This window comes from Python bivittatus, unplaced genomic scaffold (assembly GCF_059951505.1).
Source record: "Python bivittatus isolate LINGU-HERP-01145 unplaced genomic scaffold, Pbiv_v1 ctg000340_np1212, whole genome shotgun sequence".
NCBI classification, from domain to species: Eukaryota; Metazoa; Chordata; class Lepidosauria; order Squamata; family Pythonidae; genus Python; species Python bivittatus.
This window is the reverse complement of record NW_028277056.1, coordinates 9,010,271-9,127,550: the sequence shown is the minus strand read 5'-3', so window position 1 is coordinate 9,127,550 and position 117,280 is coordinate 9,010,271. Positions and strand designations below refer to the sequence as shown.

Genomic DNA, 117,280 nt, shown 5'->3' with positions numbered 1-117,280 from the left:
CGCGAGACTTTCTTCCCGCTACCGCCGCCCCAGGAATGCCGATGACGTCACGCTGACGAAAGAAGGGTTGGGGGAAGAGACGGGGGAGGGGGAAAAAAATCCGCAGCGCTCCTCGGTTGATTGCGTCAGCGCATTCCTCCTTGTGACGCAGCACCGCGGGGCGCGGCGAGGAAGGGGCGGGGGCAGAAGGAAAGGATGACGGAATGTCACGTGCAGGGGCGTCGGGGGTGTGGCTCCGCAACCCCCCAAAAGTGGAGCGCGTCACGTGGCTTGGAAGGAGCGGGCCGGGCGGAGGGAGGCCCCGTTTAAAGGGATGGTGGCGGCCACGTGACCCCGGCGGCCCGGAAAGACCTCGGAGGCGGCTTCTTCGGCCGCCATTTCCCCGCGGCGGCTCCGCGTGCGGGAAGGAGCCGCCCACTCTGGCGGGCGGGAGCGGGGGCGGCCTTCTCCCGGGTGACAGGCCCGGCCCTTCCGGAGGGCGGAGCGCGCAGCCGGGCGTCCAGGGCTGGGCGGCGGGGTTGGGGCCGGCCCGGGCTGCCCGCCCTCCTCTCCTCTCCTCCCTGCCTCTTTCCCGTCCCGCTTCCCCGCCAGCAGCAGCAGCCGCCGCGGCCGCGCCGGGAGCTGAGCACCATGTCCGGGCAGAGCCTGACCGACCGCATCACGGCGGCGCAGCACAGCGTGACGGGCTCGGCCGTCTCCAAGACCGTCTGCAAGGCCACCACGCACGAGGTGATGGGCCCCAAGAAGAAGCACCTCGACTGTGAGTCCGCCGCCGGCGCCCGCGGTGCCCCCTCGGGGCGGCCCTCCGCAGCGCCCTTCCGTCGGCCGCCGCCCCCTGAGCGTCACGGCCTCGGGGGCTCCGGGGCGCGTGGGCGGAGCGGGAGGGGTCCGGTCCGGGCGGGGCGCAGCCGCCGCGGCCCCCCGCCGCCTCGGGGCTCCTCCCGCGCCTCGCCGTGGAGGGAGGCAAACTTTCTCGGACCGCTGGCGCCGTCCCCGCTGCGGCCGGGCTCCGCCAAGCCCTCGATCCCCTCCGCTGACCGCCTCTCTGAACTCTTCGGGAGGCTCGACTGGGAAATCGCAGCATTCCTGTTAGGCTGACTCGCCGAAGGAAGAGAGGCCCCAAGGCTGCCCCTCCAGCCTTCGCCCTTCGCCAGGCATTATCCCAATTATTTTAAACCAGTTCAGCACCATTAGTCGGATTAGTCCCTCTGTTCGTTGCGCTTTCTGCGTTTTTTCTTCACTGACAGACTGTACCCCCCCCCTTGTTTTTGGCCGCTAAATGAATTTTTGGTGTGGTTTTTTCCCCTCCTGATGTCTTAAATCTGCGTTTTCATGGCAGCTTCTGCAAGAGTATTTGTAACTTAAGCCTGTCACCGTCTCTCAGTTTTATCCGACTAAGAAGTTTCTCCTCATTTCAACCTTTTGGTTCTCAGGCTATTTGTACATATTGTGGCAAGTTGAACCCTTCCTCCCCTCCCCGATTTTAGTTTGGTCTTGGCTGTTCATGAAAGTGGAGAAGATGAAACCACTCTTCTGGTTTTGCCCTGATCCTGCCTTCGCCACAGTATGGATAACTTTGAATTAAGGGTCTCTTGCATTATACCCACGTAATTGCAAAAACAGGATAAATGATAAATTTGAAATAAAAGGTTTTTTTTAAATTAAGAGATTAAGCAGCTGTTTAGGAAGACAGCGCTAGTAATGCTTCAGCTGTTAGCAAGGTTTTGGTTGGCAAAGTTTAGGAATTGGGCATGCATATTTCACTGAAATATGAAGTAGTGTTTTAATAAAGTCATGTGGAGGGATCATATGATCTTCATATTGGGTATCCATTAATGTGAGAGTGAGAGCAAGGATTTTTTACTTTTGGCCTGTCATCATCTGATGATCGTTGCTGTTACCTGTATTGTCTCTAAATAGTTTTTATGCAAAATTTTCTTTGTTTTCCTTTTCATGTCATTTCATAACATAAGCTGCGTTGCAACATTAGGATACTTTCATTTACTATGTTCTCAAATTAACAAGTGAATCTAGTTAGCTTTAAGGGCTTCTTCCTGTTAATATGTGGGATCAGTATTCACCTAAATGGGTTACATGTGACAGGGAAAGGAAGCATTCGGCAAAACCACATTTTATTGAGTTACTTTAAGCAGCACAGTTGGACAGAGCGGCTTTTCCGGCTTAAAATGAAGACCATGAGTATCACAAACTTGCATGAAATTGCGTCACAATGTTATATAAAATAGATCTTTGCATTCTGAGAATTTAGTTTTAATTCAGAACCCATCTCTCCAACATTTTTTGCTCAACTTATAGTCCAGATCAAAACTTGGAGAAGGATTTCATGTGCTTAATTTTCCATGAATTCCATGTTTATAAAGCCTTCATTCTGCGGTTATAGATCATTGACTCCAAACAATATATTATTTCCTTCTACTTTCTTTTGATTCCTTATTCCTTACAAAATGCCTGAAAATTGAGGGGAAGTAGTGCTTTTGGCAAATAAAATATTTTGATCTATGCTTTTTAAAAATATTTATGGTTTTTTAATATTTACGTAGATGAGATTTTAATGGCCAGTAAATGCTCCTAGGTTAGCTTAGAGAATTCTTGGAGACGTCTCTTACTAATGTGTACTTTTGTGTGGGACTTAAGAGTCTCTGTTTCATGCACACCTGAACAGGAGGGAAGGGAGATGCAGTTGCATGTTTCTTCCGAATGCCAATTGGATTGCTTGCCGTAATCTGCCAGGTGGTTCTGTTCTCCAGAAAGGGTTCAGAATACTTAGTCTCTTAATCCCCATTCAGACTGCTCCTTTTTTCCCCTGGCATCCATAACTAACAGGGATAATAAGGTGGTCTTGGTTACTTCAAATATTGTATAAATGAAGGCCTAGATTCAAAATTTTCCCTGCTAATGCCTTATTTAGGTTTATTTTTCAGATTTATGTCTTATCACTTTCCAAACTAGTTTGGTAGTTGAGGGATCACAGAGAAAGTTTGAGTTGTTGCCCAGTGTAACGGAAGTTTGCTAATAGTTGTATTCTTCCATTAATTACAATGGGGAAAACTTAGATTTTTTAACATTAGTTAAATTCCTACTGCATCTGTGAGATTCAGGGAGAAACACCTGGAGTTTTGAATGTTGCAGCCTTCAAAAGCTTGATTGTTTAGTGTCCTTCCTGTGATATGTCTACTTGTTTTCTGTGAGCAGCATCTGTATCTAAATCCTTTAACTGACATTTATTTGATACTAGGAATACTGCAGCCTTCCAGTAATGCCTTTACCATATGCTCTGCTGTCTTTGAAATCCCAGGACTGAAAAATTCCCTGCTATCATATTTTATAATTCCCAACACTCATTCTTTTTTTGTAACTCAACCCATTATCATTAATAAAATAAAAATAGTTTATGCGTGCTCAGTATACACTTACATTGTTGTAATCTCAGTTATAATTGCCTTATGGGTTGGAGTGGAATAGAAAATCTCAGTCTGGATAGGGGAATCTCTTATTAAGACAAGGCTCTGGCAAAGACAATTGCTTTGGCAGGCTCGTACTGTTTCTTTCACAGGGCTTTTTTACAATTAGGGCCAGATTTGAATGGTGTAATTTGGATGCAGCTGCTGAAGTCTAGATGGATTGTATAACATGAGACCTCACATACCTTGTAGTTTAAATTAGGGCATGTAGAGTGATTCTGCTTAACATTTTTCATTTGGCGGTTCTGATGCTTTCTAGAAGGCTTATAAAAACTGATGTGCAGTTTTAAGTGGCTTTCAGAGTTTCATGATGGTTTTGTACTTGAGGATACCAGCATGTACTTTAGTCAAAATGCAGTCTCATTGATGAGAGATGTCTTAATTACTCTTGTATCTATTAGTGATGCTGTCTGAAGTATGATTAATTGTTCCACGGTGCCAATGTCATTTTTCAGGTCAAGAATGATCTAGGGATGTCCCAGTTGGTGTATCTTTGGCATGAAACTTGATGCCTTGGATATCCTCAAAATTCCATCTTCGTCAGTTGCTTAAGGCACATCACTCAGACCCTTGGATTTGCCAGATGTTTTTCTGTATTGCTTTTATACCTTTATCTTAATTTTGTAAACCACCCTGTTTATTCAAGGAGGGTGGCATATAAATCCAATTAATAATAAGTGAATTCTTTTTTTTCTCACGCTAGGATTACAGTTAATCAGTTTCTAACCTGTATTGCACACCCTAGATGCTGTATTAACATTTCCCTAAGTGAGGTCATGTAAAAACTTTTTGCGAGGTTGTTTTTTTGTTGACAATACAAGTACCTTTCAAATGAGCTTGCTTTGAGGTTGAGCTCATTTGGAACAGAGTTGCTGAAGTGGAATCCTCTTGTTTTAAAGAATTATTTATATATCTGGGCTGGAATTTGTTTTAGAAATTCTGAAACGATTGTCCATTGCCTAGCAGAATTGTGCTTCATTACTTTAATCTATGTCATCATAGAAACCAGTTTATTTCATGGAGCCTGGTTTCAAGAAATATTTGGGCTGTTTATTGATGCTGGGCAAACAGCTGTCAACACCAGTTTTTCATCTGAAGTAGGAATAAAGATAACCACCTGGTGTTTTTATGTGTGCCCTTATGGCATTGTGGAAATCACTTTGCAGATTAAATGTTCTGACTAAATGTTAAGTTCTGGTAACCAGACTGTTACACGAACAGCTGTCTGTAGTATAATCATTTCCACCTCACCCATATACATTATGTGTGGTGCTCCTTGTTATTTCTGACCTTAACGGTAAAATTTTGTTTTGTTTAAAATCTTTCTTTGAGTAAAAACAGTTTTAGAATGATCTGTGTTTCTTAAAATAGTAGCTGTCCAATTTCAAAATTGTATGTCCTAGCACAGTATTGTTTTTAAGAAAACCATTTGGTTTGAAGCACTAATAACAAGCAACTAAAGTATGTTTCTCATATGTTTTAGATTACAACTCCTGTCATGCATTAGCAGTGCTGCCTGAGATTTATGGAAACTGTAGTCCAGATACCTTAATTGGATAAGATTGGTATGTTTGTGTTAGAAGGGAAAATCCAGTTAAAAGAACTTGCATACTATGATTTTCCCATTATGCCAGAAGTAGGGGTGCTTGAGTCTAAGGATTGCCCAGTTTTATTGCTGTCATGCAAAAATCTTGAACAGAGACATTAGATTTGATATTGTTTTTGTTATAGGGTGCATGCTGAATAAAGAAATATAATGGTATTATAAAAAACCTAATCCTTCTTTGAACTTTAGGTTGATAAATTGTCTTTCGCACAGAACGTATGGAAGGTCTAGCTTGGCAATTATGAGGGAGAATGTGTATGATGCCAGTAGGAAGGATGAATGAGTTATTTATGCAAAAATTAAGTTGCTTGGTATCTCTATAATTTGCCTTGAGTTCTTAACTGTTGATCAGTGTTAAACTTTTAAAGATTCTAAATAAACTATTTTTTATTTAGTTTTGAGACAATCAGACTAATTTTATTTAGTTTTGAAACCATCACAGTAATTGGCAGATTTTGTAATAAATACTGAGATGTCCTTTGATCGTTATTGAAGTAGTTCAAACTGTACTGATAAGATAATATTTTCAGTCAATTTCAGATGAATCACATAAATCTGAGTGTAAGAAAATTCTCATAGTTAGAATTACATAGTGTAACATAATTTAACTTAGAGTCATGCTCCACTGAGTTGTGTGATCTTGTGTTAATGTATTTGACATATTAGAGAGGTATGAATATTTCTCCTCACCTTTCCAGGTACAGTAATTCCAGGTCTACTATTTAGAATTGTTGATTAATATTTTCTTCCAGAATGTATACATTTGTAATGAGGGGTTTTTTTTTGCTCTCCTTTCTCATAAACTCTTCACTGAATATTGCTTTTTCCTTTACTTCTTGTGTAACACATAGTACTGAAGCTACAGAGTGAATTTTGTGATATTTTCACATGATTGCTTAGTGCATAATGAGTTTATTAATATCTTTGCACATTTGCACATTTTTTGTTCCTGCTGGGACTACTAATCCCTTTTCAAATTGAATTAATGGTTGCCAACTAGAAATATTTTGATATTTAATTTATTCCTGCATTTCTTTCATGATTCCAGTATTTCAACTGTAATCCTTTTTTCCCTTGTCCAAGTGAAAAAAATCCCACTTCTACCACCCAAAATAATCTAAAGGCTCAGATTCAGTTTTTGCTCTATCCAGTAAAATTGGGCAGCCTCATGCCAGTGTAAAAAATTACACTCTAACTTATTTTTCTGTGCTGAGTGTTAATCAGTTGTTTTCCTGATAATATAAAGTAGCTTTATTCCATTAACATAGCAGAATCATGAAGGTTAAGAGAGCTCTTATTTGTACTGTGTATTTAAAAGAAAGAACTATGATAGATTTCACTTACGCATTTAATGATCTTTTAGATGTCAACTGTATGAATCAAACATAAATATGCTGAGGTTTTGGCATCCTACAAGAGAACTGAACACTTTCTAGATAGCTTCCTGTTGCTCTTGCATTAACACATGGATTGATATAAATTGCAATTACAGGTAGTCCTTGACTTACGGCCATTTGTTTAATGACCATTCAAAGTTATGACAGTGCTGAAAAAAGTGACTTATGACTGGTCCTCACACTTACATCCATCGCAGCATCCCCATGGTTACATGATCAAAATTTGGGTGCTTGGCAACTGGCATATATTTACGACTGTGGCGGGGTCCCAGGGTCACATGATTGCCATTTGCAGCCTTCCCATGGAGCTTCCGACAAGCAAGGTCAGTGTGGGAAGCTGGATTCGCTTAACGATTGTGGCAAAAAAGGTAGTAAAATCAAGTGCAACTCACTTAACGATTGCATCGCTTAGGGATGGAAGTTCCAGTCCCAATTGTGGTTGTAAATTGAGAACTACCTGTATTACAAATCTGCTCTGATGTGGGTCTTCCGGGCTGTGTGGCTGTGTTCTGGAAGTTTTGGTTCCTAACATTTCGCCAGCATCTGTGACCACCATCTTCAGAGGACAGGAGCACAGACAGGAGTGGTTCTCTCTGTGTCCAGGATGATTTGACCCTTTTGTGGGTATTTATAGAGATCAGTGAGGGTGCCTGCGGGGGGGTGGGGTTTGTGGGTTGAGTGGCTGCTTGTTTTGGTGATCAGCCTTTGACAATACACTGGTCTGCTGTGTTCCACAGATTATTTTCCTGTGGTCAAAATAACTTTTGATTCCTTTATTTTAGGTCAAATTTGCTAAAATTTTAACATTAGAATATATAATGTATATATACAATGAAATTAGAACTAGGCTGAATGCTTTTAATACTATTAAATAACACCACTGTGATCAGTTCAGAACTTTAGTTATATCAAAAAGTAGTGCTGTCAGCATCAGTTACTCTACCACTGCTAGACAAAGTCATTTAGAAATGTCAGATTGTACTATCTGTGATACTGTTGACCATCTGGGCTAGGATACTTTCCAGAATTTTATTATCCAAATTTCATCCATTAGCATGCAAAACATGGTCTTATTACTCCAGAAGCTCATTCTGAATAATAATAGTAAGCTTGTTCTAGTGCTGTAATAGTTTAAGTAATAATTCAATTGAAAATGGTCAGTCAGCAGTTTTTCTCTTTAATTTTGTGAATAGCAATTGCCTGCTATCAATAAATGAGATTTTCAGATTGCCTAGAGAATATACTTTCATTTAGTAATGCTTTGCTTGGTATGTATAGCTGTTTATAAATATAACATATTAAGTCTTCAATCCTTTTGCTCTGATTTTTCACAGAGGAATTTTCTGCTAGCAGATGAGTTTAGTTACCTTTCAATTACTTCTCCAACACTGCTTCCATGTCATCTGAACAGTGTTGTTTCAATGAGAGCGCTAGACTTTAAAAGATTAATCATATCACTGGTGCTCCCTTTGGAATTTGGGATAAAGTATTGATCAGCAGCCCAGCACCATGTGTTTTGAGTCCTACAATACTCCTAAATGACTCAAAAATCAAAACATTTTAATGCCCCAAATCTCATGGAATTGCCAAATCTATTATAACATTAGTTCCCCAAAAGATGCTAAGAGATTGACAAATTCTCATGAGATTTGTTACTGTTTTAAAGGGGGGGGGGTAGTTATGCTATCGTACAGTAACATTTGCTGCTGCTGCTAGGGAAAATTGCTGAGCTTCCTAAACTATTATCTTGTATTATATTGCCCATCCATCTTATATTAAAATGTCTTTATGAGAGCTCATAATGGGCCCATCATTTTAAAAATATGTATAATGCCTAGAAAATGTTAATAATTGAGAGATTAAAAATGCCAGGTGTTTCCATCCAGGAATAAAATCAGCAACTAGGCTTTCCAATAGATACAATAGTCCAAAGCATCTGGAGTGCTATGTGGTATATGAAAAAAAACATACATTTCCACAAAGGTATTATTTTTTAGCTTCCACTAGAAGTGTGCTATATTTCTAATTTGAAGTCTCTTTTTGGCTTAGCACCCAAGGGACAATAGAAGTATTCCCAGCTACCAAGCTCCAGTTCAGCATATTCTGGTTAATGCTAGTTAGGTTCATAAATAATCTCATTCTTCCTTGATCAGATATTGAAGCTAAGCGTAATGCATGTTTTAAAATTACTCCTGAGCTGTCCCATCAGGTTGTCAACAATGTATATGTGTGCCAGATATGATGCTATGGTGAAATGATTTGTAACACTTATGAAATCCATTGCATTCAAGATATACAGTTTCATTAAATAAAAATGCAAAAGTGAACTGGGTTCTAGAATCAAGAGCTAACTGTAAAATGTAAAAAAATATACTTGAAGGTAAACAAATAATTTAAAATTCATAAGTACATAGAATTTGTATAGGGTTGCAAGGAACCTGGGACATCAGCTAGTCCAACTTTCTGTCCAGTGTGGGAATTCCTTTACTCCTTATTTGGGTCAGTTAAATTAAAATGTATTAGCTTCTACATACATTACACAAAGCTTCATTTGCATATCAAATAATTGTTTCTTGATCAAGTATCTGTCTGTTTATTATTATTTTAGCAATGGAGGCGAAATAAAATTATTATTTTAGTTGTTTGAACCAAAACCATCCAGTCTTAATCCTGCAGTTAGCTCTCTGTAAGCTAAGTAATCCTTGAAAGAACATTTCATTGAATATTATTGTCATGTCTTGGATGAAGTTGGCTGTTAAAGGAATGGATCCTTAGAATAAACAGTCTGGTGATTTTGACCCCGCTGTGGGCTACTTCAGTGAACTAGGGTTTTCATTATCTTAGTTGCATGAATAGAAGATTTTTAAACCAGTGATAGAAAACTTCTATTCAACTCCTAATTCTTATTTTGCTTTTTTTGAAGTCTCCTCTGTCTAGGCTGCTTAAATTCAGTGGAATTATTTTCTTCTACTTTAAGTGGGTAATATATGAAAACTTATAATATATGAAGCATCTATTATGTATTATATTGGAAATATATGAAAAACAGCACCAAGCAATCTTAAGGCAGTTTAAGAGTCTGACTGTCCCTCACACAGACCTTAACTTTATTAGTCCTGCTCCTATATATGACACAGGCTGGTCTGTCTCACTTTCTGATCTTGGCCCTGCTTCATTTATTTATTTATTAAAATTTTCGGCTGCCCATCTCCCCCCAATGGGGGAACTCTGGGCGACTCACAACAAACATTAAAAACATAAATATATATACATACATAAAACATTAGTTAAAAACATTACTAAAAAGGAGAAGGAGAGTCCAAGAGGATGGAAAATCTGAGGCTGAAGACAGAAGGTCTCTATAGGGCTACCCATTCCCATGCTTAAGGTATTCCCTCCCCACCCCAGGCCAGGTGGCAGAACCAGGTCTTCAAAGCCTTATGGAAGGCCAGGAGTGTGGAGGCCAATCGCACCTCCGGGGGCAGAATGTTCCAAAGAGCGGGGGTTACTGCAGAGAAGGCCCGCCTTCTGGACCCTGCTAATTGAAGTTCTTTCACTGAGGGGGTCCGAAGCATGCCCTCTCTGTGTGATTGGGTGGGACGGGTTGAAGTCATAGGGGAGAGGTGGTCCCTTAGGTAACCTGGTCCCGTGCCATGTAGAGCTTTAAAGGTGATAACCAACACCTTGAATTGGACCCGGAAGCAAGCTGACACCCAATGCAGCTCGCAGAGCAGAGGCGTTACATGGGCCCTCCTTGGGGCTCCAACAGTAGCCTGCGCAGCTGCATTCTGGACCAGCTGTAGCTTCCGGATACTCTTCAAGGGTAGCCCCATGTAGAGTGCATTGCAGTAGTCTATCTGGGAGATAACAAGGGCTTGAGTGACTGTTCGAAGGACATCCCGATCCAGGAAAGGGCATAACTGATGCACAACCCAAAGTTGTGCAAAGGGCCTCCTTGTCACTGCTGCCACCTTCTCTTCAAGCAGGAGCTGTGAGTCTAGGAGGACCCCCAGATTACTCACTGGGTCTGTCTGGGGCAGTGCCACCCCATCCAGTACCAAAGATGACAGAATCCCGGATACAGAGGAGCCATTAACCCACAGCTACTCCGTCTTACTAGGGTTCCGCTGAAGCCTGTTGTTCCCCATCCAGACCCTTACAGCCTCCAGGCACCGCGAAAGGGTGGCCACGGCATCACTTACTTCACCAGGGATGGAGATGTATAGCTGCATATCATCAGCATACTGATGATACCTCATCCCATGATGACGGATGATCTCGCCCAGCGGTTTCATGTAGATGTTGAAAAGGAGCAGAGAGAGAACTGAGCCCTGCGGCATCCCACAAAGGGGCCAAGGATGGGACCTCTCACTCCCTATCACCACTGATTGGGATCGGCCCTGGAGAAAGGAGGTGAACCAGCACAAGACCGTGCCACCCACCCCCAATTCCCTGAGCTGTCCCAACAGGATACCATGGTCGACGGTATCGAAAGCCGCTGAGAGATCAAGGAGAGCAAGGATGGTCACACTTCCACCATCCCGCTCCCGCCAGAGGTCATCCATAAATGCGACCAATGCCATTTCCGTTCCATATCCAGGCCTGAAACCTGACTGGAAGGGTTCCAGATAATCCGTTTCCTCCAGAACCCTTTGGAGCTGTGATGCCATCACTTTCTCAACCACCTTCCCCAAAAAGGGGAGGTGGGAGACTGGATGAAAATTGTCCAGCACAGTAGGATCCAGGGAGGGTTTCTTGAGGAGGGGGTGCACCAATGCCTCCTTAAAAGCAGCTGGAAACACTCCCTCCTGCAAGGATGTAGTAACCATTGCCTGGATCCAACCACATGTCACCTCCCGAGCTGCTTTCACGAGCCAGGAGGGGCATGGGTCAAGATGGCAAGTGGTGGCCTTCACAGTCCCCAAGATCCTGTCCACTTCCTCAGGAGCAACAGGATCAAACCGTTCCCAGATAACTGGGTAAGAAGAATCCCCCGGTATCTCCCCAGACCCTGCCCTATGCTCGGAGTCTAACTTGGAACGAATCCGAGCAACTTTGTCCTGCAGATGCTCTGAAAATTCCTCTGCACATCCCTGCAAATGAACCCCCACATCCCCCTTACCAAGGAGGGACCTAGTCATCCTAAACAGGGCCGCCGGGTGGCATTCTGTGGACGTGATAAGGGCAGAGAAGTAGTGATGCTTCGCCGCTCTTATTGCCACAAGGTAGGCCTTGATAGTGGCTCTAACCTGTGTTCGGTCAGATTCGGTATTTGTTTTCCTCCAGTGGCGCTCTAGACGTCTCTTAACCCTCTTCAGTACCCTCAACTCTTCCGTGAACCACGGGGAGTGTCAGGGCCAATGTGGCAAGAGAGGTCGCATAGGCGCGATCTTGTCCAAGGCCCCAGCCACCTCCCTATTCCAGGCAGCAGCCAAGGCCTTCGCTGGACTGTGCAGCAGATCCATGAGAATATCCCCCAGCTCCTTCTGAAACCCTGACGGGTCCATCAGGCGCCAAGGGCGGACCCCACTTGCAGAGGGGGGTGGTATAAGAGAAACTCAGGGTCACCAGGACATGATCTGACCATGACAGATCATGGAGTTATCATGGAGTTCATGGAGTTAGATGCAGCCCCCAGCCCTCAAAGTGTTATCCATCTCAGTTCTGAACTAATTAGGGTTAGTCACTGATAGCTCTGACCTTGGAGAGGCCATATAGACTCTTTTTGGCTGTGCCTATTTTAAAAGAAAAGATAAAGTTTTGTATCTTAAAAATCAGTAAGTCATGGATTACTTACCCTATACATAAATGTGTCCAAAGAGTTGGTGTAACTTTGTGTGGTAAACTTATTTCATGATAGTGAAGCAATATCATATATAATATGCTATGAATCCATGTGCATCGTTTAGATTAAAAAGAACAGTTGTTTCAGGCTAAGCACATTTATGATCGCCACTTTGATACAATTCAGATGCTGTTATATAGAGCAAAGCAGGATGTGTTTTTTTCAAAATGTAATCTTTAATTTTTACTTGTAATGATGGTTTGATTCCACCTATACTTAGGGCTTGGAGTTTTATTTGTCACACATTGTTCCAGCTAGTTAGTATTTCAGTAGTCCTCAGGCAAATGAAATTCTGGGATTCTGCTTCAAAACAATACAGGGAGGGAAATATGTGGGTTTAAGCTGATGTACTTACATGGCAGCCAGTTAAGGAAAACCTGCTAGTCTCATAAAAAAACATATATGCTGTTAAAAACAAACAAACTAGTCTGTGGTAGTATGCTGGTTACCTATAATTAGCTTTGAAATATGTCCACACCAGCTGCAACATAGCAGAGACCTAATTTGCAGTAAGCTGAGTTGATACCCATGAATGTCTCTAAGGAGGTAGTAAGTTGTTATTTCTCAAAAGTTATCAAAGCTGTTTTTGGACAGAATGTTGAGATAAACAACTTTGTGGTTTGCTAGTTTTTCTTTACAAGTATGTTCAGTCTGTGATAAAAGTTTCAGAAAGCTCAGCTGTGGTTCAGATGACACATTTGAGTCTGGAAATTCATTCACTTATAGCAGGCACATTGGTGAATGGCTGATTACAGTTGGTTACTCTACAGTATTTATGTCTAGTTTTTTATTTAATGCAATTGAGGTTACTGATATGCTGGTTATCTCTTGAGAAAAAAAATTCAGAGCATGTTATTCTATTGATTATTTGTGAATACTCTGATGCAGAGTATAATATAGGTAATATAAGTACAATCGATGTTTTGCATGCTTTTTGTCAAACAGATCTTCTGAAATACAAGTGAACTTGCCTCTAGCACAAAGAACAGTTGAGAGAAATAAGGGACAGAAATTGTAATGTTTTGAGTTTAATTGTGGCCCATTTTAAAAATGGCCATTAAAATCTTTTTTTTTTTTTTGCTTTGATTGGATTTAGTGAGAACAAAATGCAAATAGCTTTAGTAGAGTGCATTATTTTTAAAAATATTTTTCAGTAATAAATAGTTGAAAATTTTCCCACTTCTTTCTCCTCCTCCTCTGAGAAGATTATCATAAAAAGCTCTTGCAATCTGGCATTCGTGAACTGCTGTGCTTTTGCCCATGTAATGAAACTGATATTCGTACCCACCTACTCCTATACTTCACCTGTATGCTACACTAATAATTATCTATATAAAGCTGCTTAACACTTGATACCTTGCTTTTGTCTAGAAAAACATCAATTCTGAAATATTTGTATTCTTGAAATTCATATTCTATGAAATACATAATTAAGTGTGCATTTCTGCTTTAAAAAGAAAATTTCATAGACATAATACAATGTGTATGATGAATTGGTGTCATTGTAATAAGTGAATGATGCAATGAGCTAATCTTCCAAACTTTAACAAACTGTTATGAAACCAAACCATTCTTTCAAACAAACTAACTTTGAATGATTATGCATTTTATAAGTAAGCTGGATCCTGGAGGAGGTCTGTCTGTGTAGATGCTAAGAGTTGACCCTGACACATCCTCAAGTAAATTGGATGGAATGATGGAACCACAGAAATTAAAATTGCCTAGGTTGGGAAAATCTTTTACACTTCAAGGTGGTTTTCTGGCATGCTTTTCAGCTACGCAGATGCTTAAATATGTGTATATACTTAGTGTTCCTGGTTAAATTATGTGGTTTTACAACCTCCATGTCTTTAGGTAATGCTGTTGGGTTCTGATACTATTTTACAAACCTGTAGAATCATTCTCTGGAAGCAAGCTAAATTGAGGTTTGGCATGGTCATGCACGGTGGGCCATCTCCAATTTGAAAAGCAGGGCAATACCTTTTTATGTTGGTATTTGCATATAAAATGAAGAAGGGTAAAACTAGTTGAAGCCAGCTCTTTAGCATTATTACTTCAGTGCTCATAGTAAACAATTAACAGTGTGAATGATTACACGAGGACTGACTGCAGGCGACTGAGACAATGTCTCATTCCCTTTCAAAATTGTATTTAGATTCCCTGCTAGAGAAGATGGAAGTGTGAGTATGGCAATCAGGAGGAGTGGTCACTACAAATGTGGTGTTTTCACAGCTTTGCTTACAAGACTGGCAGTTGAGTACCAAAAAGTGTCATTCACTATGATTTTCTTATACATAATTGTGCATAAGACTGTAGAAAACATGAAATGGTGAGTTGGTTATGTTCATATTTTCAGTGCTGATTTATTAAGCTGTTCTTATAAAAATAACATTTGAACTTAATGCAGGATATTGCATCAGTAAGAGGTCATTTACCACATTTTTTGTACTTGTGTTAAGTTCTTCAATGAGAGCTTAGCTAACATTCTTCAGTCATTGACCCTTGGCTCTACAGGATATTTAAAGAAATGGAATTTATTTTTTTCCAGAAAAGGACATGAATGTGAAGAACAGCAGTGGTAATGTCAGGAGAACTGAAACAGTAGCCTACATGATATATTGTTGTTACATCCTAACTTTCTCACAGTTGCAGAACTTCATAGATTTAAGTTGGTCTGTAGAGTAGTTAATCCAGGAAACATTATAGCCTGTCTATAAAATTGTGCAATTAATTTGTCATTTGTTTCTTTTATGATACTGAATGCTATTTGAAGACCGAAAACAGTTCTTAGAGACTTGCATGCCTTAAATTCAGTTTATATAGCGTTTAAGTTATTTCGTTCATGAAGTAGTATCTAAGCCGTGACAAAAAGCTTAATATTTATTAGAGTAGAGGACCTGACCATTTAGAGTACATTAATGCAATATAAAACACTTTGAGTGAGTAATGCATACCCATGCAACACTATCTTATTCCTAATCCATGTGGCTCCTTAATCATGTTTGGTGGCTCCTCTGTGAGTGTGTGTGTTGCATTAACTTGGATTGGCTGCCATTTCCAATTAACAATAACTGCAGCCTGAATAAATCACTAAGAAGGATGCCAATTTTCGTTAGCAAGTGCCATTTCTAGGTAGCCCTATGAGCTTCATTGCCTATAGAGGAGCCATCAACCATGTTTTGCGGCAGAGGTGGAAGAGATAACCATCATGTGTTGATGATGCCCACCAAAGAAGCTGAGTATGTCATATTTATTTATACATAAAACATGTCAGACTCCAGAATGACTCTGGGTGGCTTGCCAGTTAAAAAGGCAAGAAACCTGACGGTATCAGAAAAAGAAGGAACAGTCAAACCCTCTTCCCCATGAATATCCAGCTAAAAAGGGGCCCATCAACCATCCTAGGACAAAGGCCAGGTCTTCAAGGCTTGCTTAAAAGCACACAGGGTAGGGGCAGTTTGAGTCTCTGGGGAGTTGCTGTTCTAGAGGCAGGTGCTGTTGCAGAGAAGGCATGCTTCCTGGGTCCTGCTGTATAACACTGTTTAATCAGTGGGACTTAGAGCATGCCAACTCTGTCTGAATACATATGACAGGGAGAAAATATGGGATATTCCTTAGATAACTGGACCCCATGACATGAGGACTTTATAGAAGACAACCAGCACCTTGAATTGCACAAGGGAACCTATTGCTAACCATGCAGTTTGTGGACCAGAGGTGCTAAAAGAGACTTGCCCATAACTGCTGTCATACAAAATAGTGTAGGTTGTTGCCTGCTTTGGATAAATCTCTGTCTGAAACCTTGGAAAATGCTGTATGGTATATTGCCATTGAAAAGGGATGGGGTAGTTTTTAACAGAGGCATTGGAGCTGCATCACATTTATGGATAATCTATCAGTGATTTAATTACAATAGCTAAATGCAGTCTCTTACATTCAGAGATGGTGTACCTGGGAACAGTAAGTGCAGTAAACAAATTAAGGTTGGCACCTGGATACTTTGTGGAAGAAAATAGGGATGTGGTACTTGCTTTAATACATCCAGAGCATTTACAGTAGAGATGGGCAACCTTTCGTCATTTGGGACACACTTCTAAATAACGTTTTTGGGCAGCTGAAGACCACAAGATGGCCACCCACAATAATAGACTAGAGACAACTGCTTTCTGAATGGCTGAAATCAACAAAGTAACAATTCTCTATACTGCCTATATTTTATTTTCCTGTAAATTCGGATTTCATAACTTAGCCTTCCCCTTTCCACCCACCCCTTCAGCTGAATGCATGTATTTAAGAAAGTTCATGCAGTAATAAATGCATTCTTTAAGTTGCTTCAGCATTTTGCTGCAGTACACTAAAATGGCTGGCAGTGAGATGGGTGGTGACATAAATTTGAATTATAAATAAATCCCATTGTTCCTCCAAGAGGCTCTTATAATATCCTCCTGTGGCCCTCAGAACAGCTGGGTTTCATTGCTGTGATGGGAATTTGAATCCAGGCTTGGCGGATCCTGGTATGGTACAGTACTGACTGTGCACTTAGAGGGCCATTGCATGCCCCTTCCCCCATGAATCTCTGTCCCTTGGGCATATACATATTTAAAGCAGGAATCAAACTTAAGGAGGTCAGAGAAAGCATTATTTGTGGGAGCTCCCCTCCTGGGAATAGCTTTGTCCCCATCAAGCAAGAGTGGCTTCCACTTTTAGCTTTACAATACTCACTAAAAACATAGCTGTTTTAGAGTCCTTTGGGTATTGATTGATGGAAATCATTGTTGCCAGATGTGTAGATCTGTTATTACATTCATGTAAACAATACTATTGTACTTTATTTCTGCTTTGGTCCAGTCCATTGACCATATTTTTTGGGCCCCACCTACAGTCTGTTTAAGACTGAGGCAGTTTAGACATTTTAGTAATAAATAATAAATAACAACAAACATCAGAACTTGTGCTTGATACAGTGAAGACTTCATAACACATCTGCTGAGACTGTGCAGGATGACAATTACTAAAAGCTGTAATTACAGCTAAGACCTCCCTTACTTCCTTTTTAATAACAGGAAGAAAATGTAACTTTGATCAGCTGCATGCCTTGTCCTCTTAAGTTTCTGGTATTTGCTTTTAGAACTTTTGATTTCCAAGCATGTTTGTTTTTCTCATCTAGAAGATTTACCTGAATTTAATATGCAGTGATGAGTCTCTTTATAGGGAATGTGTATTGTTGTATCCCTGCAACATGCTGCTGAAATACTAAACTGCCGGATTCCTTTCTTTTTTCCTATACATTTTTGTCCTGGGATTATTTTTCCTACTAGTGGTCCCACTGAAATACTGTCTGAAGGGATTCGAGTACAGTGACACAGTTCAGAAGTAACATAAAGTCACAGCTTCATAGTATATTAATAACAGGAAAGTGTCTTTTCAAGGGCATTCTTTCTCTTATGTGGCCCAGAGAAGGAATTAGCTATATTTAGTAATTTTATTTTAAGGTGCTTTGAAACTTCAAGGTTTCTGGTTTGTGCAAAGTTAGAATTATGGTTTAAATTCTAGTTTACTAAACAAATCTATATTTAAGGTTGGTTCACTTGGCATTTTATTATAATTGTACTTTATGTGATAATTCCTGCTTCCTATCTAAATGACAAATAGGAATCAACTCAAGAGAATGTACATTTTAATTTTCAGATGGGGGGTGGGAAGATCACCACATGGCCCATTATCATTTTATTTTTAAATAAAAAATAAGAGAATTCTTACATGCAGCACGACAAATCCGGTGACTTCGAATAGATGCACAGTATCTTTTATTGAGTTGCCTGTGAGTTGCAGAGTACTGAAAAGGCAGGTAAACTAAAGTTTCTTTTGAGTTGAGCTGGCTCCTAATGACTTAATGGACATGTGAATATAGTTATCTTGGCAACAATATTGAAGTAGTTAACTATTGCCTTTTGGGGGGACATTTTTCGGTTTCCCAATTTGACTTCTAGACTTGATATTTCTGGTGGCCTCCAATTTAAAGTCCAACCCTACTTGTATTTTTCTATTATTTCTACTCTGAAAGTGGCTGAGATTCTTTATGGAGTTGCTACTCTTGGGCAGTGTGCAAACATTTGTATTACTTCATGTAGCTGAAATATTGGGACTATATTTTTTATGAGAAGCCAATTATAATTGTATTTATTTGATGCATAATGTGCTATCTTTGTCCTTGTTAAAGCATTTCAATTTAGCATTGTATGGCATCCCATTAAACATTAGAAATTTTTTAAAAAGGATGTCGCCCTCCATTACTATTTCCCAACTTGTATTGGTTCTCTGGTGGATAGTGGGAATTGAAGACTGTAAATTTGAGGCTTTCTGCAGAACAATAGTTAAAATTCAAAATTAATTTATTGCTTGATTAAAAAAGAAAATTAAACGTTGCAACACAGGGATTCAGGTTGATAGGACAATGCTGTTGCCCACGTTGTGTGAACTTTGTACATTTCATCTTGCTCCCAATTTATTCTGATGGATATCTGGCTTATTTACTTGAGTAAAGTCTAGTGAATGCCTGCTCAAATTAGACTTTTATTGCTATATTCTTCCCAGATGGACCTAGGCTACTAGAAAATCAATATCTATTTCCTATCGATTGAAAATTGACTTAGTTTTGTCTTGTTGCTTATTGGTAAGAACGTATGGAAAAACCCTGCTGAATCAAATCAACATTCCTTCAAATTCACAATTCTGATTTCTAGTGCCCATTCAGAAGTGGTTCTAAGAAATGGACAGGCATCTTGTGAAAACAGCAGTCCCTGTCTCCCACCTCCTAACAACTAGTATTCAGTGGCATATGGCCTCACAATAAAGAATATTTCATCCAGCTGACATAATAATGTTGATGGCAACTATATGTTCGGAAGGATCTACTCAAATTCTAGCAAAAATGACCTCTTAGAAAACATGCAGTAAGATAACTTCTGTGTGAAAAAAAGTGTAATAATAGTAAAGCTTATGAAAAAGTTGGAAATCTATACAGTTTTGACCACTCTTGCAGTAACTCTGCCCTTTGAACAATAGGAATATAAACTTGCCGCGTGTTGCCTGGCTAATGATTGCCCTCAGAAATGATAAAAATTAAGGTGGAAGGAAATTAATAGGGGCCATAAAGTTCAAAGGGTCATCTCAGTTTCCCTGCCTTGTTCTAGTTTCTATTGTCCCTCTTCTGGGTCAAGAAAAATGAATAGAATATTCATTTCATTTTGAATTTGAACTGTTTAAAATTTGAAGAGCTCCATTTTGAGTTTGAAGCAGCTGTTTTACATCTGGAAGGGTGTCCTTTGGTCAGTTCAGAAATGTCTTGAATTATCATTTCATCATTCCAGTATCCTTTTTTGTAATTCCCATTAGTATAACTCCACACACTTTGATGGCACAATATAACATTCTTTCCACTGTATTCAAAGCAGCATTCACATCCTCTATGTCCACTTTCCATTCATTCCAGAAAGGTTAGCTTATCTTCTAATATTTTATCTTACAGAACTCATACTTTCTCTTCAGTCATTCTTTGATTCTAGTTTTTATTCCCTTTTCTTCCATGGCTATTTTTCCTACTTCTGGTACTACCAAGAAATGGTCTATCCCACACTGAGAACTTCTCATTATCACTGTATGCTTCAGTAATTCAGGTTTTTATAACAAACATTCATTGTCTTCATCATAAACATTTCACATTTATATTTATTCTATTCCTATGTGTACACATGAATAGATCTAAACCAGATCATTGTTTCTTCAGACCTTTTTCTAAGCAAATACAGTGGAACCTCGGGTTACCAATGCTTCTGTTAATGAACTTTTCGGGTTACGACCAGCTCCGGCCACAAAATTTTGCCTCGGTTTGCGAATTCCGCCTCGGATACGCGGCCATTTTCCCTCCCGTGACACGGTCCGCAGCCATTTTTGCGCCCCTGACACGTGGTCTGCGGCCATTTTCCGCCCCTGACACATGGTCTGCGGCCATTTTTCCACCCCTGACACATGGTCCACGGCCATTTTCCGCCCCTGACACGTGGTCATAGGGAGGGGGACTCTCCCTCCAAGCAATAGCCGCCTCCCTGTCCTCCACACCAGAACGGATTAACAGTAATTACATTGAACCTTATGGGGCAATTTGCTTCAGGTTGCGACCAATTCGGGCTGCGACCAGAGTCACGGAACTAATTAAGTTCGTAACCCAAGGTACCACTGTACTAGCCACCATTCATTTGTGGGTTTCAACACTTTCTCTGTACTCCTGTTCCAATCCATTCATCCCCTTACAGCATAATTTTCCCCCTGTATTTCATTTGTTCATAATGTCACATAGTTTCCCCCAAAACTCATTTCTGACTCTTCCATCATCACCATTCACTGCAATGTAGCATAAAACTATCAGCAGCCAATGGATTCTTACTTTTTATCCATCTTCAACAACCTAGCTTACATCATCACAATTAAATCTACACTTTTATTTCCTTGCATATATTTGCATATATTCATCAACTTCGCTCCATATTGTTAGACTGTCTTCATTCAGATCTATTATCTTTTCTCTTTCTCCTACTTTCACAGACACATAATGCATCTATTTTTCTTTCATTTCATTTCACTTCATTTCATTTTTAATTCATGTTGTTTACTATTTACCCCTCTTACATTCCAAATGACAGTCTTCCTTATACTACAGTTTTCATTAAATGGGTTTACACATATTGACTTTGCCACCTCATGTGGTCGCTCATTATAGCTTTGGTCAGATGAGGCTTTCACATAATGCTTTTAGTAATACAGAAAAGGTATAGACTAGATTCCAGTGTTAGCCGTACCTGTGTCACACACAGCATTCCCAGATACTGGTCAGGATAATATCCATCAATTATGGTGCATTTTGGGCAGTGTGCAGCAAGCACAACCAAACCTTGGTTTTACCACAAGCGTGCTCATGCTTTTCTAATCTAGATCTAAGATCTAGGCTAAGATCTCTAATCTAAAGACTACCTTTAGAAGCCAGCATACTGTTGCTTATGAACATCCCATGAATTGGAACATCCATGCAGTGTCCTGACACAGAGTCAGAATGCATGTCGAGTTTGTGATGGTTCTTTTAGCTGTGAATGATTGTAAGCCCTGTTATTGTAAACTAATGAATTTGATGAATTTCAGTTTGGTTTAATTGAAATTATAACTTTACTTCATAATCACTTTTCTTAAATTGGCCTAAACTAGAGAAGATGAAAAACTGAAAGGCCAGATCTAAATACTCTTTGGAAACTAACCGCACATTAAAGCATTTTTATTTAGGCAAGTCTTTGTGGAAGCAGGTATGAATGCTAAAGTTGTGAGACATACTGAATGTTGCTCTTTATTCATTGTGTTTTAATATGTTTATGTGTTTAATTGTGTTTAATAATAGGATTCTATTGTTTGGTTAGCCTTTGAGCGTATTTGAAAAAGAGGCAGGATATAAATGCCACAAATGAACAAAGCTTTTCAGTACATTTGTGCATAGAACTAGATTAGCTGCAAGTTGTTGCAGTTGACCCGGACCCAAAGCTAGCATTTAGTCATGAGAATTGGAGGCAGGAAATCATTTGGGCTTGTTCAGGAAGTGGGGACAATGTATACTTCCAATATTTTGTTTCTAGAAAAAAAAATAATCCACAAAGAGAAATTTCATCCAAATAAGATATTAAGGGTTAAAGTTTTCCTGTAAATAGTTGCTTGTACATATTTCCTCCTTTTCCTGTCAACCCTTCTTCCTCCTCCTCCCTGTCTTTCTGACATTAAAACCATTAAACTAAACTTGGCAGTACAGCTGTCTTAGATGACTGTAATGCTTCTTTAATATTTTTTAACCTGCTCAATCACTTAAGTAGATCTGTGGCTGTAAGTCTCTAACCTTGTTACAGACTAACTTAATTCTTCCTAATGGTCTTGGTGTAAACCAGCTTAATTATTCCTAATTGTCAAGGTTCATGACTGCTTTTTCTGTTCTCATCTACTTTTTGGAGGCAGATTCTAATAGAGCCCGGATAGTGCTGAGCAATTTCACTCATTAGTAGTGACTAATATTTAGAGCATTATTATTAGGCCAGTACAGTTATTAGGGTCTGAAGCAGAGAAGCATTTTGCAGCGGGTGTGGATGTGATTTGCTGTATCCGTCTGCACTTCCTTAAGGTAGCCTTGAAGTTTTTTGGGCTTGCATGGAAGCCACATGGTACCAGAATGATACATGTTTAAATTAAGGAGGTGCTGACAGAAGGCCACAAACTTGTTTTATTAACTATCAAGTTGCTTTTTTTGTTTTAATTTGTTCAGTTGTGTCTGATTCTTGGAGACTGCCTGGACTAGTGCCTGCAGTTTTCTTGGCAAGGTTTTTCAGAAGTGGTTTGCCATTGCCTCTTTCCTAGGGCTTAGAGAGAGAGACTGGCCCAAGGTCACCCAGTTGGCTTTGTGCCTAGGTGGCACTAAAACTCATGGTCTCCCGGTTTCTAGCCTGATGCCTTAACTGCTACACCAAACTAGCTCTCATTAAGTTGCTAAGAAGGTCTTAAAAGGTGATTGCCTCATTAGGCCTACATGAAGACAGTTCCATAGGTGATCAGATAATCTGATTCTTTTAACTTCTTGTAATTGAAATTCTGTGATGGAATGTATCTACGAAAAGGAGGGTGATGTGGGGGATAGCAACAGAGCAAGGCCACCAGGAAGGGAAAGGAGACAGAAGACAACACAGTCCACAGGAGGAGCGTGGGAAGCATAAGAGGTTCAGGATAGCCACTCCCTAGAATCTCCCAGTTGCAGTAGTACAGATTTAGTCTGGCAAGATTTTGTCTATATGGTGGAAGCAAATAAAGGAACTTAACTCAACTGGACTGTTTCACCATTGTTTCTTGGGCTGGGCCTGACAAATCCTCTGCTTTCAACCATGGACTTCTCTAAAGTCTGAGCTTTTGGAAATGAAAATAATTCACTTTTATCAATATTCACTTTTAAGCAATGTCATGATAGATCTTATCATAATAGATGTTAAGTGTCTAATGCTGTCTTTTGTTTGTATAAATTTAAAATACCCTTTTAAGAAGGTGTTAAGAAATTTTGTGAAGATAATTATCTACTTCTTGTTGGTTTTAAACCTATTTTCCTGTGAATTTCACCAGGAGTTTAATTTACCTGTAAAAATTATCAGAGCAATACAGTTCATGATTTTACTTAATTTTTGTCTTCCTCCCATTGCAGTACCGTTTTTCTAAACATGGCAATAAATTATTTATTTCTTGAATGTCTTAGTTCATTGTTTTGCAGACTCCTTAGTTTAGAAAAATGTAAACTGAATGCTTCTTCAAGCAGTCTTTTTTAGAGGAGGAATTGTAGAGGATTTCTTTTGTAGAGGAATTTGTAGAGGATTGTAGAGGAATTCTTTTGCGTAGGATCTGGAGTGTATTCTATAGAAGAGGCACAGTTAGTTCTAGTTGTACCCTTCTCAGCAGCACATAGGACCCTAGAAAAATAAGCAGCTTTTCTTCATTGAATGGAACCTGGTAGCATTTGCTTGAAATATCAATATGCATTTCCTTCTTTTTCAGATTTAATACTGTGTACAAATGACATGAACGTAAATATCCCACAGTTGGCAGACAGCCTATTCGAAAGGACAACAAACAGTAGCTGGGTGGTAGTGTTCAAATCTCTCATCACAACTCACCATCTAATGGTGTATGGAAATGAGGTAACACCTGCTTCTCTTATACTTCTTCACTTGGTGCCGTGAAACACGCTGGACTCCGTTTCCTATAATTACCAGCAATTGTGGCCAGTAGCTAGGCTGGGGAGAACTGCTTTAGAGATACATGTGGGGTTTTCTTCTTTCTCCATGGTGGCTTTCTTTTCCATTAGGGAGAAGAAAGATAGCTCAAAAACAATTGAAAATATAAAGAAAGGGCTAGCAAATACATGTTTAAGAACAAAATACCAAAGTGTATCTCTTAATCCAATTTATATACAAAACAAGATTGGTATACTTTGGTATAGCAGTGTATTTGCACACTAATTTAAAGGTGCTAAGTCTCGTAGTTTCCAAACAAAAAGCATTCTGAAGTACATTGTATTTTAAATGATACTTGTTAATTATTGTATGATTAAACCATAGTAAATAAAACAGGGATCAGGGAAAAAAGTAACTCTTAAAAATTGCTCATTCATAATTTCTAAAGACATATGGATTTAGGGACATCATATATAATAGAAAGGCGACCATACATATTAATCATGTATATGATTATATACAGATTCAGTTGAGAAAAACATATATTCCACCCCTCCCTGTACTGTAAAGTAAATTCTCTAAACTTAATAAATTAGTTGACAGTTGACTTAAAGTATTTCTGCAGGGTGTATTTTTATTTGTGTACGTGCACATTGAACTGTGGTTCTTGAGCGTTCCATTGTCTCTTTATCCCTGAAGGATATATTTATTTAAGTATACCCTCTTCCTTGAAAGCCAAACTGATAAAACTTTATGAAGTGTGTTCGAAGTTAATTCCTACCTTCATTCAGTTTTCATGTTTGGTTCAGTCTTTATCTGCTGTAAAAAAAAGTTTAGGCGAGGTGAATTCTGAAATCTCTTTTTTTAATGCCAAAATGAAAATGTTTTACCTTCTGTAATCACACTATTCAGAATCTCTTCTGAGGTGTAACATGAATTGTGCCTTTCCATGAATTTTGGCTTCCATTCTCTAAAATAAGAATGTTTTCTTAATGTTTATTAACTCCTTTTAACAAAAAACAGTTTCCCTAGTGTTTCGTAGTAGTGCAACAATTAACAGTAGAGCCATGCTCCAATGATGATACTCTTCTGTGAGTAGAAACAGTGTTTTTTGGTTTGCCTATTTAATGTTGCGTGTACTAACTTGTGTCTCAGGTATATAATCTTGGTAGTGAAAGGGGTGGGGCAAAGAAGTATGTTTACAGAACAGTGATGATACATCATTGTGTGAAATATATCTGGGCTATTAAAATAGTTCCTTACCTCATGTTTCAGTACTACAATAGTTTTATTTATACTGTGTAATTCATGTCTTTGGCATTAGTGAGGACTTTATCGGTAAAGGAACAGGAAGTTGTGGGCTAGTCGAGACTGAAAAATTAATGGGATAGATGTGAGTCATCTGAAATGTGCATCATTAACCACATGGTTAAATTGTGACTGATTAAATGACTAAGGTGGCTTGCCTTAACTGCATACAATCCTCTGCATTGTTCTGAGTAGACCAATGGTGAAATGATCAAGTTTTTAAAGCAAATTGGCTGTGTCTCTTACTTTTAGAGAATGTTTTAGTTACTCTGACAAGATTTGCAATTGATATCACTTTTTATGGGATTGCAGACTGGCAGTTCTTCTCCTAATATTCATTTCTAGAGACCTCTGTTGGTTCACCAAATTTGCTGCCATCTGAAGAACACATGGATTCTCTTTTATATCAAGATCACTATAGCAACTGTTCTTCACTTGTCCAAAGGGGGGAAAATAAGCATTTACTTCTCTGATTGCCCTATAATTCATGCACAACTCAGGATACTTTCAACATTGGTATAGTGGTAGGAATTACTTACAATAGTCTTCTCTAACCTGATGTACAGGCTACAGTTATATGCTGGATTATCAGGATGTTAAATCTCCACTGACAATGAGAAATGAGAAATACATTGAGCTATGTATAACTCCAGCTGAATAACTGAGTCATTTTATTCCTTCCAGCGTTTTACCCAGTATCTGGCTTCCAGAAACACATTGTTTAACTTGAGTAATTTCTTGGACAAAAGTGGATTGCAAGGTAAATTATTTGATCTATGTCAAATAATCCATAACTTTCTAAATTTTCTTATTTACAGTATTCGTTCTCAGCCTTTTGTGTCTTACGTCCAATGAAACGCTCTAGCAGAGGAAGCTGAGTTGCACTATAGTAGAAACTAAAAGCCCCTTTTTTCTGTGAAGAATGTTTATATTTACAGATGTTTTTTTACATTATTAGCAGCCGTGAGTGCTTGCTTGAATAGAAAAACAGAATATAAATCAAAATAAATAATTCATAAAGTGGTTCAAAAATGAGCCTCCTTAAGTTGCTTACAAAGTAATAAAAAGGTAGGAGACAGATGCTGTGAGAGCTTGGAGGTTGAATAGAAAAAGAAAAGGATTGAGGGCAAATACTATACTTTTAGATAAAGGCAGCGGTGTGGAGAAGGAAAGCTGTTGTACCTCCAAATCACTGATATTTGCTGCTTTACAAGATGCATTGAGAAGGGGAAAGGAAATGGCAAAGACTTTCTGTTGCAGTTTTATTCAAGCTAATCGATACAAGTAATCCTCAGTTAACAACCATTCATTTAGGGGCCGTTTGAAGTTACAGTGGTGCTGGAAAAAAAGTGACTTATGACCAGTCCTCGCACTTACGACTTCACAGTGCCCCCGTGGTCATATGATCGTGATCTGGGTGCTTGGCAACCAGCTCGCACTTATGACAGTTGTAGCCTCCTGGGGTCATGTGATCGCCATTTGTGACCTTCCCATCCAGCTTCCAGCAAGCAAAATCATTGGGGAACCATGTGATTCAATTAACAACCACGTGATTCACTTAATAACTGCCACAAAAATGTCAAAAAATTGGGTGCGGTCACGTGATGCCTCACTTGAATTTTCTGGTCCCTATTGTGGTCGTTACATGAGGACTGCCTGTAAGCTGATACTACTGTTTCCAGCTTTGGCTTAGATAAGCAAAATGGGAGTGGGGGTAGGATGGGGGAACTCAAGGCATAATGTCTGAAGTGGTTCTTAGCAAAATATATGTGCTGTTTAATTATTTCACTGATTCAGATACATAACCTAAATTAACCAGTTGGTGATCCTTTGAATGTGATAATGTACCCTTTTAATATTAATATGGTTTCATATAAAATAGGGAATTAACTTGCTTTCTGATTGCTTTCTTTAGGGTATGACATGTCCACATTTATTAGGAGATATAGCAGATACTTGAATGAGAAAGCAGTTTCCTACAGACAAGTAGCTTTTGACTTTACAAAAGTAAAAAGAGGGTAAGTATTTCACAGGGGAGAGTCAGTCACTTGCTGGCTGCTTTTGTTTTAAGCATGCAGAATAATTTAGAATATAAAAATTCAACTAATATGAAGTAATTTTCAAAGCTTCAAGGATTTGATTCTTTCTGAAAGTCAGTCTAGAGATTGCTTAAACAAATAACATTAGTACTACTGTAGCTAATACTGTTATACCGCCGCTCCCCGATTACATCTGCTGGTCCCATCAGATCCAGCAGGGAAGATGTGCTACGCATTCCATCAGCCAAGGACTTGCATTTGGTGGGTCCCAGGAGGCAGGCCTTCTCTGTTGCAGCTCCCTCCTTGTGGAACATTCTCCCCCCTGAAGTTAGGCTCACCCTGTCCCTGCTGTCATTTAGGAAGTCCCTCAAGACCTGGTTGTGTCATCAGGCCTGGGGGTCTTTGGGAACCAGAGACATTCTTAGATGGCTCCACTATGATTGATATTCTGCTCTCTCTATGGGGTTTGCATATTTTAAAATTTAAAATTTTAAAACTTTTGGATAATGTTGCATTTTAATAATCACTGTTTTATCCTTTATAATGATTGTTTTTATCTGTCATTTTGTTCAATTGTTGTACGCCGTCTAGAGTCACTTTGTGTGAGATGGGCAACTATATAAATGTGATATATAAATAAATAAATAAAATAATACCGCCCCTACTAAAAATCCACCATGATAATATGCAACAGATCAAAAACAGAACAATAACACTATACAAACAGTGAAAACGAACAGCAAAATTAATACACAATGAAATGTATAAACTGTTGCTGAAATTTGAAATGGAGGATGAACAAGTGAAAGAATGATAAAATGGGCTAAGAATTTTGGATATAACATATTGTTGGAACAATGAGAAAATATATGGTTAAAAGGATTGAAATTCACATTAAATTATAACCTAAAAGAGATTTTTTACAAAATGATGAACCATTGGTATATGACTCCAGAAAAATTATCTAGAATGTATAAAGGTACCTCAAATTTGTGTTGGAAATGTGAACAACATGAAGGGTCATTTTATCATGTTTGATGGATTTGTGGAGCCACCAGAAAATTTTGGTTTCAAATACATAAACTGATAGGATTTTAAAGACTAAAATTCAACTGAAACTAGAACTTTTTTGTTGGGATTAATGGGAAGACAACTAGAAAAAAGCCATGGAATATTATTTCTGTATTTGATCACTGCTATGACACAATTATATGCACAAAAATGGAAAGATTCTGAAATACCCAAAATGAAGGAATGGTTGGTGAAGATGATGGACTAACAGAGATGGCAAAATTAACTTGTTTGCTTAGAGAAAGATCAACTACTACATTTATTAGTGACTGGAAGCTCCTTATGGACTTTTTGCTGAAAAAAGAAAAATATGGACTGATGATTTATAGATTAGCTAATTAGGGTAGATTATAGAAAGAAGGAAACTTAAATGTAACCTTTGAGAGAGAGGGTAAAATATAAATATAACTGCTGTTAAGAAGATTGAAGCCCCTCCTTTCTTATTCTTTTTTTTCCTTTTTCCTTTTTTTATATCATTTTTTATTTCTTTTTCACGTTTGCATACTTTTCTCTATTTCTGTTATCTTTAACTTGAAATTTGTATTGTTTTTACTCTCTGGAAAAACTTCTTTAATAAAAATTTTATATACACACACACACACACAGAGAAATAAATTAATATACAGTGAACACAGATTTTTTTTAAACTATGGTGTATTCTACCAAGCACTCAGGCACTTTCATTTTCTTAGATGCCTTGTGTTTGCTTCAAGAAAAGTAAATATGTGCTTCGGGGAAAGTAAAAAACCTTGATGATTAGGTTCATGAAGTCGCGATCTGGGTAGTTGGCACAATTGATCTGAAAATACATGGCATCAGAAAAACATGCATGTGCAAATTTTGGACTATAGCCAGAGCTTCGAATTGGATGGAAGTTGGGGAGGGGGGAATTCTTGAAAATGTGCCCCAGTTTGTATATTTTAGAATTTTCAACCCAAACTACATAACCAAGTAGTTTTACTGGGTAAAGGGAAGGTGGTTTAGGGATCGAATACAGTCCCCTTGTCTCTCAAATCACTACCCCTTAGTGGAAGACATTACACCAAATCTGTTTCATTAGCTAATTATTTTATTTCCTTTTTTAATAGAGCTGACGGAGTCATGAGGACAATGAATACAGAAAAACTGTTAAAAACTGTACCGATTATACAAAACCAGATGGATGCACTGCTTGATTTCAATGTAAGTTATTTTAGCCACTAATAAAGGAATGTTAGATAGGAGCTTTTAAATTATCAGACTTAACCATGTGGCTTCAGTTTCAGCATACTGAATCTATCTGATCTAAGTTATTTCTCCTTAATGACATCTCAGTGCCCTTTTAAATTTGTGTAAAATAGTAAAAACTTGTGTTTGCCTACAGTTAGTATGTTGGCTTTTGTGTGTATGGAGTGGTAGTTCTTCAGAAATACTGTATAAATTAAGAAGATACATACTACTTGACATAAAAATATACATGTAGCTAAATGTATCGGTGAAGTACTTAAGGTGCACTGTTGGGTCAGGGAAAATAGATTTTATATATCGGCAGTAGTTGTCAGAGTCTGCACACTCAATCACTAGTAGCTGGGTTAAAATGTTTTATTCAAACATGGTTTGGGTTACCACTGTTTAGAACCCAAACCATGGTTTGAACTTCAAAATGTTCAGGCAAAATATTCTTACAGTTGCTTAAGGTTCTTTAAACATGGCTGATACCTGAATTGAGTAGAAATGCAGAAATGTTAGTAAGCCCAGGTAGAAGACCAAACTTTGTTCCACCGGGTTCTTCCATTAGTGAATCTCATGGGTGAAAACAAATTCCACTGTGCAGTCAAAGCTGAGAAATATAGTTGCTCTAGGCCAGTGTTTTTCAAGCTTGGCAACTTTAAGATGTGTGAACTTCAACTTCCAGAATTCTGGGGGTTGAAGTCCACACATCTTAAAGTTGCCAAGTTTGAAAAACACTGTTCTAGGCATCAGAGGCCCTTGAGCAGTTAGGAGTTATCCCTACCTTTCACTCATTAGAACCAGACTTGGAATTGGGGAATGAAAGTCCTGTTTATTTTAGCACTGGAAAATTGAGGTGCTCAGAACGCCTCAATTTTCTCTCAGCAAAATAGCCATTTCTAACCTCTAATCCAGAAGAAATGCCATCATTACTTGGTATTAGATAGCAGAATTCTGAGCCACACACATTTGAGGGGAAGGGGCAGATTTTTTCCCCCATTGTGCATTATACATAGTTGCATTGTTCTAGATGGATAGCTGCAAATCAGCCTCTCCCAAAGTGGGGCAATATCTGTGAAAGGATATATATTTTAGCACAGTTTTTGCTTAATTGTGAGGTTCGGGAAGGGCTGCAGGTGGGAATGTAAGTAGTTTGTCTTGCAGCAAGCTTGCATTCCCATTTTTACCAGTAAAAGTGCTTAAAGTTAAGTATAAATCATCCTGTTGAAAATTAGCTCATTTGCTGCCAAATTTCTGTGGCATGAGTGCAGGGAGTTTCAGGAACTGTGAGATGCTGGGGGCCACCCTGCCTGAGAAGCTCAGTGCAACTGTAGGGGAAGACCTTCATCTCTGCAAAAATGCAAAGATGGAGAGAGAATGGATGCTCTTCCAGGAGGTGATGGAAGACTTGCTGAGGCACGTAGGATTGTGCATACCAGATATGAGCTAGTACGTAATGCCAAAGGAAGAAATCTCTGTTCTGAATATGAAGCAGAAGATAGATGTGGATGTTTTTCCAGTTTGCTTAGCTTCTTTTCTTGTTTTTGACAGGTCAACAGCAATGAACTTACGAATGGTGTAATTAATGCTGCCTTCATGCTTCTTTTCAAAGATGCCATTAGACTTTTTGCAGCGTATAATGAAGGGATTATTAATTTGCTGGGTAAGAATTTTCTCGGTCACTTACTCTTTGTGCTTAGTAAGGCTGTGAATTTCTTTTTCATTTTCTGCAAGACAATTTCAGACCAGCTTTTAAGAACGGCTTTCTTTACATATAAACAGAAATGTGCCTAAATACAAGCTGATTTGGAATAATTTTGGCATGAACAGTCACGTCTTTAAATTATAATTTTCTTTATGACTAGTCACTACATAATCAAACTGCATTTTTCTCTTTGCTCCTTATTTGTGGAAGGTGGCAATGTTGGTAATAAATTTGATCTTAACACTCTGAGTCAAGGATTTTTACCCATAGAAGAGAAGAATAGGATTGTTGTCATAACCTTGATTTGTCAGATTGATTATGGATAGATGCCAAGTCCCAGAGTAGAGTAAGCAGGCTGTACATGTCCATTTAATAGGAAATATCCTACACACAGTCTTTTGAATTTAATCTTATATTCAGTATTCATACTCCACTGGAGTATTCTGGATCAACTCTATGTGAAGAGGAAATGAAGGCTGGAAAACATGACAATGAATTTGCAATTCATCTCTTTCTGGAGAATTTGAATCTCTAATTTCTGCTTTTCAGACTACATGCAGAGCCAACAGTAGGGGAAAGAGAGTGTCCTCCTGCCCTGCTCTTAATATTCTCAGGATTATTGCAGAAGTAAACAAAACACTTACGTTCTTCACTTACTAATTTTCTGCAACAAGACAGGTCTGGGGTATAATATGGCGTAGCTTTAGCACTGTAAAACTAACTTCAATGGGGCTGCCTGCCAGCCAGTTACATGCATGCCCCTAGCTGTTGCAGAAACCCAAATGCCCACTGGCTCATGTTGCCTGGTAATCAGGTAACATTAAAACTAAGAATATTGGGTTAAACAGAGTAAATAATATGTGTGACTTCTTCAACAATACTTCGTCACAGCGTAAGTTGTCCTTATGTGTGTTCAGGCATGCAGAGTAGGTATGAACAACCCCAAAACTGCATGAGTTATCTCACAATCCCCATACTCCTTTTTTATGATCTCCAGTATCTCCTAAGATCACACTTAACAGCAGCGTAGTTTTTCACAAGTAAAATCAGCTTCTTAAACTCTAGCTGTCATAATCCTGTTTTATTCTTTGAAAAAGGTAGGAGGGTAGAAATTTGCCCAGTTACCTCAGTGTCGTCCTTTGGTCATCCCTCTATCCCAAGCTGCTCCTTGTCACCCAGAAAAATCAAAAACGCACATCTGATTGTAAAAAGGTTGCTTCCCTGCTATATGAATAGTTTTTATGAGTTTTAGTTCCCCATTTGCCCGGTTTGGTTTTATTTTTTTCTTGTCACACTACTTTAACATTTCTGACAACCTAAGTACATGTACTTCCTAGTTGGTGGGTTGTGGGTAGATTTGCAAGGTGACCCCCAGATTAGAGATCGTAGCTTGCATATATATAAGTGCATTGAGCATCTTTTGGGGTAAACCTGGGCTTTGATTGCTCTTTTGCCATGCTGGCCAAACTGATTAGTCCGTACCATTAGCAAGGAATACTGCATGTGGCACAGTTAACATTAAGGCCAGTAACCTTGTCTACACCATCTCTAGTTTATTGAATGTAAATGTGATGTAAAAGGGTCAGTTGACCAAAGCCATGGTGGGCGGTGGAAGTCAGTATAAATGGGACCCTGCCATATGGATGACTGTGACTTGGAATGTAAAAGGAGTAAAGAATATAAATTAATGCATTGAAATGAAAGAAAACAAAAATAGGTATGTTCTGTTTTTGTGAAACTAAGAGAAATGGAAAAGATATAGATATGAATCGAGGTGGCCTGACCTTCTAAAGCAGTATTAATTAATACACACAAGTAAATGAAAGTGTAGGTTTAATTATGAATGAAAGAGAGAAAATTTATGCCAGAAAGTAAGAAGTGGTGTCATCTAAACTGTCGTGGGTGCGTATGAAGGTAGGAATGCGTAATTTGGTGATCATTTTGTGTTAGTGAAGAATGAGTTTTGGGAAATCCTGTGTAACTTTTTAAATAAATGCAATCAAAGGAAAAATTATTCTCTTAGGCGACATAGATAAATGGTGGGAAGAAGATGAGAGAGTACAGAGAAAATGTTTGGGCCATTGTGAAATCCATTAATGAATGAGAATCGTGTCTAGAGAGTAACTGCTTAGAAAACAGTCTATTTGTATTAACAATCAGGTTTAAATATGTTAGTATTTAATATAGCAAAGTATTTTACTGTATTTTCATATAGCAAAGGAATGGATATAAATCTCGAAGTATGATTTGTCTGTTTATGTTGAGCTATTAAGAGAGTTAGTGAATGATACAAGGATGATAAGAGGTTATGAATGTGAGACACGCCATTTCTTGATAGTGTCAGAAGTGGTTCAGAAGTAGAAAATGGCTATGGAAGAAAAGGAAAGAAATGAAAAACTAGAATGAAAGTAGAACTGCGGGAAGAGAAAGTACTAGTCCGTTATGGAAGAACTATAAACTAACCTTTCAAAGGAATGAATGGAAAATGGAAATAAAGGATATGGAAGCTGCTTTGAACAGAGTGAAAAGATTTATGCTACTGAAAGCAGGTGAAGTTATGCTAATGAGTAGTACGAAAAAGGATGGTTGATGGAATGAAAAATGCATGGGCGAGAAAAATATGCACATAGGAAAATGATTGCTGCATATGGAAGAAATAGTTGCAAAGAAGGCAGTTGAAGAAAGCAAGAAATGGTTAGGCTTAAAAGAGATACAGAAAATTCAGAATAATTTTGATGGAAAAAAATTTTGTTTTGGAAGTGGTAAAGAGGGCTAAACAAGGCGCCTGCAGCAGTGTGAGTGAGATTCAGAATGTTAAATTTTTAAATTGTTATTTATTTATTATTATTTATTTAAATATATCGGCCACCTAACTCCAGTTAAATTAAAATTTAAATTAAAAATGAAAGTGATACAGTTATTTTGGAAGAACTGAAGTGAGGGAATGCTGGAAGGTATATTTTAGAGATTAGCATTAGAATGATAATACTTTGAAGAGTACTAAAATGAGGAAAAGGAAGTCATAAATGTTGATTATGAGGATGTTGGAAAATGAGAAGGTTGCAGGTCTAAATGGTTTAACTAGAAAAATGTTAAATTATATTACTGTGGTTTGCCTATGGAGAACTAGTGCGACTTGTTTAACATACACATGAGGGTTGTATCTGCATCTGATGACTGGAAGAATGCTGTTACTGTTTTCCTAAACAAAGAGGAAGGTAGCAAGAGTGGACGCAAAACTACAGAGAAATTAAATGGTTAAGCCTACTTGGGAAGGTGTTGGGCAGAATTTTGATTAAAAAGTTAGAAGGGGTGATAATGGACAACATTTGAGAAGTGCAGTACCACTCTTCCAAGCAAGGGATGTGCAGATCAGATTTTTGCTTTTCAGCAGGTCATTCAGAAACGTATGAATATGAAAGTGTACCATATATTTAGTGAAAGCATACAATAAACTGAATAGGCTTGAATTATGGAACATTTGGCATTAATATGGAGGTGAATGTTGGTTATGGAATGCAGTAAGAGCAGTATATGATGGAAATAAAGCATGCATGAAATTCAATTGAATGTTTAGCAAGCAATTCAACATGGATAGGGAGCAAGGCAAGAGTGTATGATGTCCCCTTGGTTATCTAATGTGTTTATAGATCAGTGTGTAAGAAACCTTTATATGTAATTATGTGAAATGTGTAAGAAACAACTTACTTGTGTTGGTTGGGGATGTGAATATACTTTGATATGCAGGTAAAGTGGTAGTGTTGGCTAAGAACCTGTGGTTTGCCACTAATGCTAGATTGTATGATGCTATGAAGAATAGGGATCTGAAAATCGATGTTTTAAGGACCAGGGTATTAGTTGTGCTTGACAGAGAAAATGGAGTAAACAATTAAGTCACACATAAATGATAAAAACTAGAGCAACTAGTTTTAATGTAGCCTTGAATAAAGGTTTCCAGTTTGTTGCATGTAGCATTTTTTTATTGAAGGGTAATCTTGGTGATGTTTTTAGAGCAACTTAAATATACATTTATGCTGCAGGATTTCATTTTGCTATTTCGTATAAACACAGGCTTTTTTAGAGTTCTAATTTTAAATAATTACCTGTTTGAATTTAATTCAATCTCATGTCCCACTGTTTCTTATTTTGGAACTGTTGTTCCTGTATCAGATCTCCAAAATACATAGACAACCTGCAAGGAACTGTTTGTGAGGTTTAAAATTTAATACAGTGAAGAGTTGTGAAACTGATGAACATCCTTGACCTTTGTAACTATGTAATACCCAGACTTTTACATGCTGTAAACAGGAAGAAGATTATCCCCACTGCTCTCATTTTTAAAAATTTCTTTCTGCAGAAAAATACTTTGACATGAAAAAGAATCAGTGCAAGGAAGCCCTTGACATATATAAGAAGTTTCTGACTAGGATGGCAAGAATTTCTGAGTTTCTCAAAGTTGCAGAGGTAAAAATTGCTTAATCCATAACGAATATTGTTACTCATATTGACTGGATGCTATTGTTGAGAATTTATGGAGTGTTTAAAGACTTGATTGAAAGCTTAGGTTAAACCACACTAGACAGAAGTCCAATGGAAGTATTGGGAATATTAATATTGGTACAGATTCAGCACCAATATTTTTGTGAATGTTTCACTCAAGAAGGCTGCTTTCCAAACAATGAATTATTTTTCAAATTTATCATTGTATTACCATATTTTCTGGGCAACTTGTAGACTGAAACACTAATAAAATCCAATAAATTGCTGAACCTGTGGTTAAAAGCATAGAATTTTAAACAGGTTCTAGTCTGGAAAGAAGAAAAAGTAAGGCTGGATGAACAAAAATATTAATTAAGGTGCTGAAAATATTATCTGTTGTATTTGTGTGCAAGGAAGATAACAGTGAAATTAAAACAATCTGTCCCCACTCAAAAAATACAGAAAAAAATCCTATGCAATGCCAATATGGGGTGCTAGTTCCAACTAACACCAGACCTAGAGATATTTTTTTCTTGCCCAAGAAATGTATATATGGGACATAGGCACACTCTTGACCAGAACTCTTATTAGAAGCCATATTCAAATAGTAAGCAAGGCTAGGCTATAAATATTTATATATACACACACAATTGATTAAAATTGTCTTTGAAACTAGATACTCCATTTATAAAATTAAGTGAATCCCCATCATACTGCAATGTAATACATTCCCCTCCCTCCCAGCCAAAAAGGAGAAGGAAAAAAATACAAGGTGGAGATGGGTTAAAGGGAAAGGGGAGTACATTCTGAGAAGTAAGCAAATCATACGGTCAGAGACCTCCATGCTGATGCATCTGATCATTTCACCTCTTATCAATTCTTTTTTCCCCCCTTTCTCCCAGTAAGTTATGGTCTTATAAGCAAAACATAAGCAGTCCCTCTCAAATAATAGATTTGGGGAGAAGGAAAAATTCTTATCTAAATGATGTCAGGTGACTCTCATTGGCATGGCTATTACAGAACTAGAATGCCACCCCCAAAATGCCACCTCATTTAATAAAGGCACTTGGACCAGAGGCTCTACTTTCTGTTGGATCTGTACAGGTAGGCAATAACAAACCATAAAACAATGTCACAGCCATCTTTCCTTGGGTGGTTCTATCTGTTCACCTTCATCTAATCCACTTCTGTGCCCAAGCACTTCTTAGTATAGCTTTAGCTGTGACTGATGAAAAGGAAATCTTTACTCATCTGAAGTCAGATTACACCTTGGCTTAAAATCTTTGGGTAATCTCTGATGTAGATGCAAAACTGCTAGGAAAGAGCATATGTTAACTGAATGGATCTTTTACATTGGTATTCATCCAAGTACCTTGTCTTTACGTGTATTACGTGAGAAGGCTGTAATCTGGGAAGGTCAGAACACAGTTTTCCTCCCAAAGAAATATGATAATTCTACAGTGGTTACTGCTGCAATATCATTGTTCAGTCGTTATAGTCTTCTGATAGAGTTTCATTCATGGCTGCTGTGTTAATTTTATAGAACAAAAGTAGGGGTGGATGATAAGAATGGAATACCTATCCTTTTACTGTTTTGATCTCCAGTGCCCTGTTCCCCAAGCTCTAAATTATTAGGTGTCAAAAGTTATACCTGTCTGCTGGTCTCCTCTCCCTGTGGTGACCATTTTTGCAGAGAAGAGGCTTAAGAATTTTATTTAGAATTCTGTTCTTAAGTGATTGCACAGAAAGACAGAGGAAGGGACTACAAAAGACCGTTTGGTTTAACTTTTCTGAGCCTGTGTGCTAGAGGAAGGCTGTCTTTCTTCACCCCTAGGAACTTGACTTAATTTGTCAAAATTAATTAATTAAAAGATCCATGCTACCAATTTCCTTGCTTACCATTTTACAAAGGTATAATAAACACTGCTATAAAAGCATTAGTATAATACTAGAGAACCCGTGACCTGTTGGGTTCACGTTTTAGAGATATTTCCTTACCAAAACAGAGAAACAGAATGACCATGGGCAGGCAAAAAAGCAGTGGGAGTGGGAGTGACTTCTGACTTCCTGTCGGCTTCCCCATTGACTTTCCTTGTGGAAAGCTGGCAGGGAGTGTCGGAAATCTTCTTTCCTTCCTTCCCTTCCTCCCCCCCTTTCCTTCCTTCCTTCCTTCCTTCCTTCCTTCCTTCCTTCCTTCCTTCCTTCCTTCCTTCCTTCCTTCCTTCCTTCCCTCCCTCCCTCCCTCCCTCCTTCACGAACCCCTGCGCACCCTCCCCGACCTGCGCCACACCCTTGCACACCCTCCCTGTCCCGCGCTGCACTGCCACGCACCTTCCCCAACCAACACCCTCACACACCCTTGCTGACCTCATGCACCCTTCTTGACCCTCACTGCACCTCTCAGACACGCTCTCACACCCTCTCTGACCCACACTGCAGCATTCCTTCCCCCACCCAGCAGCAGCCACTTGCCTGCCTGCTGGTCTTGGACTTGTAACTTTTTGCCAGCTTTCTCACTGACTTTGCTTGTGGAAAGCTGGCAGGGAGTGTCGGCAATCACGATCGAGTTTAGACTTCCTGCTGGCTTCCCTACTGACTTGTGGGAACCCATCAGGGAGTGTTAGAAATGATCATGTGACTGCGGCTGACTGCGGCAGCACGGTGGTGCTGAAGCGGCCACAACTTTGCCAAATTTCAATCCCACAGGAATAACAGTGCTGGATTTTGGACACATTCTGTAAATTAGCCCATTTGAGGTGCCTTGGTTCAAAAATTGTTGCTGTATGGCGCACTGTTTCGCCCAATTGAAGGTTACAGACAGACAGACGTGAGAGTTTTAGTAGTACCATATATAGATAGCGAAACATTTAGATTTAAAAATTTATTACTTATTTTGTAGTCACATTTCAATAGTGCCCCATTTCCAAACAACTCAAGGCAGTTTACAAAGAAGTAAAACCATCATAATAATGATATGACCAAACGCTTAACAGTGTAGTCAGCTGCATCATTCTCACTAAAAGTCCAATATGGTTCGGCCTCCTCCTTAACTGCAGGGAGGGGGCCCACAAACTCCAGTCTACAATAAAGGCCACACCATAGAAAAAGCAGGTTTTTCAATTAACATTTAATGTATTTTGGTGGGATTTGCAAAAGGTGTTTCATTGGGGAGCTAAGAATGTTTTTCCTGAGTTTAACCACTATCTGGAAAAGAGGTTTGGCAAAGAAAAATGCTCTCTGCCCCATCTATTGCTTCTTCCCACAGTTCTTTATAGGTTATTGATCTCATAGCAATAAAAGAAATGTGCACATTTGCAATTCTGCCAGTATTATAGCTCCAGGATACATCAGGTTTTAATCTGAATGTGCCTGTTTGCCTAAAATAAATCATCTTGCTCACAAAAAATCCACCTTTTGATGATTTTGATGAGTTAAGATATTTTGATCTTTACTGTGTATCTGTATTAAAAAATGTTAAATGCAAAGGATGGCAGAACTATCAAGCCTACAACATATTTGTAGTTGTCACTGTGTACACTAGTGGTAGCTACAGTGGTTATTACAGATACGGGTTCTTCATCTGATACACTGAAATAATTGTTTCCCCACTTCTCTTCAGTTTTATTCCTTCTAACGCTATCCACTTGTCAACCATCCTTCTTTCATGATGTTATTATCTCCAGTGAGCTTTCTTCATTGTCTTTAGCCAAACGTGTCTGAGGTCTTAATCTCATTAAATCTCTTTGTTTTTGCAGCAAGTGGGGATAGACAGAGGAGACATACCAGATCTTTCTCAGGTAGATGATTAATTATTGTCTTGGTTGTGCATGTCCATCTTGAGTTGTCATAATCAAAAGCCTTTGGTGTAATTTCAAATATATTTATTGTCACCATATGTATAGGATGGAGAATTTTTTTTAATACAAAAGCAGGGGGACTCACATCTGCAGTTTTACCCATGGTTGAACTTTTACATAGACTACTTTTAGGTTTTTCATGGTTGATCTTTGTGGGGTGGGTTGATATTATGAGTTTTTATTCTCAGGTGCCATTTTCCCCCTTTGGTTTATGTGTTGTGGATTTAAGTTATTGATATTTTTGTTTTATTTTTAAACCTTTGTTGCCACATAGAGTCGTTGTGGTGAGAGGGGTGGGGATTTATTTATTTATTTACCTTAAAATGCTTTGTTCTTGAATGTAAAATCATCTTATTTTGAATTTTTGTATTAAGCTAAAAAACCTCAGTATGTGATTGCCATGCACCAAATAAGATAACCAAGATTTATAGTAATTAATATATTTATTTGGCTTAAAATAGTAATTGCTTTTAAGTTGTATTCCTTGGAATGTGGAATAACTGCCCACTCTTAAATGTGCCATTTGCTTTTTTCTTAAATTTACGATGGCTTTTTAACCCTGTCTGACAATATAATGGAATCCTACATGCTATTTAATACATTTTGGTCATGCTGCAGTAAAGAGCTACTTATTGAATTAGCTGCTAATCATTGGAGGGTGATGATGATGGTACCAATTTATATAGCTGCCCATCTTGCAATTGCAACTAGGCAGCAAATATAGGGTTACAAAACAACCAATAAATAATCCTGCAGATTATGTTTTTTTATGGTTTTCAGTGGTTTTTCTTGCTTTTAATGTTTTTGCATGATTTTTGTTACGTTTTGGGTTGTTTCATATTGTTTTTAAGTTTTTAATTTTGTACACCGCCCAGAGTCGCATATGATAGACAGGCGGCTATATAAACTTACCAAATAAATAAAATAATAGCATCCAAGGACAAACCCAACTCAAACCATAAAAAAAAGGACAGAATCACATTGACGGGCTGGTCAACCACCAGACCCATGCCCCAGGGAATAGACTTGAGGTTGGGAAGGTTGGCATTAAATCTTTTGGATTTTCTAACAGATTGCTGAATTGTTTTGTAGGCACCGAGTAGTCTCCTGGATGCTTTAGAACAGCACTTGGCCTCCTTGGAAGGAAAGAAAATCAAAGATTCCACTGCAGCTAGCAGGCACGTTTCAGATACTCTTTGTAGCCAACTGGGCATTGGGTAGCACACACGCTTCCTCAGATGTGCTTTGAATATTTTGATGACTGTTGTAGCCAGTTCCTTTGCCTGACAAAATTTGGCACAAGCTGCTCTGCTTGCAACAGCAAATAGGAAGTGATATGCAACACTCTCTTATGGGGCAAGACCAATCTGAGCCCTTGTATTTGTGCATATAAAGAGGTTTTGTGGTCATCGTAGACATGAAACTCTGAAATGGTACAGTCTAGAAAAAGCTTGTGTACTTGAATCTGTAGGAGCATGGTGGCTGTAGTTTTCTGTGGTGCGGTGTTGCTTCTGTATCTGTAGAGATCCTTCTGACCTTTAATATTTTATTTCTTACAAAAAGGTGGCTGAACAAAGATGAAATTGCTAATGGCATGCTAGTGCTGAGTACTACTTTTCCCTCTAAAACATTGGGAAATCCCTCTAAAATCCCTCTAAAACAGTGTGGAATTTTGTATCTGCTTATTTCTGCAATTGAGTAATTCTTCCTGAAGAGAAGATTCAGTGAATTTTGCAGGGAATAAGCTCTGGCTGAACCTATTCTTCAGTTACTTCCTTGTCAAATAAACATTTAGCATTTCTTTGCTTCTGTGACATGGGATAATCACTGTTTCAGAGTCTTTATTGCTGATTATTTTACTAAACTCCTGATACAAGCTTATACAAGACGTCCATACCTTACAAACCAAACTTGGAGTGATACAGTTTTTATCTTTCTGATTTTGCCTTTGGCAATACTGGAGCCAAAATAGTTAATTAAAAACATTCCTAGGAAAAGGGGAAGGGAAGGGGAGGAGGAGGAGGAAGAGGAGGAAAAGAAAAAAAAAAGATTAATAGTTTCTGTTTACTCTAGGAGAAGGTGGCTCCCATGGGGATTATCATTTTATTCCCAACAGCAATAATCTGGGATAGGTTTGGCTGAGAGCAACTGGCCTGAAGTCACCCAGTCAATGTTCATGGTTCAAGGTGGACAAGAACCTGGTCTCCCCAGGCATATGCCAACACCTTAACTACTATACAAGCCAAACAAAACAAGATTAAACTTGATACCATATCAAGTTCTCAAGGCTGGACTGGTGATGTTTAATCCCTCTGAAGCCTCATATTATCCTGAGTAGCTTGGTTAAAGCCATGCCTGTGGACCATGCTACATTGGGAACGAACAAAGTCTAATAAATAGGTGGTGTATTAAACTAATATAAAATGTAGTGAATCTTCAGTGCTAGCTTTGGGTTGAAGCAAATATTAATAAATGTATCATTCGTCGCTTCTTACATAGTCTTTAAAAGAAAAGATCTCCAGGAGTATAAATCAGGCAGAGGAACCACTAATTTCTAGGCTACGTCCATCTGCCCACAAAAGGGAAGTTTCTATTTTAAATGCTGAATAAACAAAGTACAATAGAATCCCTTTTCTTGACTATATAACAGTTGGTTTCCTACTGTCGCATTTTCCTAGGGCTACCACACTTTCCAATGCAGTTTCTTCCCTTGCAAGTACTGGCCTGTCTCTCACCAAAGTTGATGAAAGGGAAAAACAAGCTGCGCTAGAGGAAGAACAGGCCCGTTTAAAAGCTCTAAAGGTTGGTGTGATTTTCTTCCTTTAGACCAGTGTTTCTCAGCCTTGCAACTTTAAGATGCGTGGACTTCAATTCCCAGAATTCCCCAGCCACCATGCATTGGTGTCCAAGCATCTTAAAGTTGCCATGGTTGAGAAACACTGCTTTAGATCGATTTCTGTACATACGATGTCCCTTGGTTTGCAGGGGTGAAAGATGAAAAACGGGCTGGATGGATACCTTTTCAAGCTGCGGAACCAATTTTTTTAAAAAAATTCCCAGGACACTTGATCAAGGGGCAAAACTCTAGTGATAGAAAACTGGCTGCATTCTCCCCCTTAGTTTCTCATGAATCTGCATGAAGTACGCTTTGAAAAACCCTGCTCTCCATGATTGGGACTTCAATTTCCATCATCCCCAAATAGCTCATAGCAAGGGAATACGTGAGAGGTAGTCCAGAATTCTCGTGGCCAGAACACAGAAGCCCATTTACTACAAACAACAAATAGCTTACTGCCGATAATAAAGCAGTATTTAGAACTGTCAGTTTGTAGTAGCCTGAGAAATGGAAAGCAGGGTTACCCCACCAGCAATACTAAGACCCTCTCTCTTTGATTTTCCCCTTTCCCTATACTGTATCCACACCAGCTAATCATGATAAAGAATTTTGTAGTATTAAGAACTGATGTCTGAATTTATGTTCTTCTTCTCTCCCCATCACTAGGGAGTGAAGAAGAGGAGGGAGAACAGCAGGGCAACTGGGATTGCCAACTGACCAGTTGAGCAGTACAATCTTAAGTTTCTTTATTAATTCCCCACACATCTCAGTGGGGTTTACTCATTGCAAGCAGCCCACGCAGGAGTTGGGCTATGGGTGTGGGCACATGGGAAGACAGAAGAGGGGAGGGCAACTAGTGGCCGCCTGCATAGAATACTTACTCATGCTGGTGATGTAGTGAGATGGCAGGGGCAGTGCTGAGGTGGGAGTGGATGGGTGAGCGCGTTCGAGTTCTCCCCCCCCTGTTCCTTGTGGAGGGGTTTTTTCCTGTTAGCCCCTTGCAGAGAGGTGGGTTTTTTCCCCTTAGTCCCTTGCAGAAAGTTTTGTGCCCCCACCTTAGTCCCTTGCAGAGAGATTTTTTGTTTTTCTATTAGTTCTGTAGAACCCATTCAAGTTCCCAAGAACTCAGTTTGAAAAACCCCATACCAGTGGATAAGGTGAGTTATTCTCAATGTTTTGTTTTGTTTTGTTTATTAAATTTATATGCCACCCATCTCGCCCAGAGAATGACTCTGGGCGGCTCACAGTGAAAATCTAAAACAGTGAAAACAATGAAAATATAAATATCCATATTAAAATTAGCTAATACCAATACTATATAGAAAGGCTGTATACAATTCAAGATGATGGGGGGGAGCAGTACCGATTACCCCACCAGCCAATTCCAACAATGCGAGCCCCCATCAGGCCCCCAGGCCACCTGGCGTAGCCATGTTTTCACACTTTTCTGGAAGGCCAGGAGAGTGGGGGCGGACCGCACCTCAGGTGGCAAGCTGTTCCACAGGGCAGGGGCCATGGCAGAAAAGACCCTCTTCCTAGACCCTGCCAGCCAAAGTACCTTGACTGGTGGGGTCTGCAACGTGCCCCTTCTGCCAGACCGAGTGGGGCAGGCTGATATAACGGGGGCGAGACGGCTCCTCAGATAACCTGTTAAATGTATTCAGGAACAGCTGTGTGAAATTGGGAAGTGATATGTAAATACCGCAGTATTTATAATATCCAGTTCAGACCCATAGTTTGAAACTAGTGATCTGCAAAATGTTTAGCAACAAACTGTTTCAAGTGTGAACGTTCAAAAGCCTTTTGAAGTATATCAGCTTCTGTTTTGAGCTTGAGACAGCTTGTTTCCCACTGGAAAATGTTTTGCACACTCCTGTTTGAAACCATAAGAGTTTCATGGGCAAGGTTATTTTAAACCAGTATAGAACAGCAATAATGTATGCTTGAATACTATTTTTACTTGTCTCCTGGGGAGTTTTAACAGGGTTTTGTTTCTAGTGGTCAAAGGCAGTTGTTTAGTCCTTTGCTTATTTCATGTATTGTTGAAGTAAAAAGTGACTTGTTCTTAGAAGTGGTGGAAAGGAAGTCTCCTGATTTCTTGTGCTGGTTTTATTCTTCCAATAGGAGCAGCGTCTAAAAGAACTTGCAAAGAAACCCCATACATCTTTAACCACAGCCTCCTCCCCTGTGTCTAATAGTGCAGGAAGTATAATGACTACACCAGTTATTGACATTTTTTCCACACCCAGTTCTTCAAACAGGTATTTGCTTTCATTATTATTTTCAAATGCGCTTGAACACCCAATATGAGAAGAGAAGGCATACAATGTGCAACATGGAAATACAATCCAGAATAAAATGGATAAATAAAAGAGCAAGAGAATTTAATGAGAATAGTACCTGCAGCAGGGAATAATAGCTATAAAGCAGAGAATAAAAGAATTTATAGCGGATTATATAAAAAGATTCAGAAGAGGTGTTTCGTGAAGTGTTAATTTGAGTGAAGTACCACTCTTTCTAGTGTCAAAGCAGCAGTGACCTTTACAAGGTTTCTATGGCTGCTTTGAAGGTATTGTCCAGTTGTTTGTAATGTGGGCAAATTCTGTGTCATGCATATTGAGACAACTAGAGATAGCTTTCTAAGCAGCTACTTTAAGTATTCTCTTTGAAATATTAAAATAGCTGCATCCTTGCAAGGCTGATGTTTCAAAGAAGGAGTACTTAATTGTCACAACACAGCTCTAACGAAAACATAAAAGTGGATGCCAGATGAACTTCTCAGTGGAGACTATTCTGCTGTCCGAATACCAACATTAAAATAAGCTTTTGGTATGATTAGGTAGAGATGTGCAAAACTTAAAACATTTTCAGAACATTTAGTTATGAAAAACTGCCTGACTACCCCAGAATGGATAGTTAAGCATGGTCTGAAGGAAAAACAGAATATTCTGGTGTTCCTTAGATAGTCCCATCCCCAAAATGATAAATTTTGCACATCCCTATCAGCGGAATAACACACAGGAGGAGTAGCAAGTATTTAAGTAATCCAACATTAAACCATTCAAGGTTTTGGAATTACTTTGAATGTGGGCTGGTGTCTTTTCTGCTAAAGTAGTTTGTAATATTTTACTGTGCAAGACATGCATAATTTATCTGGAAGGACATTCACCACTTCCTGATTGTAAGTATTCTCAGTACAGTATATCAGAGCTACGCACTACAATATAATATGGATTTATTGGCCCAATTGGAAAGAGGGAATGTCTGTTCCCAAATGTTCATTAAATCCAAAAGTATATAATTCTTCTCACATAGATGTTAAGCACCTCATCAGAACTCTTCAGAAACAGTAAACTAGTCAGTTATTTCGGGGGGGGGGGGGGTCATGATAGAAATATTGCCCTCTGCATCTGAAGTCCACATATTGGGGGGAGGTTACTGTTTGTATATATAACCTACCCATCACACCTAGATATAAACATATAAATAACAGTTGTATGCAGTTAGAGACAGTTTTTAATGTAGCATTGTAACTTAATTGCTAGCTGAATATTCACATGCAAAGCTATTTTTTTTCCAATTCTAGCCCTGTTGTATTCAAATTAGGTGTCATAGCTTAAAATAAACTATTTCTGAACAAACAAGCAAAACATTCCTGAGTTGTTGCTGGCTTATGTAGCAGACTGACCAATGTCTATAACATCATGAATTGGAATTAGAAGTACAATACATAAGACCTCCCTTTCTTCATTCAACCCCTATACATTATTCAGTATGCATTTGTGAAAAACAAGAACTTAAACTCCACAACCAGTTCTGTGAGACCAAAAAGAGGTCATAATGGTCCTGTTTCTCCAGCACCATCCTCACCCCTGTAGTACATTGCAGAAAGATGTTTTGGACCTGGAGGGGATACTAAGATACTGTTTTGAAATGTAGCACTGTGGGGCAAAGTCTCCTTTGGGCATAGCAACCTCCTTGAATTTGCATGAACTGCCTCTTTAAATTCTGATTTTGGTTTCCCAGGAGGTGAATTCTGTATCCATGCCCCAGTCTGGATGTCTTCATGGAGGCTGTTTTGAAGAGCTTTTTAAATGAAACAATGGCACTGTTGCTTAAATATTTATGATGCTCTTATATGTTTTATTGTTTCTGTAGTACATCAAAGCTGCCAAATGACTTGCTTGATTTACAGCCAGCTTTTCATCCAGCTGTGCATCCAATGTCCTCTGCACCACAAGTGGGAGGGACCTGGGGAGGTAAGAGATTTTGTTGTGATTATTACATAGCCGCTCCTACTATCACTACAATTTCACAATCCCTGCTATGTTTTGTTGATTAATTATTTTGATATTTCTAAAGGTATTGATCACATAATTCTTTAAATCTTAAAATTTCAAGGATCAGAGCAAGTTGTGGTTTGAATTTCTATCACACTTATTATATTGCTATTTATTTTATTGCGCTGCTGTGTTGTATATTATAAGTCTCGAATGATGTACATAATCAGCTGATTTGCCTCTGTTCTCTGAGCAATATTTGCAAAACACAGATGGGTTTTCAATAGCAGAGCAAACTGTATGGCTAATAAGAAAAGTAAAAACAAAGTAACGTCATGTCAGTTTATTTCCAGTCCTCCAAACTTGAGTGCTGTGAGTTCAGTTGAACTGGTGCTTTGGAAAGTGATAGACCTTATTAGCCAGGATTAAGTGGAAACTGGGTAGCCCACACTCAGGAATATGTATATAGGTATTTAGATATCTAAATTTATAGATAAAAATTTGAGGGGTTGTCTGTCAGACTCAAGACAATTTTAAAATAATTTAAGAGAAAGGTATGTAAGATACAAGTTATGTGTCATTGTTAAGGAAGACTTGCTTCGTGAATTACAATTCTATTTTAAGAGATAGAAGTGGTATGATATCTTCCTTCCTCCATCTTTTCCCTCTCTCTTTCCCACTAATGATCAGTCTTTACTTTTGCATCAAATCAGAGGGAGTAAGTTTAATGCATGAACTGTCAAGTTGACTTTAACAAAAGTAATAGGAATGCTGAATCTGGTCTCAGTCTATGGGTAGAAAAAAGACGATTTGTAGAAACGCTTTGAAGTTAAAACAGGAACTTGCTTATACTATATAAAGGTGCACATGAACAAAAAATAGTTCTGAATTTAGGACAGAATAATCCAATTCAAACCAATCCTTCAGATCATTTTGATTGTTTTGACAAATAAAGCTTGAAATGTTAATATTGTGCCATAAGGATGAATAGGAACTTGAAGCAACCCTTGGCTGTATTTTGTGTTAAGGCCACAAATGTAACTGTGGTGCTGGCAGTCAGTTCCAAGTGCAACTTCCTACCTGTCATATAAAATAATTTCCCTTGAGGATGATAATTTTCTAAATGTATTTTGCAGTGAAGACTATTAAAAGCACGCTTATTTCTGCTTAATTATTCACAGTTTTATTTATTTTTTAAACAATCTCTTTCACATTTTGTTTTAGGCTGAAATATTCATTATATTGTTCCAATCTTGAAAAGCTTAGAATAACTGATTTTGAGATCAGAATATTTTACATATCTCCGAAACCTAAATCATACTGTTGGTCCAATTATATTTCATATTGTATCCACTGACAAGAAGCAAGTCTTCAGGGATTCTGATAACAGTACTGTCCCACCATCATCCTGTCTAGGAGCAGATGGATAATACACAAGAAGCTGAAATACAGAAGTTCAGTTGGCTCCTAGATTTTAGACTTTCTTTTTTTAGATGGTCTTTCAGGAACGATGATTACCTTTTTAAGATCTATTAAGACCACCGAAGTATTCAATCTTTTTATCTTAAAAAATAGGGATGAAATTATATTAAAAATGAATGGGAACATGTAGTTGGGAGATTTAGTTGCCAAACAAGTTACAGAAGTGTTTGATTCTTTCAAAATTCAATGTTAGGATACTTCTGGCAGGCTCTCTATTCTCCATTAATTCATATGGAACACTTTCAGCCACCCTTGGAATTTGTTATTCGTGAAACCATTTGATGTAGACATATTATGTCCCATATGTATCTGTTTGTTGCATTTGTCTTTCCCTCAGGAGTTTAAAGTGACATTCATAGTACTTCCCAACTAATAAAGGACTCAGGTAGCTCTTCTTCAATGCTTTTCCAGGAAAATGTTAAAAGCTTGCCTCATTAGATGTGCAGTGAACACAATAAGCCACTGTAAAAAAGTAAGATTATCTGCAAGCATACGGTCTTGAACACGAACTAGATTATTGTTGTAGCTTGCCAAGGTTTAAAAATAAGAAAAAAAAACTATAAACAACTATAAACATCATGAGAGGATGCTTCTGTTTTGTATTTGCTGCTTTGCTGTATGTCAGGGGAATGGTGGAAGGTAGAGACAATATTAAAAGCTGCTTACATTAGGATTTCATTTCCTCTTTAATCTTTTAATACTTCTCCTATCTTCTTTTTTCCTAAATAATAATGCAGTTATTTGTCCTGCTTGTTTTTTTTCCATCTGATCTGCCTCTTACATTGCAATGAGACTGTTATGCACTTTCTTTTAAGCCGTAGTATATTATATGGTGTGATTCAAAGTAAGCATGTTTCTATGGTAGCTGTTCATTGGGAGGGGAGGGGCCTGAAGCAGAATTCCTCCCCCTGTTTTGGGTGGTTTTAGTAGCCAAAGCAGCACCCTTTCTGAAACTGTAAGTACATGGAAGAAAATCGACATGAAGGCCATAATTATTGTTCTGAGTGTTTTCCCAGAGAAGATGATAAGCCACATTAAGGTTTTACTCAACCTGTCATTTGATACACATGTTCAGGTTTAGCCTCTATCACCCTGATGCCTTCTAGATACATTATGCATCTATCCCATAATCCTGTGCTAGAATAGACCTATGATTATGCTAACTGAAGATTATGGGAGTTGAAGCCCAACTCATCTGGAGAGCAAGAATTTGGGGAAAGCTATGCAGCCTTTTTGGAGAAAGCTGACTTTGGCCTTGAAGTAGCATGTTGAAGAAGTGGAGAAGCCCTAGACCAAAAATAGATTTTATTTAAATTAATTTTAAATTAGTTAAATGCATTTAATATGATTACTCCCTTTGTTCCCTCTATCGTGTTGAAAGTATAATTCAACAGCAGCTTCTGATGGAGCTCTGGGTTCCTTAGCCCCCACCTTAGAAGGGTCACAGGCAGCCTTGGAATCTTCATTTCTGCTCTGAGGCCATGATTGGTCCTATTTTGAACAGAGGAGTTTGGATGCTCTGCAGCATTGACTCCTGGAACTCAGAACTGGCAATATTCTGAAATTCTTTTCTCCCCAGTGAGAGGTGCAGGAGCCTTTCATAAAGTTCTCCTTCCTTGCTTAGCTTGGCACACCCGCTAACCTCAGAAATAAAAAGGTGAGGTTAGAAATATTTGCTAGATGGCATTAGAGGGTCCCTGTTCGCATATTGGTTCATACAGGAGAAAGCTAAAGACAAGTATCTTTTCACAACTTGAGGCTTGGTTTTCCGTTACCTGCATTTAGTCTCCATATTGAACTGAGAAAACTGACCTCTGCCTTGGGATTTAAAAATGCTACAAAGAGGCTTTTACTTTTTGTGGACACTTAGTCTGCTTTGATGTTGTTATTTTTTTGGTAAACCATCATAAGTATCATAATATTATACTGTGAGCCACTCAGAAAGTTAGGAGGTGGAGGCACATGAATGAATGAATGAATGAATGAATGAATGAATGAATGAATGAATGAATGAATGACGTCTGTGGGATTCAGATACAAAGCCCATAAGGATCAGAACGAGGTCTTGATTTGCTTGCTCCTAATCTCAAAAAATATGTCAGGGTTCTCTGTTAGTTGCCGTGTAAGGTATTTGAAAGAGGTAATGTTAAAAAACCCCTTCATGGATCACTGCCTTGTCGTGGCGAAGGGGCTTGCGTAACTCAGTGAAGCCATGAGCTATACCGTGCAGGGCCACCCAAGACGGACAGGTCATGACAGAGAGTTCTGACAAAATGTGGTCCACTGGAGAAGGAAATGGCAACCCACTCCAGTATCCTTGCCAAGAAAACCCCATGGACAATGTTAAAAGGCTAAAAGATATGATGCCGGAAGATGAGCCCCTCAGGTCGGAAGGTGTCCAATATGCTACTGGGGAAGAGCGGAGGGCATTTCCAAGTAGCTCCAGAAAGAGTGAAGCGGCTGGGCCAAAGCCGAAAGGACGTTCAGCTGTGGATGTATCTGGAAGTGAAAAGAAGGTCCGATGCTGTAAAGAACAATATTGTATAGGTACCTGGAATGTAAGCTCTATGAACCAAGGCAAGCTGGATGTGGTCAAACATGAGATGACAAGATTGAACGTCGACATCTTGGGAATCAGCGAACCGAAATGGACGGGAATGGGTGAATATAATTCGGGTGACCATTATATCTACTACTGTGGGCAAGAAACCCTTAGAAGAAATGGAGTTGCACTCATAGTGAATAAGAGAGTGGGAAAGGCAGTATTGGGGTACAACCTCAAAAACGACAGAATGATCTCAGTGCGTATCCAAGGCAAACCATTCAATATCACAGTCATCCAAGTCTATGCCCCAACCACTGATGCTGAAGAAGCTGAAGTTGACCGCTTCTATGAAGACCTACAACACCTTCTAGAACTAGCACCAAAAAAAGATGTCCTTTTCATCATAGGGGATTGGAATGCTAAAGTAGGAAGTCAAGGAGTAATCGGAATAACAGGCAAATTTGGCCTTGGAGTACAAAATGAAGCAGGGCAAAGGCTAATAGAGTTCTGTCAAGAGAACAAGCTAGTCATAGCAAACACTCTTTTCCAACAACACAAGAGACGACTCTACACATGGACATCACCAGATGGTCAATACCGAAACCAGATTGATTATATACTTTGCAGCCAAAGATGGAGAAGCTCTATACAGACAGCAAAAACAAGACCAGGAGCTGACTGTGGCTCAGATCATGAGCTTCTTACTGCAAACTTTAGGCTTAAATTGAAGAATGTAGGGAAAACCACTAGACCACTCAGGTATGACTTAGATCATATTCCTTGTGAGTACACAGTGAAGGTGATGAATAGATTTAGAGGATTAGATTTGGTAGACAGAGTGCCTGAAGAACTATGGACGGAGGTCCGTAACATTGTACAGGAGGCAGCAACTAAAACCATCCCAAAGAAAAAGAAATGCAAGAAAGCAAAATGGCTGTCTGATGAGGCTTTACAAATAGCTGTGGAAAGAAGGAATGCGAAAAGCAAGGGTGAAAGGGAAAGATATAAGCAACTGAATGCAGATTTCCAGAGAATAGCCAGGAGAGATAAGAAGGCCTTCTTAAATGAACAATGCAAAGAAATCGAGGAAAACAATAGAATGGGGAAGACTAGAGATCTCTACAGAAAATTGGAGATATGAAAGGAATGTTTAGTGCAAAGATGGGCATGATAAAGGACAAAAAAGGCAGGGACCTAACAGAAGCAGAAAAGATTAAGAAGCGGTGGCAAGAATACACAGAAGAACTATACAAGAAAGATCTTAATGTCTCTGATGTCCACGCTGGTGTGATCACTGACCTTGAGCCAGACATCCTAGAGAGTGAAGTCAAGTGGGCCTTAGGAAGCATTGCTAACAACAAAGCTAGTGGAGATGACAGTATTCCAGCTGAATTATTTAAAATACTAAAAGATGATGGTGTTAAAGTGCTGCACTCAATATGCCAGCAAGTTTGGAAAACGCAACAGTGGCCACGGGATTGGAAAAGGTCAGTTTACGTTCCAATTCCAAAGAAGGGCAACGCCAAAGAATGCTCAAACTATCGCACAATTGCACTCATTTCACATGCTAGCAAGGTTATGCTCAAAATCCTACAATACATGAACCGAGAACTACCGGATGTACAAGCTGGGTTTCGAAGAGGCAGAGGAACTAGAGATCAAATCGCCAACATTCGCTGGATCATGGAGAAAGCACGAGAGTTCCAGAAAAATATCTACTTCTGCTTCATTGACTATGCAAAAGCCTTTGATTGTGTGGATCACAACAAACTGTGGCAAATTCTTAAAGAGATGGGAATACCAGACCACCTTACCTGTCTCCTGAGAAATCTGTATGCGGGCCAAGAAGCAACAGTTAGAACCGGTCATGGAACAACCGATTGGTTCAAAATAGGGAAAGGTGTACGACAAGGCTGTATACTGTCACCCTGCTTATTTAACCTATATGCAGAGTACATCATGAGAAATGCCAGGCTGGAAGAATCACAAGCCGGAATTAAGATTGCAGGGAGAATCATCAACAACCTCAGATATGCGGACGATACCACCCTAATGGCAGAAAGTGAAGAAGAACTAAAGAGCCTCTTGATGAGGGTGAAAGAGGAGAGTGCAAAAGCTGGCTTGAAACTCAACATTAAAAAAACTAAGATCATGGCATCTGGACCCATCAATTCCTGGCAAATAGAAGGGGTAGAAATGGAAGCAGTAACAGACTTCATTTATTTGGGCTCCAAGACCACCGCAGATGGAGACTGCAGCCATGAAATTAAAAGACGCTTGCTCCTTGGGAGGAAAGCTATGGCAAGCCTAGATAGCATATTAAAAAGCAGAGACGTCACCTTGCCGACAAAGATCCGCATAGTCAAAGCTATGGTTTTTCCAGTAGTAATGTATGGCTGTGAGAGCTGGACCATAAAAAAGGCCGAGCGCCGAAGAATTGATGCCTTTGAACTGTGGTGCTGGAGAAGACTCTTGAGAGTCCCCTGGACTGCTAGGAGGTCAAACCAGTCAATCTTAAAGGAAATCAACCCTGATTGCTCATTGGAAGGATCGATAATGAAGCTCAAGCTCAGATATTTTGGCCACCTAATGCGAAGAGAGATCTCTTTGGAGAAGACCCTGATGCTGGGAAAGATTGAAGGCAAAAGGAGAAGAGGACGGCAGAGGATGAGATGGTTAGATAGCATCACTGAAGCAATGAGCATGAAACTGAGCAAACTCAGGGAGGCAGTGAAGGACAGGAAGGCCTGGCGCAATATGGTTCATGGGGTCACGAAGAGTCGGACACGACTTAACGACTAAACAACAACAACAACAACAATGTTAAAAACATGAATGGTGATAGTCTGTGATTGAGAAACTGTTGCAATTCAACCAGGGTGTTTTCCAGTAGCAACTGAGAAGAAGAACATTTCATGTGGCTGATAAAATGGGTCCTAATCATCAAAAGTTCAAGCTGTAGTACATTTGTTAATCTTTAAGGAGATGCAAGACTCTGATCAGTGTTACATTTGAAAAGCTGGTTTTACAATAGAGATTGTGAATGGCATCAACACAGTTGTGTGTTTTCAAACAAAAGGTGCTTGTGTTGGACATATCAGTTCCGCATCTGACATACTGATGTGAGGGTAGACGAAAGGTTAATTGCATGCACAGATGGTGAAGTCCAAAGCATAAGTTGACTGTGAGGCTTCCCTTCCAACAGTGGTAGAGTAGATTTACCTCTTCCTTGAAATACTGCTATTTACTTTTCATTTATTGATTGGCTGGTAATGTCCCATCAAGTCAGTGTTGACTCTTAGAGTACACATAGATTTCATTTCTTACTTTATGTTAAACCATATTGGAAGCCTTTTGAAATTTTCTTACGTGTTAGTAAATTTGTAGATTAAATACATAGCTATATATAGCAATGAAATGAAAGTTTTGCAGTGTTTTAGCTCATCCTGGAGATAACACCTAGCCAATCTCAATCAACCTTGAAAAGCTAAGCAGAGTCAGATCTGATTAGTACTTGAATGGGAGACTGGCAGGAAATCCCCAGGCTATAAGCTAGACTGGGAAATTGGAGGGGAAAAATCCCTGAAAAGAGCAGTGCAAATCACTTTAATATTGTTGTCATGAAAACCACAAAAATATGTTCATGAAGTCATCAGGAGCTGAGCCTGACTGTGAAGAGACTAAAAGAATTAACTAGTTTAGCTTGAGCATTATGGCTATGCAGTGCTTCGGATTTGAAGACAAAAGACATGATTCAGAGTACACAGGGTTGTGAATATAGTATCTATTTGCAACTCCTAAAACTATTCCTTTTCCCAGAATTGCTCAGCAGCTATGGTGGCTAGTCATGCAATTTCTTGTCTGTTTTGGGAACTATCTGAAGAATAGCAAACTAGAAAATGCCTATGTTTTTGTTAAGATGTTATTTCGTAAAGTAATCCCTTTTCTTAGTAGACAGTGCATGCTTGTACAATGCATTAAACTCTGGTTGATTAATATGAATGCATGTACCATCTCCTTAACTGTAGTTAGTAGCTCTTTTGTAGCTAAGCATAGTATGCAAACCATTGAGTGGTCACCGTTTTCTATTAACCAGGATTTGAAACTCATAATTATAGTTTAACCTTCCAGTTAACTAGAAATAGCATCCATTCTGCACGTTATAGAAAAGTCACTGATTGTTATTTAAGCCATGGAGTAGAATGAGAATATAGAGTTTTGGCATGCATGAGCCAGAATAATTTAACCTATCAGACATGCCTTATGTATGATCTGGATGCAAACTGACAACTGGTAAGCAATTAAGTATCTACTTATGTTCTTCCTGAATACTAATGCATAGCTAATTTGGTTCCCCTTCCTTTTCCTTCTTCTTCCACCTGGACTGTACAGATCCTTTCACGTCCACTCCTGATGCTGTTGACGATGCCATTCCAAACCTAAATCCTTTCCTCACAAAATCTAGTGATCACCTCTCTGTCTCCTCTGATGTACTCCCTTCTTTCACTTCTAGGACACCAACTCATGAGATGTTTGTTGGTAAAGTACTGGCTGGCTAGCTGGCTTTTATTTTCTCTGATGTGACTGATCAATCTTAGACAAATCTCAGATCTCTCAGTAGAAGGGGGGGAAAACAGTTCCTGATACCATGATATTTGCTAATGATTTAGTTTAAACCATGACCAAATTCTAAAGGCAAGTGAATGATACGGGGATGGGGGTGGGGTTTTATATTAGATTCCTTTCCATCTGTCTGTCTGTCTATCTTTCTATACATCTGTCTTCTTTCTGTTTGATTCAACATTAATTCGTTTTTCATTGATTTCCCCTGGAAGTGGGTTAAGCTTAGCTTCAGCCAATCATTAATACTACAGTGCCAGACACCTAAATGGTCCCACCATAGGGAGCCTCCCAGTGGTCTGTACCAGTTCAAATCCTACTCATATATGAGTCCTCATGGGTGCTCCTTAATCTTCTTGTGATTTCGATTAGTAAGTTAAGGAAAAGGTGCAGTGCTATCTGATCTGAGAAATGTAACTCCCAAATCTTTTGTGTCAAATGTTCAATTTAACTTTTCTGGTTGTCTAGATGGCTTCAATCTATTTATTGAATCAGACCCCCTTGGGACACCCAAATAATGATCCACTATTCAGCTCTGCTACTTTACTTATTTGTGTCTTTTGAGGTATAAAATGTGACATTTAATGTTCCTTCTTGTCTTTGGATAGAGTAAAACCTTTTCTTTTAAGAAGTTCCTAGGTTGTCTCTCTGTGTGTATTAGAAGTCATGTAGTTACAGTCTTAGTGTCTGAATGTTTGGTTAACCATATAACAGTGTGCACTGTTTTTTCTTTCCGTAATATTCCTTCTTTGCTCTTCTGCTTCATATGCTTTTATCAGATTCTTTTTGTGGCCCACAAGCTTATCCTAACGCTTCCCATTTCTGCAATGAACCCTCAACTGTAGCTGGTCTATTCGGAGGTAGGTAAAAGATTTTTAGAGCACAGGAGTTTTGTTCTTATGCAGACAGAAGTATGTAGCCATGTCAGTTTCAAAATTCCTACATTTTTAAACCTTCGGGTGAATAGACCGTGAATTCTAGTCCCACCTTAGGCACGAAGCCAGCTGGGTGAATTTGGGCCAGCCGCTCTCTCTTAGCCCTAGGAAGCAAGCAAGGGCAAACCACTTCTGAAAAACCTTGCCAAGAAAACTTCAGGGACTAGTCCAGGCAGTTACCAGGAGTCAACACTGACTCGAAAGCACCAAAAAAAAAAAAAAAAAAAACCCCCAGGAAAAAAAACTTGATCTTCTTTAAATATCAGAGTGGTGTTTAATTTCTCTATTTTTTTAAACAATATGTTCTTGCCCAAAATATTGTAAATACTGGCTTTGCATATTAGTTTCTGCTCTTGTTTAACCATAGATTGTAATCATATGTCTTCTGGGCTAAGTAAGCCCACTGTCTTTTTTATTTTCCCTGGAACTTTTATCTTGAGATAAAAGTTTAAAGTGTATAAAAAGGCATTCTGGTAGATGTTTTCTTAAAAGGAATATGAAAACTTTGACATGTAGTTGATATCAGTCTTGGTCTTACAGCAGTTTCAAAATGGAGCATGTAGGAAGCACTCTGTGATGTTTAAGTCATTCTGACCATGCTAGGGAAAAGTCTACTTTTTCTGGACTGGTGCTAGCTGTGTTGGAAGCTGCTTAGTACAATAGCATTATCCCATTTGGAATAAGGTGCATATAGGTATGTTTTGAGTTGTTATCAGTACTATGGTAATGTAACATACGGATCACACAGTTCTGTGAAAAGGTGTTCTTCCCCTTTGGATATTTGGAATGTTTGCAAAACTAAACTTCATAAAAGCACGGCAGGACCTAAAATGAGCAGTTCATGCTAGTAAACCTTCAACTAAGGAATCGAAACAGTTTGCCATGGAGGAATGGACCAAAATTCTTACACAGCCCCATCAGAGATTAATCACCAATTACAGGAAGCATTTGGTTGCAATTATAGCTAGAGGTGGTGAATAGCTAAGAGTTTCTGATTCCAAAGGAGTGATTACTTTTTTACACTGGCCTATCACATGGTGAAACAGCACCCAACAATGATGTTAAATGTTCTGTTGGATTCCCCTTAGATATTAGTAACACAAAGATTAGTAGCATGAAGCAAAGATATGCAAAAATTCAGAAAATTCAAAAAGGGGCAAATATTTTTTCATAGAGCTGTGTTAGGAACATAAGATCCACTTTAATCAGATCAAAGGTTCGTCTTGTCGTCCTAGTCTTGTTGGAAAATCCCTTCATTGTTTTGCTTATAGAATCTTATAGTCAGCATCCTTTTACAGTCACTACTGTTCTCCTGTTTTGTTTCTGACCAATAGCGAGTAAACTGTGTCTTGGTAAGTGAATGACTGGGAGTATCAATCAATCTTTATTATGGTCATAAACCAGCATAATGGAATGGGGTACAGTCATTAAAAAGAAACATAAAAATGTATGGTAGCTATAAAAAGTGAAAATCTGAAAGGAGTTATAAAACGCAAAATACATATAAAGTACAAAATATATGTAAATTAAAAGCCATGTATATTGTATAAAAGACATAAAGTAATAATCAAAAAAGGCATGGGAGCGCTAGATGGGTATAGGGGAGCCTAAAGAGTTAGTATGAGGAAGACTATCTATTAGGTTACAAAGCACCCTAACATGACAGTCTAGGTGCCCACTGAATTTAGTTTATAATGTTGAGCCCTGAGCACAGCCAGAAGTTATCATCTGACGAATTTTGAGCAATGCTGTACAGAATCTGGCGATATTGTATGTTGCAGAAGTGTTAGCGACTGAAAACAGGGTGGTGTAAAATTGTCCTGTGCACTCTGGGTATTTATACAGAAGTGGTAAGATGAAACTAGTGCAAATGTCTCCGTCATACAGGCACTGGAGAAGCACACATGCTCTGTTGTTTCTTTGTGTCCAGAATCACAGAGGTGTTGTCTCTCCAAATAGGAAGTCTTCCTGCATTGGCTATCGCGGACAGTTGAGAGAAGGGTGTGACATTGTGCTAGAGTAAAGGCCCTTTTGTGTTTAGGAATTTCCAGTTTAGTTTGGTACATGACGCCAGAGGCAGAGTACCTGTTGGATTCATTGGCAAGGAAATTTAGGGCCCTGCTAGCTCTGGCTGGCGCTCTGTATCTGTTACGCACCGTTTAATGAGCACTTTGGCCTGATCGTACCCCTTGTGGAGCAGAAGAAGCCCAAGGATGAGATTTAAATTGCCACTGCCTGTTTCCATGGGGACTTGGAAGTCATCTCTCAAAGTTAGTGGGGCTAGGACAAGGGAAAGAGAGAGAGTCTGAGCCATTAGTTGAGCATGGCCACCCACACTCTTGCCTCTGCTTTCATGAAGCTTATCTCCAGTTGCAAGGTGGCATAAGAAACCCTGCTAGGAACTTGAGGGGCTTCTGTGACTGGGAGTAGAATAGAAGAATAGAAATTTTTTTTCAACAGAGACAAACCTTCAGAAGTAATTGAAACTGATTAAGTTAATTAGTTAACTGTTTAAGGACATATTCAGAAGTAAAGTTCTGGTTTTTATTTTTCTCTGAAAATAAGATTTCAGATAATTTGTGAAAATTAGATTACAATTTTATCCTGTACAGAAATGTATATTCAGATTGTGTCCCCCCTTTCTGTTTTTTTTTTCCTCTGAAAATTAGTGCCTTTTGCACTTTTAACATAATGGAAGACCCAGTCCATTACACCTTCCTTATTTTACTGCAAAGTTGATATGTTTTTGTTTTCAGTATTCACTTTTTTGTCTACCTGATTTTCCTAAAAATAAGGAGCTGCCATGTTTATGTTCAGGAGCCTGTGCTTCCATTTCCAATGAACATTAAAACATTTTAATATAATTTTTATTAAAACTTTTAAACAAAATAAAAACTAACACAAACTAATATAAAGTAAGGAAGAAAAAGGAAAAAGAAAGAAATCAAAGAAAAAGCAAGAAATGCAAGAAAAGAAAAAAGTTGAGGAAAAATACAAAAGAAAGAAAAAAAGATATAAAGAAGTAGCTTCTGATATTCTTCACAGAAGTTATAAGTACAAATATATTTTAACCTCTCTAATGTTACATCATATTACTCTTCTTTCTATAATCTACCCTGTCTAATCACCAAAACCATAAATCACAAGTTCTTTTTTTTTATTTTTTTATGCAAAAAGTACATAAGCGGTTTCCAGTCACCAATAAATGTAGATGGTGTCTTCTCTAATCAAAGAAGTCAATTTATCCATTTCAACAAAATTTGCCAAGTTCACCAACCATTCCTCCATAGTGGGTAGTATTGAATCTTTCCATCTCTGTGCATATAGTAATCTTGCCACAGTAATTATATACTGAAATAATCTTCCATGGCTTTTTTATAACTGTTTATCCATTAATCTGGAAAGAAAAAGTTCCAGCTTCAATTGAATATTGATCTTTAAAATCAATATTTTCTATCTCTATCAAAGTATGTATTTGAACCCAAAATTTTTTAGCTTTTTTACATGTCCACAAAGCATGATAAACTGTCCCTTCATGCCATTCACATTTCCAGCATACATTTGAAGTGCCTTTATATATTCTAGATAATTTCTCTGGTGTCATGTGCTAATGATACATCATTTCATAAAAATTCTCTTTGAAATTATAACACAATGTAAATGTCAGCCCTTTTAACCACACATTTTCCCATTGATCCATCTGTATATTATTGCCAAAATTCTTAGCCCACTTTATCGTGCATTTTTTAACCTGTTCTTCCTCTGTTTCAAATTTCAACAGAAGTTTGTACATTTTAGCCATTACGTGTTCATCATCAGTACACAATTGTATTTCAAATTCTGACTTACTATGCTCCATACCATAAGTCTTTTTATCCATTTTAAATCTTTCAAGTAACTGTAAATGGGAAAACTATTGACAAGTATATCCTTCTGCTATTAATTGTTCTCTTGATTTTATTTTAAATTCCCCTTGATAGTTTTCCAATAGGTCCCAGTACATCAACCACTTATCTTTATCTGCCATTTCTGTTCTATAATATGCTTCTTGAGCTAAGATCCATACAGGTGTTTTCAGGCACAATCTGGGTTTATATCTATTCCTTATTCTCAGTATGGCATGTCTAATAAAATGATTTTTAAAGCCCACATTAATTTTAACTTTATCATACCATAAATATCCATGCCAAACATTAAAACATTTTAAAAGAAAATTCAGTCAATAAATTCATAATTCCTGAACAAACTGAACTTTTGGATTTTGTACAAACATATTTATATGTACAAACACATTGTATATGAAGTCCTGCTATCTTAGATTTATAACACAACAAAACTTCATATCTAGAAAGGATATTAAAAATAAATAGTGCAGTTATTATTTTCCCCAATATTTCTGGGTTTTTGTTTTTGTTTTGCTTTATTCCTTTTGCTTTAAAAATTGCAGAAATGAGGTTATGGTACAGAATCTGTTTCTGTGAAGTCGTTTCCTGAATTTATTGCTATGCTTTCATTTGATGACTTCAGATTTCGGATTAAACATTTGACTTTTCAACATTTTGGCACTCTGTAGCATACTGTTATGACTGTAAATAACTATCTGTCTCATTTTCTAACTAGAAAAGCGTCACGTTTTTCAGATTTCTTTTTCAGATAAAATGTTCACTTTGTAATTATTTTAGTTCTCTTGTATGCCATCTCCACTTCTGCAAAAATAATAATAATTTTGAGGGGCTAACCAGTTATTCATACAATACAAGCTGTGGGAACACCATGTGTTTACTTACTGGAATTATATTTGCTTCTCTATTTTTGGTCCCTTGCTTTGCTATTCCTAACAACACATTTATTGTTGTCACTATTGCATTAGGCCAATCTAATTAGTGAATTTGCCTGGAGCTCTCTTTACCTTTACAGTTTTACCAGCTTTGTGTTTTGCAACAAAAGGAAATAAGTTTAATTTATATGGCATTGCATGTTTGTTTTTATCATTCTCATCAAACTGATAGCAGTTGTATTTCACATTATGCCCCCCCCCCATTTAATTCTGGTGCTGAAATATCAATAGATTTGGCATACAACAGGTGGCATAGTTCTTTCTTTAAAAATTGGTGCTTGCTTCCCCCCCTTTTTAATTTTTTTTTTTTTTGTTGGAAGAGGTTTAATAAAAGGCAAGTCATAAAATATGTGGATATCTGTGGGAGATGTAGCATGGCTGCCAGATGGAAATGGAGTATAAAACATTCTTGGCTCATAGCTGATGTATGTTTATGGGAATTTAATTTAAAAACCCAGGATTAAGGTAGATATAAGGTAGGTTCTAAATCTATTTTAAATGCTGGTGTGTGATTCAGATACAGGAATCTTTGTGGATTGGTGGGTGGCAGAAAGAAATTAGGAACAATAGTCAGGGTAATTCTTGAAAACTGTTGTGAACTGAAATGGAAAATTAAGTTGAAGCTACCTCAGTAGTAGTGCTAAAATAAAATTACTCATTACCTGAGGGCATCGTGTTTAGGGAATACATGTTAAATAATAAGTGATGTATTCATGCTATACATTTCTAAGTATGAAAAATGGCCTATGCAGTACAGGTAGTCCTCAACTTACAACCATTCGTTTAGCAACCGTTCAAAGTTATGACAGTGCTGAAAAGAATTACTTATGACTGGTCCTTGCACTTACGACCTTCACAGCATCCCTGCAATCACATGATCAAAATTCAGGCACTTGGAAACCCGCATGTATTTATGACGGTTGTAGTATCCCAGGGTCATGTGATCACCAATTGCGACCTCCCCAGCAGGCTTCCAACAAACAAAATCAATGAGGAACCGTGTGATTCACTTAATGATTGTGTGATTCACTTAATGATCACTGGAAAAAATAAAAAATTGGGTGTGGTCACATGATGCCTCACTTAACGATGAATTTTCCAGTCCCTATTGTGGTCATAAGTCGAGGATAACCTGTATTTCCATTCACTTTTGCTGTCAAGCAGAAATTGAATGCCCATCTGTTATGGATATTTTAATTTGTATTCCTGAAATGGGCAGAGTGTTAACTCGGTGGCCTATATGGTTGCTTCCAATTCTATGATTCTCTGAATATTTCACTGTTTAAATCATGGGATTTTCCTCCAGTTTCTGATTCATCTTCCAGCATTTGAATTCTCACAATCCTCACAATAGTTTATGGCAATATTTCTTGTAAGAAAAGTGAGAGTATATATTACATATAAAAAAGTTCTGTTTTTTCCCCCATTTTTGTTGGTAGGGTTCACACCATCTTCTGTTGCTCCACCGCAGCCATCAGCGGGCCTTAATGTTGACTTTGAGTCTGTATTTGGAAACAAAAGTTCAAATGTACCAGTGGATTCTGGTGGTAAGTCTTTTAACTAGCCCTTATTTAATCATGTTCAAAGAGCAAAGAAAAATGGCACACAACTTCATGTAGATCTTTGGGCATTCGTAAAAGGAGTCTTTTAAATGCTGTATCTCCCAAAGATAAACAGATTCGGTTTTCTGAACAACCTCATCAGATGTATGAACTTCCTCACACATCCAGTGAAGTGATTTTTTTTGTATACAAATGTTAACTCTGGAAGAGTCTGTAAGGTATAATCAGCCATTTTTGCTGTAAGATTACTTCTACTACTGCTTTGGATCCCAGAATTTGTGGAATTGTCAACTTTATTTTATAGAAGAAAGATGACAGTATTTTAGTTAACTTTTTTTCTTTGAAGCATAGAAGCACAATTCCTACTCAAGTGTTTTTAGCTTTATTATACTAAGATTTTAAAATATAGATTTGTTGATATCTGATACTATAATTGAAAAGTTTTGTTACATTTAATAATATGTGTTGTTTAAGGCTTTGATGAATTAGGTGGACTCCTAAAACCAACAGTGGCTTCTCAGAACCAGAGTCTTCCAGCTTCCAAAGCACCACCCAATAAGTTAGTATTAGATGACTTGGATTCATCTCTAGCCAACCTTGTAGGCAGTAAGTATTTATACAGGACTTGTATGAAATCAAAATTTAAAGGAAATGAATTTCTTCTAATGGTTTTTTTATTTTGTAACAGATTTGGGCATTGGAAACGGAACAGCTAAAAAGTGAGTTTTTTATAGTTTTTATCTTCTAAATATATGTTCACAGCAGCTTTACATAACACATCAGATTGATTTCTTTATGCTACTGATAATGATAGTGCTCTAAATGAGGCAATCTGTGAACGATCAACTAAAATTCAGAATCTTCCATCTACCCAATAATATCACAATCAGCACATCACAAAATTCCAGCCTTTCAGACACTGAATGTTATCTAGAATTCCACATTCAGGATTTCTCATTTATCCTTTCTTTCCTGTGCATGAGATAACAGTGCTTGTCTAGCTGAACTGCAAGGTTTGACAGGTTTCTCCAAGATTCTGAGGACTGTATAGATAATGGATGAGGTATCTTCTCATACTTTTTCAGTTTTTTTACATGAGTGCAAGGAAAACAGTTTTGTGAGTTTTAATACATTGAACATTTGTTTACAGTGATGTAAACTGGACCCAGCCAGGAGAAAAGAAACTGACAGGAGGTTCCAACTGGCAACCCAAAGTTGCACCCACAACTGCATGGAATGCTCCAACAATGGTAAGCAGTTTTCGTAGTTGGAGTTCATAAATCCAGCAGCTTAGATTGTATTGTGGAAATATAAGGGGTCATCAAGAATTGTGGTACGTACCTTGGAAAACCTGGAAATCCAAATCCAACTTATAAATGTTCTCTTCTGGGTTAGATCACATAGACTTTTCACAGTGGCCAATAAATACCCAATCTAAGGTTAAAATCAGCAGCAGTCTTAAAAGGCACACCATTCAATGTCTATTTTTTGTTTAAAAGGGGGATATTTTCTAGGTTTTGCATGCCAAACAGTTCTTGACTGATGTAAGTTGGTGAATTTTTAATCCTTTGCCACTGAATGTTATCAGAATCTCAGATGGGTCCTACTGATATATGAAGTGAATTTGAGTGAACAAACAAAGTAACAGCAAATCTTGGTATTCCTTTCATTTGTTTCAGAAACAAAGTCAGCCAGCATGCAAACTACCAGTATAAAAAAGTGATTACTCCCTAGTTCAGTCAATTCAGTTGAAGAAATAACTAGGCCCATTTGCATGAGCACCACATTAAATGACAAGGACTGATTTGGGCCACCTCTTCCCTATATAAATATTGGCTCCCCTCATCATTGTGAAGTTCTCACCTGATTCTGAAGACATGTCATGCCCCTCTCCAAAATACAAACTTGAAGGCTTCCATAAAAACGTCATTGATGCCTATTACTCTAGTAAAGTTTACAAAACAATTTCAAAACTTTGGGGCTCCTGCAATCCACAGTCAAAGGCATAGTTTTGAAATGAGTAAGTTTGGGGATAGTGCCTGTCTAATTAAAATCACTCCAGTAGTACAGTGTATAGTTGTCCAGGAAGTCAGAAAAAAAAAATACAGGGATATGCAGGTTCGTCTTTGGATAAAATCAGTGTTCATGACTTCACCATCATAAAAGCACTGGGTAGAAGTGGGATTGTGTAGCAAAGCAGTGTTCCCGAACAACAAAGCAAGACTGCAAAAGAATGGATCAAGGAGAACAAGTTCAATGTTTTGGAAGAGCCAAGTCAGAGTCCAGACTTAAGTATCAAAATGTTGTGGTAGGATCTGAAATAATCAGTTCCTGCTAGTAGACTCTCAAATGCTAAGGTGTTGAGGCACTTTGCCATGAAAGAATAGGCCAAAAGTTGTACACAGTGAGATAAGAGGATGATCACCAATTGCAGAAAGCATTTGGATGCAATTATTGTACCTGAAAGTGGCACAACCAGTTTCTAAATCTGTAAGAGGGAGGTGACTTTTTCACACTGGCCCATCACATGCTGAATGACTTTGTTTACTAATTAGTGAAGAAAAGACCAACCAACCATTTGTGTTAATTTGTTCACTCAGATTCCCTTTTTATATCAGTAAGATCCTAAATAAACTCCAATAATATTCAGTGGCAAAGCGAGGCAAAAGTTCAGAATGTCTGAAAGAGCAAATGTTCATGAAATCGTATTCCGCTGCACCACACTGGCTTTTCACCAAATGTCATTCTAATGGAGAAAACTCTACTTCATATGTTCTTCATCATCACAAAAAAAGGGGACCTGTGCCATTGCGATTCCATCAGAAGCATCGTACTTTTGAAGTGTATTGTTTTTGAAATCTAACCAAACCATCAACGGAGAAAATGCAGAAGCAATCATGTGTGAACAGTGAGATAGCAAGAGACAAGCAATCCATATCTCAAGAGTGCTTCAGATGGCACTAGGGCATTTGTAATCTCCATTACACTGTGCAGAGGCCATAAAGGAGAATTTGAAGCACTACTAGTATGATACGGTAATACTCAAAGTGGGGAGGAGGAGAACTTTTAGAGACTGATTTCCTCTGTTGTACTGTAGAACACGCTTGAAAACTAGGAAAGAATCCCTTATAAATATGATATAGGGGATATTTATGGGTAATAAATGCCAGGCTGGTCTATTTATAGACTTTAAAATAATGATTCATAATCACTGACTGTGGATATTCTTCAGAGCTGAAATTCTGCTCTGACATTGCTGTCGCCCTGGCCTATACAAGTAGTCCTCATTTAACTATGGTAATTGGAACCAGAATTTCTGTCACTAAGCAGTGTAGTCATAATGCACATCACATGACCATGCCACTTAGCGACAACAGATGTGGTAGTCCCTGGTTACCATCATTAAGCAAATCACCACAGGTCATTAAGCAAGGACCTCACATGATCATGACTTCCAACTTCCTGCCAGCTTCGCCATTGATTTTGCTTGTGGGAAGCCAGCAGGGAAGGTCACAAATCATGATCATGTGACTGTGGGATGCTGCAATGATCAGAAATCCAGGCTGGTTGCCAAGGACCCAGGTTGCAATCATGTGATTGTGGGGGAGCTACAATGACTGGAACTTTGAGGACTGGTTGTAAGTACCAGTTGTTTAGCGTTGTTGTAAGTTCAAATAGTCACTGAATGAGTGGTCGTTAAGCGAGGTCCACCTATATCTGAACATCCTTAAAGCAATTTTTGTTCTAAGAGTACAGCATAGTAGCTAATGAACAGAAGAGGGGAAGAGGAGGTACAAAAACAAGGCCTCAGAGAATCATAAAAGAACTTTGTCAGAGCATGCAATTGTTATATTTTAAAATAGGATGTGAGGGCTAAACTTAAAAGCCTTCCAGGCATGTTTTGCTAAAATGTGAGACTGAGGTTTGGGGAAGCCCTCCTTCTTAAACCTACCTGTTCCCCTTGTCCTCCCCAGCTCTTGGTCAAGAAATATTTCTGAACCATTTTGGGGGCACTTGAAGAGAATATTGGCTGTGGAAGCAGCCATGATGACCCCTTGCAAGTTCTCTGTGCCAGGGATCCAGTTCTTCTGGGACTAACACAACAGAGAAATTCTTGTGACCTTTGCAACTTCCAGTTCTGCCCTAACTTCTCATACCTCATGTCTGAGGCTTCCAAACAAATTGCACAATAGCTTTAAATTTAAAAACCAGTTTAAAAAAAAAAAAAAAATACTCCTACAGACAACCAGTGTGGGAATGGCAAGTCTGAAATAAGGTTTGTAGGGAGTGTGGGTATAGTCTGGTGAGGTTTAGGCTTTGTATCATAGCATATGCAAAGTTTTAAGTTTCTAAATCATTTTCATGATCTGTTGGGATAGGAAAAAGGACTGTTTTGCTTTAATTTTCTGCTTTAACACTACGTTGTCTGATTTCCTTGTCAGTGTTTTGTCTTAAATTACTGGAGTCCAGTATGTCTGAAATACAAACTTGCCCACAATAGACTGTTATATGTTTTGTCACAAGCTTATCAACCTTGTTAATGTCCTTTTTGCTAGATGTCTTATTGGGTTACAAGAATGTGTCATCAAGGTTGTTAAGCACACTTGTAACCAAAATGCTTTGTGTATATTCTGTTGTGTAAGTACTCATTTCTAATCCAGTGTTATTGCATTGTGTAATTGTTCTTCCGGGGAAAAACAGAATGGCATGCATTTTCCACAATACGTAAGTGAACAAAACCTGCAGCCTTCTTTTGCGATCAGATTGGCATGCTGATATTAACCACAACAGCAGAACCTCATAATCCTGCTACTCCACACTTCTGTTAAGATCTTTGGGCATGATGGAAATCTTGAGCAGCTTCTAACATATCCAGATCTTATGGTTGCCCTTTTGAAGCCAAGGATGGCATGGAGAAATATTCAGAATTATTTTCTTGCTTTAACTCTGTCATTTGCTGCCAATTAGCTGGTGTGTTGTGTCTGCATTGCCTTTTTAAATGCATTTGAATTTGAATAAATTAAATAAAAAGGCATTTGTGCATACAAATAACTGCATGAAATTTCACAAGCTTCTTTTCACTCTCCACTTACCATAAACTTGATTTCAAAGAGGGAGAGACCAATATGTTCCAAAATACTGAACAGTGAAATTTCCCACGTTCGGTCAGTTGATTCAAAAACTTCTGAACTGTCAGTGCTATCTCATTCCACTCAAAATACGAGCATTAATTAAAGTTAAAAGAAAAAAAATCTACAAATGGCCTGATTGTTCATAAGTGTTGGTAACAGCTAAAGAATGAAGTCACTAAAGGCTTTAATGAATTCTAAATACCTATTTAAGGTAAGTTTCATAACTGATCGTGGGATGTTTTTGTCTTTAGATCATCTTCTGGTTTACTCAGTCTGCTTTATATGTGACTATTATGACTAAATTGCCATACATCAAAAATCACAGTGACTTTAATTCTTCAGTTCTTCCTTTTGGAATATCATACTTCAGCCCAGTTGGTTTTGCTTTCTGTATCATTATTGGTCTTTCCCTATGTTCCTTTCATGGAGAAGAAAATCCTAAACCAGCTTAAACAGTTAAAAACCAAAAACCAAGCAAACATATGGCCACGTATATGTGTATGCATATATGCAGTATTTTGCTTCTTCAGCTATATTAATATTAATCACTGTCATTTCATTTATCATAGTAATCAGTAGCAAATTGGATTCCATTGTCCTGTGTAATAGTATAGTCCATAGGAGAAATGGTGTGGGTTTTCTTTCATGTACCTTTATCTTGGTGGAAAATCCTTCTCAGACCAGTTGAATTTCTTATAAAATTATGGGTATGATATGCGCCTCTATTCCTCCTTTAGATTCAGAAAACTTTGCATAGCAGAATTAGCTAGTGTCTATAGTGCACCTGTGTTTTTCTGCTTGCCAGTTTTTGCAGCAATTGGGCTCTTAATAGAATTTTTGCAATAAAGTTCATCAAAGCCAGCATTTCCAATAATTGACCAAAAATTGCAGATGGAATTGTAAATGATTATGTTTCATTGATCAGAAGGAGGAGGTGGTCATATATGTTGTTAAGCTACTCTTAAGCTCATTGGCATGCAAAGAGAAATGTACACAAGCATCAAGGATTTGACTGTGGAGAGGTTTATGGCATTTGGGATTTTGGTTTGAAAATGCTTCTCCTTTTGATGTTATGAAACTTTGTTTTAAGGAACCATGCAGAAGGAAGGGAATGTCCATTACTCCTGAATTTCAATAAATATGAAAACATGTTGCTGCAGCAGATGACTTCAAGAGGCAAATATCATACAGATTGTAGGAGATGTCATAAAATTAATATAAAATTTAACTGTCTTGCCAGCCTACTTCAGATGCAATGGATTTATCCGTTATTTCAGTCCATTAAATCCAGATTTCACTATAATTACACTTTCATGTTTAATAAGGTGAAAGAATACTGAAAAAATATTCCCAAGATTAAAATGTATTTATTTATTTATTTATTTATTACTCAGGCTTACAGCCACTTAAGTTATATCCAACTTCAAACAGCATACACTCCATCTCCATAACTACAGTTAAAATAATACAAATCGAGCATGAATATCAATAATCAAAAATCCTAAGGCCTTGAGAAAATATTATTCCAATATAAACAGTCACAACCTGCAGGGGGGCCATCCCCACTTCAATCCCCAAAGGCTTCCTGGAACTACTAGGCCTTAATGGAATTACTGTAATCACAGGAAGAATGCCCTTCCATAATAGGGGGCAGCAATGGAGAAGACTCAGTCCTGAGGTCCCTGATGGCAACACACTCTCAGACTATAAGAGATCCTCCTCCCCATCTTATTAGGTACAGATATTGCTGGGAGCAGAATGTCCCAAGGATACTCAGGTCTAAGCCATGTAGGTTAAAATGCTAAAAAACATGAATACATTTTACAGAATGCCTTGTCAATATTAACTGGCAGTGACATGGAGAAAAAAACTCAGAAATGTATGTGTGCAGGTATACAGTTGTTGAGCTTTATGCAATTACCTGTGATGCTCCTGATAATTCACCTAATATTTGTCTATAGTCCACCAATTGGGGCTTCCTTTTTAGGCAGTTTCAGGAATTAGTTAAGCAATTGTTAATGATTTGGTGAGCCTCCTAGCTAAAATTTAATCATTTAAGATAGTAAGCTAGAATTGCCAGCTCTGTGGAGGTCCCCATATACAGTGGGGCAAAAAAGTATTTAGTCAGCCACCAATTGTGCAAGTTCTCCCACTTAAAAAGATGAGAGAGGCCTGTAATTTTCATCATAGGTATACCTCAACTATGAGAGACAAAATGGGGGAAAAAATCCAGAAAATCACATTGTCTGATTTTTAAAGAATTTATTTGCAAATCATGGTGGAAAATAAGTATTTGGTCAATATCAAAAGTTCATCTCAATACTTTGTTATATATCCTTTGTTGGCAATGACAGAGGTCAAACGTTTTCTGTAAGTCTTCACAAGGTTTTCACATACTGTTGCTGGTATTTTGGCCCATTCCTCCATGCAGATCTCCTGTAGAGCAGTGATGTTTTGGGGCTGTCGCTGGGCAACACGGACTTTCAACTCCCTCCAAAGGTTTTCCATGGGGTTGAGATCTGGAGACTGGCTAGGCCACTCCAGGACCTTGAAATGCTTCTTACGAAGCCACTCCTTCATTGCCTGGGTGGTGTGTTTGGGGTCATTGTCATGCTGAAAGACCCAGCCACGTTTCATCTTCAATGCCCTTGCTGATGGAAGGAGGTGTTCACTCAAAATCTCACGATACATGGCCCCATTCATTCTTTCCTTTACACGGATCAGTCGTCCTGGTCCCTTTGCAGAAAAACAGCCCCAAAGCATGACGTTTCCACCCCCATGCTTCACAGTAGGTATGGTGTTCTTTGGATGCAACTCAGCATTCTCTCTCCTCCAAACACAACGAGTTGAGTTTAGACCAAAACGTTCTACTTTGGTTTCATCTGACCATATGACATTCTCCCAATCCTCTTCCAGATCATCCAAATGCTCTCTAGCAAACTTCAGACAGGCCCGGACATGTACTGGCTTAAGCAGGGGGACACATCTGGCAGTGCAGGATTTGAGTCCCTGGCAGCATAGTGTGTTACTGATGGTAGCCTTTGTTACTTTGCTCCCAGCTCTCTGCAGGTCATTCACTAGGTCCCCCCGTGTGGTTCTGGGATTTTTGCTCACTGTTCTTGTGATCATTTTGACCCCACGGGGTGAGATCTTGCATGGAGCCCCAGATCAAGGGAGATTATCAGTGGTCTTGTATGTCTTCCATTTTCTAATTATTGCTCCCACAGTTGATTTCTTCACACCAAGCTGCTTGCCTATTGCAGATTCAGTCTTCCCAGCCTGGTGCAGGTCTACATTTTGTTTCTGGTGTCCTTCAACAACTCTTTGGTCTTGGCCATAGTGGAGTTTGGAGTGTGATTGCTTGAGGTTGTGGACAGGTGTCTTTTATACTGATAACAAGGTCAAACAGATGCCATTACTACAGGTAACGAGTGGAGGACAGAGGAGCCTCTTAAAGAAGTAGTTACAGGTCTGTGAGAGCCAGACATCTTGCTTGTTTGTAGGTGACCAAATACTTCTTTTCCACCATGATTTGCAAATAAATTCTTTAAAAATCAGACAATGTGATTTTCTGGATTTTTTTTCCCAGTTTGTCTCTCATAGTTGAGGTATACCTATGATGAAAATTACAGGCCTCTCTCATCTTTTTAAGTGGGAGAACTTGCACAATTGATGGCTGACTAAATACTTTTTTGCCCCACTGTATTGACCTGGACCAGCTCTAACTTGTGACCTCATGTACCTGCAGCTGTGCTTTGGTGCTTTAAAAAAGGCAGTAGTCCCAAACTGCTTATTTTAATGTTATTGATTATTCTAGTAAATTACTTTGTTGCCAGTTGGGGATCAATTGATAATTGATACCATACAAGATTAGTTGTCAGTCAAATAATTCATTCATTTGTTTAACTATGGTTTTATCTTGTCCCAGTTAAGAGACTTTGGGGAGAGCCATCTCCCCAAATATCACACAATAGATAACAGCAAAAACCAATATAAAGTCAGTTCTCTCTTTTGTCAAGGAACAAAGAACTGTTTCTTCTTTGGGGTTTAATGCTATGCTTTTCCCATTAGGCACCACCTGTCATGGCCTATCCTGCTACAACACCAACAGGAATAATGGGATATGGAATGGTCAGTAAACATTTGTATTTTGAGTGGATTAATTTGTAGACCCCCCCCCCAAAATATATTCTGTGTGCTTGCCCACGTGTTTATGGGAGAAGACGTGTTTATAGGAGAAGAAGAAGAAGATGCCACATACCCAGTGGGCAAAAGGAATCTGTTTCAATTCTGTTTTTTCCTGGTTTGTGATCTCAGTTTGCTAGGAAAATCGTTCATGGTAAACTGCTTTGAGCATGTTATGGTGGAAAAGTGGGAGAAAAATTGTAACCATAAAGTAATAATAGAATCTTTTGCTTCCACTCTTCTGATACCTTCCAGATGTATTCCAAAATTTGTACAAATGTACTGTTAAAATTAGAGTTAACTTAAAACAGATGGGTAATGTAAGAAACATTACCCTTGCATTTAAAATCAGGCTCAACTATTACAACTGAAATCTGAAATGGAAGAAATGCCTTCTGAATAAGAGGATCATAAATGATGCTAGAACAGACATGGTGAAAGAAAGTTGTATGTATACTGTGGACTGGAGGTAATTTTTTTTCCTTCTGACTATTTGGAACGCTAGCCGTTACTGAAAGGACAGAGAGGTTATTTAGGGAAAGGTCTCTCTGGCGAAAATGTCAGCCTGATGTTTCCAGTGACTTCCTTCTGGTGGCTCTGATGGCTAACCCATTCTGATATTTCATAAATAATTTGCTGCTTTGTTAATGGAAGATGATCGTTGAAAGCATACTCTAATGGGGAACATTTCATCACTGTAATTTATTTAATTACTTTCATGACATTAATTCTGTACTTTTCTGGATTTTTAGTCATCCCAAATGGGAGGAGTACCAGTAATGACGCAACCAACTTTAATATACAGCCAACCTGTCATGAGACCTCCAAATCCTTTTGGTCCTATATCAGGAGCCCAGGTGGGTTTTGGTCTGCACTCTAAAGTCCTTAAGGTACAAGCTGTTAAGAAGAATGGAGTGAGTTGAATTATTTTTCATGGCTTGATTGTTAGTGGCAAACAGACTTATCTGATTCAGGTGTTAAACTGGTTTCGTGAGGAAACTTTCATTTTGAGCCAGATGGAATAGTCCAGACAGGTCTCAAGACCACTTGTAAAACACCAGAAGACCCCAAATGTCCTGAGATGAGAGGAGTTGAAAAGAGCCCTTGCTGAAGCAAGTTTTGACATGGCAGTCAAATTATTGGGGACGTTATAGTGAACCTGGTATAAGAAGGACAGAATAACTGCACAAATAGAGACCAAGTCGTTTCACAAGTCATAAAGAAAAATAGCATTTCTCTTATGTCAGAGAAATTGAAACTGAGGAGGTATCAGCAGAGTTACTAAGGTGAATAAAGAATGTATTTTTCAGAGGGATGTGTTAGAAGGAGAGCTCTAAAGAAATGTGTTGCACTGTCCAGATGAAATATAAGGTTTGTACTTGTATTACCTGGTTTGGATGTTTACAGCGTGCTCCCACCATGCTGATATCCTTGCTCACTTTGGGCTTTTATATTTGTAACAAATGCAAGGAAATGTTCCATTTTTGTTCCTCCCTTACACGAGATCATGAAATTTTACCCTTAAGCACATTCTTAAATCAAGATGGTACTGAATTCTGTGGTGTCTCTGTATTCACAAACCTGTTTTCCTAAGCATTCAGAAAGCATCTGGAAGGTGCTGAAACCTGAAAATAATTTTGGAAGATCAAGACCCTGATGCACATTGGGAGGGCACGTGTGTATTTGGATCCTCAGAAGGAAGCAGATACTGTAAAGCTTTACAGCATCAAACCAAAGCCAAATTATCCTAGCTTATCCAAAAAAAAGACTGAGGCCGGCAGTGTTTGCATAGCTAGGACATCTTTGAAGAGTTCAGTCATGAGCTGTTCCTTCCCCAGTATTCCTAAATGGCATGGCAGCAGAAGAATTTGTAACATGTGCCCTTTCTGAATGCCTTAATTGATCCTGGCTGTGTACTTAGAATGGGGAAATAAACTTCCTCTAGAAACCACTGTTGTTGTTAGAAGCACACCCTTAATGGAAGCATTCTCTGGGCTTGCCCTTGAATTAAACAGTTTGTCATTCCTCATTGCTCTTGGCTTTGCTTTACTGATGTCAGATTTATTAGAGTTTCTTGGTAAGAGAACAAAGGCTTGTTGTGGAGGCCTATTTGCTGGCAGGGTTTCACCTCTACTTGGCCTGCCTTAGAGTTTTGAAGGAGTTGCTCCTTTTCGGTCACCTGTTGGTGTTGGCAAGTCTTTTGTTAGTTAAGCTGCATGTGCGGGAGAACTTTCTATGTTACGTGAACTAAATATATTAACCAGAGTAACTGGAGTGAATGAGTCTTGACTTTCACCATTTGCCAGGAATCTGAAAAGACCATTCATGGCATGTCCCTATCTCTTTCTTCATTAAACATCCACACAGTTTACTCATTCTGTTCTCTTCCATATTCACCTGCTTCTTTCCAGACACACAATACTGTTCCTATCCGGTGCAGTCCTGAGTTTTGGCATTTCAGGGAGCTTGCAGGAGACTGTAAATATGACTGGTTTTAGTAACTGCTACTGTCAGAGCTTCACCCAGGGCACAACAGAAAATCTCTCTAGAAACTCAACCATCACTCAGGTCCTAACAGCAGAAAAGTCAAAACTCAAGATAGATGCTTTAATCCAAATATAAGAAGCTCTTATAACAAAGAAGGTCAGATACTGCGAAATTGGGCACTCAGACCCTCTATTTAAAACATCCCCAGGGTTTAACTCTTATGACTCTTCTTCTGCCCCAGCATGTTCTTCTGCCCGAAACTTCTTGCCGCTCATTTCCCGGTGTTGCACGTGGACAACACCTGCATTGTGTTTTGATAAAGGTCTTGTCTGGTCTCAGTCCCTTTGCTTCCAAGCCTTCCCAACATCAGCTCTCACAGCTAGAGCCATTTGTGGATTACTGATTGCTTCCTAACTGCTAAAGGGTTCACCATTTCCTTCAGGTTAAGGAAAGTTACATTAGGAGGAAGATGAACACAATATGAACAGTATTGGAAGATTTTTCTTGTAGCAAGTATTAGAATCTCTGGGTATTGCGTTTACCTGGAACTTCTAGTTCCTTGGTACCTCGAGTCTCTCTCTAAACTAGGACGTCTCTCTTGCTGTCTTTTCCAAGTGAAGGATAGGTGAAATTACTTCTGTGCAGTGGTTATTCCATGTGACAAATTCTTCCTCTTTGGAAAAGGGAAGGAACCAATTATGTAAATAGCAGGGAAGGTAACTCTGGCTCTGTTTTGCTTTGCAGCCATTCCAGGTGGAAGTAGGTATACGTCACATGTGTTTTATGGTGTTTTAACTGTTAGCTGCCCAGAGTCATGAATTTGAGGAGGACAGCCATATAAATTGAAATAAATAAATAAACAAATAAACAAAATACACCAAGCCTGTGAAGGTCTTCGGAGTAGTTGTATTGTCAACCTTCAGGAGAATGCAGCTGCCATGCAGATGATGCAAGACCTTCTGAAGGATTTGCATAAAGAGTCTTTAAACTTTATTTTCAATTTCTTTTAAACTTAGTGGTTTCTGACTATGAGTTCTGTTTACAAAGAAAGTTGTAAATTCGGTTTGCACTTAAGTTATAGTTGCAGCCTATTATTTTATCCTCTTCTTTGATTGTTGAGATTTTGTTGATAGAGTGACTTTGCTTGAACTTAGGTTTTAGGTAGTTTGGAGCCACTGGATCTAAACTAGAATCTGAATCATCTCTTATAACAGGGATGGGCAGCTTTTCAGCTTTCTGCACCTCAAGGTTGCGTCAACTGTGCACAACACGTTGAGAGCTGCACTAAAAAAGTGAAGAAGGTCAGGGCCCATTTGGGTGGAACATTCAGGAGTTCTCAAAAACTTCTGAAAAACTAAACAGGTTCCTTGAGCACCTTCAGGGGTTAAAACAATTTTGCCCCTTAAACTCCTTGAAAAATGCAAAGAGTATCCCCAGTGTTCCAGCCATAAAAGGAGCATTGTTTGCACCTCTGCTTTGTAACCACTTCTCATACTTAGGAACTTCCTCCCCATCTGTTCCCATTCAGATTTAGCAGATTGACCCTTCTTTGTAGGTCCTAGCAATGTCAGATACGTTGAGTCAGAACTTGATAGGCAATCTGATAGAATTGTCCTGCTGGATTCCTTTCTGATCTTATAACCATACTTCCTGGCACTCCTTGCATGGTTTCCTTCTAGTTTCTATTCTAGGTTAATTTATTACATCATATCTGCACATTTATTTAAGTTACAGTCCTATGTTACGGAAAGCAACATATTTCCTGTGTTACATAAATCCACGCTACAAAAAAATTATGACCACCATACCCACCACACTGAAATATTTTATATTCTGCTTTCTGTTTCCTGCAGAAAATAACTTTAAAAAAAAATTATGGGGGAACACAGTTTTGCTTCTCTCTGAGAATTGCATCACACATTGGAAAATCTTCTCTTTACCTGTATGTTCCTCATTTTTTTATTCCAACTTTCCTGCAGGCCATTCCTGCCACATAGATTGCTGCGTACTTGGTTTCTCAGCTGTGATTGCATGTTTAGCAAAAGAACACAGCTAGAACTCACTCAAATCCACAAGACCACAACATTATTGACTGTGGCTTTCTAGAGAAAGTATGGGACATCTTATTTCAGTGGTCTCTCTAGCTATCGGTCTATTCGTGGACACGGTTCAAAATGTTGGTGAGGAGGTACAAAGCCACATACAGTTGGGGACCAGCTTCTTTCTCTGTCACACCACTGTGGGAGGCACCTTTCATAAGAACACAAGAGGGCCTTGGTGATTGCTTGTAGGTCCTGAATTCCTGTTAAAGAAGAAAAAAAAAAAGATTAGCTCTTCCGCAGCAGGCAAACATTTTTTATTAGGGCTTTGGGATGTTTGCAGATGATATTGAATTTAATCATAATAGCTGCTCAGTCTCTATTTTTTTAGCTACCTTGTGCACTTTTTAGTAAAAAGGTGAGTCATGTAATAATACCAGCTTTAAGGTAACTGCTGGTATGTGACAAATAGACTGGCCTGTAGGAAGTGCACAAGGAAGTTGTGTCAATTACTGAACTCCAAGCAAGTGATTTTGGATAATATAAGCTTGTTTATTCATTTATCAAATTTCTAAGGCTGCCCAACTCCATAAAGACTTTGGGTAGTGTAGAATATTAAAAACAGTCAAAAACATTATAACCAAGAGAAAAGAGCAATAACCCTCCAAACAGTGACCAAACCATTATCTTCAACACTACATTTTTCCCAAATGGGTCTGCCGCGTTCCCTAGCATAGGGTGTAGGGGAAGAGCCAGGTTTTCATGGCTGGCTTAAACCAGGTTGGAGTACATTGATGTGCATTCATTTCCTTTGAGCAGTTTCCTCATCTGAGAGAGATGACTAGATGAAAGAAACTTCATGCAGGCATTAACGCTACCAAAGACAAAGGAACAGATGCATTTATTTAACTTTCCTGGTGAACTGATTATTCTGTGCTGGAACCAGAACATTGAAGAAATTAAAGTCCTATGGGGACAGCAGTGTTGAGCTTGGATCAGAGTGTTATTTTAGGCATTTGTGAAAAGGTCCTGTGGAATTTGACCAAGTGCTTTTAATAGTAGAATTCTGTTCTACCTTTCCACATTCAGTGTTACTGAACTATTATGTATGCGTGTGACTACAACATTCAGTTTAAAGAAATGCCAATATGGGGCTGCTGTTTGGAAAACAGTTACATGAGTATGAGGAATTAGGCTTTCAGTGTCTTGGACCTACTTGTAAATTAATGCCATATTCTAAAGATTACTAGTCTATTTTTAGCAGAAGGCAAATTCTGTCATGTCAGTTAACGTGGAACAGACAGCCACTTTCACATTCAATGTTAATAGGAATATATGTTGACAGTATGGTTTTGAACAGAATTTAAGCACAAGGGGAGCTGTCTTAAAAAGACCCCAGAACAGTAACAGGGAGGAAAAATCCCCTCCCCTCCCCCTAAATTGTGCAGCCAATCTGGGAACATGTTAATTTGAGAAATACAGAGGGGCCTTAGTCTCCAGTCGTGTTGTCTGTGGTAGACTAACAATGGAACTGTGTCAGATGGAACATATCTGAATAAGCATGTAGGCTTAGGCATATAGAAGTGCCAGATCTGGAAACAAGGCTTTTAATTTTGATTTAATTGCCTTAAGGTTCAGAAACTGCAGTAAAACAAATTGGATTGCTTATCTATTAGCCCAGTATTGTCTACTCTTGGGTAAAAGCCTGTGGCCCCTGGGCTATATGTGGCCTTTGACCTCCCCTTTTGTGGCTTTTCAACTCTTTTTGACAAAGATTATTCATAACTGATGAAAACTGTAGTGTAATCCCTAAAATAAGCATATCACTGTGCTCTTTCCCAAGTGAGTAATGTAGCTCTACCCTGCTTGCAGCTTTTGGTCCCTGAAAAAACCCTGAGTGTATCTTTTGGCAATGAAAATGTTGTCCACCCCAGTCCATTCTGCCTGGCAGCAGATCTCTAGGGCAGATCTGTTCTTTTTAACATGACTTGCCAAATGCCGAACCTGGAAACTAAATGAAAAGGAGGCTGTGCTGTGATTCTTGCTCCATTTTTTTTAATCTACATCTTCCTTTCAGAATTGGTACCTACCCCTTTTTCTCTCTCTCCCCTCCCTGTACAAAAGCACATGTAGGCCAGCCAAATAGTTTAAGCTGTGGTGAAAGGTGGGAAGTGATTGTAAATGTGTGTTGCTGATACACTGTCTCTGCCCATAATTTAAATAGAGAAAGTTACCCATCGGGTGTGAAGAATTCTCAATATGCAGCCGAAAAAGCAGAGCTGGAGTAGTTAAAAGAAATTGTCACAGACAGTCATTTTGATGAGACAAAACCAAAGTAAGGAATGTTTCATTTTGAACTCCATTGCATTCTTAATGTCCACCTCGGGTGGATTTGCTCTGGAGCACAACTGATACCAATCCGTAGCCAGATTTGTATCAGCCCCTCTTATCGCTGGTTCAAATACCTGCTGCAGATTGTCCCTTCATGTCTAGGTAGTGGTGTGAGGTCTGAATGTCAGAGGCTGTTTTGAAATGTTAACATCATATTAGGCAGCTGCTGAAAGACAGAAAGTGGATCTCTCATCTTGGCTTTATTGAGATAATTAGCCAGACCACTAACTGGCTGAGATGCCAAACATTTCTGCTAGTCATATCTAAGTATTCCCTGTTTCTAGGGGAGTCTTTATTTTGGCACCTACCATACCATTGGAGCAGAGTTGAATTTTACATGTTGTCATGATTTTTTTTTCCTTTTAGCCAGTTCACTTCAGCTGTGACTACCTTTCTCCTAACTACCTTCTCCATCATTACATTTTCTGCCTTCCTAGTTCCGTCATTGAGGCCTTCTTTTTCTCTCTCCCTTTCTGCCATCTTTTCTCCCAGCTGTCTGCCGCCTCCAGCCCATCCACTCAGAGTCCACACAGAGCTTCAGGAAAGGACCCCTTTGCAGAGGTCTCCCTCCAGGATTTCTTGTAGGACAATTTAGGTATTGCATGTTAACTTTGGGGGGCATTGGCCACTTGGATACTGCCTCATAGGAGCAAACCCTTTGTCGTAACAGAGGGCCCCTTCTTACCAATATTCACAGTCACATTAAAATATTGATCACAACGGGTAGGTCTCTTCAAAACTGCATGTTTGGATTATGTGATCTGATGCAGACCAACAAACTCTCCTGATTGTGTGAAAGGAAGCTTCCAGCATTTATCGTGGCCAGTAACATTCTGAAAACAAATTAATGTTAGTTGAAAAAGATAAATATACAGGTTTGTATGTTGGATGTGGAGGGACATCTTAATCACATCAGCTGGTAATTTGAGAGCCCCTTTTGCTATTTTCCCCTTGTGTAATAAATGAGTCCCATATCCCAGAGATCAGAATCTCTCTAGTCTGTTCTGTTGAGTATATTGAGTACATAACAAGTAGACCTATGTAGAGATTGTAAATGGCTGAACTCATTCTAGTTTATTGACACAGTCATTCTGCAAGTACTAATCTTTTTCCAGCTGTATTGTGTTCCCAGAAGAACAGTTTGTTTGTTGTTCTATCACCTTTTTTGATTCATTTGTTTTGCATTAGGTTTTAGGTTTAAAAGCCCTCCCTTGTAGTCTTTGAAAGAAAATTACTTGAGTTTATTTTAGACATCCAGAGTTTGTTTTTTAGTTGCCATAATGCCGTTTCCTTTACAGTTGACTCTGTGGTCCTCTCTAGTACAATGATGAGTTCACCCGGTGTGCCTCCGATTCTATTTCTCCATTCTCTGCATCTCCCAGAGTTGCCACCTGTAGTTTTAATTCCTTATTGGGCTAAAGGATGGCATCAATAAAACAGTTGTCATGGCTACACCACGCCCTCCATGTCTGTTGAATGGAAATAAATTGTACATTTGTGTGATGTAAGAAAGTTCTTTCCAGTAATTTATCCTTCATTGTAGAGTGATGTTGACTACATTAGAGATACTTTGGAGGCTTCCTTTAGATTTTAAACATATGGATAGCAAAAGGATGTGATAGAGGGAATTGAGATGGAGTTGTATGGAAAGAGGTAATATTGATTTCATTTTATTTCCTCAGATCCAGTTTATGTAATCATGCCAGATGGAGTGAGAACAGTTCCAGAAAGACATGTGCTTGGTGACCAACCCTTCTTTGCAGCTCAGTCAAAACGGATGTGTCTCCAGCTCTCCAGTAGAACAGACTAAATCATGCAAAGCCCACAACAGTGGTGGGAATCTCCACCAACATAAGGAAGTCTCAGCACCCTGCCACGTGGTATAAAGCCAAGAATTGCCACAAATTTGGTGTGGGATCTTTTTTCTATTTTTCCCCCTCTTGTGGTAACTTAACATGGTAGTAACTCCCACCCCCTATTTTATAACTTTGATTGGTAACCCACAAAAGAAACCACCTATTCCGCTGTGAAGGGTAAACAGTGTCCTTGGAACTGCTCTTTTGGAATGAAGAGCTGGACATCTTTTTCTCCTTAACTCCAGTGATTTTTCTCTAGAGGATCAAATCCTAATTGTTTAATTCTACAGCTTCCTCTCTTCATTCATCACAAATGTTAGACTCCATAATGAAAAGTTTAACTTAAAAAGAAAAAAAAAAGAATTATATATTCCGTTTGCATAGACATTCCTTTATGTATTATTGTTTGTATTTATTTATGATTATCAGTTTAAATAACAATGTATCACAAAGCCTCCTCTGTGGAGAAATGAATGCGGATGTATACTATTGGTCTCCCGTTCGAATTTGTTCTCTTTTATTTTTATCCAAAAGAACAATTCTAGAAATTCTCAATACGCACTCCACCATGCAGAACATTGGGTACATCCAAGGTCTGAAAAATGCCCATTGTTGAACACCCCCAGGAATTAGAGAGATCAACATACGAAGCTGCCAGTTCTGCTAAAGATTTTGTGAAGGGGGGAAACAGCTGACTGGTGGGAGCACAGTATTTTTCGACCCGGCGTCGGTGCTTCAGAAAGCTTTCCCTTGCTTTGTGCTTGGCATGCCATTTATCTTACACTTGACATACAGCCTTTCCCAAATGAATGTGAGGAATTGCTTTCACTTTCAAAGACTTTCCTTCTCTGTATAAAAGAAAAAGCAACTATGGACAATTCTGGTGTATTATTGGGGGGGGGGGAGCCTTGACTTCTTTTGCATTTGAATCATGTACCATGAAATAAAATAAAAATCTCAGAAGGGAAGTAGCATCTTTGCTATGGGCAACCCACCATGAAGTTCTCCAGTGGAAGCTCCGTTGAACATGGGTTTGTTCAGGACTACTTTCTGGTGCCCTGGGTTCTCAGCATGTAGGAATCCTTTTTGTTTTCTGATGAATTCGAAACAGCACTGTGGATCGGTGCTTTGTGTAAATACATCCTATCAGTTTAGGTGGCATTTGGGGCCTTAAGAAGGATAGTCTAGGGCATGAAAGCAATTCTGTACATGAATTAAGCATATTTGCTGCATTGTCTCTGCAGATTCTATTTTTGTTTAAAATGTTAAAATGTATGTTAGCAAAAAAGGTGGATTTTCAAATAAAATGCAGCTTCCACAAATGTTGAGTTGTGGTATGAGTCTGTGACAGTGTGGAATTTATTTCTGTAATGGTACTGGGCAAAAATATGCTTTGGCTACTGTGTAAGTTCCATAAGCGAGAAGAGAATTGCTCACTAGCTGCTACAGGTAATACTGTGTTTGGTTTTTGGACTGAGCCCTTCATACGTAGTCCTAAACTATTGTAAGTACTCATAGACAGCTACCCTTTTGAAATGTCCCCAAGTCATCAGGTCCAAATAAAGGATGTAAATTTATTTAAGAAATAATTGTTTGTGTTGTACTAAGTTCAGAACTCTTAAGTTTGTGCTGTCTTTGCTTTTCAGGAACAGGGAATCTGCAACCCCTCCAGATACTCATGAGCTAAACTTCCCAGCAGGCTCAGTCAGCATGGCATTGAGGAATGCTGGGAACTCTGGCTCAGAAAGTATGGCCATAGATTTATCTCCCCTCCTCTCCCCTCCCCTCCCCTCCCTATTGAATTTTTCACTGAAGTGGGAATTGAGTGTAGCATGGACTGCTTCAGAATGCATATCCAGGAGAATTCTAAGCTGGGTCCTGTTTCTAGATCTCTAACCTTCATGAAAGAGAGGGCCTTTTATGTAGAAGGAGCATTCATCCTACTCTTCACCTCCACAAATTGCATTTCCTGTATTCTTTTTCGCAGGGTTCTCTGAACTATCAACAAAGTCAGTAGCTTTCTTTCTGGGAGGTTGGAATTCCAAATATTACTGGTAACTCGGCCATCACTCATTTTATGTTGCTGTTCAACTTGCACTGTATTCCCGAGGACACTCAGACTGAGAGTTGCTGACAAAGCGGAGCAACTTTGCAAATATTTTGAATTGCTTATAAGGTCTGCTGCTCCTGAGCTACCTGCTTCTGTAAGCTTGGGTTAAGCATGTTTCTAGAATTACATCGGGGGCAAGTTTCCCAGTGTCTAGCAAGAAGGAAAGACAGGCCTGAATCTTTCTGTTCCAGGAGGCAGATGTTTTTTAACAGCAGGGGAAAAAAGCACCCAGAATACAGGAATCTAAGTAACTAAGAAGGCCAAAACAGCAGAATGTAATCCATGGACTACTTGTAGACTTTTTTTTTTTAAAGGAAATTCCTACCATAGTGTTCTGCTTCAAGTGAACTATAAATTGTGGTAAGCGTTGATCATTTTTCCAGTCCTGCATGCACTGAAATGTAATCCAAGGAGTAAGTAGAGTTGAATCTTTTTTGGGCATTAGAACATTGAGGTCTACAGTCAGGTCCAGAAATATTGGGACATCGACACAATTCTAACATCTTTGGCTCTATACACCACCACAATGGATTTGGAATGAAACAAACACAATGTGCATTAACTGCAGACTGTCAGCTTTAATTTGAGGGTATGTACATCCAACTCAGGTGAACGGTGTAGGAATTACAACAGTTTGCATATGTGCCTCCCACTTGTTAAGGGACCAAAAGTAATGGGACAGAATAATAATCATACATCAAACTTTCCCTTTTTAATACTTGGTTGCAAATCCGTTGCAGTCAATCACAGCCTGAAGTCTGGAACGCATAGACATCACCAGACGCTGGGTTTCATCCCTGGTGATGCTCTGCCAGGCCTCTACTGCAACTGTCTTCAGTTCCTGCTTGTTCTTGGGGCATTTTCCCTTCAGTTTTGTCTTCAGCAAATGAAATGCATGCTCAATGGGATTCAGGTCAGGTGATTGACTTGGCCATTGCATAACATTCCACTTCTGTCCCTTCAAACACTCTTTGGTTGCTTTTGCAGTATGCTTTGGGTCATTGTCCATCTGTACTGTGAAGCGCCGTCCAATGAGTTCTGCAGCATTTGGCTGAATGTGAGCAGATAATATTGCCCGAAACACTGCAGAATTCATCCTGCTGTTTTTGTCAGCAGTCACATCATCAATAAATACAAGAGAACCAGTTCCATTGGCAGCCATACATGCCCACGCCATGACACTACCACCACCATGCTTCACTGATGAGGTGATATGCTTAGGAACATGAGCAGTTCCTTTCCTTCTCCATACTCTTCTCTTCCCATCACTCTGGTACAAGTTGATCTTGGTCTCATCTGTCCATAGATGTTGTTCCAGAACTGTGAAGGCTTTTTTAGATGTCGTTTGGCAAACTCTAATCTGGCCTTCCTGTTTTTGAGGCTCACCAATGGTTTACATCTTGTGGTGAACCCTCTGTATTCACTCTGGTGAAGTCTTCTTTTGATTGTTGACTTTGACACACAAACACCTACCTCCTGGAGAGTGTCCTTGATCTGGCCAACTGTTGTGAAGGGTGTTTTCTTCACCAGGGAACGAATTCTTTGGTCATCCACCACAGTTGTTTTCCGTTGTCTCCCGGGTCTTTTGGTGTTGCTGAGCTCACCGGTGCGTTCCTTCTTTTTGAGAATGTTCCAAACAGTTGTTTTGGCCACGCCTAATGTTTTTGCTATCTCTCTGATGGGTTGGTTTTGTTTCTTCAGCCTAATGATGGCTTGCTTCACTGATAGTGATAGCTCTTTGGATCTCATCTTGAGAGTTGACAGCAACAGATTCCAAATGCAAATAGCACACTTGAAATGAACTCTGGGCCTTTTATCTGCACATTGTAATTGGGGTACTGAGGGGATATCACACACCTGGCCATGGAACAGCTGAGAAGCCAATTGTCCCATTACTTTTGGTCCCTTAACAAGTGGGAGGCACATATGCAAACTGTTGTAATTCCTACACCGTTCACCTGAGTTGGATGTACATACCCTCAAATTAAAGCTGACAGTCTGCAGTTAATGCACATTGTGTTTGTTTCATTCCAAATCCATTGTGGTGGTGTATAGAGCCAAAGATGTTAGAATTGTGTCGATGTCCCAATATTTCTGGACCTGACTGTATGTTGGTAAGCATCATCTTTGTTTTTTTCTTTTTTAAAAAAATTCTATACACTTAAGTAATTGTCTCCTCATTACAGCTGAATGAAACTAAGCGGTGCTGCTTATGATGAGATACGCTATGAAGCACAGTCATTTTCAGATTGGTGGCCACCTCTGCCCTTTGAGACATGCATTGAGACACATTCCAAAAAGTCTAGGGGTGGGGGGCTTCTAGGACTAGAAACAGAGCCAGGACAAAAACACTGCTATTTGGCAGTGGTATTGCTAGGAAGCTTGGGGACCACACCTCAAGTTGCTTCATTTCTAATACAGACATCACTGAACAGTAAGGACTTCTTGTACACTGGTTCATTCAAGTCATTTCTTGAACATTTGATCAAATGAAGATCTGGAAACGATTTTGGCCCTGGGGAAGAACACTCTGCATAGGGTGTTAATCTCCCTCAAACTGAACTAGTCTCCACTATTTACAGAGGTCCATGTTGGTCTTCATAACAATATGAAATTGATTTCCCACACCTCCTTTCGAGGATACCTTCTTTCCACTTTCTGCATTCCCAAGATGTGTTTGTGGTTTCCCATCTAAGAACCAACCAGGTCTGACCCTGTCCTGTTTTTTCAAAATCAACCAAGGTTGACTACATACCATTAGAGAACCAGATGTTCTCTTTAGAAACATGTTACTTTGCAATATTGAACACTATACCATTTACATCAATGGTAAGATACTTCAATTTTGACTTACCTAAGCTTTAATTTACTCTGAAAAAACATTTGGCCCTTATATGTAGGTGCAAGACTCAAATCTCATTTATACTGGATGGGAGGCCACCAGGAAGCCCCAGATCTACAGGCTAAACTGGGAAATATGAAAACATCCTGGAAGAAGGCAATCACAAACTACTATTGAAGTTACATCGATATATCCATGAAGTCTGGTAGTTGAACTCAAAGGAGACTCTTCCCAATTAATAAAATTCTCACTTTGCTTTACAGTAAAACATTGATTTAATGGACCCTATTTAGTTTCAGAAAAACATCTGATGCAATGGATAAAATGTCCATTTGGACACCACTCTGAAATAACAGACAGGTTCAGTGCATCTGAAATAGTCCTGATGAGGCAGTTAAACTCTTAATACTATGATACAGTATCTGGGAGTGATTCACATCACTTGTATGACATCGTTATACCTAAATAAAATAAATAAATAAATTGAAGCAAATGTTCTTTCAGATATAGCAGACATTATACACTGTCCCTCCATTTAGTCTGTTCTGTTAAATTAATGTTGTGAATTTTTGTACTAGAGAAATACTCGTGGGAGTTGCAAACTCTGAGTCTAGTTCATTTAATGGAGAACTTAATTGTGCTGGTACTTGTAGCGATTCTGAGTGAGCACCTATGTGTTGCAATTATCAAAGCAGGTTAGGCCACTCCCTATTTTTATGAGGAAATCATTTTCCATCAGGAAAGATTTAAAAATATATTCCTTTCCTTTCCCGGAGAGCATTTATTTATGCAAATATGTATGACAACCAGTGCCAGGGTGGTTATTCATTAATCAAAACTACTAAAAAGTAGGAACAAACCTTACAAAGTGGGGCAGAACTGCAACTAGAAATCTTGCTCTTTATTTCAGTTTCTAGAAAAGGACAGGCTTTTCTTAACATTTGAAAGTTGGGAACTATGGCTTTTGGGGGGGGATGGAAAAAAATTGCCCCCTCTTGCAGACACCCTGAGATAAAGCTTCATTGGAAGTTTCAGCTACCAGACCTAAAGAATTCATACATTTCGCCCAAGCTTTCCATACAAGCAAATGTATATCTGATATGAACAAATGATGGGAACTCAACAATACCACATATACTCCTTCCTGGTGCATCCAATGCAAATCTATTTAATTTGTAGGTCAGTTGCAAACATCCCACCAAAAGAGCCCCAATAACTGACAGCCTATAGTTTTAAACCTTCCACTTTTTCACACATGCAAGTCAACTACACACAGCACGTAAGTAGAATTCTAGACGTTCCACGGCCTGTCTCTCAAAGGACATTCACCTTTGTCTTCCTCTCTTTTAAGGAAACACAGATTTGATCATACGGTAGGTAATGTGCTGTGCAGGCCTATTTGGGTCGTACTTCTCTTCCAAATGACTTTTGCTGGGCATTTCTTTGATGTCTTCATGAATTGGCATCTTTTGGCCCACGACACACATTAATTTCACATCCAAAGGACCCAGCTCCTTATATTCCTTGATTCAGGGCAAAAGAGGATGGTGTTATTTAGTAGTAAATATGTTTGAAAAGCTCCAATGTCCCCTGTACCCACTCCTTATACTTGCATATAAATGTAATAAATAAAAAATAAATAAATACATGCGTATGCCCGATGCATGTAGATAATATGGATAATAAAGTATTTTATTAAAAAGGCATTAGCAACTTACACCACGGTTAGAAGGCTGAATAAGGACTGGGGAAACCTGATGCAAGTAACTAGACGCCCAGGAAGGGTGCAGGATGAAGCTGAGTCAGGCGCGGTCAATCTAAGTTGCCTTAAACCATTCTTGTGAAGTTAAAAGAGGAGGTAGAAAACAGAAGCTCCTTGTAGGAGGGGGTAATTTGTTGTTGTTGTTATTTGTTTTAATCTCCACAGTATGTGAAAAAATAGTTGTAGGCTTTCACAGCAGCAGAAGACATTCTACCCTGGCCAGGAAGGCGGGTGCCCCTTGCTAACATCCTAGGCATGCTGGCTGGGGAATTCTGGGAGCTGAAGTCTACCCATCTTAAAGTTACCAAGTTCAAAAAACACTCACCTAATGCCAAATCCTCCTGTATTCCAAGGTGACACAAGAAGTCACCCCTTTCCAACTTGATTGTCCTTTCAGATCTGGTTGCTTCAGTTCCCAGCATTCCCCATTTAGCCATTGCTAAAATTCCTAGCAGTTGAAGTCCACGTCTCTGTAGAGGACCCAGCTTGGTAAAATGCTAGGTGGTTGAAAAGAAACTTCCAATCACATGCCAGCCAGCCACCCCAGCACTGAAAGATGACTGGCTGAAGGAAGACCAAGGAAGAGAGCCACAGATGTTTGAGAAGTGAAAATGAGGAAGCCAAAACAGCTTCTGACTGTTGAATCTGCTATTGTATTATTGCTCAAGAGGGGTTTCCCTTTAGACTTGCATAGTCTACTGGGCCACTAACTAGCCAATCCCATTTTATCCTAGCACTTCATGCCCAGGTGGTTAGGCTCCGATTCCGCATTTCGTGAGAACCCAGAAACAGGGATAAGTGGAATAAATTATGGGACGTGTCATGTAAACACATCCCAAAGTATCTTCAGATACCCTAGATGGTAGAGGTTGAAGTATTCAGTGGTGAGCGCCCCTGTGAGGAGGAATCGAACCTGAGCAAGGATCACTAAAGCAGGTTTTAAAACTAGAACTGAAAAGAGACTGATTTATAGGAAATGCATTACAGAGACAGGCAAAGCCTAGCACCAACCAGCTACATCCTACAAGAAGGATGAGAGCACGTCCTTTGTTTGTCTGTCTACCTGGGAGGAAAGGTGGAAGGAGGTGACCTCAGATTAGCAATCTCTTGGACAAAGACCAGGCAGAGGGATAGATAAAGAGAGGATACAGAGTGAACCTTTAATTCTCTATCTACCCTCTATGGCCTCTGTATGGCCAGTAGGTCATGAGATGCTGAAGAGTCAGTGCTGCTGGATTTGCACCTCCAAAAATGTATGTGCTGATGTCCTTTATAAATCCAGTGTCCTCCAGCAGTGATAGACTTAACTTTGCTAATTCTCAACCCATCTAGTTCTCTGCCCGCCCCCCTAAACGTAGAGGAGGAAGATAAACCTTTACCTTGAAATCATTTGTATCTTCATACAGCAGCGGGGGCAGAAATTGATTCATTGACATTCCCCGCAAATAAACCACTTCAAAGTCATCTGCCGATTTATTTTCTGCACCGTCCAGGCCCCTTTTCTCATCATGTGATGGTTGCTCCATCGAAATGACCGTCTCCGTTGCTGATATTACCCTCTCCTCTGATATAAAATACATGATTTCATTTTCTCTATATATTTATTCTTTACACTCTATTCTCTAGATGGAATCTTATAATGCTAGACAGATCCTTCTGTTAAATTCTTTGAGACTGGCAAGGTGAAAGAGCTGAAGAATGCAGACCAACCAGCTGGCCCCATTTGGAACTGATAAATGGAAACAAACTAAAAAAATAAAAAATCTATCGTGACTGTTTGGCTGAGACTAATAAACAAGGTTTTGTTTCCCCCAAGAAAGGAGTTGAAAACACTGAACAAGAAGGAAATGTACGAGGCCAGAACAAAGGGTGAGAACTAACACTTATGGTGAGAACCATACAGACACCATGACATCAAGGTATAAAAGGAGGACACGGGGTGTTGAAAGCTGAGATTCCTCTCTGTTTCATCAGAACAAAGACTCTTGGGAATCCCTCTCATTTCCCTGTCCAGTAGATAAGATTCTTTTCATTCTTGGCAGGTACAAAGTATGCCTGTGTGTGTGTGTGTTATTTTAGGGTATTGTATGCTTTAATCAAGTAGTTAAGAAACGACTGATCCATACTCTTGGATTGCTCTCAGGCAGTGTTTCTCAACCTTGGCAACTTTAAGACATGTGGACTTCAACTCCCAGAATTCTGGGAATTCTGGGAGTTGAAGTTCACACATTGTAAAGTTGGTAAGATTGGGAAACCCCGCTGTAAGGGGTTTCCACTGTGGCCTGCTTGCCAGTGCATACAAAACCCTAAAGGTCTGGCAACACAGCTGTTCTAAACAACAACAGTTTATCACAATCCTGTGCCTTTCCTGCAACAGCAGGGAATACTGATGGGTAATAACTGGCACCCAGAACTTCACCCATTTTGAAATTCCCTTTTGGACAACTCAAGTTGATACAGGTAGTCCTCGAGTTACAACAGTCATTGGGACCGGAATTTCCATTGCTAAGAGATGCACCTGTAAAGCATGACATGATGTGACCACATCGCTTAGTGATGGCAATCCTTGCAGTCCCTGTTGCCGTCATTAAGCGAGGATCATGGGTTCTTCAGTGACTTGCAACTTCCTGCCGACCAGTCAAAATCAGTGGGAAAGCCGGCAGGAAATTGCAAGTTCCAGGTGGTTTGCAAGCAGGCCAACCGGCAGGCAGGTAACTAGCTGCTGCCAGGTGGGAGAGGGAGCAAGGAGGTGCGCGGGTGACCAGGGAGGCGCAGCATGAATGTGGTGGGGCTTGAGGTGGCTGCTGCCAAGTGGGGGAAGGTGTGCAAGTGGTGGGGGAGGTGTGGCGTGGGCACAGCGAAGCTTAGGGAGGGTGTGTGGGGAGGCATGGTACGAGTGTGTGAAGCTCAGAGAGAATGCACGAGGGTGCGCAGGTGGTGGGGAGGCGCAGCGCGAGAGCAGAGAGGCCGGGGGAGGGTGCAACTTGCGACCTCCTGTTGGCTTCACCATTGACTTTGCTCATGGGAAGCTGGCAGGGAAGGAAGCAAATTGTGATCACGTGACCACAGGACGCTGCAACTGTTGTAAGTGCAAGCTGAATGCCAAGCATCCAGATCATGATCACATGACAATGAGGGTGCTGGGAAGGCCACACTTTGAGGACCGGTGGTAACCACCACTCGTTCAGTGCCATCGTAACTTTGAGTGATCGCTGAATGAGTGGTTGTTAACTGAGGACTCCCTGTAGTTAATTTCCCTAATACAGCAAAAACACATACTCTACTCCTAAGTATGGTTGAGGTCAGATCTGCGTGTGATTGATTTTACCTTTCATCACAGAAAACAGGTCTCTGCATATGTGTAATGGGCGGGGGGGGGGAAGGAGATGATGCCTAGGGAATGGTCAGTTAAAAGAGAAAGGAGTCTGCAACAGACTAATGGCCAGAGAAAGAAATTTAGAAAGGACCCACCCCAACTATTCAGGCGGTAAATAGGAAGGGCGGGAGATTTGTGCTTTCAGACTTGCAAGATTCTGTTAATGTAGCCTTACAGTAAAGCAGAATTAGCTCATCTAATCGTGTTTCCTGTCTGGTTTACCTGAGAGGGCTGACAATATGTCACAATTCCCAGAAAAGTCTTACCCTTCAGTTTGGAAGCCGGGGCAGGGGGTCTGTTTGCAATTTTAGAAATGAGGATCGGCTTTTGGATTCTGTAAACATTCCTTATCCTTTCCCACGATGAGCAGGAAAAGATGCATGGTAGGGAACACCACTTATACTTAGTCATGGGCACAAGTGGCCAAAAAAAAAAATCATTTTTGCTTGCCCGAAAAAGTAAGAGTGTATGGAACAATATGCATCTTCCTAATTCAGGGATCCCCAAACTGTTCAGCACATCATGAAGTTCCAGATCGTTCACTGACCCCCAAACATTTATTATACGAAAATAATTTAATAAATACAACTTTAACTAATAGTACTATGAATAATAATAACAGCCACAACAATAACGGATAGTCCCATCAATCCTTGGGGGTCAATACTGACCACTTTGGAGGGCTTTGCCCGAATTTCAGGCTAAGAATTGGAATTCAGTAACTATCTAGAAACTGTTGAATTCTAACACCCTTTTCCTCCAACCAACACAGTTCATGGCAGGATGGCGGTTGTGCTCCCCAAATTCCCCACTACTACTTCAAGTGCCTTTCTTTCATACTTAATTCAGAGCTACAAGACCTAGGCAGATCAATCTGATTCAGGCAAAAAAGAAAGGAAGAGGTCGCTACCTTCCTCTTGGTCCATGCTTTCTCCTGGAATCTGCAAGCCAGCTCCTTGGGTAAGAAACAGCTTCCTAGAAAGTGCAAAGAATAGTAAAAGTAGCATCAAAATGGGCAGCTGTAACCCACCAGAAAAGAATGGTGTGAGCCAGTTGTGGTTAAGGCATCAGGCTAGAAACCAGGAGACCATGAGTTCTAGTCCTGCTTTCGAGACAAAGCCAGCTGGGTGACCTTGGGCCAGTCACTCTCTCTCAGCCCTAGGAAGCAGGCAATGGCAAACCACTTCCAAAAATCCTTGCCAAAAAAACTGCAGGGACTAGTCCAAGCGGTCACCATGAGTCAAAAAAAAAAAAAAAATGACTCAAAGGTACCCCAAAAAAGGTAGATTGAATGTATTCATTTGCCTTCCTTCTCTGCAAACTGCCTGATTAGTGATGAGAAGCAATCTACTCCCAAAAGTGTAGCCCAGAATAGGAAGAAAGGCATAGTAAATGTACTGCACAGTTACCAAGAATACAAGATAGCTGTGGTCTGGAGTCTCTGTGTAAGGGAGCTGTCACTCCAATAGAAGGGAGTATATGTAGCTCAGGGTTGAACTGTGGAGTCCTTGATGTTCTCTAGCTTGGTTGTTTGCTTGCAGACGTTTCATTACCCGACTAGGTAACATCATCAGTGCGAGGGGGGGGGGGTTGGCTCCGTTTATATACAGTAGCTTGCCCTGCCAGTGTTGGTGGGGGTGTGGTTTTCTCCTTGGTAGTTCCTTAATTAGGGTATTGTTTTCTGCTTGTTTGTCTGGAGTTAATCCCTGCTTATCTGGGTGTTGGCTGCTGGAGAGGATGTGTTCTGGTCTTTTTGTTTCTTTCTTAGCTTTTTTTATTGTCTCTTTTGAAGTGTATAAATGTGGTTTATCTCTATGTGTCTATTGATGGATAATTTGTCTGAATGCCAAGCTTCCAGGAATTCCCTTGCATTTTCGGATTTAGCTTAGTCTAGGATGCTCAGTTTCCCAGTTGAAACTATGGTTGAGTCTGTCCACATGTTATGAGATTAAGGAATTTTCATCATGACTTCTGATTGCTAGTTGGGGTTCGTGGATGTGCTCTGCTAGTCTTCTGCCTATCTGTCCTACATAGTGGCTGTTACAAATCCTTACACTGTATGTTGTAGATGACTCGTTTTTTCTTCTTGGGCTACTGGGTTTTTGGTTTACTTAAGATGTTTTGGAAGGCTTTAGTTGATTTGTGTGCTATGGTGTGCTGTGTAGTTGTAATAGTCTGAGACTTTTTAAATATGTTATCCTTTTCATTGCTTGTGTTGGTTGTGCTGTAGTGGGTTGAGTGGTCAGGCACTTTTTGATAAAGTTGAGTGGGTATCCATTTTGTTGGAAGAGGTTGTATAGGTGGCCCGTTTCCCTTTCTGGTGTTCTGGGTTACTGCAGTGCGTTTGTACCGAACAATGTTCTTACACAGCTCCTCTTGTGGCAGATTGGGTAGTTACTTTGGTAATGGAGCATTTGATTAGCGTGAGTTGCTTTTTGGTAGACCTGCGTTTCTAATTTGCCATCATTTCCTCTGCTGATAAGGATATCCAGGAAGGGTAGTGTGTTGTTTTCTTCTTCCCTTGTGAATTTTATTCATTTAAAGAGTATGTTAATGCTTCACATGTCTTCTCTAATTGTTCCTTTTTTATTATGACAAACGTGTCATCTAGATACTGGATCCATACTTTTGGTTGTATGTGTGGGAGTGCTATAGTTTCTAGGTGCTGCATTACGGTTTCTGCTATGACTCCTGAGAGTGGTGACCCCATGGGTGTTCCTCTGAATTGTTGGTATATCTGTCCATCAAACTGAAAGTAGGTGGTGAGGCAGAGGTTGATGAGGTCCATGATTCTGTGTATTTTGATCTTAGTGTATTGACTAGGTCAGGTGTATTGTCCAGTACTGTTGCCATCGATTTTTTGCTAGTTCTGGATCTATGGACATAAAGAGTGCTGTGATATCGAATGAAACCATAATTTCATCTTCTATTTTTAGGTTTCTGATTTTCTGGAGGCACCGTAGTAGGGAGTGTTAGAATATTCACTCCCCTCTGTGAGATGTCCAATGTTTTTTGTAAGTCCCTTGGCTATGTTGTATGTTGGGGTCCCTAGTAATGATACAATTGTACGAAGAGGTGTATCAGGCTTGTGTATTTTGGAGCATCCCTAGAGGTGTGTGAGGATGGGTCCACAGCTTTTCATCCCCACTGTTCTTCTTTTGTGATTTGACCTTTCTAATTAAAATGGTAAAACTGGTATTTCTAATTTTGAGTAATCATGGTCCCAGAGGAGTCCAGGAACAGGAAAAGGTTTTTGGAACTGAACTTCAGGCTACCCACTTCCCAGTTACCCACTCTTGGTTTATATAATCCAGTGGTTTGGGGAAAGATGGAGGAAATAATGTTGGATTGCTCTGGATTCAAAATGTAGCTGTTATCCAAACGGTTAGATATGTAGCAAAGAAAAATAGGCTATTGTTTTAATTCTTCCTGTCCCTTTGATTAAAATGTGAAAAGCAGCCTAGGCTCAAATTATCCTACTTCGAACACATTATGTGAAGACTTATCTCTCTGGAGAGGGTTGTAATGCCGGGAAAGTTGGAAAGAAGGAGAAGAAGAGGATGACCAGCAGCAAGGTGTGGGGACTCAGTTATAGTGATGGGTGCAATGTTGGGAGACTGGAAGGACCAGCTTAGAGACAGATCATCATGGAGAAAATCTATCTAGGTTGTTGCTAGGAGTCAAAAATGACTTGATGGTACATAATCAATCAATCAATCAACCAAAGCAGCCCACCAATATAATGTAACAGGCAATTTAGCCCTTAAAATACTTTTGATTCCATAAATGGGAAAGAGTGAAAAGTTTATTTTCTTGCTGTCCTAAACAGTGTGATTCAACAGCCTCTCAGATGATCTTGGAAAGCAGTGACCTCCTCTTTGCTGGAGGTGTTTAAGCAGAAGCTGTTGGGGATCCTGCAGTAATGGAATCCTACATGGGTAAGGGGAAGGACTAGAGCAGTGTTCCTCAACCTTGGCCGCTTTAAGCTGTGTGGACTTCAACATAAGCTGTGTGGGAGTTGAAGTCCACACAGCTTAAAGCAGCCAAGGTTGAGGAACACTGGACTAGAAGACCTTTCCAGCCTGTTATTCTACAATTCCAATCAACAATTGAGGATATTCTGCTCCAAAGTAACTTTCCAAAGAAAACCCAAAGTTGCTTAATCAGTCTTTTCATTGCCAGTGCTGTGTCCCAGAGGAAAAGGTATTTTCTTTCCTTCCAGAAAAACGGCCTATAGCAGTGTTTTTCAAACTTGGCAACTTTAGGACGTGTGGACTTCAACTCCCAAAATTCTCCAGCCAGCCAGCAAGCTGGTTGCCTGGGGAATTCTGGGAGTTGAAGTCCACACGTCTTAAAGTTGCCAAGTTTGAAAAACACTGGTCTATAGTAACTTCAGCTCTCTTTGCTGAAGAATCATTTTGTACAGTGTAAAAAGTCTGAATTCAAGGAATACTGATGAAGAAGCATTCACATTTCCCTTTTTCTATTGCCATAATGTGGCACCCTCCAGAGGTTTTCAACTGCACTTTTTTTACACCACAAAATTTGTCAGGCCAAGTGGGGATTATGGAAGTTAGAGTCAAATCATCCGGAGATCCTACAAGACCCATTTAGTTTTTTCAAAAGTTACTTCAAAAAAGGGGGACAGGAGGAAACAACTGAAGATTCTGGCCTCACCCTGTCTGTCATACTTATTCAGTGGTCACTGGGGTGGGGGGGAACCAAAAAAAAATAAGGATGGTGAGGTCCCTAGCCCCCAAAATGTGACCAATTATTGGGTTATTCCTGCCTGCACAGATAACAAGCACCTTTTAAACATCCTCCTTGTATCTTAGAAGGGTTTTGTTGAGTTTTAAATAGAAAGAAACCAGAGGAAATATTTTTGCAGGAAGGAGCTGAGATTGCATGCCCATACTCATACTCACACTCACACACACATACACACAATTGTTGGTTATGTTCACACAACCCCTTTAACCTGGTTACTGAATTAAGTTTCTGCATTCCCACATTATGCTGAACAACTAAGTGGACTGGGTTTGTCCAGCACGCTGAATTACAGGGAAAAAAGAACGAATCAAGACTAAAACTCATTGTACTCAACTGCTGTCAATAACCTGATTAAGCAAGCTAAAGATAAGTCATATTTGGAGCCTTCTTTACCTGGGTACTTTAAGGAATTGCAATCTCCGCTCAAACAGTTGATTGATGAGATAGATATTTTCCTTCTCCAATTCATGGACAGATTTTTCTAATTCAGTCACTTCTCTTCGATAAGATGCAACCTGCCATAAAATAGGAAACCTAGTTCTGAAGTTCTAAGAAGTTACAAGCATACTTACAAAACATTTCCCTCATTTTTATCTCTCCAAAAAGAGGAGGAAAGTCTATAAAACCTAGTAGAAGCAGGACTACCTGATTTGAAATTGTATTTTGCAGCCTGTGGCTTAGTCTGGAAGAAGGAGTGGGTTTTGCTGAGAAATAAGAGAATTTTAGAATTAGAAGAGCATGATCTGAGGTTCAGATGGCATGGTGTTCTATGGTACAATAAAGTCAAGGTTAATGTAGATTTTAAGAATCATTATATTAGAAGTGCCATATTAAGAATATGGAACAGATATAAACCCAGACTGTGCCCGAAAATGCCTTTATGGGTCTCAGCACAAGAAGCATTTTACAGGAAATAAACAGTAGGTAAGGAAAAATGGTCGACTTATTGAGAGTTGTTAGAACAGGAACATGGAGAATATAACATGAAATCAAGAGAGCAACTGGCTAGTTTTTGTATGCACAGTTAAGAGAAAAATTTAAGGTACTTAATAGGACATTTAGAATTGAGCAGCAGAAGACAGAATTTGAAGTTGAACTATGTACAATTGATGAACATGTAATTGCTAAAATGTACAAACTTTTATTGAAATTTGAAATGGAAGAACAACAAGTAAAAGACTATATGATAAAATGGGCTAAGAACTTTGGACACAATATATTGATGGAACAGAGGGAAAATATATGGTTAAAAGGATTGAAATTTACATGAAGTTGTAACTTAACAGAGAACTTTTATAAAATGATGTACCATTGGTATATGACCCCAGAAAAATTATCTAGAGTGTATAAAGGTACTTCAAATTTATGTTGGAAATGTGGACAACATGAAGGGTCATTTTATCATGCTTGGTGGACTTGTAAAAAAGCCAGAAATTTCTGGGTTCAAATACATATGATGATACAAAGAATTTTAAAAATCAACATTCAACTGAAACCAACTGAAGTTTCTTGCTGGGATTAATGGACAGTCAATTAGAAAAGAGCCATGGAAGATTATTTTCACATATGATAACTGCTGTGAGACTATTATATGAGCAAAAATGGAAAGACTCTGAAATACCCACAATGGAGGAATGGTTGATGAAGACAACAGAACTAGCAGAGATGACAAAATTAACTTGTTTGATTAGAGGAAGATCAACAACCACATTCATCAGTGACTGGAAACCCTTTATGGACTTTTTGCTGAAAAAAGAGGAGAATGAACTTGTGACTTATGGGTTTGGAGATTAGAAAGGGTAGCTTATGGAAAGAAGGGAATTATGATATAGCCTAGGGAGAGAGGGTAAAATAGCCCCTGGTAACTAACACCAATATCTAAAGTGAAGATAGCAAACAGAACTGTCCCCAAACCAGAAACAAGCAACCGAAAAAGGCTATAAAATAAAAGACAACTATAAAAATAAAACTAATTATAAAAAAACCTTAACAATACAAGAATGATTTATGGTTAGAATAATTGAAGTAAATTAATTCCTCCAAACAAGGGGCCATCTGGAAATGTGTTGAACTGAATTCAGATTGAAAGGGTACAGGAGCTGATACTGAGCAAAATTTGGGAGCTGAAGTATGGCTTAATTTGAAGATGGGGGGTTGCTGACAAGGTTTTGCTCTTCAGTGGGTTCAGAAGTATACATATGTGAGAAAGCTTATGGCATGTTTGTATGATTTATGAAAAAATGTGTGATAAAGTAGGCTCAAATTGCAGAATGTTTTGTTCAAGTATGGAGTTGAAGGTTGTTTGCTGAATGTGGAAAGAGCAGTTATGAAACTAAGAAAACACATCAAAATAATTGGAGCGCTTGCCGAATGCTTCAACAGGGAATAACGGAGTAAGACAAGGATGTGTAATGTCTCCAGGAATATACAGCTATGTATAAGAGCATACATCCGTCCATCTTGTTATATGGAAGTGAAAGTTAGATGGAGATGAAGTGAAAGATGCATTACTTAAAAAGTATATAAACAAAACAAAAAATCAGTCCCTCTCTCTCAGTCCAATCCACCTCACAGAATTGTTGTGGGGAAAATAGGAGTCATTAGATACTGTATCTATGCTGCCTTGAGCTGACCAAAAATAAAGGTGGATAAAAATCACATACATACATACCTACAGATAAGGTCAAGAATGAATGGGTGCTGAATGAATGTGGAATGAATATGAAAGTGAGTGACCAGTATGAAAGAAGTGAGTTGAAATGGTTTTGATCCTATGCAAAGAATGAGTGAGCTTCAAATCACAAAACAAATATAGGAAAGAAGAGGGCATGGGTTGAAAGAAAGGGGAAGACCGAGCAAGTAGCAGTTGGATGTTCATGAGATCCTGAAAAAATACAGTAGTGAGAAATTTAAAGAACAAAAGACACCGTATTAAGTGGTATATGGACATAGCAGAAGTCAGAATGGGTTGCAAGGAGAGGAAGATAAAGACAGTTGGAAGTAAACTAGATGTTGGAAGTAAACTAGATGTTGTTCCAACGCTAGGTGTTGGAAGTAAACTAGATTTTAGTCTGCTAATTTACTTTTCTATTTCTTTGTCTACTTCCTGCCTTAATTGCTTTGGCATCCTTTTTCTTACCCGCCCCCCCTTCGGCACTCTGCATTATTATGCCTCCCCCATGTCGGGAATGTATGTACAGTAAGTATATCTGCCAAAGATTCTTTTAGCTGGAAATGCTGGGATCTCGGCCAGCCCTGCCATTAGTAGGAGGGATGTGGCTGGCTCAGGTGATGGATGCTGGGGAAAAGTGGAGGCAGCAGTCCTCCCTCCTCCTGTTTTACTCTCTGAAGCCAAAACCACAGCAGTGATTATGTTTACATGTCGCTGGACTGAACATCCACTAATCCAGATGGCGCTATTGGAAGAGCCCCCTGCTGGAGCAATCAGGCAGGGCCAGGACCTACACAGATGATTCAAAAGCTAAAGACTCCCTTGGGTCAATCTCTTGGCAACTACATGAACACGTCCTTATAATTTTCTTGGAAGCCACAAGGAAGTTGTTTTCCATTTCCTTCTTCCTACCTTTTTTCAACAGTCTAATCTGATAGCCCTGAGATTGTCTGATGGGCTTCCATGCAAGTGCTAACAATGTCCTGCCCTGCTTAGATGAGTTTCCAAAATCAACTGGAATCATACAAATCCACACCCAACTTCAAACGCCTTTTTGAAGCGCTATTGCCCAGGTAGCAACTGCATGTTTTCATGGTACTAATTTTGCCACCCCTGGCTTCCATTTCTGCCTTGCAGATCTTGCTAGTCAAAATATGTGTCCTGCTGCCCAGTTGACCCCTTAGCTCCTTTCTGCAACCATATAACCTCCTGGTCACCAATTGATCTGCCTTCCATCTGTTTTCCACCATGCAGAAATCAACTTACTTCTTCTTTTAGCCACTCGTATTCTTTAATCTCCCTGCGGCTGATCTTGTCAATGTGCTTAACAGCATTCTGGGGAAATAATTCAAATACACTAAAACCAAATTTGTAATCTTTACATTGAAGGAAACAAGAGACAAAAGTTTAGACAGGATGCCACAGATACATATCAGAAATGTCACACAACTCCAAGTCATCCTTATGTTTTTCTACGACCATTAATTTTTCAGAAGATCCTCTTAGCAGCTTATGACATGGTATATAAAAGTGTTACTTTAAATAATGTTCCAGAATAAAATATCTATACTATCCAGAGTTATTAAACAACAGCTCCTACTGAAAAGTTTGAAGGAATATAGTACAACCTTTTCCAGCTAACAAATTGTATTAAAAGACATAAGCGTTCATGAGTTGCATCCTTTTTACATGACTATTAATAAAATGTGTTAGTCAGAAATGGTACTACTAGATTCCTCCTGATTTTTGCCACCATAGACAAACACAACTCTCCTCCTACCAAGTGTACTTAAACTAAACACCACATGTGAAATAAGAGGAGGAAAGAATCACCAAAATCTTGCCAAATTTGCAAATGTCACAAAATTTCAGCAACATCACATATTGAATTTTGCACATTGGGGAGTTCTTCCAACATTTTGAAATTTATATGCAAGATTTCACGAGATGCAATAATGCCCAAACCCTGCAAAACTGAACAATCTTGTGCAATATGGTTGTTTATTTTTTGTAAAAAATGTTCATTTAATTTTGGAGATATGCCAATAGCATCTTGAGATGTTGCAGACACCCTGAACCCAATGGGTCCTACTGCTGATCCTTTGCTTAACAGTTTCAAGAGTGAGCAACTTTTCTGCATTATGCCAAGAGGCAAACACAGCTATGGGTTTGCTAAAGAAAGAAGTAGCAAAAGGAGAAAGGGGATGGAATTTAAAACCAAAAGAAAAAAAAAAGGACAGGATCTAAATTTGTATTTAATAATTAAACACTTGAATAAAGAGAATCCATATTCTGCCTCCAACAATGGCTCCTCAGAGATTCCCCAGTGGTCTGAAAGGCAGATAGAAAAGTCTTAAGAGATAGAACAGCTCCCTGATATATACCCCTTAGCCATCCTTGCCCAATTTTGGCTTAAAATTGAACATAAACCTTTCTAAATCAGCATCTCAGACCTTTTTGTTGACTTTCAGATGCCCAAGCAGGAGCATTCTAGTTTACACACAGTGCAGAAAAATAACAATATTAATATATTGTGTGACAGAATTTAAAAATTGAATATAATTAAAGATATAGACAAAATGTGTGAACTCAGTTATTATCATTTGGCTCAGCACTGTGTGTAAACCAGAATACTGCAACTTATTCTGTAAACCATGGCTTAACCTTGTGTATGAACCCACCAAATAACATCTCATTTGGGAGTTAAGATGACTACTAACCTGCATAAGCTTCTATTGTTCAAATACACCATCCTTTTTTACCTAGTTTCTCCCACCTGTTTTGAGATTTCAAGTCCCAGAATTCCTCAATGTGGCCAAATGCTCGCTGGGGCATTCTGGGAATTCTAGTGCATCAGGCAGCAGCTAACTTTGAAAACCCTGACAAGGAAATGCCCCTGAAAGTCTGGAATAGCAAAATCCAACATACCTCAGTGGCCCATTCTTTCTTTAGCTCCATTTGTCTCAAAGTATATTTGTCAATTTTTTCCTTTGTTTCTTCCAAAGAAATTCTAAAAAATTCTTAAATGGGGAATAGGGTGATGAGGAGACAGAACATACAGAAAAGAGATCTATGGTCAGGCCTTTTAAGCTGTCATCAGGAATGTTAATTATTCCAGAATTCAAGACAGCAACTCTGGTTCTCTCAAGTTTATGTCACTATATAATTCAATGTCACTTGAGAAATGATAGTACATTCTCTCCATAAAAATGAAGTTCAATTTTTTGCTCTTTTGGCTAATACACAAAGCTTTCTTCAACGAGTGGTTCCAGATGTTTTCTTTCTGCAGTTCCCAGAATTTCCCACCAGCATGGCCAAAGGAGTACAGGATCCTGAAACATCTGGAAGACACTACGCTGCTTCAGCTCTGTGGTTCCATCTGTCCTGAGTTTCTCCAACTTAAAATCTGGAGATAATTAGGAATGGGAACTTCTTGACTGCACACTTGACATTACACTCAGTTGGCCAAGGAGGATGAGAATCAAGCTGGACTTGACAGCAGCAAATTCAGGCTAGGGGATAGAAAGCCTTGTGAATGGCCCTTGTTTCAGTTTATCAGACTTAACCAGCATTGGCTCTGAATTAAAAGGACTTGGGAGCCACATAGCTTCCTGGGGCTGCTGGTTGCCTAGTTGTCCCATGGAAACTTGGAGGTCTTAAAATAAGGGATTGGAAAAGATCCTAAGGGCATAATATCCAATCCAGAATTTCAGTACAGTATATGGATTTCTCATCACCTACCACCCAAAGGCTGGCCACCTCTGATTTCCAGCAATACAGTTCCTTAACTGGATTGTTCCTTCTGACTGTATTTATTGAATGATCCCAGGCTGGGCTGAATTCATCTTTTCTCCAGCAGTTCCTGCTACGCTGCTGCTTTCTCTAAGCGATTCACTTCTATCCTGAGATCCCTTCTGGCTCATGGCCACCTTGGTCCCAGAAGTTGGGATTTCTTTTCCTTGCGTATGTTTGGATTTATTTACACTGAAATGTAGCTGCATTTATGAGGACTATTTGCTCCTTTTGGAGACAACGAAAGGATCCCGCTGACGCTTTTTACAACTTGCATCTGCTTGAATCGTTTCAGGTCATCCATAAATCCGGCCACCCACAATTCACTCCCTCCTAACACTAATTTTGGGGGATTCTACCCTTTGTGCTTTGGCATTGAGAGAATATGAATTACCAACTCAAACAGCCAATTATCACTCTCTCTCGGTCCCACCTACTCCACTGGGTTGTTCTTGAGAGGAGAAAATTGAAAGAGGGTGTTTGATGAAAGTATGCCATCTTTTGCTCCTGGAGAAAAAAAGTGGATATAAATTTAAAAATACAAAAACTCTTTCCCCATTTCTGCAGTGTATAAATTAGGTACCAAGGCTATACAGTGTATCCAATTCTATTTGGAGGAGGTCCTTGGAATGAAAGAGAGGACAATCCCAGCAGCTGTTTGGAGCTCCTGAAAGCAGCCTCCTCTTCTCTACAGAGTCACATGGCAGCTGTGAGGAAGCTTTGCACAGCCTTGTTGGATACAATCGTGTGTGTGTGAGTATCCCCATACAATGCCTATCTTTGGATATGTAATTAGCTTGGGATGAACATTATAACCATCTACGCCTTCACTTCACTTCACTTCACTTCACTTCACTTCACTTCACTTCACTTCACTTCACTTCTGTCTGGAATTAAAGAGGATCAAAAGAAATGGAATGATGGTGGTGGTTTGAAACTAACTTTTTAGTAGGCCTCTAACAGACACTTACCTGTCATTTCTTCAAGATCTTCCTTCAACTTTTTAATATCCTGTTCCAAGAACTGAATCTGATTTGAATGTTCGGTACTTCCCACATTTTTGTAGGCCATCCAGTAGTCTATTTCAGCTTGTTTCTGCAGAAGTTTCTGTTCAACAAAATGTATCTGGAAGCGCATATCTAGTGCAAGGCAACGAGGCATTATTTTCAGTAGTTATATTATTAGTAACAGCTGTTGCTCCACAAAAGCTATTGATACATACAGGGACACCTATATTTGTACTGGACTTCAATGCACTGACTTTCCAAGCCAGTTAACATCATTGGCATCATGATGTCCTTCACAAATGTTGTGGTTTTATTTTTATTTTTACATTTATATCCTTCTTGTCCTTCAGGAGCTTAAGGTTCCTGCATGTTATTTAACCTGGTTGTGGAATCAGGCCATTTTGGGGGGCTTCAGCAACACCCTGAACCATAAGCTAACCAAATTAATATAGGGACAATGCAGCTGCTAAGTCTGATCTGGTCCCATATGTGACAGCCACGGAATCATTGAAACAGAGAAAGAATGCCACGTCAATTCAGTTTCTGATTTTAAAAACTTGCCATAATATAAGCAAGCTGAATCTTGGATGTTCAGCACTGGTTTAGCAACATTTGGAAGGCCACAGGTTTTCCACTTCTGGACAGGGAGGTTCTCACACATAAGTAGCTGAAATTTCAAATAGCCTGGGGCCTAGCCCCACATATCATATAAGGGTTAATTGGAGTAAGAGCAATGGCACCTCATTCAACAGACTAATTGGGGGGAAAGTCTTCCCTTATTATTGAATGCCTATTTCACTGGGGAGTATTTACCAGCATTGATTAGTGTCATTTGCTGTAATTTACTTCATTGGTGGTAAAGGCATCATTGCCCAAATGACGTTCGTCAGCGCAGAAAATTGGCCAATTTTGCCTATTGCCACCCAAAGACAATAGGTTTCACTGGCTTCAAGGTTTCACTGTGCAATGGCTGACAAGCGATCAGCATTGGTGTGACGTGAAAGGATGCGTCTGCTGCATCTTCCCGACACAACAGCGTCTCTCGTGGGCAAGACACGTGCAGCCCTGATCATTCTCGGAACTGCACTCTTAATGCGTTTGGAGAGCACTGAGTTCTTGGAAGCTTCCAGCATGCTTTTGCCCAGTTGCTGCAGAAAAGCCACCCATGAATATCCTGTGAAAAGGATTCCTTAAATGCCTCCAAAAATGATCCCCATTCCCAATCCAATGAGAACAACAGCTCACCTTTAATAAGTTTCTCCTGATCCTTAATATACTGCCATTTGTCCATCATCGCTCTCTCAACATCATCCCGGGTCACAATTTCTACTTTTTCAAGCTCCTTCTCCTGTTCTTTCAAAGTAGTGAGCAGGGCCCGGATGTGTCCAATCTGTTCTTGCTTGAGTTGCTGATTCTGGGAGAGGGGTGGCAGGAAAGAGAACGTGTACACTTGATTGTTTTGAAAAGAAAGAGCGATGCAACTTATCCAGCGTGTGGAGAAACAAAACAATTAAAAGTCAAAAGCTGTTTAGAACAACATTCACAATCCTCTGGTGATTCTGGTGGAAGTAATAGATCCCCTTGTGCTACATCCTACCCTTACTTGTAAAAACACTTGTGCACAGAGGAAGTGTAGTCAATAGGGACCACAGCTCATCTCCAGCCCTACACCAAATGACATGTGATCCCCCTCATTACTTCTGTACAGAGGAAGAACATGATATTTATTTATCTATTTATTTATTTATATAGCCGCCCATCTCACAAACATGTGACTCTGGGAGCATACAACACAACAACAATTAAAAACTCCATAACAATATAAAAACAATCAAAAATAAATAAAATAAACAGATAAAACCCAAGAAAGTGGGAGAACAAACATTACTTCATCTCATATAACCATGTTGCAGGTTCTCCCGGGGATTCCCAAGGCTGGTGAAAAAAACATGTTTTAAGGACCTTCTGGAAGGCTAACAGAGAGGGGACAAACCTCACTTCAGGAGGTTATGCATGGGAGATACATAGGATCAGTTCCTTGGATCTTGAAACCCAAAACTTGAACTGAGGTTGTGCTGTCCACTAAATTGTTGAACCACTGGAAAATTCCTGTCCTCACTCATGATCCCTAACCTGACAAAGACGTGATGCAGAAACTGTGCTATCTCAGTTATGTTGGACAGGGTCACTTAAGGATAGGATTGGTGGGTTCTTGGCAACCCTCCCCTCCCAGAAAATGTCACCATCTGGCATGAAAACATCTACCAATCGCTTTGCTTCATGTGGGAAGGCTTTGAGAGAAGGGCAAGATTTGACAAATAGCTAGATCAGTAGGTTTAGCCATCTTCAACATTTGCTCCCATTTTATCCAACTGTTTTGTACAGATGCATTCAGAGGAAGTCCAGATTTCAGCTGAGAACTCAGCTCTTTTCCGAAATGGAATTAGCACTTTTCTGGAACAGTCAGCTCCTTGTCTAGAAGAAGACTGACCACCAGATGTTGGGAAAGTTGCACCATGAAACAACAGAACAAAAGCTGGTTCTCTATCACCCATTTCATTATGTAGCCTGCTAGTTGCTATTCAGGTTGATCCAGCTGGGTAGCTACAGATTCTTCCATGGGCAAAAAATAGGATGGCCCCAGAAAGGGGTACCTTGTGATCAGAAGAGAGGAGGGGCGCCTGCACTAGTCTTGATAAGCCAATAGACACTGGTCCGATCCCACCTCCAGGAGACGCGACTACACCACCAATAGACTAGTTGGTGAAGTGCATGATATGGCAGCCACAGTAAAATTGGCCCAGCTTGTTGCCTACTTCAAGAGGAAAACATTAATTTAGTATCAGAAAAGCTAAGGAGGATTTAATGCTACCCCAGACACAGCATAGGAATGAAATGAGGGCAGCCTCATGAAGGTATAGCAGGATGAAGAGGTTGCTGGAGCATTTTTGTGTCATGCTAGGGGGCAAGTGGAGAAAGCCCCTTAGTCACTGCAGCAGTGTTTCTCAAACTTGGCAACTTGAAAATGTGTGGACTTCAACTCCCAGAAATCCCAAGTCAGCATGTTGGCTGGGGAATTCTGAGAATTGAAGTCCAAACGTCTTAAAAAGGCCAAGGTTGAGAAAAAGACTGCCATAGTGGTTTGCCATTGTCTTTTCTTGAGATTTTTTTTAACTCTCCTTTGAGCCACCATTCCTGAAATTCCCATGTGCTCCTCCATCTAACATGGATTGATCCTGTCTAGCTTCCAAGGTTAGCAAAGCTGCCACTGCTCCTTTCTTCTAAATATGCTTTTCCCCAATCTACCAATCTCCATTATGTTGGAAATGCACCTCTCAGAATTTCCAGAGATTCTGAAAATTGTAGACCCAAAGCCCCTGAGGACACCATCTCATGTGGGGAACAAAGGAGGAGGGAGCATTATGTACACTAATAAATAAAAGGATAAGTAAAGCAGGAGCAAGTATAAGGAAATGGAGTGGCCTTCTTACAATACCTGCCTGGGCGTCTCTTTGGGGAGCTGCATGAATTGTGCCGAAAGAACTCCTTAACTAATGGCCATTAGGGGCATTTCCTGGACTTTGAAGAAGCAAGGTAGAAAGAATATTGACACTTTTGAACTTTACTGTTGGAGAAGACTCTTGAGAATATCATGGACAGCCAAGAAAACAAGCCAATGGATCATCGAACAAATCAACCCAGATTTCTCACTCGAGGTACAAATGACCAGGCTCAAATTATCCTACTTTGGACACATTATGCGGACATCTAGCTCCCTGAAAAAGGCTGTAATGCTGGGAAAGGTGGAAGGAAAGAGAAGTAGCAGCAAGGTGGATAAACTCAGTTACAGTGGCAACGGGAGCACCATTAGAAGACCTGAAGGGCCAGGATAGGGCCAGATAGTCATGGAAAAAAATCTATCTATGTCGTTGCTAACAGGTGACACTGAGTTGATGGCACATGATCAAACAATAAATCAAACAAGGGAATTTCCAATCTCCCCACCCTCAAAAACCTGGAGCCACTGCTACTTCTCAGAAGCAATTACCAGACTTTTTAAAAGCAGGGATGTGAGGGACTGATCCACAATTCTTCTACATTACTAACAGGTGCTCTGCAACTAAGACAGGGTCCCCCCTGAACCTCAAGAAGGGTCATTTACTTGCTTACTCTTTGTTTGCATTTGTCATTCTCCAATTCTAGTTGCTTGATGTCACTGAGAAGCTGATCAATGACCTCTTCCTTAATTTGAATTCTGACGGGGTAATTGAAAGACAAAAATAAACTGTCATGCTTTCAAGGCCAGAAATCGCAAGCTCTCTTTACAAGGAAACATAGAATACAAATATAAGAACTAGGTTGAAAACATTTGAAAATTCTTTGCTTCTGGTTATATTTAAAAGAATACAGTGACATCTTGATTCAATGGACATTGGTGCAACAGGCAAAAATCCCAATTTTCTGGTCATTATACAACAATTTGCAACATTTGCATAATGCAAATGAAGTTAAATGACAAAAATGAGGTCATTTGCATTGCCACAGATGAAATATTCTCTGATTAAATGGACAATTGAGAGTAACAGATGCCCTGTCTTCCCAACTGGTCTATTAAGCCAGATTTCACTGCGATTAAAGCCAGGCAGTCAGAAACATGGAAAACATAATCTCATTTGCAAACCACTTTCTCCACCAATTGATTAATCTCCATGAGCTGGCAGCACACATTCAATGATGATTTAATCAAGCATTTAGCAGCTATTTTTACAGTCCTTCCCATTACTATATCCCAAAGAAGCTGAAGACTAGCAGTTCCTCCCCCATTTCTTGCTAGTTTTACTCCCCCTGCTGAATGGGAAAAATTAAAATAAAATAAATCTGCAATGGCCCCCAAAGTGGACACAATTGTGGGAAAGAACCAGTTTGTGCCCCCTTTTCACTCCTTCGTGGCAACTGAGATGTAGTTCCTAGCAAGGTCCTGTTTTGTGTGCGCTATCTAGGACTTAGTGTGATCATAGAGGAGAAAGGATTAGTTAACCCAGTGTTTCTCAACCTTAGGAACTTTAAGCTGTGTGGACTTCAACTCCCAGAATTCCCTAGCCAGCATGCTGGCTGGGGAATTCTGGGAGTTGAAGTCCACACAGCTTAAAATTGCTAAGGTTGAGAAACACTGAGTTAACCCAATGGTCAGCTGGGGATTTAATTTAAGCCAGTCAAGACTGGGGCTAAATCTAACCAGGTTCACGGTTAATAGGTTGGATCTCTTGGCTCAGCAAGGCAAAATACTGTAGAAGAGTTTTCAAACTTTTTCAGGCTGTAGAAACAGTTCGAAAAAAAAAATCCACAGAATCCCTGCAAAGCTCTAGAGAACACGGGCTGTGTTTGAGTGAACTTTCTTTCTCTGTCTTAGTCTCTTGTGGAAGTCCATCAAGTTCTTGTGAAACCTGTGGCTTTCCTGCTCTAGAATATATTTCCCAGGACATGGAGGCTCAGATAGGTTGATTTATTTGTAACAGAACTAAGAAGTCATTATGAAAAAATGCCAGTGACTGCTGTGTAGTAAGTGTAAGCTCTATTTATAACAATCAGTGTTTAAATTTTGTGCATTTTTTCTCCTGCCTGCTCTACGTAAAGGCTAGAAGCGATTTTGGATAGGAGATGCAGTTTCCATCTGTTCCATCACTGCGTGTGAACTACATTTCATAATTCCCCTTGCATGACTCTGTTAAGTGTTGCATATACAACGGCTCTTTAAATTTAAATATTTACTCTAGCTTCAAAGTCCTTTATTATCTCCATGAATATTCTGCTGATTTACAATTTGGCTTCCCTACAACTAGATTTTCCCTCCGTTCTATCGGTTGGAAAAACAGCCTTAGACTAAACTTTGCATAATAAACATGCTTTTGAGTTGTCATTCTTATTTTTGACTTGTTTGGCAGCTCCCCTTAAACTACTCCTGCTATGCATATAAATCTAACAGATAAATAATGTAAATACATCAATAAATAAACAGGGGAAGTTTCTCCAACAGCTCAAGGAAAGCTTAGCATGATCACTGGGCACAGAAATCTAATTGGGTATGGAAAAGTAAAATAACCCTGAAAATTGGTAGATGGGAGAAGAAAAAATGGAATGGAATATTCTGCAAGAGAGCATGGACAAACGGCAAGAACCATGAACTGGAACATGTCATTACAACTCTCACCCTAATAACCAATAACTGAAAAAAAGTACAGTGGTACCTCGGGTTACGAACTTAATCCGTTCCGTGACTCTGGTCGCAACCCGAATTGGTCGCAACCCGAAGCAAATTTCCCCATAAGGTTCAATGTATGAACCTTATGACAAGCACACCAAAAACCTTCCAAAACACCACAAAACACACCACAAGCCTCACCGAACGTCTCCTTGCTACCGCGATCTCGCCCACAGGAAGCCGCGACCGCGTGGCAGCAGGGAAAATGGCCGCGGATCCGGTTCATAACCCGAGGCGGAGTTTGCAAACCGAGGTAAATTTTTGCAGCCGGAGCTGGTCGTAACCCAAAAAGTTCGTTAACAGAGGCGTTTGTAACCCGAGGTACCACTGTATAGACCTGTTCCTGCTATTCTATAATAAGTTCAATTGGATAGAGAACAGTCATACTATCACCCCCAAAAAGAGGCTGCCAGTTGACTAAACAGACCTAGAGTAAGATTCTGAATTTTCTACAACTTATACATACTGATACGACAATAGGGCTTCTGGAAAATAGGTTCTGGGCTCCTTGGACACTTGTGACGTTCCTTTCTTCTTCTTCTTCTCCTTCTTCTTTTCCTTTGCCATGGTTTATGTCTTTATGAAGTCAACCAGATCTAGAGGGAAAGAAAGATAACAAATTTAAGCAGGTTTCTGAGAAATATGTTCCACTAGGTTCATCAATACTGATTCCTGGGGATGTGGGTATAGGACTCCAGCCTAAATAATCATTTATTTACCTAGCTTTCCTTGTTATCTTTACAAAAGTTCTAGGAGAAAGGTTTCTTTATAAAATCAAAAGCTAAATTTTGGAAAACAAATCTCTAACAGGTGCCAAATTTAATTGTTACAGCTTTAGTTGAATAAACATTTGCAACCCATTTTAATTAGAGGGGTTGGGTGAAAGACACGTTTGTCAGTATGGTTCTGGTATGCTAATATCGATAAAGAATGAAAAAAATTATATAGTTTACACTGTTTTAATGTAAAACAGGTTTTTATATAACTTCAAAACACCCAGATTTCCCCCCACTAATGCATTCCTTCCATCACTAAAATGGAAGAAGATGTCAAGCTGTTTAAGATCTAAAATGGTTGAAGTCTGGGATAAAAAAACAGGAAGTAAATTCATAATTCTGGTTTGTTGTGTACGTGAGAAGAGCTGCATCTTTCAAAATCTCTCCGCTTTCTTTTTCTCAACCCTTAAGAAGCCCGTGTAATGATTTCACAGTGCTCTGGCTTTCCAGTTAGACAACACACAACTCGGTTATACTTTCCTGTTCTTTATTTGTGCTAGAGGGCAGATCAAAACTCAAACACAAACCCTGTTTCTGTAACTGAGATACCTCCCCATAAAGAAATATTTTTCCAATTGAAAATTATCATAGAAGAGACTATCTGTAGCTCAGGGCTGAACTGTGAAGTCCTTGGGGTTCTCTGAGCTTGGTTGACCAAGCTCAGAGAACCCCAAGGACTCCAAAAAATTATCATGTTCTGTGTCAGAAGCAACAATGATTATTCCAGATGACAGTTAAAAATCAGGGAGTGGGATGTCCTACAAATACCTTTGCTCATCCCAAATACCACACTTATGGGTCCAGAGTTTGTTCTCCAAGTGTGCTTATCCCCTGAAGAATTCCAAAATATGGAACACATGGTAACACTTTAATAAAATAATGAATTACAAGTATTAACACAGGAACACTATTATATTAGAACACACTGTAATGTATTAACTGCATTTGTTTCATGTCGATATATACCAGCTTTTATTAGGGAAGTTGCTTCATTGGGAACATCCAGACTTGGTCAGTCATACCTAAGTCCCTCTAAAATTAAAGGAATTTAAACTATACATTATAACTAATTGTCTCTTGCGTTCAGTGCAGAAAATGAAAAGAACTGAGTGGAGAACAAGAAATTCTTCCTTTAAACAGGAATAGGGTTACTTTCAAGTTTTGCACATAGTGGAAAGAAAGAAAGAAAGAAAGAAAGAAAGAAAGAAAGAAAGAGAGAAAGAAAGAAAGAGAGAGAGAGAGAGAGAGAGAAAGAAAGAAAGAAAGAAAGAAAGAAAGAAAGAAAGAAAGAAAGAAAGAAAGAGGGAGGGAGGGAGGGAGGGAGGGAGAGACAGGATGGTGAAAGGCAGAAAGGAGGGAGAGATGAGAGGAAGAGAGAGGAAGGAAGGAAGGAAGGAAGGAAGGAAGGAAGGAAGGAAGGAAGGAAGGAAGGAAGGAAGGAGGAAGGAAGGAAGACAAAAGAAAGAAGAAAGAAGAAAGAGGAAGGATGGAAGGAAAGAAGAAAGAGAGAAAGGAGAAAGGCAAAAGCAAGGGATGGAGACGAAAGAGGGAAAAGAGAGGAAGGATGGATCCATGGATGGATGGAAAGAAGAAAGCAAAGAAGGAAAAAAGGAAGGGAGAGGAAGGAGAAAGTCGGAAGGAAGGAAGGAAGGAAAACGAAAGGAGAGATGAAAGAAGGAAGAGAGAGGATGGATGGATGGATGGATGGAAGGAAGGAAGGAAGGAAGGAAGGAAGGAAGGAAGGAAGGAAGGAAGGAAGGAAGGAAGGAGAAAGAGAAAAGGGAAGGCAAGGGGGATGGAAGGAAGGAAGGAAAAGGAAAGGAGAAAGGAGAGATAAATGGAAGGAAGGAAGGAAGGAAGGAAGGAAGGAAGGAAGGAAGGAAGGAAGGAAGGAAGGAAGGAAGGAAGGAGAAAGAGAAAAGGGAAGGCAAGGGGGAAGGAAGGAAGGAAAAGGAAAGGAGAAAGGAGAGATGAAGGAAGGAAGGAAGGAAGGAAGGAAGGAAGGAAGGAAGGAAGGAAGGAAGGAAGGAAGGAAGGAAGGAGAAAGAGAAAAGGGAAGGCAAGGGGGAAGGAAGGAAGGAAAAGGAAAGGAGAAAGGAGAGATGAAGGAAGGAAGGAAGGAAGGAAGGAGGATTAGCCATCAATGTTGGCGTCGCGCCACTTCAGACGCCGCCAGCCGCGTGGCCAGCGCACGAGCGCCCACCCGAAGCAGCCCTCCCGCCCCGCCGCCCTGCAGGGAGCCCCTTACCCGGTTTCTCCTTCCTGGAAGAAGATGGGGCGGGGGGAGGGAGTCTACTTCGAGCTGCTGCCTTTTGATTGGCTGCCGTTGCAAACTTTGCAGTTGCCGGGGTAACCGCGCGAAGAGAGCCTTCTACGGGACCGCACGGCCGGCCTCCCCCCTCGATTCCTTCTTCTGTTTAACGGGAGAACGGCTCCCTCCTGTGTCCCCGTTTGGGAACTGCAGCCAATTAGACGCTCTACGGGCTGATAAAAGAGCTCTATAATTTGCTGTTCAAACATGGAATCATACCCTTTTTTCTCTATATATTACAGTGACCGTATTTTCTTGGAAAAAAACAAAGGGCGAACCTAAGAAAAGAGGCAAATCTGAAAGAGGTTCATAAGGATAAAAAAATTAATCATTTGCGTTCATAACTTTGCTTTACAAAGGAAAATTCAAGAGCAAAAACAGGAAAGTAATTAAATTAAATTAAATTAAATTAAATTAAATTAAATTAAATTAAATTAAATTAAATAAATGTATAGGGCAGCTTTCTGGAATAAAGGACTGTGCTTTATAATAAAGGACATATGGCCACTGTACTCTATATATGTATTCCACTATGCCTATGTAATTATCTTTTTTCTCTCTTTTACACAGCTTTTATTGGCTCATTATTTTTATTACGTTTTAGTGCCTTTTTACTTCTTTTTTTATTTATTAAAATCATTAAAAAGAAAAAAAAACAGCCTTGAAAACCCTCCAAGGACTTGTAAATCCAGGAGATCTCAGGATGACTCTCTGTCCGCCACCTGAACAATTTTAATTTTTCAAACCAAGGGCCTTTCTCAGTACTCATTTGCTACTTTAATTCCTGCTGCAACACCTTAAGTCAGTGTTGTCCAAACTTGGCCACTTTAAGATGAGTGGACTTCAACTCCCAGAATTCCCCAGCCAGCATCTGGCTGGGGAATTCTGGGAGTTGAAGTCCACTCATCTTAAAGTGGCCAAGTTTGGACAACACTGACTTAAGTGGTTCTTTTATTCTACTGTTTTGCAGATACTGGCTTGATTACATGTTTCACTCTATCAATTCCCCTGGAAATACGCTGGGAGGGCAATATCTACGTTTGTCAGATGGTTTATTCATTTATTTACTAACAGGACTTCTATGGCCGCCTATCGCATACCAAGACTCACAATAATCCATAAAACATAGCTAAAAAGATACGCTTCCCCCCAGGAGCCAGACCAAACATCTTTCCAGCTCAGCCCCCCATCCTAGCCCAATGCTTGGGGGAAGAACTGGGCCTTCACAGCCCTCCAGAAGGCCCAAAGGGTAGGGATCCCTCTGATAATAAAGTGAAATGGGTTGTCTGCTTAGATACAAGTGCTTTATTCATTTGGGTGAAGGATAGCAAGCAAAATACAATAAACAGAAGGAAAAAAATAATACAATAGTGATTATACAGTAAAAAAAGTTAATACGTAACAGTGATTACAGAGAACTAAAACAGAAGAAGAAAAGAAAAATTGATCCATAGAATATTGAAATAGAATTAGCTGCAATCCTTTAATGTACAGCTAGTACTCACTTAATGATGGCAACTGGGACTGAAGTTTCCATCACTAAGCGATGCGGTCATAAAGTGCGACATCGCGTGACCACGCCACTTAGCGAGGGCATTCCGGCAGTCCCCCATTATCGTCGTTAAGCAAATCACCACAGGTTGTTAAGCAAGGACTTCATGTGATCACGACTTCCAACTTCCTGCAAGCTTCCCCACTGACTTCGCTTGTGGGAAGCCGGCGGGGAAGGTCGCGATCATGTGACTGTGGGGCACTGTGATGGTGGAAATTCCGGCTGGTTGCTGAGCACCCAGATCACAATCACATGACCATCAGGGCACTGCAATAGCCGGAACTTTGAGGATTGGTCATAAGAACCATTTGTTCAACCCAGTTGCAAGTATGAACAGTCACTGAATGAGTGGTTGTTAAAAAAGGACCACCTGTATTGATAAATCCCATATAGAAAAAAATGCTTCATTGTGTCATTTTTACAATCTAAAGACATTTTGTCATTTCAAAAGACAAATGCCCTCCTGATGCTTGCTTGGATATTGCAAAATAATAGACGTATCTGCCAAAAAAAGTCAAGATGGCGCCACAACTGTGCAGTCAAAGCCCTCCCTCCTTTTTATGTGTGTTGTGATATGAGTGTATTGTCTACCTCCTTCAGATCAGAACTGCTAAATTTTTCCTCTTATAGTATTATTAGTATTTAATACTTCTCAACTCATTCATGGGTGTTGTTTTGTTCAGGAGAAGCATTCCCTTTTTGCTAGATTCATCCATTGCCAAGCAAAAGAAATTTAAGTGCCAAATTTCACAGCAAAGCAAAACATCACAGTACAGTGAATTGGCACCACATTCTCTTACATTCCAAAACAGTACAATTTTCTTAGCAAGTAAAAACATGTTTAAATATTTATTTAGCAGGAGGAGGTGGTTCAGTCTTGTCAGCTGGGGCATGACCTCAATTCCTTTGGGTGGATTTCTCTTCCACAAAGGCTGAGTTAGCACATGCTTAGGCTAGGCTAAAGTGGGAATTGGTGGCTTGTGGTCAGCTCTAAAGAAGAATAAAAGACAGTCATTTGCTTGTGTTTCTAAAGCTGGGAGTTTAATCTACTCCCACAGCTTTGATTGATCAAACCCTTTCACCCAATTAAATGGGTTTTTAAGCCCTAGAAAGACAGAAACTGGAACATAAGGAAAACTGATTTGCCTTGACAGGGAGACAAATTAGTCACACTATTGGACCATGAGACATTTTTAAATGTAATAGTCATGGTTGCACAAAACTCTAAACCCCCACAACCAAATAACAGGTGTCCCCATGGCACCATCTTAACTTCTCCATTTTTGTTCAGGTATGTCACCAAGGCTGAGGGTCTCTGTGTCATCCAAATCTGGTAGCCATAATTTTGGGTTCATGGAAAACAGAATTTGTAACTTGTAAGTTATTTTTTTTTAAACTCCACTTTAAGCACAAAATGGCAGTCACTTCAGGCTCAGACGACATGATGAAGCCTCAAAGCTTGGTGAAGATTAAAGGATGGGGAGAATTAAGATGGTGCTGCACGTGCTAATTTGTCTTGTAAGCTTAGTATGCCATGCCAATACAGTCAAGAAATAGCTTTGGAGAGATGAAATATGCGGTATTTATGGGATACATTTATTCTAGTATCCTGATACTCTTGATCCAATCTTGCTTCCTCATTTCAACCTTGGAGAAAAGCTTCCATTGCACCAATAGAATAAGTTAAACATCAAGTGGTAGGTCAAGAGGAAAAGAATCAGGTGTTATAAAAATAGATTCTTAATGCCCTATGTGGTTCAGATACAAATCCTTCCTCAACTGTCTGAAATTATGTAAACGTATGACTTCTGTACTGTTTATCTCACATAAACTAGAGATTTAGTTCCAAAATAGGGCTACTGTAGATGGATATTTTCACTTCCTCCTGTTCTTCCCCCTCTTTCTTTTCCTCCACTGTTTCTACTCCTCCTCCTCTTCATCCTCCTGCATTTGATTCTATCAACTTTCTCATGTGGAATTAAGCTTCTAACCCCATAGCCTAATATGGGGTTAGATCACCTGGCCTGCTGCTGTAGAAATTCCCTAATCAGCTATTTCTGCATCTCCCAGGCTGAATGTGAAGACCAACCAACAATTGTGCTCTGTTCCTTCCTTGCTTCAGCCTGAGTAGAGTGAAGATATGCCACAGGACAGGTGGACTTTGATAGCTACGATGGATGGTAGTCCAGATTAAGAAAACAGCTAGAAACTATGAAGGATAAACCAAGGTTAAACCTGAGGACTCTTATTCATGTATCCCAAAGCAGTCAAATCTGAAAGGAATTGCATTCATTAACTGTCAGGCCTAGCCCATGGAACTCCAAGAGACCATGTAAATTCAGTCCAGCTATGTTTATTAGCTACAACCTCTAGCAAGAATCTTCCCAGACTGAAACCCTAGCTCCCAAGTAATGCCAGCCACAACATTGTGAATTCCTCAGGGAGGTGCCAATTTCATCCTCTTGTATCTCCCACGCTCCTCAGGAGATGTAAGAAAATGTTTTTCACCCTGAGCCTGGCCTTCATAATTCCATTCCATCACAGTAACCTACGGAAACATGTTTTTCTATTGGGTAAAAAACACTCAAGATTCTAGATGGTCTTGTCTGAGTCATTTATTAAGCTATCTTTTCAAGATCTGATTTGTGGCTTGACCAGTGCTGCCACATTCTCTGCAAGGAGATCTCCTCCTTCAACATCAATATTTGCCAAAGGTTATTTATTTTTTTCCCTTCGCTAGTGCAGATGGACTGTTGTTCACAAGGGCCTTCTGCTGCAAATTGTTTACTTTCCAATCATACTTGGTTATGTGAAGACAATAACATTTGATCGTGAAACTGAGTTTCATTGTGATTTTCCCGAGCTATTCTGGGCAGCTGGCAGGTAGGCAACAGGACTCTGGAGCTGCTTTGAGGTTTCTATTTTGGCTCCACCAGCACTTGTATTAGCTGCTCCTCTTAGAGCAGTGTTGTCCAAACTTGGCCACTTTAAGATGAGTGGACTTCAACTCCCAGAATTCCCCAGCCAGCCAAGTCCACTCATCTTAAAGTGGCCAAGTTTGGACAACACTGT

General features: G+C 39.4%; 2 protein-coding genes across 11 annotated transcripts; one reads left to right on the top strand and one right to left on the bottom strand.

Moving 5' to 3' along the window:
- Nucleotides 1-297: 297 nt before the first annotated feature.
- On the top strand, nt 298-82,302 carry PICALM (phosphatidylinositol binding clathrin assembly protein). Of its 10 annotated transcripts, none has more exons than XM_088140526.1 (24): nt 298-729; nt 23,947-24,089; nt 26,118-26,193; nt 27,349-27,451; nt 29,632-29,725; nt 31,304-31,415; nt 35,815-35,921; nt 39,692-39,733; nt 40,886-40,971; nt 42,472-42,595; nt 43,724-43,786; nt 44,754-44,890; nt 46,788-46,888; nt 55,329-55,475; nt 56,336-56,416; nt 62,768-62,875; nt 63,365-63,496; nt 63,579-63,609; nt 64,041-64,140; nt 67,592-67,615; nt 72,094-72,153; nt 72,960-73,064; nt 79,617-79,719; nt 80,807-82,302. In XM_088140526.1, the coding sequence occupies exons 2-23, from the start codon at nt 23,970-23,972 to the stop codon at nt 79,707-79,709; spliced, it is 2,046 nt and encodes a 681-aa protein (XP_087996652.1). In that variant the 5' UTR covers nt 298-729; nt 23,947-23,969; the 3' UTR covers nt 79,710-79,719; nt 80,807-82,302. The 10 variants fall into 10 exon arrangements, with proteins under 10 accessions (XP_087996652.1, XP_087996653.1, XP_087996655.1 ...); XM_088140531.1 differs by having other exon boundaries at nt 499-760; XM_088140527.1 differs by lacking the exon at nt 67,592-67,615.
- A 4,520-nt stretch (nt 82,303-86,822) lies between these two features.
- CCDC83 (coiled-coil domain containing 83) lies at nt 86,823-110,166 on the bottom strand. Its single transcript, XM_007430658.3, has 10 exons — nt 110,036-110,166; nt 107,481-107,565; nt 104,556-104,724; nt 103,275-103,442; nt 101,440-101,531; nt 99,778-99,846; nt 96,234-96,355; nt 91,981-92,045; nt 89,074-89,258; nt 86,823-87,455 (listed from the first exon to the last, which is right to left on the bottom strand). Exons 1-10 carry the CDS (start codon nt 110,134-110,136, stop codon nt 87,279-87,281), a joined length of 1,233 nt encoding a protein of 410 aa, XP_007430720.1. The 5' UTR covers nt 110,137-110,166; the 3' UTR covers nt 86,823-87,278.
- Nucleotides 110,167-117,280: the final 7,114 nt, after the last annotated feature.

Coding starts and splice junctions, on each gene's coding strand:
- PICALM (XM_088140531.1), top strand. CDS start 631: ATGTCCGGGCAGAGCCTGACCGACCGCATCACGGCGGCGCAGCACAGC. Junction 27,452..29,631: donor TTTACAAAAGTAAAAAGAGG/GTAAGTATTTCA, acceptor CTTTTTTAATAG/AGCTGACGGAGTCATGAGGA. Junction 29,726..31,303: donor ATGCACTGCTTGATTTCAAT/GTAAGTTATTTT, acceptor TGTTTTTGACAG/GTCAACAGCAATGAACTTAC.
- CCDC83 (XM_007430658.3), bottom strand. CDS start 110,136: ATGGCAAAGGAAAAGAAGAAGGAGAAGAAGAAGAAGAAAGGAACGTCA. Junction 104,725..107,480: donor ATGACAAATGCAAACAAAGA/GTAAGCAAGTAA, acceptor CCCCTCTCCCAG/AATCAGCAACTCAAGCAAGA. Junction 101,532..103,274: donor AGATCTTGAAGAAATGACAG/GTAAGTGTCTGT, acceptor TCCCCATTTAAG/AATTTTTTAGAATTTCTTTG.